At 41.2% G+C, this 144,179-nt stretch overlaps 2 protein-coding genes and 1 pseudogene across 2 annotated transcripts in view; 1 reads left to right on the forward strand and 2 right to left on the reverse strand.

Moving 5' to 3' along the window:
* The first annotated feature begins 1,546 nt into the window (after positions 1-1,546).
* Positions 1,547-99,343, forward strand: enpp6 (ectonucleotide pyrophosphatase/phosphodiesterase 6). Its single transcript, XM_073486271.1, has 8 exons — positions 1,547-1,825; positions 20,360-20,539; positions 29,573-29,684; positions 65,097-65,238; positions 65,474-65,653; positions 87,400-87,537; positions 98,492-98,615; positions 98,951-99,343. Exons 1-8 carry the CDS (start codon positions 1,570-1,572, stop codon positions 99,160-99,162), a joined length of 1,344 nt encoding a protein of 447 aa, XP_073342372.1. The 5' UTR covers positions 1,547-1,569; the 3' UTR covers positions 99,163-99,343.
* A 6,856-nt stretch (positions 99,344-106,199) lies between these two features.
* On the reverse strand, positions 106,200-109,399 carry LOC141012890 (general transcription factor II-I repeat domain-containing protein 2B-like; annotated as a pseudogene).
* A 23,287-nt stretch (positions 109,400-132,686) lies between these two features.
* hspa9 (heat shock protein 9) overlaps positions 132,687-144,179 on the reverse strand; it is a 31,774-nt gene continuing 20,281 nt past the window's right edge. Inside the window, exons 7-16 of the mRNA XM_073486270.1 lie at positions 140,897-141,003; positions 140,599-140,761; positions 140,412-140,504; positions 138,961-139,170; positions 137,631-137,858; positions 136,776-136,998; positions 135,099-135,193; positions 134,823-134,915; positions 134,305-134,445; positions 132,687-133,920 (exon numbers count right to left, since the gene is read on the reverse strand). Of these exons, the coding sequence (XP_073342371.1) occupies positions 133,849-133,920; positions 134,305-134,445; positions 134,823-134,915; positions 135,099-135,193; positions 136,776-136,998; positions 137,631-137,858; positions 138,961-139,170; positions 140,412-140,504; positions 140,599-140,761; positions 140,897-141,003 (1,425 nt within the window). The 3' untranslated portion in view covers positions 132,687-133,848. The remainder of the gene's footprint in view (positions 133,921-134,304; positions 134,446-134,822; positions 134,916-135,098; positions 135,194-136,775; positions 136,999-137,630; positions 137,859-138,960; positions 139,171-140,411; positions 140,505-140,598; positions 140,762-140,896; positions 141,004-144,179) is intronic.

The raw sequence follows: 144,179 nt of genomic DNA on the forward strand, positions 1-144,179 counted from the left end.
CATTTTGAGAAGTGAACGGGGGAATGGGGGAGAACGGAGTTATAGAACCAAGTCGACCAGGAGAGGAGAACGAGGAAGACATACTGTAAATAAAACCACAATAAAATACTGTGATTTATTCTACATTAGGTTACTTGTCAATGGCTGCCAGTTAGATACTGTAATTTGTTTTACAGTAACTTACTTGTCAATGGCTGCCAGTTAGATACTGCAATTGGTTTTATAGTAAGTTACTTGTCAATGGCTGCCAGTAACTTTGAATTTCATGGTAAGTTTCTTACAGTGTAAGTAAATCTGCAAATAGAATAATAAAAACTGGCTTCATAACACCTGATAATTCTCAGGTGTTAGAAAGAGCCTCAAATTCCTTCACTGAATATGAGGGGTTCAAATGATGGAAACCGTAGCATGTGAAAAGAATGTGTTGCCCTCAATACATGTACTGAATATATCTTGGCAGTAAGTTAAACACCTTCTGTTCATCAAAACTCTGGAGACAGTCATCAGTTTGTCCACAGGTTTATTGACTAGAAAAGGGTGAAACTGAGAACAGACAAAAGGGCATATTTTGTTTACAGTGAACGTCTTGTAAATACACTGTAAACATACTTTTATCATGAATTAAATAGCTATTTTTTTTAACCTTTTTAACTCCTCATTTATTGTTTTTAAAGTATTAATCAAGTGACCCATATCAGTTGTATTTTACCATGTCATCAATAGTAGTATTTTACTGTACTATAAACTCCTAATGACTATAAATATGGCACATGTTATGAATGAAATCAACCGAGACCAGCTTGGTTGTAACTGGACTGTTACAATCGGCATAGCCTATTTATGTAACAAATCAATCACTACACTCAATCCACATAGTTTGCTCTAACCAATCTTTGCTAATAACCCTCTCTACAGTCTGTGAGTCCGGAGACATTAGTTTTATAGGAGGGGGCAGGAAGGAATGGTTAGTTGGTGATGAAAGATGCCACCAAATACAACACCTGCTTTGATCAGCTAATGTTAAAATTCAATTGCAAAAGCCAGGTTTCAACAGTAGAGGGCAGTTATATGCAGATGTATAAAACACTGTTTAGAATTCAAATACTTTGCACTAAAATGTCAAAATTTTGACTTGAATCAATGATACTAAATACCCATATTGGTTTAGTTTTTCTTTAAATGGAGATGATTATGAACCTTTTGGTGCAATACCAGGTTGAGATGCAAATAATGCTACAATGAGACGTAATTAACGCCTGGTTGACTTACCACATCTAGTTGACATGCATTTAATGCCTCTCTGATGTTTTATGCCTTGTTGACATTGAAATCTCATTTAGGTGTCATTCTCACCTCATTGACCCTTTTTTGCTATACATTTCTAGGGCGATTATGGTCCATTTGGCCTTCCATACTAATGCACCCAGACTGTAACCCAACCCACCGTGGTGTGAGGTAAGGGGACATTATTCCCTCAATAGCCTACTGCTTTTTCCCACTTGACACAAGTCGTCGCATGTTCGGTTCTACACGCTGTGCTACCTTAGAAAAGCACAAATCGGCACCGTCATGTCCCTAAGACAGACACCCATGTGCCCCCTGCGACTCTTCCTGCCACTGCTACTGCTGTTAGGAGCGGGGCAGCTGTGTCTCACAGCCCGTCCGCTGCTTGTGTTCCTGATTGATGGGTTCCGCTATGATTACATCGACGACCTGCTTGTGCTACCCGGATTTCGTGAGCTCGTAAGCAGTGGCGTGAAGGTGGACTACATGACGCCGGACTTCCCAAGTTTATCATACCCTAATTACTACTCCTTAATGACAGGTAATCTATCCATCCATCCATCCCTAACCTACCTATCTACCTTCAGTTGACTAGATTTATGAAATGACAACAGGGGACATTTCGAGTTAGGCAGTCAATATATCATACAATATCCAATGTTATTAACTATGAAAAAAAAGGGGACGATGTCTGTTTAGTGTATTTTGACCATGGTATATGTTTTATCGTGATTAACTATGAGTCGGCTGCCTGATAAAGTTTTGTACTAACTAGATGTTTTAAGTTGAGCTTTTTCAACTATTTTATATACTGTAGAGTAGTTTAATTTATAGCAACGCATCATATTATATAAGATCAGCATGGCTGTCCTGTGAGAGCAAGCATCTCTTAAAAGTCAAATTTCTGGTGTTAGAAAAGCAGCCTGCTTTTAGCTTTCTGAGGATGCATTTTAATCCATGGGTTTATGAAACATTGAAATCTGACAAGTAGCAACTAATGTTATCAGTTAATATAGTGGAAGAAAAAGAACATCTGCCTTGGAGATTTAATGGACAAGAAATAAAGTTGCATAAAAAGAAAATGCTCGAGTAAAGTGCAAGTACTTTTAATTCATACTTAAGTACATTACATGAGTACTTGTAGTAGTTGCATCCCACCACTGACTAACAGGCACACCATGATAGAGAATACATCTATATTACATAACACTGCTCTTTTTACTCCCTTAACTAGTCCTTCTCACAGTCATCTTCCAGTCTTTGATAATGAATAGTGGCCTATACAGTAAGATAAAAATACTTTGGGGGAAAAGTTTTCCATTGCTCATTTTTATGTTTTGTAGCTCACAGATATTGGTGGAATAATAAATTGGCATGCTCTGTAATCATATCTTGACCTTTCCTCCTCCATCTACTTTCTTCTTCTTTCTATCCGGTATTCATTTCTTTTTTTCTTTTCAGTCTATCCTGGCTTAGAAAGACGTGTGTGGTGAACACACTTAAGTCTCGGACAGGCCACCAAAAATGGGGACTGTCCCCGGAAAACGGGAACGTCTGTTCACCCGAATCTATCTAGATGACTGTCTGTCTGTCTTGTAGGAATGTGTATTTCATAGCAGTCTTGAGTTCCACAGATTTCTACAACTCAAATATTTCTATTTGTGGAACAGATACTACTTCACAAAAAACATTCATGAAGTTTGATTCAATAATGAATTGTGACCAAATCTGCTGGGTCAAAAATGTACATACAGTAATTATAATATTTGGTTAAATGTCCTTTGGCTATTTTCACCTCAATTAATTGCTTTTGAGCCATCCACAAGCTGCTGGTAGTCCTCTGGCTGAATTTTTAGCCACTTTTCTTGACAGAATTGGTGAAGTTCAACTAAATGTGTTAGCTTCCCTGCACAAACTTGTTTCTTCAGTACAGTCCACATGTTCTTGATGAGGTTCAAGTCAGGGCTTTGGGAAGGCCATTCCAAAACCTCAAAAATCAAAAATGATTTAGCCATTCCTTTACCACTTTTCAATCAATCTTTATTTGTATAGCCTCAATTCACAAAAAAAGTCATCTCCAAATTGAGCAGGTCTAGACCATACTCCTTGATTAATTTATTTGCACGGACCCAACATTTCCCTTTTGATGTGAGTGTCCGATTACTGTCCTGTTGGAACACCCAACTGCACCAAGACCCTATCATCTGGCTGATGATTTTAGGTTTTCCCTAAGAATTTGGAGATAATCCTCCTTCTTCATTGTTCCATTTGCAGCATTCACACTATTGTCCTTCTGGAATTTATTATTATTATTCCAGCTTCCGTACGTTTTTCAGCTTGTTTCTTCTCCTACAAATTTTGAGCTACAGAAACCATTCAACTATCAAAATGTTCAGCTCTTTAAGGACATTACTGCTTGCAGTGTACTTTGGCTTTTCTATCTATTATACTTTTGGAAATATTCAGCTTTTTCTGCAAAAATGTTCTCATTCATCCTTATGGGGAATTTCTCAAATTTCGTTCTGCTACTGCTTCAGCATACATTCAGCTAGAGAAACCGTTCAGCTATCAAAATGTTCAGCTTTTTCAGCTCTTTCGGCCTTGTACTTTTCAGCTTTCTGACTTTTCAGCTTTTTCAAATATTCAGCTTTTTCAAAAAAAAATTACAATGGAAGTGAATGGGAAAATCTTCAAATCCTCTTCAAAACCAGCCGCCCTTCAACCTCTTCTCGTCCCTCATACTTTGAGCTACAGACACCATTCCAACTTTTAAAGAGTGACAAGACTTTGAACTATTCGGCATGTATTCAGCTTTTTAAAATCTTTTATGGTTTTTAAATCATCACAGTTTTAGTTTTAAGGATTTTTAGCTCATCTTCAGATTTTATAATGGGTGTGTATTGCGTGAGCTAGAGTGCGTGACATCATCGCTAGAGTGGAGAACAGCTGGAAAAACTTGAAAAAAAATTCTCTTCAGCTTGATTTAGATCCCACATCTTTTACTTTACATAGACAATATATACATAGAAATGAAGGAAATCTTGTTGGCTTTCAGCTGATGGTCTTATCTCAGATGTAGGACTTACACTTTTGGCTGTAGAAGCCGTAGAGCAGGGGTGCCCACACTTTTTTGGCTTGCGAGCTACTTTTAAAATGACCAAGTCAAAATGATCTACCTACATAAAAAATACTAAACATCTATTTATTTATACATATACAGAGTATACTTTATATAACACAATGCATAACTGATATTGAGAGAGTAATATAACCCTTGGTATTGCACATAAAAATTGACAGCAGTAATGCACATAGGTGACAAACAGTGATGCCATCAATATTGCACACAGGCGGCAGGAGTAAGTGGAACATTCAATACATTTATGTGTGTGTGTGTGTGTGTGTGTGTGTGTGTGTGTGCATGTGCCTGAGGTTTCCAGGTAACAGTAGTTGGTGGCTATAGCTCACAGGTCCTCCGTGGGGTCCCACAGCGGGCAGCCGGGAGGGGAGTGGGCCCAGGGTGGCAGTAGGGTCTGAGGACATCAAATGACAGCTGTCCGATTAACTGTGATTTTAGTTCCCTCACCTTTCTCTTTCTCAGCTTGCTTTTCGGAGGGAAGTCAGTGTCGTACTTTTTATGAACAATTCGAAAGTGCCTCTCCACATTTCCCTTCTTTGGAATAGCAATGATAGATTGACAAATCAGACAAACGCACTTCGAATATGACATGGTGAAAAAAAGTCCTTCTCCCATTCCGCATGGAAGTGGTAAGTTTTTTTGTTTCTTACTTGGTCCAGCTGCCCCACTCATTTTTTATATCCCTTCTTTAGTAGATATAAATTTGAAGCCGCTAACCAGGTCACTTAGCTCGCTGGAGTTTTGCAGTAGCTAGTGCGTTTGCGCATGCATGGTGACCCGTGACACGTGACGCGTGACCCGTACAAGAAGAGATCTCAGACTGGCCGCCCTGTACGTCAATCAGGTGGCATATACACGATTTTGCTTTTCGGAGATTCATTCATTCATTTTCTGCCGCTTAATCTAAAGAAAATGTTGAATGTCACTCGATCTACCCGCACTACCTTTGCGATCTACCGGTCGATCGTGATCGACGTATTGGGCACCCCTGCCCTAGAGCGACAAGCACTCCAGCAACTCCCCCATAAGCCGCAATGTTAATTTTGAGCCTAAAGTTCTGGTTTAGAGCAGACGGTACCTTTTTTGTCTCTCACTCTAGCTCCCTCATTTTTCACTCTACAGAAATCTCCAGAGTTCAGAAATGTCTCCTGTTACTCACTGTATAAATATTTTGGCCATACACTTTTCTCTAGACTCGCAGCAGTTTGGGAGGTGTTTTCCCATTCATTCTTATGGGGAAGTTTTCAACTTTGGTTCTGCTACTACTTCAGCATATGTTCAGCTAGAGAAACCGTTCAGCTATCAAAACGTTCAGCTTTTTAAGCTCTTTCAGCCTAGTACTTTTCAGCTTTTCAGCCTTTTCAGCTTTTTCAAATATTCAGCTTTCTGCCTTTTCAGCTTTTTCAAATATTCAGCTTTATGTTCAGCTAGAGAAACTGTTCAACTGTCAAAATATTCAGCTTCATGTTCAGCTAGAGAAACTGTTCAGCTATCAAAATATTCAGTTTTTTTAGCCCATTCAGCCGATTACTTTTCAGCTTTTCTGCCTTTTCAGCTTTTGAAAAATTCGGTTTTTCCTGCAAAATCTTGACCATTCATTCTTATAAATGCATTTCAGACAAGTATTTTCCAGTATATTCAGCAGTTTTTCCAAAATTACTTCAGCCGTCATCATTCACACTGTATTTTTGCAGGAAATGCAGTTTTTCTAGTTTCCTTTAGAGCACCAGATCCACTGACAGCAAAACAGCCCCACAGCATAATACTACCACCACCATGCTTGACAGTAGGTACAATGTTCTTAGGGTGAGAGGCCTCACCTTCTCGCCTCCAAATATATTGCTGGTCATTGTGGTCCAATATTGAACTTACACAGCAACTTAAATGCCAGAAAAAACATTGGCAGTGAGCATTTCTGCTGACCACATATCTGTGGTTGAAACTTTGTATTCCTTTAGCTTTTCAATTTTTATCTTGTGACAGTGCTGTGTTTATGGTCTGGTTAGGTTTGTACAAAGAACATGTGGTAGAGAAAGATCATGTTTTGGCATTAAAATACCTGGTTTCTGTTTTTTATTTGTAATTTATGTCAATTAGTATGATTAGTATGAATAAATATAGGACTGATTGCTCCCTTTGCAGCAACACATACAACACTTTGAAATAACTAAATGATGTTAAATAGAAACTTCTAAATTAGATATATACTCAGTGTAAAAAGTATAATAAGTGCAGCTAATCTTTCACTGAGTCCCTTCCTCTAGACTCTATAGAGTTAGCCAGGTGAGAAATAACACTGTAATTAATTAAAATACAGTCAGAGCAGTTCCTATCAGATGAATAATTACACAGCTATGATATTTGATATTGTGAAAAATATGTCTTATGATGGCAAAAATTGTGATATTCGACAATATCTAATTTTGGCCCAAGCCTACAGCTGCTGATGCTGTAGTGACTTACTGCTGACATAGTTGATTGCTTATATTTGAAGGTGCATAAATGTGGATAAGCAAATTACGAGAAAGACTGTTGATTGCTGAGTCTCATTTCCAGGTCATCAAACACTGATGCTTAAATCAGTCTTTAATGACTTGGGAATGGAACTCAACAATCAGCTATCCTTCTCCTACGTATAAAGGACTTTCACAAACTTACTGGTGCAACACAATCATGGGACTGAAAATAACAATATCAGTGAAAAAAAAATCAGTTTAATAATCACTTCAGTAACCAGAGAGGTCGCAAACCTACCTCAGAGAAGATGATTCCAGTGTTTCAACAGTTACATGTAACTGCTGTTATTGCAGATGCAAATGGTGTTTCTCAGCTACATCACATTCAACATCCTGATGAAATGCTTCAAGTCAGCTGGATAAATGTTGAGACGTCAGTTCATTAGGAATTTCACTTAAGAAACCTGAATGGAAAAATTTATAAGGTTAGAGTACCTTTTTTTTTTCTCCATTCGAGATGTGCAATTGTCATTGACCTTTATGGTCAAAGTTGTCAAATTTAGAGTGTGTTGATTGAGTCATGAAGTCACCTCATACACTGAGTAACATGTAAGAAAACAGTCCACCTCAAAAAATAGTGCTGCACCCACTGTCTCCCATACACAGGCTCTTGGGTTCACTGAAATCCACAGCTGTCCATGGAATGTGGAAAATATGTTGGAAGCTTTTTTCAGATGCTGCTTGACACTGTAGGGAGAGGACCTGCTCATGTTGTCAAGATAGAATTAGAACAGCTTGTACTTTGTTGTAAGCTTAGAACTTGCATGTACCTCGCTCAACTTTCCCATTTATTGTTTAACTTACACTGTATGTGCTATTTGCTTGGTTTGTCTATATGGAAAAGAAAACAAGTTAACAGGATGGTTAAACGAAGTTACCGGGGGACATCTATAGGTAACACTCAATATTCAAATTAAGTGTCTATACTGCCCTTTTAACACAGAGATTCCACATTCCATGCAAAGAAAATTCGCCTTTACACCGCCTTTGTTTGTTCACACTGAACCGAGCAGCGACGGCATAAAGCGCATAAAAGCCATTCCAGTGTGTCATTTCATACAGCATGCAGGCGTTGCAGAACCAAAAGAGGCATGACGGAACGGTCATAACGTTGAGATCAATGTGGTTTTTTTACACGTTACCCCCGGTTTTCACCTGTTAATCTCAACATGTATCCGCCGACTGTTTATAATCATTTGGATGATGCTATATAGTGTGACTGAGAGCCTGACCCACCATGCATCGTGGAAAGTGACAAAGTAAAATGTTTTGCTCTAAATTACATAATTACATAATCACCATCAGTAAACAGCGAACCCTGTCTGGCTTCCACTCACAAGGAGGGATGCTGTTTTCTGGGGGAAAGTTCGCTGAAGTCTCAGTTGGGAGGGCTGACCGTCGCAGTGATTTTTTTCTTTACAAGTTGCCAGAGACAGTAACTACAACAACACAATAGTGGAAGGTGACAAAGACATATGAGTTAAAGATTTTTGCTCTGAATTGTTTTGTTTCAGCAACAAAATGTAACATAATTTGGAGGAGCTACTGGCACTATCATCTTCATGCACCGCCATTGTCACAGCAAAATATGATATGATGATCTTACAGAATATAATGTGTTGCTGTAGATTAAACAAGCCAACAGTTTATAAAGTAGTAAAATGAGCTCAAAACCTCAAACACCTACATCAGTAAAAAGCAACATACACATTAATGAAGCAGTAATATTAATCCAAAAGCATCGGATATAGTAGGAAAACACAGACAGGAACTACTCTACTGTATGAGTACTTTTAATTTTTATGCCTGAAGTACATAGTGATCCCTGCAACTGCATTACTATTTAGTACAACAGTTACCATAGGTAATATACAGAAGGCTACAACACTGCAAGAGAAAACCCTTCAGTCCTAAGAATATTGCAGCAAAAAAAAAAAAACAATAAAAAGAAAAAAAATTAAAAAAATACCCTTGGAAATTTCCATACTGCCTTTGTCATTTATATAAAAAAATCTATCCTAAAAATAAAAAACAAAAATCCTTTAGATTAAGTCGATTAAAAACTACTAAAAACTAAACTAAATTAAACGTTTTTTTCATTCATTCATGTATCTGTCACTCACTTCCTTTGTAATTAACTCATGTGAGGAGAAAAAATTCAGTTATAACGTACCAGCCTAAAAAGTTTCCCATGGAAATGTCCTTCATGTTTATAACACCTCTGTGTTTAGATCTATCCAAATGCCCTTGTTTTCAGTGAATCCTGCTATTTGTTTCATACCTAAAAGTTCTAATTATACATATTTATGTATTGCTGTAACAAGTTGTTCAAGCTGGATTTGAATTGAGAGGTCGCCCTCCCTGCAGATACTTTGCCTGTCCGCCCTCTCTAGCCCAGAGATACAGCTGTGAGCCGAAAGAGGTGGTGTGTTTAAAGGGGAAAGTACAGCTGGCAATCTGCGAGGGCCTATGGGCAATTATAAATCAGCCCTTTACTATATCACCAGAAGCCAAGCTTGGTGGATGACATAAAATTCCCAGATTCTACTGACGAAATGATAAATGGACCGCCTTGTCCATTTAAATATGATGAAAAGTTTAATTTTAGAAGCAATTGGCGGTTAATGCCAGTGCTGAATCATAAAAGGAAGGAAAAATGAAGATAAATTATGTAAGCCAATCGTCAATACACATAATTTCTTTCCTCTGCTCTCGTGTTTACGGGCATGAATGTCACAGTTAGCTATTGTACTTTGTCAGCCCTATCTTATGCCTGGTACAAAACAGCACACAGTGCAAGTGTTATTGCTAGTTTCCACCTGACACAGTTGCCATTTTCGTGTTAAGCACCCACATTATGTTAGTTGCAAATGTACTTGGACCCATCTGTGCACCTATTGGTGTAACGGTCTTACAATATGTGTGGTCAGGCATTGCTATCTTGAGGCAGCAGAGAGTGATTGCACCATTGACAAATAAAAAACTTGAGGACACTGCTATGAAAAATGGCTGATTTGGTCCCCATCACTATTCCTGGACATAATTTGTCATATGTTCTGAAAAAAGCCTGCATGGAGAAATGTTAATTAACAATTGAGAGTCCTTTGCACTTGATCAGCACCTGCAGTTGAAACTAGATGCTGGTGGTGCAAAATTATAACAATTTATGTGCAGGAAAACTGTTATTGTTCATTACATAATAGATGTAATCTGATTAGCTAGGTATGACAGCCCAAAGTTTGAAAAATATATTATTATTGATTAATACAGATCATTGAATCTTTTGCTGGATTTTATGGTACATAGTAATACAATAGTGACTTACAGAGCTACTTACTAAAGTAGTTTCTAATGTCTCCAACCCTTTTCCCCTTGGACATTGTGCGGTTTGGTTTGCTGTAAATTAGGCTGCTGCACTTATTTTAAAAAATGTGCTGCTGACTTTTCTGGGATTTCAGTATGATTGCACCATCAGCTACAATACAATGACAAGGAAATTTAGTAGAATGCATTTATACTGATTTCCCTTGTTAGATGCATGAGCTATACAAGCAATATAACCATGTGATATGTTGGTAGATATCATCACAGTCCCAAAACAGTATCGAGGTATTTTTGTTACCACTTTATCAACAAATTCAATATATTGTTACATCCCTATTAATGTACTATGTCCGTCAATCAATCATTGTTATCTGTGCTGATGCTATTGTTACTACATGACCTAGTGATTTGTGTAGCTCCTCTGGTGTCTTCTCCAAGGTTCATATTGAAGCATTTTTAAACTAACTCTTCCACAGTTAAGCAATCATCAAAATTATGAGGGTAAAAGGGTGGAGCCTGATCTGGGAAAGTTTGAAATAATTTATATTTCATATAAATAATTCTCCTTGGATGTATTGGCTATCTTCAATAACGGTTAGACAAAATCCCATGTGGAGATCTTGTGACAATCTATCAAGGCAGAAATGGATTTGATCTAGTGTGTGTCATAAGAAATGGCATAATGAAAAGGACAAAACAGAAGTGTGTGTTTTGTGGCTCCTCTCAGCTGGAGTTGATTGAAGTCCAGTGCTGTGAACACAAACATACCCTCAGTTGGGCTACTTTGGTGATTGGAACAAATGTGGCATAACCTTTGCTAAAATGATGGATTGAATGTAAAATTATCTAATTATCTGTGCTAAATTGTTCATGTGATAATGTGTAATCTTTGTCTTCAGGTCACTCACTCGCTGTCTCCTCCGGCTTAAAGAGTCCCAGGGTATCTTGGCACCAGTGTAAGGTTTAGGAAGTTACCATGTAGTGAGGGGGAAGTTATAGAGTTTTCAGGATTCTATTGTTATATGTAACTTAAATTAAGAGCATGCAAATTATTTTATATTATTATACAGATGTATTTGTTGTGTAGTTTTCATGTCACTTGAGGGTGATCCACAGTATTTTTATGTGGAGAAGTATGACTGGCAGTCAGATGACGTTGTCAGTTTGGGTGAAATAACCTCTGCCTTAAGCCTCCTGCGTTAAAAGTCTGGATGCTACACAGCCATCCTAACAGTGTGTGATTCATGCCTGTGTGTTGTATATAACTAAGCCCTAAATACAACAGGCCATGCTGGCCAATTGGAAGTGAGCTTTGGAGCCTGCCAGTTATTGCTGATGTGTGTGTTTTGATCTAGCACATTCTATTGTTGAAAGAATCACTGGCTGGAGACATCCACATGCATGCGCCCACACACACACACACACACACCTTCATGCACATGCATTCAATTCATCGACACCTCCCTTTATTTCAGCCTGTACTACTTGATGCTAACTTTCTTCAGCTTTAACTTTAATTTTCTTTCAGATAAAAACAATGCAATGTGCATTTTACAATGCCAGGGTTGTAGAATGACATTTGAGATGATATCCCTTTATGCTGGTGAATTGTTGAGGATGAATTGAGGGGCCTCACAGCCTGATGAAAGAAACTGCTCCATAGTCTAGTGGAATGATAGCAGATACTTGTATCTTTTGCCAGATGCCAGCAGGGTGAACAGACTGTGACTGGGGTGGGCTCTGTGCAGACATTTCACTTCTCCGATATCACTGATGCTCAGTAGATGGGTACCAGTGATGTTCCAGGTGGTTTTGATCACCCGCTGTTGAGCCTTCCTGTCCATGCTTCAGCCATGCCAGTTTGTTAAAAGAAAAATTATAGACGACAATTTCAAAGCTGGACCACACTACTGCTCACTCTCATTGGATGAATCGCAATGGTTAAAATGAAACTACTACCAGTGTTGGGTAACAGTTCTTTTAAAAGTTACTCATTATGTTACAAGATTGTAAGATTGTAAGAATGCTGTCCCTCCATTCCACGGGAACAATTCCACCTGCTGATCTCCATGATGATGTGAAAGTAGAGGCAGGCGAGGGGGAATACGGCAGCGTCTCGGACGAAGAGGAAACAGCCCACTGCTGCAAATAAGTCCTGGCACTTGGTCCAACATTTCACCAAATAGTAGTCTCTTCAATGTAGGCTGGAAAGGAGTTTATTGGGTTCTACACGGCAGCAACACCAATAAACAGTGAGTTTGGTCCCGGGAGTGAACTAAACAAGTCCTCTCTGTGCTCCTGCTTTTATGCTGAAGGGTCTCCACCTATTTCTTAAACACCCGCCACTCAGGGCCAACTCTAATGGTGGAGGACATCGCCCGATTTGTCTATGGCCCTTCTCATTGGTTGACCTTTCTAGCACACCCAACACCTGCCTCTATTAGCTTTGTACATTAGCCAATAGTATCTTTTCTAAAAATGATAAAAGGTGTGGTCAGTATATGATTAAACTCTTGGCTCCCCAAAGGAATGCACTGTAATCGCTTGTAGTTGGCAGGCGGAAAAAAAGCTATAAAGGGGCCGATGGGCCTATGCTCCCCTCCATAGTGTTCAGCTGAGTTCCTTACAATGCACATCTCTCCTCCACAGAGTTCAACTGAGCCCTCTTACAGCTGGGCCTTCTAAGCTCAGTGAATGATGTATAGGCCTTCTTCACTCTGCACTCTGCACTCTGCACTCAGGATACATAGTTTTTCTCCTCACACAGAGTAACATAGGATTATATTGGAACACACTGTATTATAATAGAGTTTTACACAACTTATGATACTCAGCAACGTAAGGTCGTTGAGAAGCAAAAAAGAGGAACTCCGCGCAAACACCAGGGTGAGTTGCGAGTACGGGAAATCCAGCATGATGGTGTTTACCGAGATTTGGCTCCATCAGGACATTCCAGATTCTCTCATTGAGCTTGAGGGTTTCTCTCTCATCCAGGCGGACAGAACTGAACTGTCGGGGAAGAGCATGCATGTAGTAAGAAATCTACTGGCCCAGATGGCATGTCTGCGCTGCTCTTAAGGCATGTGCAAAATAGCTTACCCAAGCTTGGTGCCCCATTTTCCAGAAGTCACTGGATTCACACATTCTTCCTGCCCTCTGGAAAAAATATACCATAGTGCCAATAGCTAAGAAACCGTGTCCAACTGAAAACAAATGATTTTAGACCTGTGGCCTTGACTTTAATTGTTATGAAAAGCTTTCAAAAATACATGTTGTTTGTGCCCAAGGCAGAGGTCAGCTGGGCACTTGACCCATTTGCTTATGGGCAGGGGAGGGGCACTGATGAAGCCATTAACAGCATCTCCCACGTCATTGTCAAGCACTTAGAAGACCCTAAAGCTTATGCACAGATTTTCTTTGTTGATTGTAGCTCAGCTTGTAATACACTCCAATCTCAACTGCTCATCTTAAAACTGAAGCAGATGAGTGTCAATCCTTTTTAAATCAAGTGGTATTTTTCCTTTTTAACCAATCAAAGTCAGGGTGTCAGAGTCAACAGCACTCTTTCATAATCCAGATCAATCAGCACAGGTGCCCCACAAGGGTGTGTTAGTTCTCTGGTTCTTTTCACACTATACACAAATGAATGCACAAACAGCCACCCTGGGAACTTTGTTTTTACATTTTCTGAGGACACCGCTATCCTCAGACTACTGCACAAAGACACAAACCCATCTGCCTTGAAACAGGAAAGTTTTAGCAGTGGTGTGATGACAACTATTTCAGTTTGAATGTTGTCAAAAGTAAGGAGATATTTCTGGACCCTAGATCAGTGGGGCATCATGGCTCTGTAGTCAAACATGACACACGCATTAATAAGGTCTGCTCGTAGTATCTCCGTGTTTACTTGGACAACAGTTTAAGCTAGAAGGTTCATGTGGATTATGACTTTTTTACGCAGACTCAGAGTTTATGGTGTGAACCAGAGGATTATGTTTTTTATTTTATCAGGTTGTATTAGAGAGCCTAGTCAGATATGGGATGTCAGCGTGGTGTGGCAACCATACTCTACATATCAAAATTAAGTTTGCTTGTCTGGTACACACCACCATAAAGGTGATGGGGAGGAATGAACACCAGCCCCTTCAGTCCATATATATAGTCTGTTGTCGGGCAAGCTCAGAGGATATTGGCCGACCTATCTCATATCCTCCACAGAGAATATGAGCTCTTGCCTAGTGGCAGACGATACATAGTCCCCAAATGTAAACTCAGTCATTTTAAACATGAATTTGTGCCTACCTCTATCAAACTTAAACAAAGCTGCTTGAGGCTGAGAGATTGTGCAATGGTTTCTTTTTCATTATGTGGTGTGTGCAATATATGTTATGTGCAATGTGTTTTACCATGGGGTGGTTGCAGAACGTGTTATGTGCAATTTATTGTTGTGACAAACACAGCTGGTGCTGTTTTGTTTTATGTAGTTTATTTTACTGTGACTTGGAGGCATTTATGTGCACAGCATTTGAGTCCAAGACAAATTTCCCTATGGGGACTAAAGTATGTTGTATCGTACTGTAAATACAATAAAAGTGCATAGGCTTTCTTTTTTCAAAACACATACCTACATACAAACGATTAAAGTGCATATAGGCCTTTTAAAACAACAATAACATTTTAGGGCCATATTTAAGAAAACAAATCTGAGATTTAGAGAATTAAGTAGTAATGTTAAAAGCATAACATAGAGAACTAAGTCGTAATATTTTGAGAAAAAAATCGTAATATCACAGGCATAGAGGCAAAATAAATATTACAATAATGAAGTTGTAATTTTATGATAAAAAGTTGTAATTTCAAGCTACACTTAGTCTTTATGTTATTTTAGAGGAGAATATTAGAAGAACAGCATGCGCTAAATGATGAACATGGAGCATCTTGTGAATTTTATTTTAGCATAGGTTTCACAAATAACTGAATGCTTCTTCATTTTAGTGCTTCTGATATTTCTCTTCAAAATAACATATGGACTAACCATAGCCTAAAATTACAACTTCATCCTCACTGACAACTGAAGGTTTACCTTCCGCTGGCATGCAGCCACCTGCTAAGTAGCAGGAGAGAAACAGAAAGTGCAAATGCTTCAGGGATTTTATTTTATATTTGTGGCAACAAAAGAAAAGAAAAAGACAGTATTTTTTTTGAGTAATAGATTACTGTTATGAAAAACTAACTAAATAAAGGATTACTTGAATTGCAGAACTAATGCGTTACGTTACTCGTTACAACAAAAAATTAATCAGAGTATACAAACAGAGTACTTTGTAACAAGTTACAACACTGACTACTACTACTACTACCATTAACTACAAAATGTATTGGTCGCACTTTATTTTACAGTACATTAATAAGACGTAACAGGCCGTACTTTGTATCAAATTAGACAAAAACAATAGCCAATAAGACGTAACAAGCCGCACTTTGTAAAAAAGCACAACTATAATAACCCATTGCTAGAATGATAACAAAATCAATGTAAAATCCATCTCAGTTGCAGACCTTCCCTTTCTACCACAATCAATCGAGAAACTGGAATACTTCAAGAAAAACACAATCTCCTCAACTCTGGTAGCCTGGTGGAAAACTCATAAAATCACCAAGTAATCACTAGCAACATGTACAGCTGTGGTCAAAAGTGTACATACACTTGTGAAGAACATGTACAGGTTATCATGATGGTCTTGAGTTCCAATGATTTCTACAACTCTCATTTTTCTGTGATGGAATGAATGGAACACATACTACTTAGTCACAAAAAGCATTCACAAGGTTTGGTTAAATAATGAATTTATTATAGGTCTTTTTAAAATGTGACCAAATCTGCTGGGTCAAAAATATACATACAGCGACTTGAATGATTATTTTAGGTGATTATAGAAAGTTGTTTTTTTGTTGTTTCTTTGTAGCATGGCCTCTTAACTTCTTCTGAGTGATTATGACTGATAACAGCTGATGGCCTCTCTGGGCCCATTTTAATAGGGCTTGTTTGATACACCCATTAGACTTAGCCACAAACACTACAATGGGAAAGTGTACGGAGTTCAGCATTGATCTGGAAGAGCACATTATTGATTTCAACAAGTCAGGAAAGTCACTTGGAGCCATTTCAAAGCAGTTACAGATCTCAAGATCAACTGTACAAAGAATTGTAAGTATAAAGTGCATAACAAAGTTGTGTCTCTGCCATGATCAGGAAGAAAACGCAAACTATCACCTGCTGCTGAGAGAAAATTGGTCAGGATGGTCAAGAGTCAACCAAAAACCACTAAAAAGCAAGTACGCAATGAAGTAGAAGCTGCTGGTAGACAGGTGTCAGTGTCCATAGTCAAGTGTGTTTTGCTGCTACTGCTACTTGTACTGCTACTAGTACTACTACTACTACTTCAACTTCTACTACTACTACTACTTGTAATACTACTTCTGCTACTACTACTACTTCAACTAATACTACTACTTCTACTACAACTACTACGACTACTTGTACTACTACTTGTACTACTACTACTACTACTTGTACTACTACTTCTACTTCTACTACTATGACTACTTGTACTACTACTTCTACTTCTACTACTACTACTACTACTACATGAGGGTTTTCCAGCACGGTAGTGCAATGCAATATAGCTCTCCACATTTGCATTTCAGACAATTATTTTCCAGTAAATGCATCAGTTTTTTCAAAATCACTTCAGCTTTCAGGATTCACATTGTATTTTCACAGGAAATACAATTTTCCTAGTTAGTGTGAATGCTGATTAGCAATAGGACCTCCACTTTTGGCTATAGAGGCTTTAAAGCAACACATACTCCAGCCAACTCCTTGATAAGCCCCAATGTTAATTTTGGGCCTAAATTTCTGGAAGACAACAGACAGAAGCTGTTTTGTAAAACGCTGTAATTTGCTAATTTTTGACTCTACAACAACAAAATAGGCATGTATTGTCCGGCTACTTGTCCTCTCACTTATTTTGGAGTTTTTTCAGCTCCCTCCCCATTTCTCTATCAATGATACAGCGATTTAAAGCCTTATACTGATCCTCCAATCAGCGTTCCTCTGATCTGATTTGTGGACTGATGTTACGCTCTTTCTGTTGAGTTTGACTATTAATAAATTCAAACCTTGATCTGCTTCAGGTTCTCTCTCTCTCTCTCTCTCTCTCTCTCTCTCTCTCTCTCTCTCTCTCTCTCTCTCTCTCACAAAACAAACTCCTCCACTTTGTACTATGTACACTACTACTACTCGTACTACTGGCACTACTACTTCTCGTACTACTTGCACTAGAACTACTAGCACTACTTGCACTACTACTACTAGTACTGCTTATAATACTACTACTAGTACAACTTAGGGATGTAACGGTTACCGGTGTCACGGTAAACCACGGTAAAATTCCCGACGGTGAAGGTTACCGTTTAAGTTTTAATTACCATGGTAACCGCCGCGGTCGATAACCACGGTGTGGAAAACTCGCGAGATACTTTATCCAAGTCTCCCTACGCAGGCGCAGCGTGCAACGTGCGCTTGTTATGTAGTGAAGAAGACATGGCGGAGGGAGGACGTGATAGTAGCGGCCCTCAAGGCATTTTTCCGCCTTCAAAGAGAACCAAATCTGAAGTCTGGGCGTATTTTGGTTATTATAAGAATGCTCAGGGACAGCTGGTCGACGATGGCAGCCCTATCTGCAGGAGCTGCAAGAAGAAAGTTGTTGCGAGGGGCGGCAACACATCCAATTTACTTACTCATTTGCGCAACCATCGCCCTCAACTGTTCAGCGAATGCAAGGTAAATTAACCTTAAGCTCAGGTGAATGATGTGTGTATGTCGAGTTTTCTCTGTCTAATTTGTTGTTGTCACTAATGCAAACTGACCAGATAGTGGTATAACTGAACGAAGTTGATCCGTGATTTGGCACGTTATCTGAAACGCTTATTAATTGTAGATTTCACTTTTTAAAGTCGACCTAGTCGGAGCAGCGTCTACCTGTGGCTCAGCAGCCATTAGACCAATCAGATTGACCGAGTCCACTGACGACAGACGAGCAAGCAGACAGAGACAGACAGCCAATATATATATATATAAGTAATATCAGAAATATATAATACTTGTGGATTATTTGTAGAATAGACTATATATAAAGAATAATCTGAAATGGTGAATATAACAAGTGTCTAGATAGAGATAAGAGCCAAAATAGTGTTCATAATTAATTCAACAATAATCCTTTTTGTTTTGATCTAAAAAATTATCCAACCTGTTTCTCACAAAAGTGACATGATCTAGATTGTGAGTTTTGTGATCTGTTGGTTGCACCCTTAGTATTAAGTAACAATGACAGTAATAATTAATAATGACATTTTCTATTAATTTTTTTCACAGAGAGGGTCTGCTGGCCAATCGAGTGCTACTGCCAGTACATCTCATTCTACCTCTGTAACGCAGACATTACAGGACGCGTTTCAAAAACAGGCTGCTTATACCCTAAGCCTTTTAATATATAATAAATCTATTTAAATATAAATCTTGGTGAAATTATTTCAATTTATCAGTGTATCAGTGTTTTTTCAACATTTTGAAGACATTTTAAAAATACCGCGGTATACCGATAACCGTGATAATTTTGGTCACTATTACCGTGGTGTGAAATTTTCATACCGTTACATCCCTAGTACAACTACTACTTGTCCTCTGACTACTACTTATACTACTACTACTACTACTAGTACAACTACTACTTGTTCTCCGACTACTACTTATACTACTACTACTACTACTACTACTCCTACTACTTAACCCTAAACCTAACCCTACTACTACTTGTCCTCCGACTACTACTACTTGTCCTACTACTACTACTACTATTACTACCACTTCAACTACTACTACTGCTTCTGCAGAAACTGAGTGAAACTAAGTGGGGCCCAATGAGACAGTTGGTGGTATTCAAGCTTTGTAGACTTACTAGTATTGCTGCTAATAATTAATTAGTGACCAAATCTGCTGGGTTGAAAATATACATACAGCAATTCTAATATTTGGTTAAATGTCTCTTGGCCATTTTCACCTCAGTTAGGTGCTTTTGATAGCCATCCACAAGCTTCTGGTAGTCCTCTGGCTGAATTTTTAACCACTCCTCTGGAGAGAATCACAGAAGTTCAACTAAATGTGTTAGCTTCCTGGTATGGGCTTGTCCCTTCAGCACAGTCCACATGTTCTTGATGGGGTTCAAGTCAGGACTTGGGAAGGCCACTTGCTAGCCTGATTTAACCATTCCTTTACCACTTTTGATGTGTTTTGGAGATTATCGTCCAGTTGGAACACCCAACTGCACCCAAGACTGAATCTTCTGGCTATTGATTTTAGGTTTTCTTGAAGAATTTGGAGATAATCCTCCTTCATTATTCCATTTACTTTCTTTAGAGCACCAGATCCACTGGCAACTAAACAGTAGGTATGGTGTTCTTGGGGTTAAAGGCCTCACCTTCAACTAATTTGTGAGTGTGTGTGTGTGTGTGTGTGTGTGTGTGTGTGTGTGTGTGTGTGTGTGTGTGTGTGTGTGTCATCATGGCAAAGTGTCATACTTTAAACAACTGTTGTAGCTGAAACTAACACAGATGTGATTTTGAGTACTTTGTTGAGTGTTCAAATGTCTGTCTGTCTGTCTGTGGACATATTTTTGTTAGCACAATATATTTACAATCATGCAAGATACAGGCACAAAATGTTACAAGTGTGTAGTTCAGAACGAAATAAAGGCCAAGTTCAAAAATGGATGTGATCTGAACAAGGGTGAGGAACAAAGGATGTAGGAAATAGAAAAGGGCTCATTGGCATCCCACTTTATTCCTCAAGTCATTTTTCTAAAAAACTATAGTGCGTGTGTTCATTGTAATGAATGAGTTTAAGGTGTGACTCATTAATGTGGTTTTAATAGTTTTTGGACAACACTGGAACTCTCTGGCACAGAATAATCAAATATATCAGGCTTTGGATACTCAGATGCTATTTTCTGTTATTTATGTTGATTTTTGTCAGGCCGCCACTGTGATGTTCATCAGATGACTGGAAACTACATGTGGGATGTAGCCTCTAAGAAGGAGTTTCTGATTGGGACCAATCCTGACAGCCGACTGCCTCTTTGGTGGGATGGCTCAGAGCCATTATGGGTCACCCTACAGAAACTGGGAAAGAAGGTTTTCATGTACTACTGGCCTGGTAAGTGCACACATTGTTAAGCTCAACACTCAACTAAAGATGTCTGCATGTATACAGTAAATGTAGCATTTTGCAAACTGCAAAGGCAAGTTGACTGCCTCAGTTTCAGACTTGTTATTTTGTTGTCTCTCTCATGTCCCTCTGACAGAACAGATACACATCTATTTTAATCAATAACAATTTACACAGGTCCTGTAATGACTTGTACTGTACTTTGGTGAAACCCAAAGGTTTTTTTCATCTCAAGTCTTTTTCTTCTGTTTAATTTGTGAAGTCCCATCCTGTTTAAACAGAGGTGGAGCAATGAAGCCTCTGCTGCCGTGTAGCTTACCTACAGTATGTGGGCTGTGTGGACACCCAAGGGGCTTCATCAGCTCATACCAATGGTAGGGGGTTCTACAATGAACATGTCATTGGGTCTGCTCTGCTCTTTTCTGGTTTGTCTGGTGTTTCTACTATGACTTTTTATGAAATAAGACAGATTCCATCGAAGGTAATTGAAGGAAACACAAATGTATTACTTGGAAAAAAGATTCAAAATGTGTTATGGCAATTTTGCATATAATAAAGAAGGAACTTCAACTGTCTTTCAAAAGTAAAAAAGGAACCCTCTAGTCGATTTAGTTTAAAGCTTGACTGAAATTGAGGTGCACAGAAAGAGGGCTCAGCCTGCATAGAGATCGATTATTGTAAAAGAATAGCAAAGTAAGAAGAATGATTATCTAACAGTTGTTTGTAGTTGTCTATAAGGCAATAATTTTAATGGGCTGTGTAGAAGGAAAAAAATAATTCCTTCAGGTCCAATTCTTTGGCTGGTTCAGATGATTTTTTTTCACTGCATAGTGGAGACAGAAGTTCACAACAAAGCCATGGAATTTTCTCTGACCAGAGTTTCTGGTCACTATTGCTGGGACCCACAGATTAAGTCGTTCATTGTGGATTTCAAAATGGACTCTGAACTGAACTCACTTCCCCAGAATTTCCCAGTCTTCACGCCTAGGTGCAAAGACTGCCAAGAGACCCAGCTTTGAGCTACTATTGGTCAGGGTGACAGACCCCCCACTGACCAGTTAGTCAAAACTCCAGCTCCTTCCTTTGTTCTCTCTCTTCTCCACCTCTTTCCCCACGGGGCTGCCTGCCCCCAAGTTCTCTTCTCCTGGATTCTTCTGGGCCCAACAGCTGCTGAGAGCTGCCAGCTGCATTTCTAGCAGGCCCAAAGAACTTCTCCTCACAGCAGCGACACAAGGTCCTGCTAGTATTCCAGCTCAGTTAGCACCAGCAGCTGCGACACAAAGCTTGCCAGCTAACTCCACAATCCTAGGAACATGTAGCAAGCTAGCACCAAGCTGCTATCCCTGCAAAGGAAAGGAGTGACCAGTTTCCTCCACCTGCTGTCTTTCATCAGACATTGCAAAGCAAGAATAGCACAGTTCTTAATTGGGATTACAACATTCTCCTGCTAGGCTTGTCAGCTAAGGAACCACGAGCACCTTTTCTTCAAAGACTGGTAACGTTGAACTGGGCCTAGATAGCACACAGCATAGCATAGCACGACTAAGCACAGGACCTTCTAACTCTGGTTGATGTAATGCATGTGTTCAATCTATGTGTTTGTTCACTGTTTGGATGTTATTTTGATCTCTGTATAGTCAGGTTATTGGTAGTTTTCTTTGCTTCATGGCTAATTTGATGCTAGTTGAATTATGCTTTACACAGACTCAGGGTCTTTGCATGCAACTAACCATCTTCTCTAACCTGGCACCATGTCAAACACACACAGTAGCCCTTTTCACACAGAGACTCCGCAGTATCTCTGCAGCGAAGGCTCACATATTCTTTACGCCGCCTTTGTTTGTTCACACTGAACCAAGCAGTGATGGCATAGAGCGCATAAAAGCCATTCCATTTCCGTGTGTCATTTCATACAGCATGCAGGCGTTGCAGAACCAAAAGAGGCATGACGGAACACATCATAACGTTGAGATCCATGTGGGTTTTTTTTACGCGTTACCCCCGGTTTTCACCTGTTAATCTCAACGTGTATCCGCCGACTGTTTATAATCTTATGGATGCAGTTATAATATGTTGTGATTGAGCTCCTGGCCCATCATACATCCTGGAAAGTAAATTACTAAATTACATAATTACATAATCGCAATCAGAAAACAGCGGACCCTGTCTGACTTTCTCACTGGCGGGGAGGGATGCTGTATTCTGGGGGAAAGTTCACTGAAGTCTCGGTCGGGTGGGCTGACCGTCGCAGTGAGTTTTTTTAAGGCAGTAACTACAACAGCACAATAGTGGAAGGAGACAAACACATGGTGAGTAAAACATTTTTGCCGGCGACAGACGCTGTTTTTCAGGCAGAAATGTGACGAAGAGTCAGTAGGACAGACAGGATCACAGAGGCTTTTCCACATGTAACTGCAGTATTTTTTTCCTCATGTCAGTTGCCAGAGACACTTCCAGTTACCACGTTACTGTTGTTTGGTCATGTAACGTTGCTTTGTGAGTCATTTCTTTTTTTATTTGATGAGTGAAGGATCTATTTAGCTGTCAGACTGTGAACACTATCAGATCGACACGCCCCTGCTCCGCGCCTCTGGCTTATCCATTCACACAGACACGGGCTTGCCTCTGCTGCAGCTCTGATACTATCTCCGGAGGAGCATCAGAGCCGCATCAAAACTTTCCCTCCTCTCCGCATCTGAAACTTTCACACAGAAGACAATGCAGAGAATCGGCGCATGATTCCCGCACTCAAAGGGCAGTGTGAATGAGGCTACACACTTCTTCAGCCTGGACCATATCACACCTACGTGTGATATCAGAGAGCTAATGGTGTGAGCACCACCACTTGTTTCTTTGTTCTCTCCTATCAAAGAAACAAGTGGTGAGTCCAACCCTCGTTGGCCATGTTGTAGTCCCCTTTCGATCAGCCGTTTTGTTTGAAGTCTGCCTTTGTCCATGCCATGTCACGTGGTACTTTGAACCCTAGCCACCATTTTATTTTTGTTGTTCCAGACACCAGGGGCGGGCTGGGGTTGAAATTCAGCCCGGGAGCTTGGTTTGGAGAGGCCTTTTATCCGATCGCATGACAGACACAAGTGGAACCGTAATTTTAACATGAATACTTTATTTTCAGTATAAAAACAATCTAATGATATTAAACACAACACACAGATTAGTCAGTCAGTAGAGTGTATTGAAGTATCAAAACTACTGTGTGTGTGTGGGTTAGGGTATGTGTAAAAGAGCTGTATGATTTAAAGGCTGCATGTGGTGACTGGCAGTCACCTTCATCCTCCACACCTTAAACACATTTAAACCAATGAGACGTGTTTGTTTTGCTTTTTTTGTTTGTTTGTTTGTTTAAAGCAAAACAAAAACGTCTCATTGGTTTAAATGTGTTTTTTATGTCTTTGTGGCGTTTATGTTTTGAGCCCTGTCACTGTGTGATGGACAATAAAGTTTTTTGAATCTTGAATCATTAGCTAGCAACATCATCACTAGCAAACAAACATGTCGGTGTCGTGGAACTTCTTCCTTCTTCAAGTAAATGAGACAGATAAAACACAAACCATCTGCAATCTATGCAACGGGAGCATCTGCAAAAAGTTTCAACACGACAATGACGTCATTGATCGGATCGGTGAATTAAGACATTACGGCCGATCTATTGTCAATAAAGAAAAAAAACAACATTTCGGCCGATCTCACAAATTACATAAAATGCAAAATATCGGCCGATCAGATCAGCGGAAAGCCTAGTTCTGCGTGCCCTGAACACACCCAAAAACACAAACTAGAGTTCTCAATGGGCCTGGAAATTACAACCCGACCCGACGCAGCCCGACATACCGGCATTAATTGTCTGCCCAAAGCTGCTGGGTCCCGTGTCGTCACTGGCCTGGCTGACACTAGCCGTGCTGACCTTCGCCCCTCCACCACGGAAAAGCTCTGTTAATTTGGCGCATTTGGCTGCATCCTGTATTAACCTTTTTTTCTTTTTTTGCCCTTAATTTTTCTGCTCCACCCATCTCTTTCTCCGGCTTCTTTCTTTTTAGCATGTTTGCTGATTTAACTTATTGTTAAACAGGAAAATAACGGTTTAATGACTGACTGAGCGGCTGAGCCAATCACATTTCAATAGAAACAAGGATCAGCTCAAGTTGGGAGGGGCCGCTCGTATCCCCCCTTAATATGCAAAATATTAGATTGACCCAGTCTGACGTTCCACTCTGTGCCACCCACGGCCGTTTTATGGGGTAAAAAAACGTTCCGACCACCGGCCGGTTCGGCCTGGAACAGACTGGCCATTCGGGAATACTCCCGAACCTCCCTATGGCCAGCCCGCCCCTGCCAGACACACACACACACACACCTCTACTCTGTCAAGGACTCCAAAATCCTTCAACCATTACGAGCTCTTATTGTAATTTTGGTCATAGTTATTAAGTTAATTATTAATCAGCGATACAAACTGAAAGTTTAGTCCCTTTTTATGAGACTGATTTGGTGAATTAGCTATCTTTTCCCTTCTTCAAGGGTGGTGCCCCCAAGGTGATCTAATGTAAATTGGATCTTATTATTTATCATAATAAATAATTATCCCTTATAATCATTAATTATTATTGATAGCCACATTTAACCCAAATTCCCTATTAATGTTGGATAAATCACTACACTATTATATAGACAACAGGAAACAATAGGTTTGGGCTAAGCAACAGGGGGAGGGCATCTGGGAAAGAATCTAGACTGAGTAGATTTGCATAGGCTCAATAAACAACTGTTTCAAGGCAAATTGCTGATTAAATGGGCTTCCTGGGTAAAATAGAGTACACCTGAGTGTTACTTAGTTAACTGTTGTAATGATGAGAATGAGCAGCTGAGATTCTGTTGTGACTCCTCACAGGGCTGGACTGAGCTCTAACAAAAGTTTTATCAAAGAGACTTGTGTCTGGGCTGTCCTCACAACATAAGAGATGATTTAATCATAGAGCTCTGTTAATCTATGTAAAATGGTTTGAGTGCACTGTCATGAAGATACCAAATCATACAAAGAAAATGTAACATCAAAATATCATTAAAATTATTTACTTCTACATTTCCCCCCCTTTGTCCTTTATAGGGCAATACTAAATATACTTGAGACTGCAATCAGATGTAGCACAAATTATAGCACATCCATTTTATACAATTCATCAAAGGCATTGCAAAAGGGTTCTTCAGGTAAGTGAGTGGTTGGATTTATACGAGGGGCTCACCAGGGAGCAATAAGTAGTTGTGCCAGTCTATAAAAATAAATGTCCAATGTAGCACAAGCTGTAGGCTTGAGATGATAGTCTGAAGTCCAAAACTTAAAATATTTCCTTTGTATTGGAGAAAACAGTCACATTTTGAAATTCCAAGATATGACCACCTAATCTGCCTTTGATAGACCATTTTATTGGACCCGAAACTATACTCAGAGGGTTGGCAGCAGGGGCCTAAGTTTGTGCCAGACATTTGCTTGTGCATTTTTCTTTTTTTGGCACACCTGTCTCATCACATGTATGACTGGACGTAGTTCATGGGTGCAGGATTTAATGTATTTGGGTGGAATAGATGACACGTGTCACAGCCAGAGGCCATTAGAGGGATGCCCTCATTAGTACTATGTAGATTGTATCCACATATGCAGCAGTTGGTAGATATTGGACTGTGATCAGTTACCATTCTCATCAGGAAAAATGTTGAAATAGTTGGTCATGTGTGGGAATTTTGTTGGGTTCAGTGTCTCATCTCTTTCAAAGAGAGCATTTAAAGAGGGCCGAGGAACAATTAAATCTCAGCAATACTTTGGGGCAGCTTGCCGTTTCCTATAAAATGCTGCATTATACTGTAAATATTGTTGCATTCTGGGTATGATATTTGAATCTGGCCCTGCAAATACAGAACCATATTGTATTTCTGTAGAAGACATGCTGAACATGAAGTCATGAAGCCAACTCTGGACTGGACTCTGGAGTTTTTGAGGATTATCCATCTGAATCCTGCACTTTATGAGCAAACAATACCGTGAGCTTAAATATATTTTATCTGTCTGGCAATGTTTGCTTATTATCATAATTTTTAAACAAACTGCTACTCATCGGTAATGTTAACTAAGCTAGTTTGCAGCACTCTCATGCAGTCCTCTTAGTGTAATGTTAACATTACAGCACATTAAAGTAAACTAGATTTATTATTGTTCTTGTGTAGGTAAGGTAAATTTCTGAATATTTAAAAAAAGATAGTCAGGTTTTTGTTTATTCGATTGGTTTGCAGCTATTAGCATTATGGGTTTAGGAGTTTGTCCTCTTTTCTGTGCATGTTAATCTGAATAGCTAACATTTGCTGTAGCAAATATTACAAGACTGTTCTAAGTGCTTTATCGTAGGCAACTGGACTTGTTTCAGTTTCTTGAAGACGTTCCACCTCTTGTCCAAGAGGCTTCTTCAGTTCTAACTAACTGGAGGGGAGTTGCAGACTTTTAAACCCTGTGTGGGTGTGTCCTTACAGAGTTGTTAAGGATGTGTGTGCTCTGAGTTTCAGAGTTGTTAGGGCCACTTGTGGGTCATTGACCCAACCGGCATTCATGTGGGTCGTTAGGGCTAAGTGGTTCCAAGTGTGAATGTTTGTTAAGCTGTCTGGGGTGGGAACCATCTGTCCTCTCTGGCCAAGATGTGTACATTGTTGTCCTAAAAGGAATGACCTTTCTCCTTAAGATGTAAGGGGACAGCAGAGACTTGACCTGAGGACTCTCTTGTGTTGTACCATTTGCTTACAGTTTTGTTCCCCCAATGTACAAATCTGTGCAATCCTGGCGGCGTTGAACAAAATAAACCTCCCTTGGTGTTTTGTCCTTAGGGTGGACAAGTTTTTGCCTCACTGTGTTACTAGGTTTGATGTGAACCAGGATGTGGTGTTTACTGAAGATCCTCCAGAGTTTATCAGATATTTCCGCGATATAAGGATTGACGATGTTCTGTTTATTGGTCTCTTCCTCTTTGTCCGCTCTGGATCTTTTAGAGATTTTGACAAAGACCCTGTTAGGGTAGCCACAGGTTTAAGTGCTCCCCTGATATGCTTCTGTTCCTTCTCCTTTCAAACTGCCAGCTTGTGCTCCAGTGGGTGGTGAGAGTCGAACTAAAGAGTCAAACAGAAAATGGAACCAGGATTGCACAGATCTGTACATTGGGTAAACAAAACAACCCATTGTTACACTCGACCTAGGGAGCCGAGCCTAACATAAATAACCGACACCCAACACGGTGCGAGTTAAGTGACACAAACAATTTATTTATGACACAAGTAATAAGTGCAATTATGTACAGTGAAATAGGTGCTCTATATACAAGTGGTGAAGCGTGGCTTCAGGGTGAATTGGGTAGATGCCGGCACAATAGCGATCCACTGCGTCCTCTGGCATTACCGGCTCTTATAGTCCCCGCTTCCTGGAGCAGCCAATCCCTCGCTGCCACAGCAGGGATGCAGAACCAATGAGATGCGGGAGCCACACGATACTCTGGGGAGACAGGAGCTCTTACTCTGTGTACAAAAAACAAACACACACACACACACACACACACACACACACAAACGAATAACGGCGCGAGCCGTAACACCATCCATAAGCTAATGGCACAACACAGGAGAGCCAACTCCTCACGTGAAGACTCTGTTTCCACATCTGAAGGAGAAAGGTCATTCCTTCAAGGACAACAATGTAGATATCTTAGAATATCTTGGCCATACTGGGAGGCTGCTTCCAGAATAGCCAAAGCCAGTTCCAAAGCCAGTCGGGAAAAGAGCAGAAACATCTTTTCCATCCAGATAGCTTTCACTGCCATTCTTTGCTTATCTTTCAATGAAGAAATATTTCCAGTTCTAATATAATAGATGCTATAACAGCATCTACAATACCCTCATCAGGCGCCAAAGAAGTTGTTTCAAATCTATCACCAATCATCTAAACCACAGCTGTAATTGCCAGTAGTTCCTCATAGGATGCCGATTGGTCCGAAAACAGTGGTTCAGCCACAACCAACTTAGCTAAGGCTGGCAAGATTATTTTGCAAGATCACATGATTACATGATCTCGCAAATCCTGCTGCCTCACAAAGTGATCTAATGTCCACATTGTGTGTCCACAGACTTTTTCACTTTCTGCTCACACGTCTCAGTTCAATATCATTACTCGCCGGGTCTATTTAGCCAGATTAGCTCGCATCTCTGAAAAATCATATTCTCTTATAAACATAAATATAAATCCCTCCAGTTTTTACTGATGCATTTAATTTGCCACTGATTTTGTCTTCATGTACACATAGTAAAACTAGCTGTACGTGTTTGTAATTAGTGAGGAAGATATTAGCACGGGATAGCACAACTGTTAAAGCTGCAATAAGTCTCTACCTGTTTTCTGTGATCACTGTCACTGTGTTTTAATGCAACCAGATCAAAGATGTAATTGTTCTCATTTACATATTACACGATGAACAGTAATCACTACCAAGCTAAGGGGCTACCAATTAAATAGTTAATTCACTATATAATCAGAAAGAAAAAAAAAAAAAGAATTACAGGTCAATGACAGAAGCTGTTCTATGAGATCAACTATGCTGACATTTAAAATGAAATGAAATGAAAATGAGCAACTAAAGGTTGTCATATTGTTATTGCTTTCATATTCAAGTGTCTAAATTAGTTGGAAATTTGTATTATGCTTGTAAAACAAGAAAAAAAACTGTGGCTGCTGAGAATGTTTTCAGTGGACATTGAAATAGTGATGACCGGGCCGAGCTTGACTCTGGGCACATTGGCCATTGTTATTCAAACAGAACCACCAAGTCTGTCTACTGTTCAGAAATGCCCAAATCTAAGTTCAAAGTTTAAAATTTGGGTAAGAAATGACTTTGAGTTTGAGTGCTCCTATTCACAGTGTTAATCATAAGAACTGTCTGAAAATGATGCAGTAATTTCACATGTGTGTGTTTGTGTCTTCAGGCTGTGAGGTGGAGATTCTGGGTGTCCGTCCATCATTCTGTGAGGAATATGTCTACAACCCATCAGAGAAAAACCTCACAGACTCAATAGTGAATGCTCTCAGCGTCCTGAGGTAACAATGCAATGACCTGCATCTGTCAAGTACCATGTGTTTCCTCTAATCCATTGCTTACTTTTGGCCATTACATGGAAAACAGCTGCCAACTTGAGACTTAACTGCCACGAAGGTGGAAAGTGAGGTTTGAGCAAGGTGATGCTTTAAGCAACGTCCTATTTGGCTTGTACTGTTGATGTCTTAAGACTGGGAGTCTTATAATCTGTGTGAAATTTGGGGCAGTTTGGACAATGTACACTCAAGTTACTTTCTGTTTAATGCCACAACAGCGGTGTTCCATGAAAACTGACACGCTTTACAATATGACATTATCAAGGGGCGTGTGTTCTGACCAGTGTTTGGAGGTAGATGGGTGCAGTTCCATTGACGGCCTTGAAGGCCAGTACCATCGTCTTGAATCGGATGTGGGCTGCAACAGGAAGCCATTGGAGGTCACGGAGGAGGGGGGTTACATGGGAAGATTATTAATAGGCCTAACTGAGCATTCATTTATATTTTCACATCATGTGGCAACTGCAGTGGGCTACTTATGCTTACAGTATAAGGTACTTGAACTTTACAATTCCATTTGAATGATGCCATGTTTTGGTGCATTTATGAAACAAAAGAACTAGCCTACGATAAATAGAAATTTAGTAGCAATACAGAATATATATGCAGACCTACTTAAGTCCTCCCTGTGTTTGTGAAAATGTACAAAAATAAAAAGTAGTCTCATTTGATAATAAAACAGTAAAAATTAAATAAATAAATAAAAAAAAACACAGTACAGTTAAATTTTATTTTAGTCCATTTCAGTGTGAGTTAATCCTTCTTTTTTTATCTCAGCCAAATACAGCAATCACCCCTCAGGCTTGAGCATAAAACACAATGATATTAACTCAGGATCATTCAATTAATCACAACTTGATAGAAGAGATACAATTCTGTGTGTAGGCTGCGCAATTTTACTTCGGAGAATGTAAGAATCACTGTAGACCTAAAACAGTGATGATGATAAAAAAAAAGTTACTCATTTCCATGTAAAATGTCAAAGCCACAGGGAGCCACTGCAGGGGGCAAAAGAGCTGCAGGTTGCAGACCCCTGCGCTAGGAGAATAAGTAAATCAGAGTATACAAACTTATTTCCTGTGACCAGTAGCTGGTGCTCTTACTATAATTAATATTGGCATGTTGATGTCATCAGGCCGTGACTCTCATAAAACGTGTGAACAACTTACTGTTTATTCGGAAGAGCTTGAAATTAGCCACGCCGCCACTGGCACAAATTTTAATAACTTTTTTCACATAAAGGTGTTACAGTGACCTAATGTTAAGTCAATCAAATTAGTCATCTAGGACTGAGGTCACTAATAGATGGTCTACCAGACTTGGACCTCTGTCTTCTCTAGTCTGAACAGCACTTGTTCAGCAGACTGCTCATCATGGACCAATCGAATTCGTTGTAAATCATCTCATGTGATGCTACTCAGCCAATCTGTGCATTCAGACAAGAATGGCCACTCAAGTCAGTGAGTGAGATACACACACAGGGGAAGACAAGAGACAACAGGACTGACTTAGAGAGGATGTATTTCTCCTGGCATACTTTGAAAAGAGAAAAGTGGACAACGAAAACAGAGCTTTAAATCGAGGATAGACAGACTCTTCCATGTTGATTCTATGAGACAAAGCACAAGACATTTGAGCAAACTCAAATCCAAATTTAGGGCACAGAAAATAAACACAAGTTATTGCATTTTCTTCAATGAGCAAGAGAAAACGGGGGAGTGGGATATGAGAGGGAAAGTTCAATATAAAAAATAAATACAATTTTTTGATTATAGAATTGAACTTCATTTGACAGTCAGTTTTTGACTACATACAGATGTTGATACACCTGGGCTGTATATGGCACTGAATTATCATGCAAGACAATATGTTGGTCCAGACCTTCACTTAGGAAAATTGCTCTTCTTTGAATTTAATTTCAATACCCCTGCTCTGGAAGTTGTTCGTAAAAGTACATTTAAAATGGCCAACTTCCTGTTGAGCAGTGGCAGCAAGAGGCTTTTTTGTAGATTTTGATGTGATACACAAGCCTACCAAATGTCATCCAGGGAGAACATACTGCAAGGGCTACTTAGCTGAATTTTTTTTAGAACAAAACCCATAAAAATTTGTTCAAAAAACAGAATAATAAAAATAAAACTGCAAACAGTGATGAACGGGCCCTCACATGCGTCATGGCCTGAGGCTGCTGTGGCCCAGCAGCCTGACTTGGATGATTTGACACACCTCTGGAATTTCCAACACAGTCTCACTCCCAGCTTGTCAAGTAGCGATGCTTGGTCAGGGCCTTTTGCATCAGTTTTGGATGCACAAGGTGTTTATGGAATAATTATTACACTTCACTATAAGCTCAAATACAGAAGTGCAAGTACGCGAATAACACTGCTGGTTTGAATGTTTATGAAAACGTGCTCACGAAACTTTTCTCGTGATAAACCTTGTCTTTGTAATAGCCTTGTATTTGTGCTTATAATGAAGTGTAATAATTATTCCGTAAACACCTTTCAGTTGTAAAAATATCAGCCAACACAAATCTTAAATCAATATTTCCCCATTGAGCCCTGTGCCATCATCACATTCCCTGTCCTGGAGCACAGCAGAGAGCTATGCTTTAGTGTTGTCACGATACCAACATTTTGGTATCGATACCGGTACCAACATGTATTTCGATACTTTTCGATACTTTTCCAAATAAAAAGAGAACACAAAAAATGTCATTAATGGCTTTATTTTCATAGAAAATCTTTAAAATCTTAGAACTATACATCAGTAAATAAAATAAAATACCATAAAGACTCTGTAGTGAAAAGATAAAATGAAGGTGATACATTTGTCATACAAGCTGAGGCCTTAATTACGTTGAGATACATAACCTAAAAAATATTTTCATTAAATATAGCCTGTCTTATGTAGGACCAATGTCTTTAAATGATACGTTACATTACTATGCTGTACTCTTTATAACATATTAAATGGCTAAATGTGTATGTAAAAGTTTATTACTTCATAAAGACCATGCATGTGTGCATTTACAGCTGTGGAAAAAAAATGAAGGGACCACCATTCATTTATTATAAATCAGCATGTCTAAAAAGTTTAAAAAATCACTGACTGAGAATATAAATATAATATAATATATAATAATATAAATAGGCTATTTAAACCAGAGAAAGTGGTAATTGAAAAGCAGCTTTAATTTTTTTCCAGAGCTACTTTTGTGGAGAGTGAAGGGGGCTGGCGTTGCTTTTAACACTGAATGTGGCTTTTTTTTTTCATGGGTAGGGTTTATAAGTTATTACCTGTCGTTCTCTGAACTCCTTGTGCAGGTCTGGGTGCTTGTCCTTCAAATGTTTGGCCAGGTTGGATGTGTTTCCACCCTTTGCGAGACATGTTTTATAACACCATCTGCACAGTGGTGCTTCGGTGTTTATGACTTCGCCATGCACTTCGCGCACCTGATTTGTCCGTAAGTTGCGGAGTGGTGACGGTTGCAGCAGCTGCCATTCTCTCCCTGCTCCTGTCTCTCTCTCTCTTTCTCTCCGTTATCTCTCCCTGTGTCCAAGCTTTCCTCCTGCTCCGTTTGTTGCTCCAGTAACTCGCTCGCTCCCCCGCTTGCTCTGACTTCCTCGCCTCGGCTCAAATTACAATGCGGTGACGTCACGCGGCGCCGTTACGCGGCAGCGCGGCGCTATATAAAATGAAATGAAAAAAGTACCGGTCTCATCCAAGCGCAGTATAGTACCTTTTTAAATGCGTCGGTACCGCGGTACCAATTTAGTACCGGTATACCGTACAAGCCTACTAGGCCTGCACGATATGAGGAAAATCTGCGATGTGCGATAACACTGTTCAATATTGCGATGACGATATAACTTGCGATAAATAAACAAATATTGAAGTTTGCATATTATTAACTATACAGTTAATAATAGTGTTTCCGCATTAATAGGTACACTGCTAACATAGACCCCAAACATTGAATAGCCAATGTCCACTGAATAAAAAATGAAATAAATTATTTCGAACATGCTTTTATTGAACAAACTGCACATGAATACCCAACCAATTAAGCAGAACATTAATTTGAATAAGACATTATACTTATATGAAATTAAAGTTTAATTTCCCCTGCTCCCTTTAAACTATTTTCTTGTAAACTCAACCAAAACATCTCTTACCATTCAGAGTTGAAATAAATAAAACATCCAGGGGGAAACAACTTAAATAATTAAATAAATATAAATTAAACATGGCACTTTAAATTAACTGTAATGTCTCTCATCACAATCATCAAGGCCCTTGACTCTGCCTAACAAGGTGCAGAGATCTATAGTATGAGGGACAAAACTGAAATAGAGTAGGGCCAGCCCACTAAATCAAGAGAAAATAAAATCAGGAAAAAATATCTACCCGTTAGGGCAAGTTACAACCTTAGTTATTCCCTTAACACAAGTTCTTGGCCAAGAAAACCAGCATGTTAACTTTGTTAGGTTGTTACCACATTCCCAGATGTGCTGATGTGCTCACACAGTACCTGTCTTTGTAACACGCTGTAACAGTCAGTTATTTAATGTAGCGGCACTAGGTGGCGCCTCCTTTTGTTTAGTGGGTAATGTAACCTGTACGATGAAGAAGAGCAGGTGTACTTCCGCTCCTCATGAGAAAGGATACCGCTAACAGAGCGAAGACTTCCCTTTTTATTTTGTCTTTATTTTGCCAAGTGTTGGTAGAAGAACCTCGGCCTGTGTTCATTTGCATGTATGCCTGTAACATTAGTGCCGTAGAGACCTGGCATGGTGCGGTCAGTGTTATGAATAAAAGTGCCGTGCGGAAACCCCCACATGTTGCCTGCCGTCTCTTGAGTAACCGGAGCAACCGCACTAAAGTGGACCATCACCTTCCCCTTCACCAGCCCACGTTACAACGTCGTCTCTCCTGAATCCAAAATAAGTTCATATAGCGCTGTGCTGTTTCTTTTCACCACAAGGCCTTCGTCGACCATTGTCATCGCTTTTTTCTCCTCCCTCAGCCATCATAACCTGGCAATCACCACCAAACTGATGCCGATTAATTTTGTCAGGGTAGCTAACGGCTAGCTGGGGCTTCATCTGATTGGCCTTTGTAAACAGGGCTCCGTCTGATAGGCTAAATGTTAGCATGCTCATGGCGCATGTAAACAAAATAATTTTTCTTATTCATCGCGTGTCAGGCAGTCTTTTGCGATGTGTTTATCGCACATGTTCATATCGCGATGACGATGAAAATTCGATTTATCGTGCAGCCCTAAAGCCTACTATGCTTTTAGTTCAGAGCTTAGAAAAAGGCTGTTTATGTCTTCTACACCTTCTTCCTGGAATTTGTTACTGAAAAATGTCAAATTAAATAAGCTACTCTTGCTAAACACTTTTAAATCCAAGATAAAATAATTTGGGACTGATTTGTTAGAATTTCACAGTTTTTGATTTGACAACTTTCACAACTGTCAAGGGGATTTTTCTGCCCTTTCAAAAGATTTGATAGTCTATACTTCCTTCCTGTATCTGTTCTTATTGTAGTATTGTAATCAGTCTAAAACTACATGTTTTCATCTGGTTGCTTTCAATCTTGACAAAGGCTTCCTTGAAAAAGAGGTTGTTAACCTCAATGTGACTTCCAGGTTAAATAAAGGTTAGAGAAAAAATATTAATTGCTATCTTCTGATATACTGTCAGCAGGATCTGATTCAGTGGGTGCCGGGGTCATAATCACACAGCAATGAATGATCATTAGTCAATGAAGGAATATAATTCACAGGAATTATAAACAATGTATTTAATCACTGAAAAGTAAGGATATGATATTCTAGAGAGGTGCCTTAGAAGATGTGTTCTACCATAATCCTGAAAACTTCCACTGAGGAATAGAGACACATCCCTAGCAATGTGTTAAAGACACATACAGAATCTATAACGAAATACAATAAAGCTGTTCTGGATGTTTGTAATGGCCCAGCACTATACAAGGCATCACATGTTGGCCAATATTTTTTTGTAACCTGATTTTTCCCACGTTGCATGCCAAATGGCATGCTGAAACACAATTGAAACACTGTCAATATCACTTATTTCATAGGGAGCCATCCAATTCCTCCACCCTCCTCTGAAAGGCAGGGCACAAACATGAATGCACACTTTACACATTTGAACAATTCTGACTTCCCCTCCTGTTGATAGCCAGTGTACAGGCTGTATACATGTCATTTTGTGCACCTATTTAATCAGTACAGCCGTGGCCAAAAGTTTTGAGAATGACACAAGTATTGGTTTTCACAAAGTTTGCTGCTTCAGTGTTTTTGTCAGATGTTACTATGGTATATTGAAGTATAATTACAAGCATTGCATAAGTGTCAAAGGCTTTTATCGACAATTACATTAAGTGTATGCAAAGTCAATATTTGCAGTGTTGACCCTTCTTTTTCAAGACCTCTGCAATTCGCCCTGGCATGCTGTCAATCAACTTCTTGGCCACATCCTGACTGATGGCAGCCCATTCCTGCATAATCAATGCTTGGAGTTCTCAATGGGATTAAGGTCTGGGGAGTTTCCTGGCCATGGACCAAAAATGTTGATGTTTTGTTCCCCGAGCCACTTAGTTATCACTTTTGCCTTATGGCAAGGTGCTCCATCATGCTGGAAAAGGCAACTGTTCTTGGATGGTTGGGAGAAGTTGCTCTCGGAGGATGTTTTAGTACCAATCTTTATTCATGGCTGTGTTCTTAGGCAAAATTGTGAGTGAGCCCACTCCCTTGGCTGAGAAGCAACCCCACACATGAATGGTCTCAGGATGCTTTACTGGTGGCACGACACAGGACTGATGGTAGCACTCATCTTTTCTTCTCCGGACAAGCTTTTTTCCGGATGCTCCAAACAATCAGAAAGGGGAGTCATCAGAGAAAATGACTTCTCCCCAGTCCTCAGCAGTCCAATCCCTGTACCTTTTGCAGAATATCAGTCTGTCCCTGATATTTTTCCTGGAGAGAAGTGGCTTCTTTGCTGCCCTTCTTGACACCAGGCCATCCTCCAAAAGTCTTCACCTCACTGTGTGTGCAGATGCACTCACACCTGCCTTCTGCCATTCCTGAGCAAGCTCTGCACTGGTGGTGCCCCGATCCCGCAGCTGAATCAACTTTAGGAGACGGTCCTGGCGCTTGCTGGACTTTCTTGGGTGCCCTGAAGCCTTCTTCACAACAATTGAACCTCTCTCCTTGAAGTTCTTGATGATCCGATAAATGGTTGATTTAGGTGCAATCTTACTAGCAGCAATATCCTTGCCTGTGAAGCCCTTTTTGTGCAAAGCAATGATGACTGCACAGGTTTCCTTGCAGGTAACCATGGTAAACAGAGGAAGAACAAGGATTTCAAGCACCACCCTCCTTTTAAAGCTTCCAGTCTGTTATTCTAACTCAATAAGCATGAGTGATCTCCAGCCTTGTCCTCGTCAACACTCTCACCTGTGTTAAAGAGAGAATCACTGACATGATGTCAGCTGGTCCTTTTGTGGCAGGGCTGGGAAATGTTTTTTGGGGGATTAAGTTCATTTTCATGGCAAAGAGGGACTTTGCAATTGATTGCAATTCATCTGATCACTCTTCATAACATTCTGGAGTATATGCAAATTGCCATCATAAAAACTGAGGCAGCAGACTTTGTGAAAATTAATATTTGTGTCATTCTCAAAACTTTTGGCCACTGCTGTACATTACTTGACCTTTGGTACTGGGTGTCATGGCTGAGAGGATGGCTGCAAGTGTAGCAACAGACAACAACTCGTTTCATTTTAACGTATTATATAGAGTACTTAACTGTATCTTTGCACTGTTACAGGGCTGAGTCCATTTGTGTGGGTTATCATATAACCAATATCTTTATATATGATTGTTTTCATTCTTCTCTCTCTCCCTATTTTTCTGCTTCCTTGTATCGGCTGATTAGGGGGATTTATTCTTTTGCTATGATCTCTATTAGCCAACCTTTTCTTTGCAATTCTCTGTTTTCATCAGCTGTCACTTCAGTGTGTGTTTTATACTTTGCCATATATATTTTTTTCCATTCAAATGCAAAGTAAGGGTGAATTGCACTCAGTTGCATGACTTTATGGGCATGTTTGAGCAGTTATATCATTAGTGGGGCAGTAAGGTGTTAAAAGTGATGTACTATTCATGCTGATATCAGCGGCCACGATCCATACTTTGTGAATTTGCTCAGTGTGTCACACAAACAAAGAACCTCAAGCACCTAAGAGAAAAGCAGGCAGATGAGAACTGGAACAGGTGAGCATCACCTGTTGCCCCCTGGTAATACAGTTTTCTTAGGGAGCGAAAGTGTAATGGTTGCTTGAGAGAAGTGCCGGTGCACTTGAAAAAGTCACTGTACACCAAAGACTAAAAGATAGAAGTACCCGTATTGTGTATCAGTGAGTACAGGCCTATTTCGAGCACTGACCATACCATCTTTCTCAAATGTGCCGGCCAAAGGCTTCTAGATTAGCAGCTGTAAGGTCTTTCTAAGTGCTTACTTAGTGCTAACTTAGAATTCACTTAGTCTCAGAATGACCATGAGCTGGATGACTGAGAACCTTCAGCAATAGCTGTAGGGTCTGCCTCTTTGAGCAATCTTCAACGTGAAACAAAAACAGAGAGAAACTTGCAAGCCATATTTGAGAAAGATCTACTTGCTCTATGCAGCTTAGTCCACCATCTTATTTTGTATTGTTCTACGTAGACATAGCGCATGGTAAGTGATAAAAAGAACTTCCCACCGATATCGTGGAACTCACAAGGACAACTGGGAACTGGAGCTGTAAATGGAGACGAAAAAAGGCTGTCAAAGAAGATATTATACGGACAGACAGACAGACAGATGAAGAGACAAACGGAGCTGTTCCTTTGGGTTTATTTTTCAAGTTCTAAGTTGAGGACAGTAATATGCGTCAATGTCAGCCCACGTGATTGCTCACTTACAAAAATGCAACAGAGTCACCACGGCTCTGATATCACCACATAAGTAAACAAGCTGACATAGTGTTTTATATGCAGTTTAACCAAAACAATCACAACTCACAATCTTCACAAAACAGCATCATGAAGTGCTTTCTCTGCATGTTTCAGCCAGATGTTGTCATCCGGATAGAAGCAGTGCCTCACTGTTTAGAATTGTCTATGACTATAACAGAATATTGGCATGTAAATGTGTTCAGGGTGAGACTCCTACCAAACGTGTTAAGTTCGACCATGTACTACTGAGTTAAAGCAACTGCCTGTTTCTTGGCAAACCAGCGATATTCTCCACACCAACACGTCGTTAATGAAAACTTGAGCTTTTGATAGCCTTTAATTGCAAAGGTGTTACAATGGCCGGGACAAAATTTGAAATAGGCAGAAGGGCTGAAAAGTAATACACTGAAAGTGTTTAAAAAGCTGAACATTTTGATAGCTGAATGGTTTCTCTAGCTGAATGTATGCTGAAGCAGAGCAGAACGAAATTTGAAAATTTCCCCAATCAGAATGAATAGGCACAATTTTAATTACATAGAAAAACACCTCCCAAACTCCTGCTAGTCTTGAAAAAACTGTAATGGTTATGCCCAAAATATTTATTTTTATAAATATTTATACAGTGAGTAACAGGAGATAGAGTTAGGGTGAGAGACAAAACTGGTACTGTCTGCTCTCCTCCAGGATTTGAAGATATTTCCATTTACTTCCATTGTACTAAGAAAAGCTGAATATTTGAAAAAGCTGAAAAGGCTTAAAGTACAAAGCTGAAAGTGCTTAAAAAGCTGAACATTTTGATAGCTGAATAAGCATTCAGAAATTTGGCAGAAAAAAAGCTGAATATTTCCAAAAGTATAATAGATAGAGAAGCCAAAAGTGGAAGCAGGTGTCTGTAGCTCAAAAATGTATTAATATTGCCAGACAGACAGATGAAAAACTAATAATAATGATAATATGAATAAATTCCCGAAGGACAATAGTGTGAATGCCTACAGCATTCACAGTAACTAGAAAATTTGTATTTCCTGCGAAAATACAGTGTGAATGCTGGCAGCTGAAGTTATTTTGAAAAAAACTTCACTTGGACCTGTGTGTCAAATTTCATGTCAATTGACTTACTGTGTTCTGTACTGTGTTCATATTCTGTTTCGTTAATTATAGCGCCACCATGTTGCAGATTAGGCTGCCGCATGTTTCAATTTTTGTGTTGGTGAAACCAAATTTATGTTACGGTTTTTATGCGGCTGAGACCACTTTTTAAATTTTTTCATGAAAAACCACTCCCATTTACACCAATCCAAATGACACTTCAGATTTTGGTTTACCAAAAATGGTGAAATTATGTTGAGCGGATTTAAAAATACCTTATTGTAATTTATTTGGCGCCCCCTATGTGTTGTGCTAGACTTGCTTTTGTAGACCTATTCCCAACCTTGGCTTGAAGATATCTATCTGGCCAATTTATTCTTAGCCACGTCTTTTGCAAAGATATTTTTGACTGATAGCAGCCATGTTTTTGTCTTTTATAATAGAATTGTGTATCTCTGGACTTGTGTATCAAATTTCTAGTGATTTAGAATTTTTCCGTAATGGAATTTTGTTTCATTAATTAAAGCACCACCTTGTACCAAATTTAGCTTATTATATGTTGAGAAGTAATGCACATCATTTCCAATTACTGTGCCAAGTTTCTTGTTTGTAGGTCATGGCAATTTGAGCTGCAGCATAAGACAAATAATAATAATAATAATAATAATAATAATAATAATAATAATAAACCCGGGCATGAACGCTAATTATAAACCGACACTGTCCTTTAGGCCTGAACCCTAATAATAATAATTTTAATAAATTCACACAAAAGTGTGACTGCCTACAGCAACTGAACACACTAAAATGCTCATTTATTAATTTTGATACAGTTTTTGTAAATGTCCAATTGTTTTTATTTTTACCTTTATTTATTCAGGGAGTTCAGGGAGTTCACTGAGAGCAATCCTCTCTTTTTCAGGAATGCCCTGATTACATTCCCACAGTTACACATCCACACCTGGAAGCTACTCAGTACTACTGAATTACCATCTGCTGGCCACTGAGCAGCTCTTTTAGGACATTAGGATGTTGCAGTGATGTTACAGTGTATGCTAAAGGGCTAAAGGGGATATGAAAGGAAGCATTGAAACACTTTCCTTTGCTATTTGAGAATTTAACAAACTCTTCCCAGACAATTAATAGAATCAACTTCACATCGGTTCAATGCACTGTAAACACCTTAACGATGAAAAGCTATTTAAAAAAAAGAAATAGAAAATTGTTGAGGGGAAATGAATTGTCGAACAATCACGAAAACTGTCAGACATCATAAGCAGTGAAAGCTGCAATTTGCTATGTACAGTGGCCGACAAGGGCAAACATGGCGCAACTTGCAAATAGACAAAATACAAGCAAATTAGGAAAACATCGTTATTAACTTGACAACACATGCATAGCATTTAGGAAACACACTGAATATACACACAAAAAACAAGTACACAAACGCATTGCAACAGCCTAAAACATTCCCATTACAAAACGTGCAGACAAGATGTCAAAAACACACAAACCCTGAAAACTAGTGATGTGCGGGTCAATTCATAACCCGCGGGACCTGGGAACTGCGCTATAGGCCAGACGTGTTTAGGTCCGCTTTTCCAAGAAAATATCGCGGGTTGAAACATACTGGGTCTCATTCATGAAACGTTAGTAAATTTGTGCGTAGATTTGCACATAAAAGCCTACGCTACTAAAAACCTACTCCGGATTCATGAACACCGCGGGAAACTCAGATCTGATCGTAAACACGTGTGTATGATCGTGAATGCCAATCCATCGTAAAGTGACAGCGCGCTCCCGGTAATCAGCTATTAGCATAAATCCCCGCCCATGAATTGCCAATGACCACCATATAAGGAGGTATAGATGCATCCAGTCGACCTGTCAGTCATGGCGCAAACGAAGAAAGGGAGAGAAAGAAAAAAGAACTTTGCAGAAGCGGAGATAGAAATACTTTTGGGTGAAGTGGAATTAAGAAAAAAAAAAAGTATTTTCATCTGCTAGCAGTGGTGTGACAGGGACAGGCAAAGCGAAGGCCTGGAGGGAGGTGACAGATGCCGTCAATATTGTCTCTGTAGTCCAAAGAACCATGTCCGAGGTGAAGCGTAAATGGTTTGACATGAAACTGGAAGCAAAGAAACGCATAACCTCACACAAAAGAAATATATCAGCCACAGGAGGAGGAGGCTCACAGTCGCAGCTATCAACTGCAGACGAGCGCATCGCGGGGATAATTGGGGAGACCTCTCTGTCAGGAATTATACCTGGCGGAGACAGCGACATGCCTCCACTGGAGTCGACATCAAACCCAGATGGTAAGGTGATAAGTGTTGTATCATAATACATTACTGATAGCTTAGTGGTCAGTATAGTTTAACCTAGGTCGTACAGTCCCACCAAACAAACAGAAGATTCATTAGTGGGGTTTTCTCTCCGGATTGAATGAAGTGGAAACGGGAAACCAGAAATGTTAGATTGTGCGTAATGGATACAATCAGTGATGGCTGTCGGAATGTAGAGCTATTTAACATTTATTTTAACAAAGGATACAGATAACATATAGCCCACAGCAGTTTTGTATGCATCGTCTTCAACTTATTTGAATCTTAATAGCCTAAAGCTCTGTTTTATACAGCTCCAAATAAGTCAGTCTGCAGCCAACGTAAATTGAACATTTTTGAAATCAGATTTATTAAAGGTTTCTTTCAAATGATCAAAGAGCCACACAAAAAAAACCAAACGTGTTGTCTCAAATAATTTTCTAGCTGGCGAGTGCTCCTCCCATGTTGTGGCTCCACCACCTGCTGCCCCTGCTGCCCCTGCTGCTGCTTCTGCTGCTGCTCCTGCTGCACCCAGGTACCGAGGCCGGAGAGGTGATCCGGCTGTCCTTACAGATGAGGTCCTGAGGAATCAGGAGGCTTTACTTGCAGCAGTCAACCAAATAAACACATCCCTCCAAGACATTAACATGAGCTTGAAGGGAATCTGCGAGGCACTTTTGCACCCTCAAAAATAAAGTCTGATCTTGTCAGTATTGTGTGATGTCTGTGGTTATCCTGGAAAAATACTTGAAACAAGATAATCAAGCTACTCTCTTTTATTCTGATAATTAAATATAGCCTATTTGTATACATTTTCAAGAGCATGGCATTAAAATGAACTGATGTAGCCTACTGAAACAGGATGCTGTATATAAATATAAAACAAAATACAAATGAAACTAACTTTTTGCAAAGCATGTCGGCCTAAAATGTGCATAGCTTATTCAGTCCCTGTCTTAGCAACAGTTACCTTAAAATCGCTCTATAAGTCGCTGGCGTGTCTGTATAGCAGCCGCATTTCGAGGCCCAAGAGCTGGTTCCGGAGGCAGTCGTTCCTCTGGATTGGGGACCTCAGGCAGGGGAAGGCCCTGTTTAATGGCCACGTTGTGCAGGACACAGCAGGCTAATATTATTCGACACACCTTCCCGGGTGCATAAAGAAGGGTGCCACCTTTATTGTCCAGGCACATCCATCTTGCCTTCAAGACCCCGTTGGTGCGCTCTACAACGGCCCGAGTAGCAGCGTGCGCCTCGTTGTATGCCAGCTCCTGTGGTGTCTGTGGGTTGGCCAGTGGGGTCATAAGCCACGGCGTCAGTGGGTAACCCCTATCCCCTATGGATATAGAAGGGTGAGTCCGTATATAAAACACACATGCAATTGTGTAGGCAGGCTATATTCTTACCAATGAGCCAGCCGTCCCTCACAGCTCCATCCTCCAAACGCGTGCCAACTGCGCTATTACGCAGGATGAACACGTCATGCGTCCCACCAGGCCACCGTGCCACAACGTTTAACAACACACACTTTGCATCACAGATCAGTTGCACATTCACGGAATGAAAGTTTTTCCGGTTTATGTAAGCAAATGCATCACCAGATGGAGCCTTGATGCGTACGTGTGTGCAGTCTATGGCACCAATGACACCTGGCATGTTTGCAATTGCACTGAATCCCTGCATCACTTCTACCTGCCGTTGTGCGCCATAGGGAAAGTTGATATACTCTGGCAGTATTTTTATAATACCTTTAAGCACTGCAGGGAGGATGCGGCTCATTGATGGTTGTGAAATGCCGGACCTGTCACCTATCTCCTGTTGGAAGGTCCCTGTGGCTAGGAAACTAAGCACAGATAGTACCTGTAATTGTGCAGGGATGGCATGGCTGCGTTTTGTTGGCCTTGTCAGATTAGGCTCCAAAATGTTGCATAAATGCAACAGAATTGGTCTCAGGAGTCTGAAACGACTAATCAACCATTCATCACTCTCAGCCAACATATCTGCCCGATCCCTGAAATACCTCTCTCTCCATATCAATCAATCAATCAATCAAACTTTATTTGTAGAGCGCTTTTCATACATGCTAATGTAGCTCAAAGTGCTTTACAGAAATTAAAAACAGCAGCAGCAACAATTAAAAAACAAACAAACAACAGCCCCCCCCCCCACACACACACACGCGCGCACACACACACACACACACACGCACGCACACACACACACACACACACACATACACAGCCACACCCAGCTACTTAAAACCCAACAGGAAAAAATAAAAAGTGAGTAATAATAAATAACTAAATAGTGATAAATGAAACAGGGCACTAACAACAGGTATTGCGGAACCGAGGAAACGCTATCATCGATGTATTTCACTGAGGAGACACTAGAGGCAGTAAAATAAATAAAATAAAGATAAAATAATAAAACTCTAAAACTAACTAAGAATGATAAAATACTAAAAGAGGTATAAAAGTCTATAACTGTTTATAAGCAAAGAAATAAAAAATAATCATAAATAAAGTAAAACAAGATAAAACAAGATTATTAAAATAAATAAATGAATAATACCTGAATAGATAAATCAAATAAAACCAGGTTTAAACAGGATAAAAAACCAATAAATACATAAATAAAATTCAGCTAAAAGCCAGCCTAAAAAGGAAGGTCTTAAGGTTGCTCTCAAAAGTATCAACATTCTCCAGTGCCCTCAGGTCCTCTGGGAGGCTGTTCCACAAACGTGGACCACGGTATTGAAATGCGGCCTCCCCGTGAGTTTTTGTTCTCACTTTTGGAATGGTTAAAAGGTTGTTGCCAGAGGACCTGAGGGTTCTGGAGGGTTCATACGATAAAAGCAAATCTGATAAATAAGTTGGGCCAAGGCCATTAAGAGCTTTAAAAACTAATAAAAGGATCTTAAAATCAATCCTGAAGCAGACAGGTAGCCAGTGCAGAGACTTGGGTGTGATGTGTGCTCTCTTTCTGGTCTTAGTCAACACCCGTGCTGCAGAGTTTTGGAGTAGTTGTAATTGAGCCAAGTTCTTTTTTGGGAGACCAGAAAGTAGAGCGTTGCAATAATCAATGCGGCTGGTGATAAAAGCATGCATTAATGTCTCTGTACTGGCTTTGGAAAGGAATGGTCTCACTCTGGCAATGTTTTTTAGATGATAAAAAGCTGTCTTAGTTATGTTTCTGATGTGTGGGTTAAAACTGAGGTCTGAATCAAAAATAACTCCAAGGTTTTTTACTTGGTTAGTTGGTTGTAATGCCAGGGCGTTCAATTTTGTATTAATCATCTGTCTTTGAGCTTCAGAACCAATAAATAAGACCTCGGTTTTGTCCTGGTTGAGCTGAAGAAAATGTTTTGCCATCCATGACTTGATATCTAAAATACAGTTAAAAAGGGCATCAATTGGCCCTGGGTCATCAGGAGACACGGCGATATACAGCTGTGTGTCATCAGCATAACTGTGGAAGTTCATGCCGTGCTTCCTGATGACATTCCCAAGTGGCAGCATGTATAGGTTAAAAAGTGTTGGACCTAAAATTGAGCCTTGGGGGACACCACAGGTAATTTTGTGGCTCTTTGATGAGTATCCCTCCATACTCACAAAAAATGTTCTGTCAGTGAGATAAGATTTAAACCAGTTAAAAACAGTACCAGAGATTCCAACCTGGTTGTGCAGTCTGTCTAAAAGAATTGAATGGTCTACTGTATCAAAGGCTGCACTTAAATCAAGAAGTACTAAAATAGATGGTTTTGTCCTGTCCAGATTTAACCTGAGGTCGTTTACAATTTTAACTAGTGCGGTCTCAGTACTATGGTTTTTCCTAAAACCTGATTGGTACATTTCATAGATTTTATGGGTTATCATAAAATCATTTAACTGATTAAAAACAAGTTTCTCTAAAATTTTGCTTAAAAATGGTAGATTGGATACTGGTCTGTAATTATTAAATATGGAGGGATCTAAATTGTTTCTCTTCAGAAGGGGTTTCACTGTGGCAGTCTTAAGTGCTGTAGGAAAAACACCCATCTGAAGAGAGTAATTTACTATGTTAAGTAACTCATCCTTAAAAGAGCTATAAAATGTTTTAATAAAGGAAGTGGGAATGGGATCTAAAATGCAGCTTGCTGGTTTAAGTTGGGAACACACTTTGCCCAGCATCTCAGCATCAACCAGGACAAACTTCTCTAGTGTTTCCTCATGTAAAAACAAAGGTTCTGTAGTGATAAAATTAAAATTCTGGTCTTTGGATAAAAGTGATCTAATATCATCTATTTTACTTCTGAAGTGATCTGCAAAATCTTCACATTTCGAAATGGACGACTCACTGCTAGACTTCATAAAAACAGGGTTAATAAGATGGTCAATTGTTGTGAATAGGATTTTGTGTTGTTCCGGTTGTCAGCTATCAGTTTTGAAAAATGTGATCGTCTTGCATCTTTAATTGCTTTATTATAAGTGTTCAAATGCTCACGGAAAATTTGGTAGTGCACTGTTAATTTATCTTTTCTCCACCTTCTTTCGGCTCTTCTACAGTTTCTCTTTAGCTGTCTAGTTTTTTCATTTTGCCAGGGAGGAGTTGGATTGGTAATGATCTTTCTCAGAGTGAGTGGAGCAACTGTGTCAAGGATTGATCTCATTTTACTGTTAAAACTATCTACTATAAAATCACATGAGGCAGGTAAAATGTCTGCAGGAGTGTCCCGTAAAAGATTAATAAAATTTGCAGTCACTTCATTAGTAAGATAGCATTTCCTGACGGTTCGCTCTAGAATATCCTGTTGTATAAAATCACAGACATTAAAAAAGACACAGAAATGATCAGACAGACCTACATCAATCACAGAGGAGATGTTAACAGACAGGCCGTGGGTAATTAAAAGATCCAAAGTGTGTCCTCTGTTATGGGTAGGCTGGGTAACATGTTGAGTAAAATTTGTAAGATTAAGTAAGTTTAAAAATTCCAAGGTAAAAGTGTCTGATTGATTGTCCACGTGTATATTAAAATCACCTGTGATAATGACCCTCTTGTAGTTTGTGTGAATGATTGTGAGTAGTTCTGAAAAATCTGAAATAAAAGAAGTGCAACGTTTGGGTGGTCTGTAAACTGTCATGCAGAGTATGGGAGGGTTGCTGAAAACAAAAGAGTGATATTCAAAAGTTGTATAGTGTCCAAATGCAATGTCCTTAAAACCAAGTGATGCTGAATGGATGGCTGCCGTGCCGCCACCTTTTCTGTCTATTCTATTCGTAAATGAGAAATTGTAATTTGGTGGTGAGGCTTCAATGAGTGTTACTGGTCCATCAGTGTTTAGCCATGTTTCTGTTAAAAACATGCAGTCAATATTATTATCTAAAATCAGGTCATTAATTAAAAATGTCTTATTTAAAAGAGATCTTACATTTAAAAGTGCCATATTCAGGGTCGGGGGTGAATTGGCAGACAACTGTGTGTATGTGTTTATGGATGTAAGATTAATAAAGTTCACCCCATGAGTTAGTTTACTGTGGTGGTGGTGGTGGTGGTGTTTCACGCTAACTCTGTTAGTGATGTGGACAGGAACAGGAAAAGCTGTATTTTGATCCTTCCATAAGGGGGAGCTAGTGGTAACAGGTGGGACATGGTTTGGTGTTGTTGACAGAGGAAAGGCAGGTGAGGGAGGGGACGAAGAAGAAGAAGAAGTAAATAGTCAGGCACGTGCAGCGGATTGTACAGCATACTGTAGATTAGCCGCAAGCATGCGGCTACCCAGCATGTTGGGATGGAGTCCATCACTCCTGAAGACGGTTGAACGCCCCCAAAACAGGTTAAAATTGTCAATAAAACCAATGTTGCGGGCACTGCAGGTAGATTGGAGCCAGCTGTGGAGACTGAGTAATCTACTAAAACGCCCTGCTCCACGGGCCACTGTGGGGATCGGGCCAGAAATAAAAACAGACTTACCACAGGAACTTAAAAAGCATAAAAGATCCTTAAAATCCTTTTTGGTCAGCTCTGACTGCTGACGAGCCAAGTCGTTGGTCCCTACGTGAACTATCAACCGGCTGATAGAGGAGGGGAGTGAAAGCAACAGCCCCGGGAGCTTGTCCAGGATATCGGGTACGGTGGCTCCAGGGAAACAGTGAGTGACAGCATTGAAGAAGCGGATATTCCTGATGATGGAGTCCCCGGTTATCAGTGTGGTCGGGGAGAAAAGGGGACGAAGACAGGGCGGTGAGAGCTGTGGACCCCCATGGTCTGGGAGAGCGCGACCTGCTTGCACGCTGGTGGTCTCCGGCTGGAGGTGGGCAGCCTGGGCAGGTGGGTGATGTGAAGGGGGACCGGGGGGCTTGAACCCGGAATGAGGACCCCCTCTCGGCTCGGGGCAAGGGAGACATCCAGATCGTCTGAGTACGGCGTCCTTTAACATTTTACGGCGAGAAGACGCTGTTGCTTCGGTCAACGGCCGTTTATCCAGCCTCACAGCAGAGTGGCAGGCTGCCTGAACACTGTTTTCCCGTAGAGGTGCATTGACAGTGTCGGCAGGCGTCGTTCTCGGCGATGGGCCCAGACGAGGGCGAGTCGGAGCAGCCGGGGCGACAGCTGGGTCACCTGGGTGGGCCGTGGCGTCATCGGACAGTACCGTGTAGCGGTTGGAGAGGTCCAGGTGAGGTGGCGAGGCAGACCGGGCCGTCCGACTGTTCCTACCACGGACCACCACCTCGGCCCAAGACTCATGATGGTTAGGAGTTGAGCAGGAGGAAAGTCGAAGGTTGGCGGCAGGGTCCCAGTGAACGGTGTCCCGGATGGTTGCGTTGAGGGAAATGATTTGTTTGGACTGCTCAGATGCCACTTCCATGAAACTGGACAGGAGTGAGTCCTTCTTTTTCAGTTCATCAGAGAGCCTACGGATGTCCTCTTTCAGGTCAGCAATCTTTTTATTTGCTTTATTAAGGACTGTGCAGTCCTCACATGGCGTGGTAGGCATAGTAGCTTGGGAGTGTGAGTGTGTCTGCTTGTCTGTGTGTAATTACCAAGCTAGTAGCAGCTACACTCGCGGCTGGTATGACAAGTTTGGTACAAATGTCAACCTTGGATATATCTGTAGTTTGCAGAAACATTAACTGCCAACATCATATCCAGGAGTCAGTTGCTGTTTGTTGCTCTTCTTTCGATGGAATAAACCCTCCAGGGTTAGTGTTAGGATAGAAGGCCTCTCAGTCACGCTGCTGCACAAAACACGTCTTAGCACCGAGCACCTATTACCAGGAAGTAATAGGGCCTTGCGCCAAATCATGCAAGAGTGCAAGTTCAGCCATTGTTACCATTAACTAAGACTGAAGGCCTTTTATACTGTGGGAGGTTTAATTAGAATTGACACCACCTGAGTGACCCAGATATGGTAATGGTTTACATCCTTTTTGTGATTTTATTATTAGCCTATATTTTTATTATCATCATTCAACATGTAGAAAGAACGTGTAATCTATTGAGTCGATTTACATAGATAATTCGCAATCATGAACCTAATCTGGATCTTAAACCTGCCAATTGCCAACTACTTTAACTAAATGTGTTATATTTTTATCATATGTTTAGGCTATATCACGTGTTTCAAAGGCATCTGCGTATTGTGCACATGACAGAGCGCAATATGAATTTAAATAGTAATTTCCAATAGTGACAAGCATTATTTATGTGCATTCTTAAATTTACACAAGCACTACGCGTGGTCAGCAGCATGTGTAGATTTTGTTAGTAGCTACGAAAAGATCGGAGCTTTAATGAAGAGCTACTAAAATATTGATGAATGCGAGATGCACGTAAATTTCCGTCTGCGAACAGTTTACACACAAATTCGTTCTGCTCACGTTTCATGAATGAGACCCACTGTGTGCAATAGTCCACTTTTCACTTCTTTTCCACTTCTTTTCTTTCTGTCACTCTCTGTCTCGCAATTCAACACACACAGTTGTCCTCAAATACCCTCAATTAACCTATCCTCTCAATGCTTGCTCAAGAGGTGCTGTGCATTCCAGCAACAAGCACAGCCAGTGAGTGTGCTTTCAGCTCAGCTGGCCGTGCGCTTGAAGCGTGACGAAATAAAAATTCTGGAACTAGTCCTCGTCCTCTCTCCCGCTCTGTATTATCAGTAAATTAGTGTTCATACACATTCAGAAAGTTCAGAAAGAATGTTCATACACATAGTCTACATTTAGATTAGACTGGTGTGATGTCATTATTCAGTCTTATTCTGTCATTATTCAGGCAGCCCCTCTCCCTCGCCCCATATATTTTTGCAACTTAAAAACCAGTTTCCTGCAATTTTACATATTTTTCATAATGGACCTGCATAAGCAGAAATGAAAATAATTTGTCAAATCTGATAAAACAAATAAAATTCAGACAAATAAAATAAATTGTTTTATTTGTAAACTTTAAAAAAACCAAAATGAATGTAAAATTTCATCCTCAGACTCTATGGAGCCCCTAAAGCAGCGGTTCTCAAAGTGTGGGGCGCGCCCCACTGGTGGGGAATAGAGACGTGACAGGTGGGGCGCGACAAACGGGAGGAAATTTTCCTTTTTATGCCTATTTTTATCAATGCCTTTCTTTAATGACAGCAAAGATCATATCAATAGTCACTGTTCCTGTCGCTGCGGTGGTAAGCGCGGCCCGCTAGCTTGATAGCTGCGTCTGGGACTCCCGAGTGTAGCCAGGTCTCAGTGATTATAATCACACAACTCTCCTGGACGAGTGACCATGTTGATAAGCGAAATCGTAGTTCATCCATTTTGTTGTTAAGAGACCTGGCGTTGGCAACGAAGAGGCTGGGGAGCGGTGGTCTCCTGGGATTCCTCTTTAGTCGAGCAAGAGTGCCGCCCTGGCAGCCCCGCTTCTGCTTGCGCTCCCTCCGCAGGCTCCGCCGCCTGCCACTCAGTATGATCATCCACGGAGGCTCCGATGGTCTGGCTATCTCCGCTGGTATCCGGTGACTATGTGGGAAAGTATCCATATCGGGTAGTTGTTGTTGCGTGATCCCGATTTGTAATAGGGATTCACGACTGTACTGTATTAAGTTTGATCTACCTGAGCGAAATTCCCAGAGTGCGATCAGAACAACAACAAACATTTATACTCCGCCAGCAGATGATATTGTGGATGTATCTCTCAAATGCATACCGAAGACCATTCTGTCGGCTTCTCTCTGATATCACCAAACAGTTTTTCCAGAAATTTGTCGTAATTTCCTTTGGAATATCTCTTATTGATATCACTGAAAACTCCATATTTCTTATGGTAGGAGCGAAAGCTTGACAGACATAGCAACAGTAACTAAGGGGGGTGGGGCTTAGCGAACGGTCAATTGTAGAGGAACAAACTTTCGCGCGGATGTTAAGCTTGGCGTAATTCATTAGCATTGTGTTGGGGCGATGGGGGCAGGTGGGGCTTGAAAATTCCCCCTTGTCCAAAGTGGGGGATGACCGAAAAAGTTTGAGAACCACTGCCCTAAAGGGACATGGGGGAAAAAAAAAAACGTAAATGTTTCTCGTGCATGCAAGATACTTTCTCGTGAGCACGTGCCCAAATTATGCGCGACAATCAGTGGTATCCCTCAGCCTGGGATATCGTTTGAAAATGAAAGTTTGATAGGTGAACACTATTTATTCATTGAAGTGTAGTTATGGTGAACTCGGCCTGTATCATGATTAGGACTCACAATGAGGATATGGAGTGTAACGATTCTGTTAGAGCTGTCACTGACTTTATTTACAGGCTTTCATAAATCATACAATCCATATTGGCAGGTGGTGAGGATTATCCAGATGAGCTGACTGGAGAAGGCAGAGTGTGTGTGCGCACTTTCTCCAGTGCGCTCTGTGCGCTGTCTACAGTGTGCGGTGTGCGCCTGACAGCACAGTCGTTTCCACTGCAGCGATTTCACACATAAATTATATGAAAACTAAAATCTTATTTGGTGAAACATGAACAGTAGGCTATTCATTCTTTAATGCTTTTTGATTTAATCTTGGATTTCTACCATCGATTATGATTACTGGATCAGTTAGTTACCAAAGAGTCCGGCTCTCTCCGCTGCGCTCCAGAACAGGGAATGTGATGTCAACACAGTGCTCAATGGGGAAATATTGATTTAAGGTTTGTGTTGGCTGATATTTTTACAACTGAAAGGTGTTTATGGAATAATTATTACACTTAACTATAAGCTCAAATATGGAAGTGCAAGTGCGCGAGTAACACTGCTGGTTTGAATAATTATGAAAATGTGCTCACAAAACTTTTCTTGTGAGCGTTTTCATAAACCTTGTATTTGTAATAGCCTCGTATTGATGCTTATAGTTAAATGTAAGAAACATTTAAGTTTTTTTTTTTTTCCCATGTCCCTTTAGGGGCTCCGTACAAATAGGAGGAGGATTAGCATGTGAACATGTGAAGATGCTCAATTGCGCGACTTAACAGTCAATGCATGACACTTGGCAGCTGAGTGTGTTAGACAATGAACTGCAGTTAATGTGACAACAAGTGTACCCACATTAAATGACTGCACAACATGCATTGTGTTAACAGAAAAAGGTCTTGGGTCTTGCAATTGGTGGAGAGCGCTCCCCCTAGAGGGCTGGAGCACTTCCATTGTGGCGACTGAATATGCAGTGTTTTTCTGTTGCATGCGTTTTTGGGGAGTGTTTTGGGCCATTGAAGCATGTTGGTGTATTTGATTGTGTTGTTTGTATTTGCAGCGTGTTGCCTAAATTCTGTGCATGTGTTGTCAAATTGATGCAGATGTTTTCTTATCTGCACACGTTTCGACTATTTGCATACGTTTTCTTAAGTTGCAGCATGTGTACCCTTTGTCGGCAACCATAGATAGGGGTGACAGGATTAGAGGTGGCAAAATGGCTCAAAGCGCCCCTAAAAATTTCACGAGGTCCTGGCTGCAGACCTCCACTGTGAGGTCGCTACCACTCTCAGGCCACCTCCACTGTCAGGACAGGAAATGCACGGGATATATTTCAAAATAAAATCACGAATGCACTTCCGGTTGAATCGTTTTCCTCACAAATGCATTAATTAGTAAACAATATGACGTAAAATCTATCAATTCCTTGTCTATAGTATATATCATTATATCGTATTTATATAGTAAACTTTTTTGTTTGTCGTTTTTGGTCTGTGTTTTCCTTTAATGTTGCGCATGAGCCCCAATGTGGGCATTTTGATTTATTCTGTCCAAATCTAGGACAAAAAGCCAGACTAATATACACTGCACTGCGTAATTTTACAACTTAGTCAGTCATTACGAAAAACAAACGGTGGGTGATATGACTCGGGGCTCAATAGTCTATTTGTAGCCTACTACAAAGCTGAGGATCTTGAAAAGAGAAGGTCAAATAGTTGATAAATGAAAACAATGGAGGGCAGGAATAACATTGCTCAGTGCACAAATTGTCTTTTAAGTTATTACTCATATTCATAAGCCAACATCTCATAAGATGTCACTGGCCTATACATTTTATTGTGTACAATACAGTATATACAGTACTTCACTGCCTTTTCATTATCATTTAACTTTGACTTTATTGCACTGCTCTTTTTCTATATATTTTTTCAAATTTTTTTCTGTTGTATTATTCTGTATTTTTATTCTTAACCACCATAAATTTCATGTTTGGTTCTATGTCTATGCTAAATATGTTCTTGTGCTGCTGGAACACCCAAGTAGCTACCACTAAATACCACCCTTACTCTTGATATCTACAGTATAATCCAAGTGAATTATTAAGTGATCAATGAGAAAAACATAAAAAACACACCAAGTCACAACATGATTAAATGTTCTGTAGCCCTTTATTCTTGAACACAAACTCACTCATCTGTGTGACATTCACAATAGGCCAAATAATTTCTTCTGTCCATTATTTCTTCGCAAAATTTCCACATGTCCTCAGTATTGTAAAATGTGAACTTGAAGGGCTCCAGGATTGCTTCCTTTTCATGCTCATCCACCTCTTCTTTCCACACCCTCCCATATTGCAGAGCAGCCTCAGCCTGTTTCTCCTCCCCCATGCACAGAACATCAGGCAGGTCCACTTTGGCAGACAACAGTTGTCTGTTGGCCTCAACCCACTCTGCTGCATGTCTGCAATTGTGAAGAATGCGATCTTCAAGTCCTATGGAAAAGACAGAAAGAAAGCTGTCTGTACCATAGCTGCTGCACCAACAGTATCTGAGCAATAGATTCTGTGAAAAAGCTTACCCCTTCCACTGGTGTGTCCACATCGGCAGGTCTGACTGAGACCTCAGCCTGCTGCTCTTCTTCCTGAAAATATATAGATAAGCAAAATGATCAGTTGTAATATTCAAAACACAAGCTCCAAAAAGAAGAAAAAGAAAAGATCCCATCAGTCAGTCTGGAGGTCAGAGGGCCCTTCTCAGACGTCACTCTAAACGTGTATTTCCTTCCTCAGTATCAAAAATAAAAGTACTGATGGTGCAGAAGCATGCTACTTCTCAGTAATTTCAGTTACTATTCGTTTTGTTTATATACTGTAGTATACAACAGAGGTGGAAAAATAAAAAAGTAAAAATGTGCCACATTTTGATTCCACTTGTGCACTTAAACAGGTGATATCACTAATTAGCTAGTTGACCTCTGGCAAAACATCATGGTGTGTTGCATCGTGTTGGTAGCTTGGCTGTCTCACATATCACGTTTGTGAGTTCAGAAAGACACGTTTTCAACTTTGTGACGATGCCCAGCTAATGCAAGGAGAGTTTACAAAAATGTTTTATAACGTTACATACAAACAAATGCGAACAGTTACTTTACGTTATGCACTATACAGTTAATAATCCCTGATAACTTACGGTGTTGATGCTAACCGCCATTAGTGAAAGTTAACTTTGACGTTATCTAACTCAGCTTCAAAACAACAACCCAAGCCGACATGTAACATTCGGTAATTTGCATCATTAATGACTTCTATAACGTTATTATTTTACGGCACCTATATTGACGAAGAACACAAGAAACCATGCAATTACTTTCTGTGGATAATAAAAATAAGCAGCTCACCGCTACTCGGAACACATGCTCACTCGCTGGTCTCTCTCGAATGAAAAGGCAGGTGAAATCCAGATTTAAATGTACTCCCCCCCCCCCCCCCCCCCACAAAAAAAAAGTGGAGGCCTGCAGCCAGGTGCCTCTCAAAAATTTAACAATTTTGCCCTTGCATTAGGTTTAACCTTGATGTCTGTAATTTGGTAGGCAAGTGTATCATATGCCTCTTGGTGTCATAGCCAATAGGAATTTGGGCATTTTAAATTTATATTTCGTTTCTTTGCGATTTACAGGTGCTGTACTTTAATGAACTTCTCCTAGGGCAGTATTTGGATCGACTTACTGTAACATTGAGCCAGTGCACTGTAAACCTTATCAATAAAAGTTGAATGAAAATTAAAATTTAGTATTCACATCACATGACTTGCTCATGTTGGTGAGGTGAATTTTGTGGACTTGCCATTAAACATAAAATTGTTGTAACTCAAATATACATTGTCCAATGTGCCCTAAACTAAGGTCTGATGAGAGTCCTGGGCTGGAGACATCTACATGCCAGTATTCAGTTATAGTGACAGTGCTACCTACTGGCCACAAGAAAGGACTATACTTGAATGTACTAATGTCCTAGTAGGTTGAACAGATCCACTTCAAATTTGGTCTGAAAAGCCTTACGACCTTGATGATGCCATCTTGTGAAGCTTGTCAGTTTTCATTGAACACCATTGCTGTGGCAACTAGGGCTGTAAAAGTACACAGTTTGGTACACAGGCATGGTTCAGAATGCACCTTGATATAGGGAGTCTTAGTAGAATACGAGTTTAGTGCAACAGGGAAAACAGAAAATCCCAAATGCAGGAGGTATTTATTTTCAACTGACAACAGTGCAGTGACAATTGGTTCCACCCAGTCTTGACCTACAGTTAGTACAGCCTGTAGACGATGCAAGGCAAGGCAAATTTATTTATATAGCACAGTTCAAACACAAGATAATTCAAGGTGCTTTACAGGGGCATAGAAATACATTAAAAATAATACATATGCCCTGATTTGGGGTATGTTGAAAGGTTATGAGATGTATTTTTCCCCAAGCTGTCAGAAGATTGTAAGCACTTCTGGCATTAATCCCTGGGAGTTTGAATACACTGAATTATTTTTTTATTTTTCTTGCCCTACATTTCCTAATGCAAAAATAAGCCTGCAGGTGACCTGTAACTGCCCCATATTTCTTGGAAAACACAATGAGTCCACGTCATATAGTCTTACATGGTCGAAGTTCAAAATTAATATTAACAATATCACTGAAAATGGACACTTAATACATGTTTTTCTGAGGAAGTATCTAGGTGCCTGGCAAAACAATGCCATTTTATGACCTCAAAATACCCCTGCCTGAGATTTGAACCTGTTTTTAACATGGTCAAAAACAGGTTCTTAGGTAGAAAAACAGCCCATCAAAGAGCAGTATGCAGAAAACTACATAAACTTGCATGATTTCCAAGTTTATGGCTTTAAAAACTGATATAAATTATATATTACTCGATAGTCAATGAAATCTCATTGACTACATGATGCATCAATCATCCTGAGACTGGCATGTAAGTGGCTCAGGAGTGAGGAGAAAGAATATAATATATAATATACTGGACATTTGGGAATAAGACTATAAGACAGTTTTTGTTGTAGTTTGATGCATTACTGAATCACCCAGACACTTTATCAGTGAGTTGGCAAATCTTTGTACATGCTAGTTTGTTAGTTAGTTTGTTGATTCTACCTTGCTAATGTGGTATCCTGTAAATTAGCAGATTTTGAAGCAGAGTTACAATTTTACAATATCAAAATTATTGCATGTTCTAAAACACCATATATACTGTATATATATATATACAGTATTTACACAGTAGACAGTTATGACCATTTCAGACACTGAATAGAAGGAGCGGAGCATGGTGAAAAACACTTAAAGAGGAATGTTGATCATCCTTCCACAATTTACTGCCCTAGAGAGGTCTTATGATCCATCTTTGTTTATAAAGTCTCTGTCTGAAAAGCAAGCAAAGTTGAAATCCTTCTGTGGGGATCATAGAGATGTACAGATTTAACAATAATAGAGTTGTGTAGGGATGAAGTAGTTTTGTAGGCCAACCCTCGACAAAAAGCCGATGGGATTTTTTAATTGCATTTTGGAGTATTACCGAAAATAAGCTTATGATTCTTACATGTTTTGTTCAGCAAGATAATCTTCACAGATGAACAGACTACATTGCAGTTGCATGACATGAATATCACCACCACGAAGTGCCTTACTACACAATTACTTTACATGTTTTCTATAAATTGGTCCATCTACAAGTTGTAAAGTTAGAGATAGAATAGTTTGCAACTAAGATCTGCCTGTAAAGACGGACAAGGGTGTAGATGTGTATTCATGATGACGTTTAATGTCCCTGACAACTTCTGTTGTGGTGATGATGATGATGATGATGATGATGAAGATGATGATGAAGATGATGAACATGCATTTTGTAAGATCTGGACATAATTTCAGTTAAAACATTTAAAAAATGAACTAACCCTATCAACAGAGTGTGAAGAAGTAACAGATCTGACGTTATGTCCAAGGACAGACCGTCTCTTTTGTAATAAGCACGTCTGGCCTGGGGGGCAATAGTGAGTCACTGTAGCCTCTCTAACTTCTCAAGCCTTCCCTTCTTATAATAATACCTCCTGGCCTGAGGGGCAATAGTGAGTCACTGTAGCCTCAGTTAGTTATTTCAGTAAACACAAAGATGCAGAAGCTTCAGAAAAACGACTTTAATCAGCATCTCAAACAACAGCCCCTGAAAAGAAATCACGTCTGTGGCAGAGAAAAGCGACTTAAAAAGAAGCTAAACAGGAGTACACTTTGTCGAGGCTTTCCAATGCTGGAGACAGCTGTGGGTGAGTTAAAAGATGAAGTCACAACATTTTTTTTGACGGGTAAGTAACATCTAACGTTGTCTGTTTACTGACACATATCTTTAGTGTAACTAATGACAACACAAACTGCATCAGTTAGCGTGATGTGATTGTTTTCTTGTGACTGTGGTGTTGCTAAAGCTGAGCTAAGTGAGCTATAATGTTAACGTCATGTATACACAAACTCTACATGTGAAGATCATAAGATAGCAGTCTTATTTTGACCGGCTATATTCTTGCTCTGCTGTCAGTTATTAGTTGCCTTTATTTGTAATAGTTGTCTGTAAATTGCGGTTGTATGGACCCAGTAGCAGACCAAATATTTTCATTAAATTCTTAATATTGTAATGACTTGGCATTACTTGGCGTTATGAGACTGTTATGTAACTTTGCTATACATTTTTTAGGTGTGTCTCACTGTAACATTGACACTGTAAGATATTGCGTACAGTCAGTACATCATAAAATTCTTGCTCCAGGAAAGAACAAAGACCAGCTCTGGCTTCTACCCCCATGAAGAAACAACCAGACCTGTAGAGCTGGAAGACACTGCTGTATCAAGTATTGGACCGAGTGACAGTGACAAGTAAGTCTACAGTGGCTAAAGATTTCACTTATTTGTACTTTGTGAACCGTGTGCCCTGTGAAAATCATGTGGTAAGATGAAAATGTTTTTCTCCAAATTCCATGTTTCTGCTATATGACACTATATAATCATTAGTTTTGTACACAACTGTTCCTTACTTTCCTGCTGAAAGAGGGCAGATGGCACTGTGATGTATGTATTATGAGTACTGACATCATCAGAGTGAAATAATGAATAAATTCTGTCTGTAATATTAAAATTAAAGATCTTACTAATCATATCTTGCATGTTCAGAAGGCTTTACAAAAAACATTTGAAACATTACAGTGTTCACAGAGTTCACACTGTATATATCTTAGCCTGATCATATCACTGTTCACACTATATAATGAACACAGTGCTGACATGTTCTAATAAAAACAATGTGTCTGAACTAAACTAATTGACCTGCAGAATTCCAGTCCAGCCGACCCCAGTAATGAATTACCACCCTGCCCTTTATTCTAATCTGCTGGTCTCATCAACAAGCCCCACCAGTGGACGTCTGTCTTTATACATTACATCAGCTGACATCTTTGACCATCATATATGTCATCACATGACATATATTCTTTACACTGTGAACTTTTGCACATTCCATGATGAAGAGCTTTGCACAAAACTGTACAGCTTTGTGAGTCTAAAACATACATACTGGCTATAGTATTTCCTATAGTATTTCCTTATATTTTTATTGTTATTTATGTGTGACTGTTGCAGTAATTAGCTTTATTTTTTTTATGCACCAGACACCAAAGCATATTCTTTCCTCTAAAAAAGGAGTGGCATTTTAGTGTCCACTATTGCACTTATTCTTTTGTAAATTTTGTGGTAAATGGCAAAACATGAAAGGCTTTTTGTGTTGACAATAACTGAAATGAAACATTCCAACCTGCTGGAAAAGGTTTTCTGCCAGCTTACTCAAATATAGGTTGTAGTCGTTGTTTAGTATGCCTGCTTACACAGACCTGTGTTTGTTACACCAATAGAATTGAGTTGTTCTCAGAATTTAGTATCAATACATACCTACAAAAGTTTTATTTAGCACTTGTTGTGTAACAAAAGAATGCAACAGAGCAAGTATAATATGGGTACATAGATACATACATAGAAGTATTTATTTAGGTCTTTACAATTTGAACAACATGTTATAATGAATTTGCATAGAAACAAATGAAATATATAAGATAAATGGCAAAAAGAGTTTGAACTAAACCTTGAGAAAGGGGGAATTACTGCCCCCTATTCATAACAAATTTGTGACAAAAGCATGAGTATAATTGTGTATCATCTGCATAATAATGATGGATATGGAGTGTTTTCTAATGATACCTATCTACCTACCTATTGATACCTTCTAGTGAACCTTGTGGAACTCCGTAACTAACTTTGGTATGCAATGAGGATTCATTGTTAACCTGTACAAACTGAGACCGATCTAAGAACATACAGCAGCTCAAAGCAGTTCTTGGCCAATGCCAATTAAATGTTCCAGTCTTGTCAGATGCAATTAGGAGGTCATTAATAACTTTGACCAATGCTGTTTCGGTACTATGGTGGATGGAGCCAGATTAAGGTCAAAAGGTCTGTTAATTTGAAAACAAAAATTTTGATTGAAAAAATAAAATTTTAAACTGAAAGTTCAAGTTTTGATCTTGAATTATATTTACGCTCAGCCTAGGGGTGCCAAAGTGTGACATAAAACAAATGACAAAAGAGTGTATGTGCAACAATAATTATTTATTTACAAAGACAAAGTGCGACTATAGTGTGAGTGAAAATATGTACAACGGTGAAGCCTCTGTTCAGGGTGAGCTCAGGCCAAAATAACAAACAAAAACCCAATCTTAACTCCTGACCAGTAATCTAACTAAACCCTATGAAAGGACAGGAACAAAAAGACATTTGCTAACCCTACCTCCCTAACCTAACCAAAAACAGGAGAAAAACAGGAAGTAAAGAAAAGGCAGCTCACCCCTACTACTTCGTGCCAATCCCCAAACACTCTTACTCCGGCAAAAACACGGAGCACACACTCTAGCACTCAGCTGAACACACTCTAGCTCTCAAAGAACACTAATTGATAAAGCACAAACACAAGCACGAGCGAGAAGGATGCTGTTCGCCGGTAGCGATCCCCGGCATCTTCTGAGTGGAACCGTCTAAAATGTCTCCGCGCTCCAGCACCAGTCAATCCCCAGCTGCCACGTCAGTTGCTCTTGGCCAATGCGGTGCGGGACTTGATAAGTAGGGACCAGCTTTGGAGGGAGACAGGTGCTCTCACTCGGCTTGAAACACACAAATTAATAACAACAAAATTTCGAAATACAGCTGGAGCCGTAACAAAGATTTTTAAAATAAAAATAAGCGTAGGAAGGATATTTTTGATTTAACTGTGATATTCTTTTAAATGAATTATTTATTTTAAATTTCACTTACATATAAGTTCATATTTGAGGTCTTCAGTTGCAGATTTTATGTTTTCATATTCCGATCTTATTTCTTTGCATTCAAATCTAGTTTTTTTGGTTTCAGATTTTTTTTTCTTTTACATTCAGATCCTATTTGTTTCAAGTTACAGAATTTTGGCCCTGATCTGGAGTGGGGGGTAGGGCATCAACTGAGACGGGCATGGGATTGTGAGTGACAGCATAATAAAGAAGGCTTCCTTAATTATTTTGCCTTCAGGAAATGTGGGTACTTTGTCATGAATATCACTTAATTCACTGCTAATCAGGTGAATACAGTGTAGCCTGTTTTAGACCACTCAGTAAAATATGGCAGATTGTGAAGTTTAACAGCCATACTTTAAAAATTGATGTTTCTCATTTGCACATAAGACTGTGAACACAGCGCAGATCACGGATTTAGAAGAGGTACTGCCGAAAATTATCCTAAATATTGTAATGCTAAGATGTCTTTATTTGGGGAGTTTTTCAAAGCTCTAAGCTCAGCATAAGGTTAGCATTAACTAGCTTTATACTGAAAATTGTATTTAAATTGAAATTAACGTTTTCCTACACTTATTTTTATTTTGAAAATGTTTTAGATTTTTTTATAATTCAAGATCAAAACTTGAACTTTCAGTTTCAAATTTTATTTTTTCAATACATTTTTTTTTTCAAATCAACAAACCTTTTGGCCTTGATCTGGCTCCATATGATGCACTCTAAAACCTGATCGGAAATCCTCATATAAGCTATTGCTATGTAACAAGTCATGTAGCTGATTCATGGACACACTGACTGATGCCAATGGAAACGCAGTACCAAGGCTATCATTAATTCCCATGTGAATATATTTTTAATCACTCATGATAATTACTTTATTTGTTTTAACTAGACTTGATAAAAACTGAGAATTCAAATAAAAATTCAGAATAAGGACCAGGAGCATGTTACACTATGACAAAAAGGATTGGCTGTATTGTTTTTTCCAGGTTGGGTGAGAGAGACTAAGAAAAAGGGTTTCGAATGAGTTATAATTAAGTTCAGGTTAGGAAAAATTAACTCCACTTTTTTAATTGATGTAAGTGATTGGGGGACAGATGGGGTCTCAATGGGGTTTTGGGTGGGAAACTGTTATGGTTTGGACTTTACTGTGTGGCTTGTTTTCGTGTTTTTTCTTATGCTTTGTGTTTCAGAGGTGCTGGGAGAGGCTGGGTGTGGTTTCCTGCTGGCCAGAGCATTTGCCATCTCACACACCTGCAGTTTGGGAGTAATCCGCTTCCCTTCTTATACCCTGGTCTCCTCTCTGCTTGCGGCCAGCTTATTATTGCCAGCTCTAGTTGGTACATAATCCACCTAACGATCCCAGTGATTTCAAGTGTCTCTAGTGTTTCTAGATTGTTTTTTTGCCTGTGCTCTAACTTTGAATGTTTCTCTGCTTCTTCAGTGTGTGAACTTCTCCCTGACCAGCTCCTCGGCCAAATGCCACCCAGCCGCCAGCACCTCTGCCACTCTGCACTCTCTTGATCCCCTGAGTACACAGTCTGCACCACCGTGAGTCTCCTCCATCTCCTCACACGGAGCCACCTGCCTGAGTCGGAGCTCCTCACCTTCACCTGCCTATTGTTCGGCGTGTTCAATAAATTACACTTAAATCTATTCCCTGTTTGGTGTCCGCTTTTGGGTCCACTACTACATCTACAAGTCGTCAAAGGTAACTGTTCTAAAAGAAATGCAGAGGAGCATGTAGGACTGTAGCTTTGCCTCCTACTCTCAACTCTTTGAGGTTTGGACCACTAATAACCTTGGTCAGATTTCACCAATATGGAGTGTCGGATCAGGACACAGAAGCTGTCTTTGAATTTATAGATCTTTACCGGATGGTTTAGTCATCAGGTATATAGGCACAATTCTTACAGACTTATCCTTTATCTGCTACAATGCAGCGTTGCACATGTGGGTGTGTGGTCTACAACAAGAGATTAAAACTCATTACGAACATCATCAAAAATGAAAATACAAGCTTAAATTAGTAGGCTCAAATTAATAATAAAGAAATAAACAAAGAATAAAAGAACTTACTCTCAGTAGTTAGCAGTAGTCTAAATACACAAACTATAGGAATCTCTCATCAGTTGTTGCATGTAGCTAATCTAACTTAATGGGGCTCTCTGGCCGTAGCATGGGTAACCACTGGCTAACAAGCACTGAGAGACTTAAACACAAATGAACACTACAACGACCAGTCAACCACAGAGCAGTCAATTGAACTAGCGACTTACTTTTAGTCATCCATGTACACAACAGGTCAGATTTACTGGGGTTAAGTTCTTTCACAGCAAGCACCAAGAGAGAGAGTCTACTGCATGCCACAGGGGTTTCCAGAGCCTGACTGGGCTGGGGTCTCTATGGTGATTAATTGGCTCATTGAGTAGCGCACTGGCAGCCTTTTCTCACTTAAATTTTATTGAGAATTTTGTAAACGTACAAGCAGAATTAAAGAACAATAATATAATACAGTAAAAAATGACAGTAAAAAAATAAATAGATAAATAAATCAACAAAGTGACATTTGAGCTTTCTCCCTTATATGTAATGCAACATCATGATCTGTTTACAACCCTCTTAATTTGTGGTGTCGTTCAGTTTTCTTTTATATTCAACCCACTTTTCCCACCTTGTCTCATATTTCCCCTCTGGAGCCTCAATATGTGTGTGAATCTTTCCTAGTCAAATATTTCTTCTACTACCCCCAGCCATTGTTCCTTTGTAGGTGGATCTGCTTTGTACCATGCTCTGGTTATAGTTTTCTTGCTGGCCACCAGCATTGTCTTGATCAGGTATCTGTCCCCACCCTGTGTGTTTTCCTGTGCCAGATTCCCCAGATATAACACCGAGCCAGTCTTAGGCATCTCATATCCTAGTATCTCCTTTAACACTCCCCATATTTCTTCCCAGTACTCTTTTATCTTTTGGCAATCTTTGGGGTTATGAAATATCTAATAATATTCTTCCATCCAAACTCCCTCCATACCCTTGATCCAGTAGTTGAATGCTGTACCCTGCACATATTGTACCATTCTTCCTCCGTCAATTCAATCCCAAGTTCCCTTTCCCACTTTTCTTTTATGTACATTGTTGAAAACTCTGCATTTCCCCCTTTTCTACCATCTTACTTATTGCTGTGATACCCCTTTGGGCCCACCTGAAACCTTGATCTTCTTTTCCTGGCAGAAATGTATTATCATATATTAACCATCTCAAAATCTTTGTCTCTTTTTCTAATTTGTACCTCCTTACTACTGTGTTCCACATGTTTGAAGTGAATTTAGTAATTGGGTCTATTAAACTTTGTTGTGTCCTAAATAGTTCTTTATCCCCTACTAGGTGTTGAATCTGGTAGTTCTCCCCCTTCATTTCGATGTCTTTCCATTTGGCTATATAGTCCTTATTCCTCCTCTCTCCTTAGGTAACTGTAATGTCACATGTTTAATCCTGGGTCTCTTATGGCCGTAACATAACTCTCCTCCAGTTAGATAGAACTGAGGAAGCCTCTTGGATGAGAGGTGAAATGTCTTCAAGAAACTGAAACAAGTCCAGTTGCCTACGATATAGCACTTAGATTTACAATGACCTGGATGACTGTGTTGAGGGTCAGTTTGTAGCTTCATATAGCTGGATTCCATTTAAAATTACCTTTGATCTACCACTGAATATGGATGAAACCACATGTACGATGGCAATAATGGTAGCAGCAGATGACTTATGAGTGTTTGTGTGCTTGTGTGTGTGTGTGTGTGTGTGTGTGTGTGTAGGTCAGGGCAAGCATCCATGGCAGCAATATATTATGAGAAAATAGATGTGGAGGGACATCACTTCGGTCCAGACTCTCATCAAGTCAGAACAGCTGTACGGCAACTGGATCTTGCCATGCAGATGCTCAACAAAAAAATCAAAGTTAGTTCATATAATTTATAATTATGCAGTTATTATATATATATATATATATGTATATATATATATATATATATATATATATATATATATATATATATATATATATATATATATATATATATGTATATACATATATGTGTGTGTGTGTGTGTGTGTGCGTGTGTATGTGTAATAACTATTGTTATGTAGTGTATTAGTTATCTATTTCTGTTGAATGTTGTGATTTTCTTTGCAGGAGAATAACATGGTGAACCAGCTGAACATTGTGCTATTCTCAGACCACGGTATGACAAAGATCCAGTGGATGGAGAAGGTTATAGAGCTGGATAAGTATATCAACATGTCGGACATTGTCAAGATGATGGACAGAGGACCATTGGTCAGTTTGTGGCCCAAAGATAACAAGTACCAAGAGGTGAGACCATAAAGACAGTCATAAAAAATCTGGGTCCAGGTTGATGAATGACTAAACTATATCATACGCCGCTTAAGGGACAACTTAATCGTCACAGTATACACCAATATAACACCAATTCAGTAAACTTCAAGAATATCAATCTGTACATTTAGGAAGCAAAAGTGATCATGAATCAAGTTTACCTGCTTTGGTGCCAGTCCCGGCGTCCCGCCCCCTCAGTCACAACGTAGTATTTTCATTTTTTTTATATTGTTTTCAGTCTATGATGTGTTCAAAACAACCCAAAACTCGGAAAAAACTCCACTGACTTGTTAAAACCATAATGAACAGTTTTGGAAATTCAAATTCCGAGTTTCCAGTGGTCCTTGAATCCATCACGCACCTTACGTTATGTCGTCAGTGCATCATCCCGCCGCAAGGAAAAAAAACCCCAAAACAAACTCAGATTTTCAAGCTCAAGCCAGCAGCTATATTTTCATTCAGAATGGACATTCGCAAATGGCTGAAAAAGCCAGAAACTACACCGTCGGCAGCAACAGGAGAACCAGAGAAGCCGAGGAGCACCTGCCGAGGCCAAATTCGGAGAAGGAGCAGTGCATTCAGTGGCACAGTGAACTGCCCGCCGGCGCCCTCTGAGCCAGGTTCACCAGGAGCGGAGAGCCCGCCATCGCACTCGCAGCAGCAGTGTGGTTTACCGGAGGACCTCAGAGTTGACAAGTCAGTTCAAGTTCGTCTCAAGCAGTTTCCAAAGAAACAACAGCATAATAATGACTGTAAACGGTCGTTTTCGGCTAATTGGTACAATGAGAGAGACTGGCTTGAATATTTGCAGCAAGCAGACGCTGCCTTTTGTTTTCCCTGCAGGAAATTTGGAGAGAGTGACTCCGTTTTCACAAGAACTGGGTATACTAATTGGAAGCATGCTAATGATAAGGCAAAGGGATTTAGCAGGCATAGTAACAGCAAAGAGCACCAAGCATGCATGGCTAGCTGGAAAGAGAAGGAAAGCCTTGGGCAGCGCGAAATAGACATTCAACAGGAGTGCAAGTGGCTGCTATTTGGCATCATCGACTCTATTCTGAGTGAAATGGCTGCGCGTTTCAGCGAGCGTAATGGGAAATACATGGCAGCTTTGAACGCTTTGGACCCCGTCAGTGAGAATTTCCTGGAGGCCGACAAAGTGAAACCACTACTGGATTTTACCCTCTAGGCGCCAGAGTTTATTTAGGAAAATATTCCGTTTGGATTTTAAGATTTCAAAAGGCTGTAGCTTGGAAGTGGTGAGAGATAAATCCATAGTGTAAATGAGAAAAATATTCATAATGACCTAAAGTTTGTGATGGGAGTAAATTTAATCATCTAATTTGCATATTGTGACGTCACCAGGTGACTGAAAGTAACTTTAAGTAAAACTGATTTTTGAACATATTTACACAGAAAAAAAAAATATATTGTCATCTCATCCTCAAAATAAAGGAACAGGAGTTTGATTGGAGTAAATTTACTAATCTAATTTGTATGTCACCAGGTAAAATTCAGTAAAACGGAATTCTGAACATATTTACACAGTAGATTTTTTTTCATTTCATTTCATTTTTTCATAGATTTTTTTCATCCTCTCATCCTCAGAGTAAATGAACAGGAATCTGATAGGAGTAAATTTCCTAATCTAACTTGTAAAAAGAAAAGAAAACTCGCTGTGATCAGTATGTGTTGCTTGTGTGACAGTGTGTGCAGCTGCAGCATCGTCAGAGTCACTCGTCTCTGACGAGCAATCGTCATCAGAGGGCAAATCATCCCCTTCTGAATCGCGATCAGCAAAGATCTGTGCAAGCACCTCATCCGCACTGTAAAGTCTTTTGGGCATTTTGTTTTTTATTACAAAAATCGCTATCTGTCTCTCGATCGATTGGCCATCTAGTGGTAGCAAGCAGTAACAGCACAAGGCAGTAGATTTAAAGATATGGGCTGTTTTATTCAGCAATGTTGCCTGTCGCAATAATGCGACTTTGGCGCCTAGAGGGTTAACAAACACAGAAATGGTTGAGGCACAGTTCACAGTTGCACGGGAGTTTCTGAAAAACAGGTGCACAGGCCAGGACGAAGAGAAAGTGACTTTGAATCAACTTGTTGCAAAGGAGTACATGGTATTCAGTGCCATGCCAGCGGTAATGACTGCGTTCAAACACGCACTAACATTCGGGGCATCAACTGCTATGTGCGAAAACTCATTCTCCACCTTGAAGAACGTATTTACCGAGCACAGACGCAGCATGTTGCATAGACGGAAAGCCCATCTCATCCAGCTGGCATTTGAGAATGACCTCAGTCGGAAATTTAAAGATGAATGGAAGGAGATGCTGTTAAGGAGATTCCACTCATCAGGAAAGAGGAGACTGCAACTCTATTGAAGGTAAGAGCTGGTTATTTTATCTGTATTGTTGCTACTGTTTGTGTTTGTTACCAATGTGGTTATTGATTGCTGTTGGACATCACATGTTAGATCAGCGCTGTCTGATCTGTGGAGTCTGTTTTTATGTTGCTCTGGGTTACCTGGCTTGTTTCTTGCTTCCGATTTGTTAGTGCGGTTATTCAGGTTTTCATCTGTTTCTTAATGGTCAGGTTAGAATGAACGTTGTGTTAGTAAAGCAGGTATATTTACTTGTGCCAGTGTGTTATTGTAACTTGTTTCTTATCACGTATCTATGTGGCTTAGATAAAACAGTCGGGCTGCATAAGTTTTCTCATACTATGCATCACGTCATCGCCCCCCCCTCGGTTTTCAGCCGCCCCCCCTTCTGTTCTGAGCTGGCGCCGGGACTGTTTGGTGCATATCAGGTGCAAGAGGCAAAAGCAAGACAACCCGCAAAAAGGGAATGGTTTTGATAGTGGCCACAGACAATTGCTCTCTCCTTATCCTTCCTGACTGATTCTTCTCTAGTTTAGTGTTCTGTTAGTGTCCTTGTTGCTAATGGTAGCATGAGGCGGTACCTGCAGCCCAATCAGGTTGCACAGGTAGTCCAGCTCCACATGGCACATCCATATGTGCGGTCACAAGAAGGTTTGCTGTGTCTCCCAGCACAGTCTCAAGACATTTACATTTAGGGCATTTAGCAGACGCTTTTGTCCACAGCGACTTACAGTAATTCATACATTCATACACTGATTGCGGTGGCTGCCATGCAAGGTGCCGACCAGCACATCAGGTGCAATGTCTTGCCCTAGGACACATCGACATGCAGACCAGGGAAATCAAACCAGCGACCTTCCGATAAGAAGACGCTGGCTCTACCCCTGAGCCACAGCCGCCCAAGTGCATGGAGGAGATACCAGGAGTCGGCCCGTTACACAAGGAGGGCTGGACAGGGCCATAGAAGGGCATCAAGCCAGCAGCAGGACCGGTATCTGCTCCTATGTTAGAAGGAACAGGAGGAGTACTGCCAGAGTCCTACAAAATGAATTCCAGCAGGCTACTGGTGTGCTGACCAAACTGTCACAAACAGAGACTCCACAAGGGTGGCATGAGGGCCTGACGTCCTCCAGTGGGACCTGTTTTCACAACCCAGCACCATGCAGCTCGATTGGCATTCACGAGGGAACACCAGAATTGGCAGGTCCACCATGGCGCCCTGTTCTCTTCACAGATGAGAGCAGGTTTACACTGAGCACAAGTGACAGGCTTGAAAGAGTCGGCCTCATGAAGCCAGAGTGTGTAGGCAGCTCCTGGATGACGAAGGCATTGATGCCATTGACTGGCCCTCTCATTCCCCTGACCTAAATCCAATTGAGCACCTATGGGTTATGTATCGGTGTATTGATGCCAGAAGAAGAAGATCACCCAGGATACCATTTGCCGACTGATCAGGAGCATGCCCAGACGTCAGGAGTGCTTACAGGCACTCAGGGGCCATACACACTCCTGAGTCAAACTATTAGTTGCTGTGATAAAATTCAAAGTTGGATCAGCCTGTGATTTGAATTTTTTACTTTGATTTTCGGTGTGATTTTGAATCCAGCCCTCAATGGGTTGATGATTTTGGTTTCCATTGACCGTTGTTACATCATTTTTTTGTACATTAGTAAAGATTTTCAACTTGAATCATTTGTTCATCAAGATCTGATGTGTGATTCAAGTGCTGCTGTTCTCAAATCACTGTAAATCACAGCCTTGTGGGACTTACTACTTTTTTAAAATGGTTACAGCATACACAGGTTTCACAAAATAACACACAGCCAAAATAAAATGTTATAATTTATTGATAATGAATAATAATTCTTCCACCTCTGCAAATATGCTTGCTAAAACTAAGAAGCTGTTCAAGGCCTGTGAGGCTCACACTGTGGATGCATCTCGACTAACTGGGAGAGGAGGACAACCAGGACCGGTGAAGGTAGAGTGTGCATAAATTAAACAACCACTCTGAAATAAAACGACGGCCAGGGCCAGGACAGAGGAACAAGAAAGCATGAGAACCGAGATGAACGCCCCGGGAATGTGACTCATGCTACCCGCGTGAGCCGCAACAGGAGAAACAAGAGACCTGGGAGAGATTACTACAAGCGAGAGAGCGCCCCATATAGACTACATGAGCATATTTCACTTCTACACTGGAATATCAATGGATGGACTTGATTTCAGTCCATGGCAAACTGTGATCTCAGAGTATCCATTTTACAGTCAGTTAATGGGGATATTGTCTCCCTAAATGACACTCATCTTCAAGGGGAAAATGTCATTGAGCTGGAGGGGTATGCATGGTCTGGTTTAAACAGGCAGTCAGCAGCAGGGGGTGTAGGGCTGTTAGTGAGGTCTAGTTTATTTCAAGATTATAAGATTGAAATTATTCAAAAAGTTCATGGTATTATAGGCCTTTCATTTCAACACAAGGTATCCAGATACTGTTTTGTTATATTTTCTTGTTACCTTCTCATTGGAGAAAGATGCATTGTCTTTCTTTTGCCAAATGCTAAGTCAGATTTATCAGCTTACTAAAGTTGATGCAATTCATATATTTTTATTTAAATGCTATAATTGTAAATGTGCAGGATTTTGTCCCTGATATTGACTATATCCCCCAGTGAATTGCCATTGATGATTGTTTTAATAAACGGAGAAATTAAGGTACTGCCTGTTTTGCAGATAGTAGAAGATAAAGATTTATTTAATTTGATTGGAGACCACTGTCTATTACCAGATCATTCTGTGCTGTACATGAGGTTTAGAGTTGGTGATAGAATGCAACTTCAAGCTTTTGTAACAGCTAAACAGACTAAAAAGCAAGTGAAACGATCCGTGCCTGATACTTTTTTAAACTCAGATATGGGACGTACAGCTATGTTGAAACTCACTGACATGTAGCGTTCTCACCACATGTGAGATATTATTAAGCACTCGTTAGAAAGGGCACCACCTCCATTGATTAATCAATCAATTGATTAATCAATCAATTGATTAATCAAATGAATCAGTCTTATATCTAAAAGTTGTACATTTTCATTACATTGACCTCCATCTCCTCTCCACTCTTGTCAGTTCAGTCCTCCACTCTGGCTGCCAACATTCTGCCCCATACACACCAATGTAAAAATGTAAAAGTGGCTGAAAAATGATGCATTTTTTAACTGTGACTTTGCAAAAAGTATGATTGCTATGAAAAAGTTGGATTGATGTGAGAAGGTCCTGAACTTTCTGAACATTTCAAAGTTTGAATGGAGTAGTATCTGGAAGCGTGAATGAGTCAGTAAGTTTTGAAAATGGTTGAAAAAGTGTAAAAAAAAATTTAACTTACAGAGTCGTTAAGGACACGTGTGAGCTCTGAGTTTCAGAGTCATTAGGGCCACTTGTGGGTCATTGATCCAACCAGCCTTCATGTGGGTTGCTAAAGCTAGGTGAGCCCAGGTGTCTGGGGAGGGAACCTAGTACAGCATTGTAGGTGGGCGATAAGTAATGTCTTAGGCCACCTCCTCTGTTCAAAGACGGTCGTTCCAGTTTGACATAGATGGATTCCTTTACTTCTCTTTCAAACCATCTGTCTTCTCTGGCCAAGATGTTTACATTGTTGTCCTCGAAGGAATGATTTTTCTCCTTCAAATGTGCATAAGTGGCCCTTACAACACGTGTCCTTAATGACTCTGTATGGTCACACCCACACAGAGTTTAAAAGCCTGCCAACTCCCCTCTAGTTAGTTAGAACTGAAGAAGCCCCTTGGATGAGAGGTGAAAAGTCTTCAAGAAACTGAAACAAGTCCAGTTGCCTACGATGCAGCACTTAGACTCTCTTAATATAGAAGGCCCTAAGGGTTCCCTTGTGATTTATTCACTGGTAATGTTTTTTGTAAAACAAAAATGCTCCAATAGAGTGGAACAGGCCGTCCTATATCATAATTTAGGTGCTGTTGCTTATGCTGATGATTGAATGTCAGAAATGTGCACCTCAACATGAACCATTTACCAGGCTGAGATTGTAACACTGTCATGACAAATCTCATAGAATAGTAAGAGATTTAGAACAAGTGTATGAAAATGCAGGTGGGCAGGCAGGCAGTCAGGGATCATGTGGACAAGTGCGAAAGAGGTAGCATGGGGATATGAACAGACGGACAATGAGTCGACACACAGAATATAAAAATGTTCTTTGATCATGAAGCCAAAGCTAACTTTCCTGGAATTTTCCCACAGTCTTCCCAGTTCACACATTTTTTTTCTCGGGTGCACTGTTGATATATTTTGCTGTCATTCCTACTTTGTTGAGCAAGTGCTGCCCAAAATCAGTAATGACCTGGTCATTTTTTTTAATTCTTCAACAGGATTGGGATTCATAGCACTGACAACTTTCCACAACTGCTTGCTCAAGGCACAGGACCTGTATATGTACACAGAGCCTTTCCAGGTTTTGGTTTGACTGACTGGGGCTTGGGTTTACAAACTTGCACATGTTGCCAAAGAATCTTTCTTGTAAAAAGTCCTTGGCAGTACGCACAGTGCATGAAATCACTTCCCTGCACTTCTTTTGGTGGCCATTTAAATGGGACAAGTTGCCCCTCCCCTGGCTCCATTTCGCAGCATTATGAGCATAGTTGCCTCTGTTATGAATGTTATCTAGCAGTTTTTTTCTCTCTCTTTGGAACTCTTTGGAAAGCTAATAGCTCTTGCCATATCCACTTTATCTTTGTGTGCACTTTCAAGATGTCTTACCATTTTGGCATATGGCTTACTACAAAACACACAATAGTGTCTTTTATTATAGACTCTTAGTGTTATTATTATTATTATTATTATTATTATTATTGGAAAGCACCAACAACTTCACTGTCATTGGGATCCTGACCTGAGCAGGGCTCTTCTTCTACAGTGATGTCAGATGCAATGCAGTTGATGTCCAAGTTGGGTGTTGTGGTGTCACATACAGTCGGTCTTTCTGAATCACGGTCATTTAATACATCATCAAGAAACCAGTGTTTTGTTTGTTTGGGTTTAAGGGTAGCATCACTGTCCTCAGTTTCCAAGTTGGTATCTGGAATATATTCATCTTCACCTACTGATGTAGTGTCATACGGCTCAGAGTCTTCCAGACATGTGTCTTTCATCTAAAAATAAATAAAATAGGTCTCTTAGACCTAGAACAATTCTACAATGTTGATCCAGCCATTTCATTGAGAACTCACTATGATGCCTTTTTGTCCATCACAGTAAGGGTAAAATACTTTGATTTTGGAAATCTTTCCAGTCTGTAAACACAGGCAACATCTTCAGTCATTATATTGAAATCAGTTCAACAATAAGTACAAAACATATGAAGCTGAATTTGATCCTGAAATTCTTTGAGAAAGGCAGATAATTTTTGTTTTAAAATGTATGATATATACTGTACACCATATAATATGACTTGGAAATAATTTTAAAGAATTTACATAACAAAAAATTACATTTGAAATTCCTATAAACTAACTATAAGAATAAAGATGTATTATGTACTGAAAGGCAGAGCCTAAAGTGTGTAAAAGAGTGTTGGAAAAACATACCTTTAAATCATGAAATATGAAAAACAATTGATCAATTTGATGTAAACACTGCATAGTATTCAGTTAGACTAATGCATTTTCTTAAAGACATAGCTCTAAACTTAAATACATGGAAGCATAACAGACTTCAGAGGAAAAGAAACACCACCAAATTCTACTGTAATATGTCCTACAGATCTGTCAACTTTTGTCTGCTTTCACACATCCTGAAAACAGGAAACTTAGTGGGGACATTTCACACACCATGTTGTCATCCTTTACAGAGACCAGTCTCCAGGTTATCAAATACTTGACAAAAAGTTTGTACTCAAACAGAAAAGTAAAGGTCCTCTGTGGGGACGTTGTGAATGTCCCAGATTAGAGCCATTGTTTTGCCCAAGGGAAATGTCTACAAAAGTTCACATCAGTCCTAAATGTCCCTTAATCATCTGCCTTTACATTACATTATACTGTTTGGCAGACCTCATTTACAATAGATTGAAAAAGATGACCTTGATATATTTACTTGCTTAAAGACAACAACAGCAGCAAAAGAAGACTCACATAGACTCTAGAAGTAAACATTAAGTAATGAGCAGCTGCTTGGAGTGTTCTTTTATCTTCATGGTGTAATTGTAGCCGGGAATACTGAATAACCAGTGACTGGACGTTCAGACACCGGTGTCCTTATAGTTCAAAACACTACAATCACTTGAGACACATTCACTGCACTCAGGTGATCTCCATTTCACTAATTGTGAGACGACTAGCACCAATTGGCTGGACCTCTGTTGAATTAGGTCAGTCACTTTAAAGGGGGTGAATACTTGTGCAATCATCTATTTTACATTATATATTTTTAATTAATTGACATTACTTTGTAGAAGTCTTTTTTCACTTCACCATGACCATGATTCCATTTAAAAAAGCAATAAAAGGGGAAAAAGATTAAGGGGGTGAATACTTTTTATAGGCACTGTAGCTTCCTCAATGTAATTTTTGTATTCTATATTTATGTTCTTGACTGTTGCAGTAATTTGCCTTCATTTTTTTGCACCAGACACCAAAGCAAATTCCTTCCTCTAAAAAAGGAATGGCATTTTAGTGTCCACTATTGCACTGATATTTTTGTAAATTTTGTAAACTTTGTATTAAATGGCTTTTTAATACTTAAAAACTTAATACTAAATACTAAAAATATTTTGTGTTCACAATTATTGAAATGAAACATTCCAACCTGCTGGAAAGGCTTTTGTGCCGGCTTTACTCAAATGTAGGTTACAATGGTTGTTCAGTATGCCTGCTTACACAGACCTGTGTTTGTTACAACAATAGACTGAGCTGTTCTCAGAATTTAGTATCAATGTATACCTCCAATCTCCAATCCATTGTATCTTGCAATTATTGTGTAAGAAAAGGCATGGTCAACATATGGGTAAGTAAATACATCCATAGTAGAAATTATTTCCGTCCTTACAATTTTAACAACTTGAAGCAATTAATTTGCAAAGAAACAAATGAAATACATAAAATAAATAACAAAAAGGGTTTGAGCTACACATTGAGAAGTGGGGAAATACTGCCCCCTATTCATTTGAAGTACAAATAGGTCCTTTAAACCACACATCAGATCTTGATGAACAAATTATTCAAGTTGAAAATCTTCACTGATGTACATTGTATAATTTGTTTAGAAAAAAATGACATAACAATGGTCAATGGAAACCAAAATCATTAACCCAATGAGGCTGGATTCAAAATCACACTGAAAATCTAAGTAAAAAATTTAAATCACAGGCTGTTCCAAATCATAATATGACTCGGTAGTGTGTATGGTCCCTGTGTGCCTGTATGCACCCCCGACAATGTCTGGGCATGCTCCTGATGAGTCAGTGGATGTTGTCCTGGCAGATGTCCTTCCAGACCTGGATCAGGGCATCAATGAGCTCCTGGACAGTCTGTGGCCGTACTTGGCGCCATCGGATGCATCGATACATAATGTCCCATAGGTGCTCAATTGGATTTAGGTCAGGGGAATGAGAGGGCCAGTCAATGGCATCAATGCCCTCATCATCCAGGAACTGCCTACCCACTGTGGCCACATGGGGCAGGGCATTGTCCTGCACCAGGAGGAACCCAGGGCCCACTTCACCAGCGTAAGTTCTGACAATTGCTCTGGGGATTTCATCCCAGTACCTAACAGCAGTCAGGGTACCATTGACTATGACATGGAGGTCTGCCTCCAGACCTCCCCACACCATCACTTACCCACCACCAAACAGGTCATGTTAGATGATGTTACAGGCAGCATAATGTTCACCATGGCATCTCCAGACTCTTTCATCCCCATCACATGTGGTGTGTGAACCTGCTCTCATCTGTAAAGAGAACGTTTATTCAGAAACATGCGCATTAGTAGCCTGCTGGAGGTCATTTTGTAGGGCTCTGGCAGTGGACCTGTTCCTCCTTGCACAAAGGAGCAGATACCAGTTCTGCTGCTGGCTTGATGCCCTTCTATGACCCTGTCCAGCTCTCCTCGTGTAATGGTCAGTCTACTGGTATCTCCTCCATCCTCTTGAGACTGTGCTGTGAGAGACAGCAAATCTTGCGACCGCACGTATAGATGTGCCATCCTGGATGAGCTGGACTCCCTGTGCAAGAATAAGAAGAGATGGCCACCACACTTTTGCCTCTCAATTGCACCTGTTCACCACTTTCATTTGCACCAAAGCATGTGAAATTGATTCGCAATCACTTGTGCTTTCTAACTGGACAAATTGATATCAATCAATCAATCAATCAAAGCTTTATTGTCATTTAGCTGTACCAACAAAAGTAGTGCAGCAAAAATGAGATTACGTTTCTCCAGGATCCCATAACACGAACACAATAAATACACACAATATATTACTATAGTAATTTAAAACTAAAATGCTCCAGATCAGCAGTTCAACAATCTAACAGCTTGCGGAAGGAAGCTGTTGATTAGTCTGTTTGTTCGACCTTTTAGACTCCGGAACCATTTTCCTGATGGGAGCAGTTCAATGAATATGTGGAGAGGGTGGAAGGGGTCCCTGACGATGTTCAGTGCCCTGCTCCTGCAGCGGCTTAGGAAGAGTTCTTGGACAGAGGGGAGGGAAACTCCGATAAGCCTCTCAGCTCCTCTAACTATTCTCTACAGGGCTTTTTTTTCTGACATACTGCAGCTGGAGTACCATGTCAAGATACAATATGTCAGAACGCTCTCCACCACACCACTATAGAAGGTCTTGAGGATGCTGATGGGGAGAGAGGCTTGTTTCAGCTTCCTCAGGAAGTACAGTCTCTGCTGGGCCCGTTTCGTGATCCCTGAGGTGTTCTTATTCCAGCTTAGGTCATGCGAGATCTGCACTCCGAGGAACTTGATGTTCTCCACTCTCTCCACTGTGTGGCCACTGATGCTGAGAGGAGCGTGCTCGGGCTGTGACCTCCAGAAGTCGATAACAATTTTCCCGGATCCAGAGACATGTAGTGGTGTTCAGGCCAAGTAGGAGGAGTTTCTCCATTAGTCTCTGGGGGATGATGGTATTAAATGCTGAGCTGAAATCAATGTGCAGGATTCTGGCGTAGGTGTCCTTCTGGCCCAGATGGGTGATGACTGAGTGCAAAGTGGTGGATATTGCATCCTCTGTGGAGCGGTTGGGACGATAAGTAAACTGGTGTGGGTCATGTGATGCAGGGAGGCTGGCTGTGATGTGTGGTTTCACAAACCGCTCAAAACACTTCATCACAATTGGTGTCAGTGCGACGGGGCGGTAGTCGTTCAGACAGGATACAACTGATTTCTTTGCTACTGGTATTATAGTGGATGTTTTGAAGCATCTGGGGACGATGGCCTGACTGAGGGAGATGTTGAAAATGTCAGTCAGGACATCTGCTAGCTCACCAGAGCAGGTTCTGAGCACACGTCCCGGGATGTTATCCGGGCCTCCCGCTTTCCGTGGGTTGACCCTGGTTAGGGCCCTGCGTGTGTCTGCTGCGTTGATGGTGAGGACTGGCCCGATAGATGGTAGAGAAGGACAAGCCCACCCTCTGGTTGTCGGGTTTGGTGCTTCAAAGCGTGCAAAGAAGTTGTTGAGCCTGTCTGGAAGAGAAGCATCATCGTCGTTGACCCCCTGCCTGGACTTGTAATCTGTCAGCGCTTGGACTCCCTGCCACATCCGCCTGGTGTTTCCTGTGTTGCAGAGGTGTCCCTGGATTTTCTCTGCATCGGCGCCTTTCGCAGCCTTGATTGCCTGTGAGAACGCAGACCTGGCTGAGCAGAGAGCAGTCATATCCCCCGCCCTGAAGGCTGCATCTCGGGCTGTCAGCAGCGAGCGCACCACCGTAGTCATCCAGGGTTTTCGGTTGCAACGCGCAGTGAAGGTCTTAATTACAGTGACATCCTCTGTGCACTTTGCAATGTAACTGGTTACCGCCTCAGCATACTCTTCAAAGTCTATGTGATCTCCCTGGGAGGCTGCTGTCTTAAAAACATCCCAGTCCGTGTGCATGAAACAGTCCTGAAGTGCTGAGTCTGCCCCCTTAGGCCAGGTCCTGATTTGTTTTTTCACTGGCCTGCTGCACTTCAGTAGTGGTTTGTAAGCAGGCACCAGCATAACAGATAGATGATCAGAATGGCCGAGGTGAGGGCGGGGCGTTGCCTTGTATGCATCTGGGGAGTTTGTTAAACCAGGTCCAGCATGTTCTCCCCTCTGGATTTAAAGTCCACAACTTGCTTGAACTTCGGGAAAACAGCCTTGAAACTGGGGTTGAAATCCCCTGCCACCACTATAAAGCTGTCCAGGTGTTTAGTCAGGAGCTTACTTATGGCATCATGTAGCCCTCCAAGTGCCTCGTTAGCATTAGCTTTAGCATTTGCACTAGGATCTATGTAAACAACGGCTACAATCACTATGGTGAAATCCCTCGGCAGACAGAATGGCCGGCATTTCACGATGAGGAACTCCACCAGCTGAGAGCAGTGTTTAGTGGTTAACATGGCATTTACACACCAGTCTTTGTTGATATAGATGCACAGACCCCCTCCTCGACTTTTACTGGAGGTAGCTGCATCTCTGTGCGCCCGGAAAGCCGTCATCCCCTCCAGCTGTATGGCCACGTCTGGGATATTGTCCTGGAGCCATGTTTCCGTGAAAGCAAACGCACAGCAGTCTTTCCACTATCTGTGGGTTTCTCTCAACAGACGTAGCTCATCCAGCTTGTTGTTGAGGGAGCAGACGTTGGAGAGTAGGAGCGACGGTACTGCTGGTCTGGAGAGGTTAGCCTTTAGCCTAGCATGGATCCCGGCTCTCTTCCCCCTCTTATGTTTACGTTCACACCGCTTCCGCCTTCTCTTCTTACGGTTGGCTGGCTCCAATAAGATCCCGTGCTGGCGTAATATGTCCAAATCAAAACCAAGCGTCATAGTTTTAGCAGCCTGCGTTACTCTGATTTTTAGTAAAGTCTCTCGGCTGTAAATTTTGCAGACTGAACGTCTGAGATAGGTAGGACACCCAAAACTTTCACTCTCGCTGATCCCTAGAGGGGCCGCTGCATCCATGTGTGCTGCCGCCATATCCCTGAAGTTTAACTGACTTGGTGTTATATTGTGGTATACTGTGAAGTGTTCCCTTCATTTTTTTGAGCAGTGCATATATCCTCATTATAAACTCTATGCCCAAATACCTAAATCATGCTGTAATTACAAATTGCATATAATGCATTATTTGACCTAAAATGTACTATACTTACACATTACTATACCGAATTATACTCCAATTAGAACCAAATAGGAGATCCTCAGACACTATTACATACAGTTATACAAATGCAATTCCATATCAGATCCAAAACAGAGGCTGTTTTATTCCAGCAGGACACCTACCAAGCCATTATCTTAGCATTAGCTTGTAGCAGGAGAAGCCCAGTAAGGTTGATAAACTGGATTGAAGAGGTCTTCTGACAATGCCTTGACAGGCCAGAGCTGTTTTGCACAATTTTAAGTGGGTGGTTTGATGTTATTGCTGATCAGTGTATAGGGTAATTTCATTTGCCAGGTGTTTTTTGTGTGGCAGTTTTGTGTGTATCAGTTTTTTGTGTGTTTTTTATTTTGCGATACAATCAACAGATACACACTCTTACACAGCTGTGTGGTGTATTATTGTGCAGATAATAAGACAAAAAAATAAATAGCCTCAGTAATCATAACAATACCCCCTATCTTCATATACAGATGTCTCTACTTGTATATGACGTGCTTTCTGCTACATTACCACAGTGATGCCGCAGCGGTAAAAGGAGGGGCTGCACTTGATAACTGTAGACGCTAGGTGGCAGCAGAGTGCTTGAATCCTGATGATGACAGTAAAATCCTGATGACAGGACTTTATACTCCGTTTGACCACAATGTGCCCAGCAATGACACAGTGGTGCTGTCCATATTTTGGCTGGTTGACTCCACAGAAAGTGGATGTATGCAGTCTAATGCAACGTTAATATGACTGCTTCGTCAGATATTTAACTTTAACAGCTCTTCTGTGAACTAAGTTAAATGAACTTAAGATGTGTCACGTTAAGTTACTGTTTGATATGATGCTAAATACAGAATTCAGTTATGGCGGAAAGTAAAATGGCCATCATTGCAGCCATTAGATGTTTTTGTAATGTCTCCATCTATGAACCCTTAAGATTCACAAGCTAAGGCAGACACATTTCAATCAGTAGAGACTATTAATAGAAACAAAACAAGTGAGAGGATATGATGTAAGATACATTTTTTTGTGAACAGAAGGAATAGACTTTGGCACTTAGACCAAAGTTGGTCACCATTGGAAGCAGTCTTACATACTGACGTATATAATAATTTTCGGTATAAAGGAACCTTCCCCCTGGAGTCTAGACACTGGTGGTGGTAGTAAGGAATGGAGCTTGATGTGGAACAACTTCAACAACTTCTGATCAGAGGGTTGACTGCTGATGGCCAGGCATCCCAGATTGAGATGGTGAAAGGGAGGAGGAGGGTTGCGATGTCTATGCGATACTGAAATGACAGAGAGAGAGCTCTGGAGAGGTAAAGCTGGAGATCTTGATTCTACTGGGCATGTCGCTGTTACCTGTGCAACGCTGTTTTGTTCCATCCTTTACACAGCTTCATATCCCACTGGGAGTGTCTGAAGGAGTGTCATGCCTGCTTGATGCTGTTGACTTGCTCAGATTGTGTTTATTGAGTAATTTTTTTCCTTGATTTTTGTGCCTCTTCTGTGGTTGAATAGGCATCATAGTGAAATCATTTCATTATTTGTCTATTTTCAGTCTGTTTCCTGTTAATTTTTATCTCTTAATTTTGTGCTTTATATCTCAAGGGTGTTATATTGTTGTTTTTATGATAATACAAAAAGTAAGAAAACACAGACAGAGGGAAAGGTCTCTTCAGATACAGACACCACCAAAACTTCTTGTGGGTCTCAAGTGATGATTGAGTCTATACAGTGTTTTTTGTTTGTTTTTTCAAGGAAAATTCATAACACATGAATAGTATATGAAGGGATATTACATAGTATACATTCAGTGTAACAATATGGATCAGTGCAGCTTTTTTTTAACAGAGGTTGTATCTGAATTTTGTTAGTACAGTTTTGATAAATCATTACATGAACATATCTGAACTAATAATATCCTCGATAACACAAGTTATCAGAGCCTAAAGCATCAATCTGACTATGAAGAGGTTGTAAACTTTTCAGCTGACCCCATAACAGTATATTTTAACGGTATATGTCTATCTTATCTCCAGCTTATTGAAGTACAATATATCTCTGATCCTGTCGCATGGCCACATCAGCACATCAAATATTGGTTGCCAAAAATGAAATACACACACTCACAAAACATATGAATTAGAGCTGCTTGGTTCTGCTTGCAAAGGTTTTGGGATGAGTTACTTGGGATAGTTTAACTTTGGTACAGTGCAACTGATGGAAATTTTTAAACTGCATAACAGTATGCTTCATACATATTGAGGATGAATATATTCCCTTCATCATTTTGGACCAAGTGAGTTCTGAGATTTCTATACACAAATCAGTCTCCAACTGGACTGTAAGAGAATCAAGGCTTGTCATGCTTTCTGTCATTTATAAAGGATATATGTCACCTATCTTTCACTTCCCAGATGATGTGATGTCATTGATTCAGTCTAGGAGTGTGTTTAGAGGCTGTGATCCTCTCACAGCCTCTAGACACACTCCTAGACTCAATCAATGACATCACAGTCATCACTGAGTGATATTTGATGATATGAAACTCCAAATTTGTTAATATCTAGAAAAGTGTGATCTGAGGATGTTGAATATCTGAACAATCTGCACAAAAGAGGCAAATAAGTTGTCTATGGACATGTCTTTGAATGAACAAATCCCATAGTTCAGCCAAGTACTGAATAGAACATCTGTCTCTGTCTGTCTGAGCTGTTTCAATATTTCTAAAGAATGAATAACAACTGGGTTAGAGGTATATTTGATAAAAGGCTCTGAATATGGTAGAGCATAATAAAGCAGATAATGAGGTGGTTTTGCAGGAGACCGTCTCTCTAGAATTAGCCAATCAGGTACAGCAGTTACTTCACTTCCTGCCATCCAATGGGAAATCTTTTTAATACTTGCTGCCCAATAATAGAATTGAAAGTTAGGTAGTCCAAGCCCTCCCTGCTGATGGGGCCTCTGGAGTATAGCTCTGCGTACGCGTGAATGCTTAAAGTTTCCTATCTAGGGAAATAAAAAATCATCTTTATTAATAAAAAGTCTTTATGGTGTTAATTCAACCTGCCAGGGGTAAGGGTAACAGATCCCAAAGATCAATTTATTTCTTTAGAGAGGACAGGAGAGGGGGGAAATTTGCTGAGAGGTTATTAAATTTGTGTGTGACCCAGACACTAAGATATTTTATTTTGTCCATACACAATTTAAAAGGCTTTGTATGGACAGACAGGGATCTCTTGCTGCCAAATTTATGACCATCAATGAACTTTTTTGTATATTTACTTTATAGCCAGAAATTTTGCCTAATTCACACAAGAGATCAAGAACTATAGGACGAGATGAGGAGGGGTTGGACAGCTAGAGTAATAGATCATCAGCAGATAGCAAGACTTTATGTTTCACCCCTGCCCTTATAATACCCTTTTCGCAGATTTTTGTTGCAATTGTGATTGCAAAAAGAAGGGGGGACAGTGAACACGCCGTCTTGTCCCACGTGTGCAAGAAAGGTGATATATTATTATTAGTACATACTGCTGCCATTGGTGAATTGTATAGGGTTTTTATCCACGATAAAAAAAATGGGACCTGTATCCAAATTTCTCAAGAACATAAAATAAATAGTCCCACTCCACCAAATCAAAGGCCTTCTCAGCATCTAAAGATATAACCACTTCCGGTTTGTTGGGTGGAGAGGGATCATAGATGATGTTATACAGGCGCCTGATGTTGAAAGAAGATTGTTGTTTTTAATGAAGCCTGTCTGGTCTGGTGAGATTATGGTTGGAAGAACCGCTTCAAGCAATCATTTTTGCAATAATTTGTCTGTCTACATTGAACTTTGAAATGGGAAAACAAGAGCTGCATTCTTGTTGATTTCTGTTTTGTTTTTTTCAGAGTGAGTGATATGGTAGCTTGTCTTAATGTTCAGGCAGTGAGCCAGCCAACAGTCATCATATACAGAATTTAGAATGGAAGAAAGTTATTTTACAAAGTGGGATACCCATCTGGGCCAGGGAATTTTCCACATTGCATACCCCTGATGGCCATCACAATTTCTCCAGTTGAGAACAGGGACTCCAGTTCTGCTGCCATCACAGGGTCTATAAGAGGAGTCTCAACATTTTGGAAAAAAGATTAAAATAAGTGACCATCCTTCAGAAATTCAGATGTATACAAGTTACAATAGAACCTCATAAAGTATGGGTTAATGACAGAGTGGTCCATATGGACCCGATTCATCCCGAATCTCAGGGACTGCCGGACCAGCTGCTTTTTGGCGAAGTAGGTGCGCAAGGATCCTCCCTGTTTTATCTCTATACTCGTAGTATGTATGCTGAGACCTGATCAGGAGACTTTCAGGTTTTTGCGTGGTAAGTAGGTCAACATTTTTTTGTAGGAGTAGTCATTCTTTAAAGTCATCAACTGATGAAGATGCTGCTATTTGTGAATCGAGATCCTATCATATCCGATTAGATATACAGTTGTGCTCATAAGTTTACATACCCTACATTCATATTTTTCAGAGAATATGAATGATAATACAAAAATGTTTCTTTCACTGATGGTAAGTGGTTAGGTGAAGCCATTTATTATCAAACAATTGTGTTTGCTCTTTTTAAATCATAATGACAACAGAAACTACCCAAATGGCCCTGATCAAAAGTTTCCATACCCTGGACGTTTTGCCCTGATAACATACACACAAGGTGACACACGTGTTTAAATGGCTACTAAAGGTAACCATCCTCACCTGTGATCTGTTTGCTTGTAATCAGTGTGTGTGTATAAAAAGTCAGAGTTTCTGGGCTCCTGACACACCCCTGCATGTTTCATCCAGTGCTGCACTGACGTTGCTGGATTCCGAGCCATGGGGAAAGCAAAATAATTATCAAAGCATATGTGGGAGAAGGAAGTTGAACTTTATAAAACTGGAAAAGGGTATAAAAAGAAACCCACAAATAACTTCAGCTGACATAAAGGACTCTCTGAAAAAAGTTGTGTGGCTGTTTCAAGATGCACTGTTTCAGGCTGCATGGTCGAGTCGCCAGAAGAAAGCCATTACCACGCCAATGCCACAAAGCAGTCCGCTTACAATACGCCAAACAGCACAGAGACCAGACTCAAAACCTCTGGAATGAAGTTATTTGGAGTGATGAGATCAAAATTTAACTTTTTGGCCACAACCATAAACACTACATTTGGAGAGGAGTCAAGGCCTATGATGAAAAGTACACCATTCCTACTGTGAAACACGGAGGTGGATCGCTGATGTTTTGGGGATGTGTGAGCTACAAAGGCACAGGGAACTTGGTCAAAATTGATGGCAAGATGAATGCAGCATGTTATCAGAAAAAACTGGACTGGGCACTCATCAGCCCGGAAGCCCTGGGCTGGGATGTACTTGGACGTTCCAACATGACAATGATCCAAAACACAAGGCCAAGTTGACCTGTCATTGGCTACAGCAAGTTCTGGAGTGGCCATCTCAGTCTCCTGACCTCAATATCATTGAGCCACTTTGGGGAGATCTCAAACGTGCAGTTCATGCAAGACAGCCCAAGAATTTACAGGAACTGGAGGCTTTTTGCCAAGAAGAATGGGAAGCTTTACCATCTGAGAAAATAAAGTGCCTCATCCACAACTACCACAAAATACTTTAAGCTGTCATTGATGTTAAAGGGGGCAATACACGGTATTAAGAACTAGGTTACTTTTGATCAGGGCCATTTGGGTAGTTTCTGTTGTCATTATGATTTAAAAAGAGCAAACACAATTGTTTGACAATAAATGGCTTCACCCAACCACTAACCATGAGTGAAAGAAAAGTTTTCGTATTATCATTCATGTTCTCTGAAAAATGGACAAAAAATCACAAATTCTGCCAGGGTATGTAAATTTATCAGCACAACTGTATGGTTATTTTGGATTTTCCGTAGCTGTGCATTATAAGAGAAAATTTGGCCCCTTACGAATGCTTTAGTGCTTCCCATACTGTAGATGGTGACATATTTGGTGTTTGGTTAATGTCTAAAAAGAGATCAATCTATGATGAGATAAAATCTGAAAACTTTTTATCCGAAAGCAAAAGTGGGCTGAGTCACCATGGTCTCTAAACGGGTTCTGTGGCTGATAGATTAAGTGTCAGTTTATGGTCAGAAATTATGATCGCATGACAATCACATTCCTGAACTGAAGGGAGAAGACAGTTATCCATGAAAATGTAATAAATTCGGGAAAATGTTTTATAAACAGCCGAGAAGAAGGAATACTTGCAAACAGTGTGGTTAAGAGTACACAAATATCATCTATGCCTTAAGTATCAAGAAACAGCTGAATTGAAAGGGCAGCTGTAGAAGTTGGCTAAGTTTTATCAGAGCTACGGTCCAGGCTAGGGGCCAACGTACAGGTCATCTCTGCCTATAATCAGATGATCACTTAAGTCAGGTATTGGGGCATAGACACTAGCTAATATGACTGGGGTGTTATATACTTTAACTGTAACAATGACTTATCAACCCATAGGGTCTGCATCAATCTGGGAAGGGATGAAAGGCACATGTTCTAATAAGAAGTGCAGCCCCTCTTGATTTAGATTGCAACATTGAATGATAGAGTTTATCAACCCACCTAGTACGTAATTGTGGATGGTCAGACATATTTAGGTGTGTTTCCTGAAGGAAAGTAACATCCACCTTTAACTGATGTAGATGTGTCAGGACTCGCTTACATTTTACAGGATGGTTCATCTCCTTACATTCCAGCTCACAAATGGAATAGGACATGCAGCACTCCCTCCTGTGGTCACACTCTGTGCCATGACCAAAGATAATAAGTATATCTAAATATGAGTAGTGATTCACAAGTTAACATATCCTGGTCGTGCACAAGCAACTCTTGCTGTGTAGTCTGGGTACAACGAAATGTTTAAATCATTCACCTTCACTCGCCTCTTTTCTCTGGCAAGGGGCAGGATGTTGGAGCAGCCTTGAAAGTAGTGTAGATGGGCCACTGTGGCTCCTGGGGGAGCCCCTTGCTTTGGTGGTGGTTGCAGGATGCAATACGCTCATTGAGCAGCAAAGAGATTGCAGATGTGGTGCAACTGCCTTGGCTTTCTGGTACACCTACTATACGGATATTATTATGTCTAGATCTTCCTTCTAGGTCCTTGCATTTGCCCTCTAATGCAGCCACCTGGCCTGAAAGTTGTTGCTCTGTAAAGCCACAACATCATCTGAGCATCCAGAGTCCCTTTTCTATCTTCCCCATTGTGTTTCCCATCGCTACCACCTTGTTTTTTTTTATAGTTTAGAAAGTTTGGTTTTGGCAGCTTGTATCTCCACTTTGATAACAGACATTTCACTTTCAAGCACAGACTGGACCTCGCCCTTGAGAATAGTCACAAAGTCTGCTCAAAGTGATGCCAGAAGTTTATCCTTAGAGGCCATGATCTCAGATGGGCCTACCGCAAAGCAGGTGCTGGAGCAGGGTCACCTGTATCACACAATTCCCTGAAGGCAGACAGCGTGCTAACCTAACCAGCTGTTATGTTAGTATCAGATCTTTGTTGCTTCTTCTGGCCATGGTTTGTTTTTCCATTTGGTTATTGACTAAGTTGGATGAAAATCTATGGATATTTTGCATTTATATTAAGCTAAAATAAGCGAGTTCTAATAATAGACCCCTGCAAAAGTGCAGCCTACTCAATTTGTTTAAAGGAATCAACAATAAGTAATTGCTATGTACTCTGTGTCACTAACAACTTTTGCTAGGGAGGAAAATTCAAAACGAGTCCTTGACATGTGAAGGATCATTTATTTCTCGTTGAAACCTTCTGGCCAACCACTGGGAGTCACTAGGCTGTAACAATACTCATTTGAAGAACAGTGCTTTATAAGGTTTGATATTAAAATAATTCTAATAACACTGTTTTGTGTGTGTCTCTGTGCCTGTGTGTTCTATGCATAGGTGTATGCTGCATTGTCCCAGGTCCCAAACATGTGGGTTTATGCCACACAAGAGATCCCTGAACGTTTCCATTTCAAAGGAGGAAAGTTTGTTTCACCCCTGACACTGTTGGCTGACCCAGGCTGGTTTATCACTGAGGTAATATAATATATTTTACCTTGCAACAACACATTCACAAGGGAAAAGTGTACTTTACTTCACATACTGATTTTCTTTGTCAGAGCAACTACTTTAAAAGTGCATGTAAAGATATGAGTTGACACAGATTTACTCAGGTGGCCACATACTGAGACGATCATATGATAAATGCTTTTTTTGCCATAGAAGTAACTACAGATGTTTCAACTGTCTGTGAGTTTGAGCAGCTCAGTGATTTTTTCATCCATGTTGACTCAAAAATCAAAGGTTCCCTGTGGAGTTCTTAACCTCTGTCAGCACTATGGAACTTTTTTTTTTATTAGTGGATGCATGAGCATGCACATGCACTCAAACAAGGGTGATGTTTCCTGGGAATGGTTTCACACTATTCCATTAGGTCAGTGTTTTTCAACCGTGGGGTCGCCTGGAATTCAAATGGGGTCGCCTGAAATGTCTAGTAATTGATAAAAAAAAAATTACTGATAAAAATATTTTTATAACTAGTTATTATTCTTGTTAAAATTATGATTAAACACACCACACACAATGTTGCAGCCGTCAAATTGAAGTTATTACTTTCGTATTTGTTAACTTAGTTTTACAGTGGAAATGAATTGTTTATTCTGCTTATGATGGCCTATGGTATTGCTATGATTGTTTATATTATTGTTTTTGTTTTTTATGTCTCCCGGGGGCGTGTTGTGCGTAACAGGAGGATATATGGGTCATGTGATTGCGCGGCGGTGCATTGGAAAAACCTTGTTTGGTTAAGAGGCGGTGGTGGAAAACAGTTTTTTGACCACGTTATTTAAGTTTTTCGTTGCTATACAAGACTTTTTCGTTCTCTTTTGGATGTCTTAATAATTAAGCATACAGCTTGGAACGGATTTAAGTTGTTAAAATAAAAGTTAAGATTTTTTAAACCGTGGCGAGCGAATGTTAATGAAGCGTGAGTGAAGCAGACCACCCCTTCAACACCACGGCTTTTGACAAGAAAAGCCAACACATTTAAAGTAAAAAAACTCCATGGATTGAAGATAAAAAGAAGTTGTCTTCAAAGAAACAAAGAACACACATGCAGCGAGACAGTGGATGAAGTGTCTGCGGTTTGTGAGTACCGGATTTCATTCATTGATTATGATGGACCAAAAGGAGCCGCCGCACTCCGATTCAAACAAAGAAGCAGCGCAGCGCACATGCGCTCAATAAAAGTGGATATTGTTGCTTGCTGTGGGTCAAATATATTGATGCAAAGGTGGAATTCAACGTGAATAAAATATATCCACCTGCATGTTACGATGTCTGGCACTGGAAAGGCTGATGAGACGCTTCTGATAAAAACAATCGCATCACGCCGGGGAAAGCTTGGCGTTTTAACGCGCAAAAAGAATGAAATTAATAATCTGTTGGAAGCTGGGGAAAGTAAAGAGACAGTCAACAAACATGTTGAAGCTTTCAATAATTACTTGGGAGAGTTTATGGAGTTGCAAGTGGCTGTACAAAATCTCCTTTCAAGTGAAGAAGAAAAGGAAGCGGATCATACGGACTGGTATGAGCCTAAACTAATCCACTTTCAAGATTTCTTATTTGACGTTAAAGCATGGTTGGCTGGTGACGTGGAGAAAGAAACGGACAAGAGTGAGGTTGGAGAGGAGCAAGAGGAGCAAGAAGAAGCGAGTGCATTATTAGTGGGACCGGAGGATAGTGCGTCCCAGACCAAAAAATCCCCAAGCAAGGCTCCAAGCAAAGCCGCCAGCTCCTCCAGCGCATCCTCATCCTCCCGTGCATCTACTGCATGCTTAAAGGCTAAGGCAGAGCGAGCTGCTCTAATGGCTAAAGCTCAAGCCTTGGAAATGAAACATGCTCTTGACATAGAAGAAGCTCAATTAAAGACAAGGAGGGAAAAGCATGACGTGGAGGCTGAATTGGCTGCAGCAGAAGCCAAATTGAATGTTTTCATGGAGAGTGAATTATAACAGGCTGCACCTGCACAACCACCCTCATCATTAAAGCAACAACTAAAAACTTCACAACCATCAACATTAAAGCAACCAAAATCGGAAATTGTAACACTAATGTGCCAGTTTGAGGTTACTGGAACATCTACAGAGTACAAAATTCCAGTAACATCTAAAAAATCTCAAAACCCTCAAAGCTTTCAGCAACCAAATATTCAAGCTACACCATGTAAAGCAAAGGCTAAAAGCAAACACCTGAGTTATGACCAAGAGGATGAGGATGGATCCTCAATTTCAAATAAAAATACAATGGAGGAAAGTTGTCTCACTGATGTATTAAAGAGACAGAACGAAATAACTGGACTGCTCGTAAAGCAACAACAAGCAGCTCTTCTCCCTGCCAGAGAGATTCCTACATTTGACGGTGACACTCTGCAGTACCGATCATTTATTAAGGCCTTTGAGCAAGGCATAGAACGTAAGGTGGATGATGTGCAAGACAAATTGTTCTATTTGGAGCAATACACAAAGGGAGCACCCAACCAACTGGTTCGTAGCTTTCTCCACATGGACCCAGACACAGGGTTCAGAGAAGCAAAGGAACAACTTGAATGGCATTTTGGCAACAAAATGAAGCTGACATCAGCACACATGGACAAGGTCCTGCGTTGGCCTTCAATAAAAGCGGAGGATGGACCAGCATTGAGGTCTTATGCGCTGTATCTGCGAAGCTGCTTCAATATCATGAAAGAGGTGAATTTTATGGAAGAACTGGAAACACCATCTCACTTGAGGACAATTTTATCCAAGTTACCTTTTAAGCTCCGAGACAGATGGAGAACAATCAGTTGTGACATTCAAGATAAGAGCAAGCGACGGGCAAGGTTCAAAGATCTTGTCGAGTTTGTGGAAAGACAGTCACGAGTCGTGCTGGATTTTTTGGGGATATACAAGACATGACTGATGGGAAAGGGTTGATAAAAGCAACAAAAAGGCCAGCACAAAGACCCCCCTTTAAACCAGCCAGTAGGGGTAGCAGTTTTGCTACTGCGGTTGCAACCATGTCAGAGAAAACGCAGCAAGATGAAAGTAAACAAAGCAAACCCAAAGTCAACCAAGGGAAGTTAAAACACGATTCTTCACATCCTCTTGACAAACCCTGCCTCTACTGCAGTAAAGACCACTCCTTGGAGTTTTGTGGTGTCCTAAAACACAAACCTAACAAAGAGAAAATCGAGTTCATGAAAAGTAAAGGTCTGTGCTTTGCACATGAGCAAGTACTGTAAAAACCGAATGACTTGTCAGATTTGCCATCAAAACCACCCAAGCTTACTGCACATTGATAAGAAAGAAAGAGTGGAATCGTATCGCAACCCAAAAGAATCTGGAGAAGCAGCAAAGGTCACATCAAGCCTTGTGTCCCTGGATGCTGGCAGCCATACTGGGGCCGGTAATAGTGAATGCAAGTTGTCTATTGTGCCGGTTCAAGTAAAGCTGTGCAAGGGTACCAAGATTGTGCAGACGTATGCTTTCCTTGACCCAGGAAGCACTACAACCTTTTGTACAGAGGAGTTAATGACGGAGTTAAACACAAGTGGAAAAAGGGTGAAAGTTCTCCTTAAAACTATGGGGTGGGAGAAGCCTGTGCCCAGTTACAGAATTTCTGGAATGGAAGTGGCCGCGCTCAAAGGAAGCGCATTCTTGAAGTTACCAGACGTGTTCTCACAAATGTCTATCCCTGTTACAAAAGACAACATCCCTACAGAGGAGGACCTCAGAGAGTGGCCTTATCTGAAGGAGGTTGAACTAAAACCAATCAACGCAAGCATTGGGCTTCTGATTGGTGCAAATGCTCCAAGAGTCTTGGAGCCTTGGAAGGTCATTAACAGCGAAGGTAATGGACCGTTTGCTGTAAAAACCCTCCTAGGGTGGGTAATTAATGGCCCACTTGGGCACAGGGAGGACAGTGACATGAGGGATTGTCATCCTGCACGGGTTAACAGGATAGCCATTGCCAACTTGGAAGAGCTCCTAACCCAGCAGTACAACCAAGACTTTGCTGAACAGCATTACGAACAAAAAGAAATGTCAATGGAGGACAAGAAGTTCATGAGCATCATCTCGGACTCAGCAGTGCTTAAAGATGGACACTACTACCTCAAGTTGCCTTTTCGTGAGCCAGATGTGACCATGCCCAACAACAGGCATATGGCCCTGCAAAGAGCACAACAGCTGCTGAAAAGGTTCAAACGAGACCAAACATTCCTGGAGGAATACCAAGCATTTAGGAGGGCGGGGACGGTACCTCTGGAGTGGCAGACCGGGTTGGTGGTTCCCATTTTTAAAAAGGGGGACCGGAGAGTGTGTGCCAATTATCGGGGTATCACACTGCTCAGCCTCCCTGGGAAAGTTTATTCCAGGGTGCTGGAAAGGAGGGTCCGTCCGATTGTCGAACCTCTGATTCAGGAGGAACAATGCAGATTCCGTCCTGGCCGTGGAACAGTAGATCAGCTCTTTACCCTTGCAGGCTTGCTGGGGGGGTCATGGGAGTTTGCCCATCCAGTCTTCATGTGTTTTGTAGACTTGGAGAAGGCCTTCGACCGGGTCCCCCGGGGAGTTCTGTGGGGGGTACTGAGGGAGTAGAGGGTACCGGGGCCGTTGGTACGAGCTATCCGGTCCTTGTACGATCAAAGTGAGAGTTGTGTCCGTATACTCGGCACAAAGTCGAATACGTTTCCAGTGGGTGTTGGACTCCGCCAGGGCTGCCCCTTGTCTCCAATCCTGTTTGTGATATTCATGGACAGGATCTCAAGGCGAAGGAAGAAGTGAGGAGACTGTCCGGTATGGGAACCTCAGAATTGCGTCTTTGCTTTTTGCGGATGACGTGGTTCTGTTGGCTTCCTCAGCCCATGACCTCCAGCAGGCATTGGGGCGGTTCGCAGCCGAGTGTGACGCGGTCGGGATGAGGGTCAGCACCTCTAAATCTGAGGCCATGGTTCTCTGCCGGAAAACGGTGGATTGCCCCCTCTGGTTGGGGAGTGAGCTCCTGACCCAAGCGAAGGAGTTTAAGTATCTCGGGGTCTTGTTCACGAGTGGAGGAGCTGGAAAGTGTTGCTGGTGAGAAGGAGGTCTGGAGCTCCCTACTGAGCCTGCTGCCACCGCGACCCCACCCCGGACAAAGCGGAAGATGATGAGATGAGATGAGACAATACCACTGTCTGATAACAGATTGAAAAGAAGGATTGATGCAATCACTGATGAACAAGAGAGCATGCTGACAGAAAAACTCTTCAAATGGATGTTAGTACAGAAGGAAAAAATGCCCATGCTTTGACATTTGTTCGTTACATGCAGGAGAATGCAATTCACAAGGATATTTTGTACTGCCTCCCTCCTCCTGAACATGAGACTGCCCAAGCAATGTACGATGTCCTTCACGATTATATGGAGAAAAACAGAATTCCCTGGGAGCGCATGGTGGGATTTTGCACAGACGGGGCTCCGTCTATGGTGGGACAGCGAAGTGGTTTGCGGACACTCAACGAGAACTCACGATAGATACACACCAGTATTTACATCCTGCTCTGAGTTTCAAAGTTTCAAATCACTAGTGCAGGCAGATCCCTCTTGTGTTTGTGTGTCGCTCGGTCGCTCACAGCTGGATGTATCTATCGCGAGTTCTCGTTGATCTTGTCTGGCGCGGCTTCCGTAGTGGAAGCGACTGTGAGGGAGACTCGCGTGCACGCGGGAGGGCACCTCCAGGCAAATATAGTATAGTGACTGTTTAGGCTTGAAAAATGTACTTAATGACGTCGTTTCGAGTAAACTCTGGATGTAGCCACTTCAGGACACTTGGATTGCAGCGGACGAGCAGTATGGAGGAATATTACAAAGTTTTTGTGTAGTTTTATGGACCTTTTCGTCTCGGACACCATTGATGCACGTTATATGGATTTTTGCTGCAGGAGGGTACCCCCGCGGGTCTCCAGCTGCACTTTGAGGAATAAGAAACTACACCGGACTTCTCATCAGCATGAGGGTGAGTCGATAATGACTGAATTTCGTTCTAGAGTGAACTATTCCTTTAACACAAGCATGCAGGGGAAAAAGAAGAATGTCATGCAGATGAGTGATCATATTGATGGATTCAGGGGGAAACTCGCATACTGGAGAGAAAGCCTTTCAAAGGCAAACTTCACCCCTTTCCAGTCAGTTTTTAAAAGACAACAGCATCGATAAGTGCTCCACAAAGGAGATGTGCAGCCACCTGAAATGCCTAGAAGAGCACTTCACCACTTATTTCCCAGACGTGGATATGTCAAAGTTTGACTGGGTGAGGCACCCATTTCACTGTTATGCAGGTGCACTGGACCTGCCTGCCACTGCTGTTGAACAGCTGATTGAACTTTCATATGACAAAACGCATCAGGGATGGCATTCGCAAGTGGTAGTGGAGGAATTCTGGTTTGGAGCAAGAGGTGAGTACCCAGAGATCTCACTTTGTGCTCTAAAACAGTTGGTTCCTTTTGGAAGCACATATTTGTGTGAAGCTGGATTTAGTGCCCTTGTGTGTATGAAGTCAAAGTACTAGGCCTGCACGATATGAGGAAAATCTGCGATGTGCGATAACACTGTTCAATATTGCGATGACGATATAACTTGCGATAAATAAACAAATATTGAAGTTTGCATATTATTAACTATACAGTTAATAATAGTGTTTCCGCATTAATAGGTACACTGCTAACATAGACCCCAAACATTGAATAGCCAATGTCCACTGAATAGTGAAGAATTAAATAAATTATTTCGAACATGCTTTTATTGAACAAACTGCACATGAATACCCAACCAATTAAGCAGAACATTAATTTAAATAAGACATTATAACTATATGAAATTAAAGTTTAATTTCCCCTGCTCCCTTTAAACTATTTTCTTGTAAACTCAACCAAAACATCTCTTACCATGCAGAGTTGAAATAAATAAAACATCCAGGGGGAAACAACTTAAATAATTAAATAAATATAAATTAAACATGGCACTTTAAATTAACTGTAATGTCTCTCATCACAATCATCAAGGCCCTTGACTCTGCCTAACAAGGTGTAGAGATCTATAGTATGAGGGACAAAACTGAAATAGAGTAGGGCCAGCCCACTAAATCAAGAGAAAATAAAATCAGGAAAAAATATCTACCCGTTAGGGCAAGTTACAACCTTAGTTATTCCCTTAACACAAGTTTGTGGCCAAGAAAACCAGCATGTTAACTTTGTTAGGTTTCAGACGTGTACGATGACATGTTACCACATTCCCAGATGTGCTGATGTGCTCACACAGTACCTGTCATTGTAACACGTTGTAACAGTCAGTTATTTAATGTAGTGGCACTAGGTGGCGCCTCCTTTTGTTTAGTGGGTAATGTAACCTGTACGATGAAGAAGAGCAGGTGTACTTCCGCTCCTCATGAGAAAGGATACCGCTAACAGAGCGAAGACTTCCCTTTTTATTTTGTCTTTATTTTGTGAAGTGTTGGTAGAAGAACCTCGGCCTGTGTTCATTTGCATGTATGCCTGTAACATTAGTGCCGTAGAGACCTGGCATGGTGCGGTCAGTGTTATGAATAAAAGTGCCATGCGGAAACCCCCACATGTTGCCTGCCGTCTCTTGAGTAACCAGAGCAACCGCACTAAAGTGGACCATCACCTTCCCCTTCACCAGCTCACGTTACAACGTCATCTCTCCTGAATCCAAAATAAGTTCATATAGCAGAAGTGCTGTTTCTTTTCACCACAAGGCCTTCGTCGACCATTTTCATCGCTTTTTTCTCCTCCCTCAGCCATCATAACCTGGCAATCAACACCAAACTGATGCCGATTAATTTTGTCAGGGTAGCTAGTGGCTAGCTGGGGCTTCGTCTGATTGGCCTTTGTAAACAGGGCTCTGTCTGATAGGCTAAATGTTAGCATGCTCATGGCACATGTAAACAAAATGATTTTTCTTATTCATCGCGTGTCAGGCAGTCTTTTGCGATGTGTTTATCGCACATGTTCATATCGCGATGACGATGAAAATTCGATTTATCGGGCAGCCCTACAAAGTACCATTCCCGACTGGATGTTACGGCAGAGATGAGATGCGCTCTGTCTACTACAGCACCTGACTTTGAAAGGCTGCAGCGAGTTGTGCAGGCTCAGGCATCCCATTAAATGTGGTGAGTTGAGAGAGACAATAATAATACATAAAAGACATGATGACAAACTGAAGCTGAAACAGAAGCACTGTGATACTTTCCATCTTTCAAATCTTCACTGTGGCCAGTTTAAGATGCTGCAGTAGCTCGTTTGTCATATTTCATTGTTTGAGAGATTGTTTGTTGTACATATATATCCTGATCAGGGAAAATAAAATGTCACTTTGTGCATTAATCTGCCTACTCTGTATTTGCAACACAGTATAACAAACATGATCAAAAACTAATTCTAGAAAAAAAATGTCTGGGGTTGCCAGAAATTTGTGATGTCAAAATGGGGTCACGAGCCAAAAAAGGTTGGGAACCACTGCATTAGGTGGTGGTAACGTTTCAAGATATTCAACAATGCATCAGCGAGGCCAGTGGAGAAGGAGACTGCTTAGGTTATTTTTTCTTTATTTTTCACATTTCATGTTAATTTCTTGTTTTATTTTGTGTGACTCACGCCTCCTCACATTTCAGATCCCCACTTCCTGCCCAGTTTTTCCCACCATTGTGATTGTCTGCCTCTTCCTAAAGTGGGGTCTAATCATCCACACCTTCCTTGTGTATTTGTTGTTTTATTTTATTTATTTATTTGTTTCCTTGTGATTGTTCCCTGTGACAGTTTGTCTTCGTTCCTACTGTCAAGCATTCCAGCATTTAATCCTAGTGTAGTGTTCCTGGTTTATGATCTTGGCTCATGCCTTTTTGACTCAGCCTTGATGCGTAGCCCTTTTTGGATTGCCTGATCTGACTGTCTACCTGTGTACCGAGCCCTTGTGTGCATTAGGGGACATTATGATTTTTACTGCATGGTCTTGAATTGTTTGTGAGTCCTCCACCTTGTGTACATTTCTTGTCAGTACGAACTGGCCACAATGGACCCAGAAGACACAGCTTGATCAACACGAGGAGCAGCTTGCAACCGTGTGTCATGGTATCTTTGAACTGAATGATCAGCAGGAAAATTTCAAGGCAGCCATCAGCAGTCAGGTCTAAATGCCCGCCTAAATGTTCCTGGAGACTCCAGAGCCACCACCGTCCCGGGTCCCCCAGTGAGCGCCCCACCTGTCTCGACCACTACCCCTGACCTCCCACCTGTGCTGCTGTCAACTGTCGATTCTTTTTGGTCCAGGGTGGGTTACACTTTGAGATGCATCCTGCTGCCTTTCCCACTGACTGAGTGGCATACATTCACTCACTAGTCAAATTCACCAATCTCCTCATCCCTCAAGTTATCACTGCCTCTCAGTCTCTGTGTACTAAGGTTCTGGTGGACTTCCGTCCAAATTTCCGGACCACTCCAAAGTTCCCTCCTCTTATCATGATCTTCACAAAGTCTTCAGTAAATCCAAGGCTACGTCCCTTCCTCCTCATTGCGATCATGGCAGGAGGTTGCACCATCAAGCCTGGCACAGTGCCCCCAAGGGATGTCTCTACAACCCCTCTGCCCCAGAGAGGGAGGCCATGGAAAAAATCAATCTCACCGTCATTGGTTGCTGGTATCATTCACCCTTGCTCATCTCTGGCGGGGGCTGGAGATGAGGAAGGGCAGATGCCCCTTCGCCCCTGCATCAACTATCATAGTCTTACTGGCATCACCATTTAAAAAACAGGTACCCCTTTCCTCGTATCTCCTCTGCTTTTGAACTTTTGTTCAAGTTTTTGTCAAGCTAGACACCCTGAATTGCTTATCATCTGGTGAGAATAAAGGAGGGGGATCAATGGAAAACTGCTTTCAACACTCCTAGTGGCCACTATGAGTATTTGGTAGTGCTTTTCAGTCTCACTAACCCATTCAAAGCCCTGATTAACGATGTCCTTCAGGACATGTGCCGGACAGGTGTCCCCCGAACTGGTTGTTTGTCCCTCTGTCGCTGCTTGTCTTGTGTGTGCATGCAATGATACCCAACATAGCCACCCCATTGGTCTTTTGTGTCCCCTCTCCGTGCCCCAACGGCCCTGGTCCGACATCTCCCTTGAGATGACTTCGTCACCAGTCTGCTCTCTGAAGGTAACACTACCGTGCTCATGGTGGTGGACATGTCAGCCGCTTCAAGTCTATTAAAGAGAGTCCATTGGTTCCTTCCTCCAGATCCCCTCCGCCCCCACTGATCATCAACAGTGAAGCAGTTCACTCAGTCAAGCACCTTCTGGCAGCTCATTGTCTCAGGAGACGTCGTCCATACCTGGTGGACAGGGAGGTTTAAGGTCCAGAGAAGGGTCTTTTCTATGGACATCCTTGACCCTGAGCTAATTGTTGACTTCCTTTGCCGCTATGTTGTACGTGTCAGTCCTCCACCTTGTGTACAGTTTTTGTCAGTAAATAAATATGGATGTACACATTACTGAATTAAAAACACTTTAAGTTTTATTGGAAGTAAATGTGTTTGACAGTTTAGTCAGAGTTCAGGGATACGCACAATGTATTAAGGTCATGTAAATGTAAACATAACATTTCACTCACTCTTTTTGTTTTTGAGCAAACTCTGCAGAGAACCATTTATCTTGATTGTTCTTTCTTAACCTTGGAAATAGCAGTTAACACAACACTCTTAATCTCATCCTATTCTGGCATGTTCAACTGTATAATATGTTGTCTGGTATTGATGTGGCCATCAAATATCTGTAAAACTTTATTGCTTTTGTGTGTGTGTGTGTGTGTGTGTGTGTGTGTGTGTGTGTGTGTGTGTGTGTGTGTGTGTGTTCGTGTGTGTGTGTGTGTGTGTGTGTGTGTGTGTGTGGTGTGTTCTCACTCCAGAACAAGGCAAGGCTCCCATACTGGAAAAATGACTCTGGGGAGCCGTTAGCATGGCAAAATGGCTGGCACGGTTACGACAATGAGTTCCTTGACATGAGAGGTTTTTTCCTGGCGACTGGACCTGGTAAAAAAACAAATCATATTTTAAGAATACAATCTGGTCATTCTTGTACACTTGTGATCAATGAGGCAAGCAACACCCTGCTTCACAATGCTATATGTGAAGAACTGTGTGTCTAAAGCAGGGTTTAGCATGTTAGTGAAAAGATGCTACAGTTCCTAGTAATCTAGTTATGACCCAGAACATGAAGTTGGGATGTATCCTGGGTGTCTTTTTTTAGATGGAGACTGTGAACTGTGTGGGAGAAATGATATAATTTAAGTTAAATATTGTAAATTATAATTTAAAGTTATTAAATTGAGATGTACATCTAATTAAGTTTACCTCATTTCATCTAGATTTCAAGCGGAATGTTCGGGCAGCTCCAATTCGAGCAGTAGATGTCTATAACGTGATGTGCTGGACATTGGGAGTGGAACCTTTGCCCAATAATGGCTCCTGGTCTCGGGTGGAATACTTACTGAATTGCTCTGTTGGTCCATCCCAGCCCACAACCCTTTGGACCTGCTGTATTGGTTTCTTAGGAATATATCTGGCACAATGGAACTAAAATGGATAGAGCTACCTACAACACTTTAGAAAGAACTTCCACTCTGCATCCTTAAGAACCCTAAGCTAAAGTTGTTTTTTTTCCTTCTCCAGCTTTCTATGTATGATCAAAATGTGTTAATGTCTGAGGTGGAACAGCATTACATTACATGTCCAACAAAAATTAAAAACATTAAGTTTGACGTGTGTAATTTTCACATTCATTTGAAGTTCGGCTGATTTCAGCTAGAAAGACTGCGTAGTTTACCAATTGATAGAAATGAAATAATTGAAAGTGAAAAATTTAATGCTCTAATTAGTGTAAATGCTGATTCAACACTAATCCTTTCTTATATCTTTTATATCTTTATCTTCCGTACGTTTTTCAAAATGTATCTCCTCCTACAAATTCTGAGCTACAGAAACCATTCAACTACGTTTCCGTTCAGCTCGGAAAATACATTGTTATTATTATTATTATTATTATTATTATTATCATTATTATTGTTGTTGTTGTTGTTGATATTTCTATCTATTGTACTCTTTGAAATACTCAGCCTTTTCTGCAAAATTTTCCCCATTCATCCTAATGGGGAATTTTTCAACTTTCGTTCTGCGAGTGCTTCAGCATACATTCAGCTACAGAGATAATTCAACTATTGAAATGTTCAGCTTTTTAAGCACATTCAGCCTTTTAATTTCAAATATTCAGCTTTCTCAAAAATAATTTTACAATGGAGGCAAATGGAGAAATCTTCAAATCCTCTTCCAACCCTCCCCACTTTCAACCTCTTCTCCTTCTTCATAGTCTGACCTACAGAAATAATTCAAAATTTCAGCAGTTAGAAGACTTTAAACTATTCAGCATGTATTTCAGCTTTTTTAAATCTTTCATGGTTTTGAAATGATCAAAGTTTTAGTTTTAATGTTCTTAGCTCATCTTCAGATTTTATAATGGGTGTGTATTGCGTGAGCTAGAGTGCCTGACATCATCACTAGAGTGGAGAGCAGCTGGAAAAACTTCTCTTCAGCTTGATTTAGGTCCCACAGCTTTTACTTCTCATAGACAATATACTGTATACATATAAATGTAGGAAATCTTGTTGGCTTTCAGCTGATGGTCTTATTTCAGATGTAGGACTTACACTGCAAAAAATGCTAACCTAAATACAAGAAATAAACACTAAATTTGAGGAGAAAATGACTTAATACTAGTGAAATTATCTGTCCATGCAGCAAGACATTTTTACTTGACAAGAAGTCTTAAAATAAGTTTTTTCAAGTCTAGAAATAAGTAGGCTCTGATAAATGTTCAAAGGTTTGAAATAAGTAAAAAATGCTGTTTTTTAGATCAAATTACTTGAAATCAGTCTTCCTACAGCACAGTTATAAGTCAAATACACTGAATATTAGTAAATATTTCTTAATTCATTTTTTTTGCATTCTTAATTTTAGCACATTGACACAAAATAAAGGCCAAGGAACAAGAAAATAAATCACTCATTTAAGTGGAAATTTCTTAATACTAGTGGAGTATGATTATGGGCGGCTGTAGCTCAGTGGGTAGAGCAGGTGACTAGTGATCAGAAGGTCGGCTCCCCTGGGCGGAACTGAGCTACATGTCAAAGTATCCTTGAGCAAGATATTGAAACCCAAAATTGCTCCTGATGTGCAGATGGCACCTTGTGTGCCTTTGCCATCAGAAAGGGCCCTGCGATGAGCTGGTGACTCGTCCAGGGGTGTACCCTGGCCTTTGCCCATAGAGAAACTGGGATTGGCTCCAGTAACCCTCGCAACCCCCTGAAAGGGGATAAAGTGGTAACATCCCCACGACCATCACGGAAAAAGCGGTAGATAATGAGATGAGATGAGTATGATTATGCTGTCCTGACGTTGCAGCTGACGCTGTAGTGACTAGCCCATATGTGCTAGATTTACCTTATGCAGGCGTAGTTCCGCCCTGCAATCAAGCCTATTCAACACACCTGACTTGACAGAAACTCACTGATAGCTACTCAGTTTCAACAGTTTCACAACAATTGACACAAAAAGTATCTAGACAAGATTAAATATTTCAACTAACTTTCCTCACAGAATGCCGAAACACTGAATCTACAATTTCTCCTTACTCACCAGCAGTAGTTCACAGCTTCCTTCACCTGGACAAAATGTATCTTTTGGTGGACACTACAGTCTATTAAAAGTCTACACACGTAATCTGTGATTCAGCAGTGCCGAGATAGAAAAGTGGCCGATGGTATGCCACTCGTGGCTCAGCAGCCAATCCCTGGATTGGTATGCCAATCCTTGGTGTGGTATACGACCCTTGAGTGGTATGTCGCTGGTATTCCACCAACACATGACTGTACAGTATGTGCTGCTTGAGACTGGTAAGCCACTGAAAGACTGTGGGATGAGTACTGCCCCCTGTTGAATATGCAAACGTAATGCCACTGGGCTGGTTAATACCGTAAATAAAGGCATGTATGAATTTCTGTCATATCTTATGTTTTGGGATGTATGCATATATCCCACGTGTCCTTATAGACATTAAGGATGCTTGTGAAATGATAGTGAAGTAATTGTCATGATTTGGGGTTACTGTGTGGCTTCTTTCCTGTGCTTGGTGCCTTTTTCAGTCTGTTTGTTTTTCAGAGGTGCTTTTCCAAGGCTCGGTGTGTTTCTCCTAGAGGGCTGGAACTCCGTCTCAGCGAGTCTCATTACCAACATGTCTCTCGGCATCACTCGAGCAGTTCATGGATCAACCTCCATTTTACACAAATTCTCACGTATTAGTTTTAGTTGGTATTAGTTTGCTGCTGTTTATAAATCATCTGAGCAGACCTGTCCCTCTCAAATTACATTAATAAATGGAATACATTAAAAGTCAAACACAAAGGAAAACAATAGTTTACATTGGTAAATGGTCTTGCATTTCTATAGCGCTTTTCCAGTCTACTGACAGCTCAAAGCGCTTTACAATACTTGGCACATTCACCCATTCACACACACATTCATACACTGATGGCAGAGGCTGCCATGCAAGGCGCCAACTGCTCATCAGGAGCAATTTGGGGTTCAGTATCTTGCTCAAGGACACTTCGACATGTAGCTGAGGGGAGCCGGGATTCGAACCAGTGACCTTCCGATTACTAGACGACCCGCTCTACCTCCTGAGCTACAGCCGCCCCATTATTAATAATACATTATTGATCTGTCATTTATACTGTAGGAGCTTCAAATGTGAATCCTCACATACCACTTACCACAAGTTTTTGTGTGGTTAAATATTTGACAGGCCAATTTATGTTAGTCAAATGTTAATACACACAACAATTATTTATTGCGTGCTGTTTTTAATATGTATGTGAGCTATTAAGTCTCCACACACAGTTAATTATTAATCAGAGTTAGAAACTGACAGCTTAGTACCTTTTTATGAGATTGATTTGGTGAATCAGCTTTTCCCTTCTTCAAGGGTGGTGCTCCCAAGGTGATCTAATGAAAATTGGATCTTATTGTTTATCATAATTAATACTTATCCCTAATAATCATTGATTATGATTGATAGCCAAATTTAACCCAGAATTCCCTATTAATGTTGCATAAAGCACTACAAGTTCACACCTTCTTACACAATTACATACACAAAACAGCAAGAAGACATTAATGCCGACCCACCACCCAGCATTGTGGACATAAGTGAGCAGTGGCCATTTCTCCTGTCTTGGAAGTTCCTACTTTCCTACTTTACCACCCTTACTGGAGTTGAATCATACAGCAGACTTTATGAAGACCTCAACAAAAAGGGGAAGCGGCTCCTGGAGCTTTACAGACGTCAGCTGAAGAGGTGGAGTAAGGACATGAAAGCTGAAAGAAGCCTTGAAGGAGGACAGAGAGGGCACTGATGGTCTTGTAACGATGCTAGGCATGATGACACATATCAAAGATGCAGAGGATGCCCTTTGATTCCTTGCTGATATAAGTTTATATCAGCCTGTACCATTTCAAAGATGTCATGAGATTCGTTTTCAGTTCTGCACAGGAAAAAAGTTAAGAGGGTCTGCAGATATTACCACATTGTATTTTAATTGTTTTATGTTTGATTATTGTAGGAGACACTTTGTGGTTTGCAAAAAAGTGGATGTTGTCCATAGAGGGCAGTGTTGTAATCCCACATTCACCTCCCATGCAAGATTTCACAACTGTCTTGGTTGTTTTTTTCACTAGTTTCTATGTGTTTAATATTGAATATCAGGTGGAAGCATCCACAACACTGGAGTTTGTGTAGAGGTATTGCTCACTATACATTTTGTACAACACACTTCTTTTATATTAACTTTACCTGCATTTATCCTTTTTAAAAGTTTGCTTGTAGCATTGGCCCTGTAAAATGCCAACACTTGTATGTAGGTGGTACTTTTATTACTAAACATAGCACAAAAACGAAGGACATTTGTGTTTGGTAGATTATTTTTTTGTAACAATGCAATAAACAATTGGCAATAAATCTTATACCGTTGGAAAGCCTGTTTATTTCCCTTATAAATGGTGCCGCATTTGTAAGGAACATGCATTTGTGGGATGAGCAGCACAGCTGAGTATGTGGGTTGTGCCCATGAAAAATTTGCCAAATCTTCTCTGCCAAACAGCTTATTCTGCTATTGACTCTTGTTTGGTGGATTGGATGATTTAAGTCTGAAGAAACAAGACATATTGGCAATTTAACAATTTATTAATTTAACAAACAGGAGCCTCAGTAGCGTGTGGAAGAACCATACACAGCCACAACAGCCTGGCACCTCCTCCTCATTGACTTCTGCTTCCAGGTTGCTGCTTGTGCGGTTGACTGGTTAGCTTGTAGAGTAGTTGATTTGTACGGTTTTGTATGTTTTGTGTAATTTTGAGTGACTTTCAAACTCACAGGAGCGTCTTTGTCAGCTCCGCTATTGTTTGTTCTTTGTTTGTGTTTACACTGCCGGCTCTCTGGTCACTGTTTCTACTGCTGGATTACTTCACGCTGCATGGAAATTTACATTGATTTCAGCATGGAAACCCAAGGACCTTTCTGGACTCTGGTTTTTCTGATTTTCTGGCTGTCTGTGGAGGTTATCTCAGCTGACTACAGTCTTCCCGACAGGCCGACTTTCTGCTGCGGCTCGCTTCACTTCACCCACATCAAGGCATTACTACAGACTTGTTTCCTGAGGAAATACAACAGGACCATTCTTCGGAAAAAGGGGACTCAAAAAACAACAAAAAGAAGGTAACCAGGAGGGGAAAGAAAAAGGGTGGAATTAGGGCCAGACTTAAGAGGGAGAAATGTAAACACCGGGCGCTCCCCTCAGTCATCCTGGCTAACGTGCGCTCGTTGTGTCACAAAACAGACGAGCTGCAAGCCAACGTTAACCACACGCATGAATACAGGACTGCCTCCATTCTTGCATTTATGGAGACGTGGTTTAAAAAGGCTGACAGTGATGACATGTTGCATATTGATGGCTTCGCCCGGGGGGGCTTGGCCGAGACACAGAGCTCACCGAGAAACAACATGGCAGCGGTGTGTGTCTCTATGTAAACACACGCTGGTGCTCAGTGGTCATCGTCAGAGAGGAGCTATGCAACACTGACATCGAGCTTCTGTCCGTCTCCTTCCGCCCTTTCTACTGTCCCAGAGAGTTCCCACAGCTGTTTTTCATTCTGGTTTACATTCACCCCAGAGCAAATGCTTCCACTGCTATAGACCACATAAAGAAAACTGTAAACAAACTGAAACTCATATCCCCTGACTCTCACAAATTCATCCTGGGAGACTTCAACCACTGCTCAGCTGACAAGTCACTGAAAGGATTTCATCAATATGTCACCAGCACCACCCGCTTGGGGAAGACTGGATAAATGCTATGGATCCGTTCCAGATGCATATAGATCAGTTGCACTCCCCCCCCCCCCCCCCCCTTGGCCTTGCTGACCACAATTCCATCCTGCTGGCACCAGCCTACACCCCAGTCATTAGGAGGACAGAGAAGGTGACCAAAAACATCAAGCAGTGGACCAACGACAGCATTGCAACTCTGCAGGGATGCTTCGAATCCACAGACTGGGATAACCTTCTTGCCCCCTCCAGCAACATCAATGAGCAAGTGGACACGGTGTCTTCATACATCTCCTTTTGTGTGCCATAAAGTCCTGCGGTGTTGTGCAGAGCAGCTGGGGGGCGTGTTTTAGCTCCTGTTTACATGGACAGCGGCACAGTTCCCCAGCTATGGAAGCCCTCCACAGTGGTCCCCATCCCTAAGAAGAGCTCAGTTAAAGCTCTGAAGACCTGTGGCTCTCACCTCTCTTGTGATGAAGGCTATGGAGTGGGTCATAAAGAAGCACATCATCACGGCAACTGACCCACTGATGGACCCTCTCCAGTACATGAACTGTGCAGGAAGAGGGGTTGATGATGCCAAAACACTCATCATAGACACGGTACACAAACACCTGGAACACCCCAACACAACATCCTGTTTGCAGACTTCTCCTCTGCATTCAACACTCTGCAGCCACACATCCTAGCAGAGAAACTCTCCACCCGCTTCCACCTGGACGACCAGCTGATCCTGTGGATTACAGACTTCCTGACCAACAGATCACAGAGGGTGCTGGTCAATAACACCTTCTCTGACGTCTCAGTCACCTCTACAGGCTCCCCTCAGGGCTGTGTCCTCTCACCTCTGCTCTTCATCCTTTACACCGATGACTGCAGGTCCACTCATCCAGACTGGTAAAGTACGTGGATGACACAGTTCTCCTGTCCCTGCTCTCAGGCCCCTCACATCACCACAGCTCAGTGCTGCATGAGTTTGTGGAGTGGTGTGATAAATCAGCCCTGGAGTTAAACATGGAGAAGACCAAAGAAATGGTGGTGACCTTTTCCAGCAAGCAGAGGGAGCTGGCTGCAGCTGCTGTCAGCACACATTCCTCCAGTGGACCACAACTCATGCAGCACTGAGCTGTGGTGATGTGAGGGGCCTGAGAGCAGGGACAGGAGAACTGTGTCATCCACGTACTTTACCAGTCTGGATGAGTGGACCTGCAGTCATCGGTGTAAAGGATGAAGAGCAGAGGTGAGAGGACACAGCCCTGAGGGGAGCCTGTAGAGGTGACTGAGACGTCAGAGAAGGTGTTATTGACCAGCACCCTCTGTGATCTGTTGGTCAGGAAGTCTGTAATCACAATCTCTATAGAGATTGTGAAGGAGTACAAATACCTGGGCACAATTTTTGACAGTACTTTTAAATTTGCCTCCAACACTGAGGAGATCCGTAGGAGATGCCAGCAGCGGCAGTATCTCCTGAGGAAGCTCAACACTTTTGGGGTAAATAAGAACATTCTTCGGACATCACATTCTCCATCACCTGCTGGTTCCACTCCATAAGTCTGCAAAACAGGACACACCTGCAGAGCACAGTCAAAGTCTGCTCTAAAATCATTTGACTGTTGGTCAGAGCACTTTCCACTGTGCAAGCAGCAAACACTGAGGCTCCGCTGCCCGGGCTGCAGGACACAGAGGAGGAGAGCAACCTTTGTTCCCAAGGTTGTTCAGCGCCTAAACTCCATTACACCCCTGAACCCCCACCCCCCCCACACTGGACAATACCGAAACGGACAATAAGAAACCTGTTGATGGTCACTGCATTTCCCACTTCCCCTCCCTCTCTATTGCATTTTCCACATTTGCACTTACTTCCTGCTGCCTCTTAATGCACAACCCAACCTACCTCAATGCTACTTTGCACCTCATGTAAATACTGTAAGTATGTTATTTAGTTTATTGAGACTATTTTATTCTTTCCGACTTTTTTGGCAGGCCATTTCATCCTCTCCACTCTCAAATTCTTGAGGTAGTCTCTGAGAAACCCTGCTCTGTGTGTGACCGGGCTGGTGACCAGCATGAGGAGGAGGTGCCGGGCTGTTGTGGCTGTGTATGGTTCTTCCACACGCTACTGAGGCTCCTGTTTGTTAAATTAATAAATTGTTAAATTGCCAATATGTCTTGTTTCTTCAGACTTCAATCATCCAATCCACCAAACAACACCAAACAAGAGTCAATAGCAGAATAAGCTGTTTGGCAGAGAAGATTTGGCAAATTGTTCATGGGCGCAACCCACATACTCAGCTGTGCTGTTCATCCCACAAATGCATGTTCCTTACAAATGTGGCACCATTTAAAAGGGAAATAAACAGGCTTTCCAATGGTATACGATTTATTGCCAAGAAGCATGGTTACAACAAAGAAATAATCTACCAAATACAAATTTCCTTACTTTTTGTGCTATGTTTATTATGAAGGCTTTCTCTTTAAGCATTTAAGATGAGTTTAATATGTCCAAATTAATAGGGTCATATGAAAAACAAAAACAAAATTGGGGGGTGGGGGGGGGGACAAGAACATTTCTTAGTGTTGAAAGAACGTTTATTTGCAATCCAAGATGAAGGCACATAAAATCATACATGCAAACAGAACACAAATTTAGAAGATTTACATGAACAAACTCCATTTAATTTCCTTTAGGTTCCTTGTCAGGATAAATCCTGATGCCAGCAAGTGCAGTGCCAAGGTCCAGACAAGCCGGAAAAGTGAAAGATCTGTAAAGCGGAAGATATTGGATATTAACCTACACGTCATTTCCTTCATCAGGGACTTCACTGAATTTGAGTGACAGAACGATTAGATGAAAGTGAGGTTCTCATAAAAATGTGGCCTTTAAAGTGTCCCTTTAGTGGTATTTATCCTTAAAGCTGGCGTTGGTAAGTTGGAAAGTATCCAGCCAGTAAACCCTGTCCCCTGGACTCAGTTCTCTCTCCAAAGCCGCTCCCCCCAAACCATGAACGCGTACTGTCTGACAACTGCCGAATACCACAACAGCAGGGGTGGGCAATACATTTTTCCAAGGGACCACATGAGAAACCAGAGCTGTGTTGGAGGGCCGAACCAACAATAATTTGAACTTAATTCTGCTCAATATTAATTTTCTCCCATTGTAAAAAGCAGTAAATGATATGGTTTTGATTAGCTGCTACTGGTAATCAAAATAATAAGGATATTCTGTTATAATAAAGATATGAAATTGTGGAGTAGATCAAATATATAAGTAATAAACAGTGAATCTTCACAAACCAATACTGAGAAAGTGTTTTGCAGTATTAATCAACTTCATACAAAAAGCGATAAGTGCTTTTGATGTTTTTCAGTTCATTTTACATTCAGTGAGAAAAATCCAGACTGTCTTGGGCTTGAACAAGTGCATTGAAATCTGGTTGAATGTCTGAGGTGGATGATCATCTGTGATAGAGGATCTGGATTTGTTGAACTTCATCACTGAGAATGTCTGTTCACATGTGTAGGTAGATCCAAAGAGCAAGAGAATCTTCTGAGCGTGCCTCCGCATATGTGAAAAGTTCCTCTTTGAGGGAAGAGTAAAAATCAAGCAGTGAGAATGACCTAAGTGTGAATGATGCTGAACATCACTGGGTGCATTGTCCACATTGCATGTAAATGGGGAACAAATCATGTGCATTTCATTCTCAACTCTTTTAAAGTCTTGAAATCGCCTTGAAAACTCACCATGCAATGCTTCTAAAATGGATGAGAATGTTGTCCTTCATTTGGCTTGAGAAAAGCTGCAACTTTCTCATGAAAGCCTTCACCAAGCTGTGCATTTCATGCACAAAAAGGCCCTTGCATTGCAGTTTGACATTTATCTCATTCATTAGTGCAGTCACATCTACAGCAAAACCAAGGTCTGCAATCCAGTCTGAATCTGAAAGCTGTGGGATGTCATTCCCTTTGCTCACACAGAACTCTTGAATCTCTTCTCTCAGATCCCATACTCTTTTAAGCACTTTGCCCAGGCTGAGTCACCTGACAGCTGTGTGGTAACCTATGTCACCATGTTCAGTCTCATTTTCCTCCAGAAGTGCAACAAACTGTCTGTGATTTAATGCTCTTGCCCTGATGAAGTTAACCATTTTATTTTAACGTCAACAACATGGTTATTTTTTAACACTGACTTACACAACACCTCCTGATGTATAATACAATGCAAAAATTTCAGTTCAGGGTTAATTTCTGTCACTTTATCCTGCATTCTCTTCAAAAGTCCAACATTTTTCCCTGTCAGATTTGGACTACCATCTGTCGTCACACCCGCCAGTTTGTCCCATTTCAGTCCCAACTTGTTCAAACATGCATTTACCTCTGTGAACATACTGTATCACTCCCAGTTGTTGTCCCTTTCAGTGACTGCATGGCTGCCAGCTCCTCCGTGATCTTAAAGTCTGTAGTTATCCCACGTACGAAGATGAGTAGCTGTGTCACATACATCACAGCTCTCAAAGTCAAAGTTGATTGCGCTGTTCTGCAGCTGAAGCTCCAGGTTTTCCGTGATGTCCTCAATCCTCCTCGTTACAGTACGTCAGGAGAGGGGCACATTCTCAAATGCCTCCTTTTTCTCCGGGCATATTAGTGCTACAGAGTCCACCAAACACTCCTTAATAAACTCTCCATCAGAAAACGGTTTACTGTTTCTAGCGATTCTGTGGGATATGACATAACTTGTCTTGACAGCTGCATCTCTGGATGTGTGAAGTTTAGTAAAAAGTCCTTGCTGGTTTTGCAGTTTAGCTAGCAAAACATCCAACTCCCTTGCCCACTTGATCAGACAAGTTCTTGTATTTCTCAGCGTGTTTGGTCATGTAGTGGCGATTCAAATTGTAGTCCTTGAACACAGCTGTGCACCACAAACTAAGCACATGCCTTTATCTTTGACTTCTGTAAATAAATATTTAGCAGTCCATGTCTTTTTAAAAATACGACATTCTGTATCAATCTTTCTTTTTTTGGCATGAGCTGACATTTTGAGGGCACCAAGCACCATTTTCAAAATAAAAGCAACACAGCTGTATTGCGTGCATGGTGTAAATACTTTTTCATTTATGTTCTGATTTACGATTGACCTCATGCGGGCCGTACAGAGACAGCCAAAGGGCCGGATGTGGCCCTGGGCCGTAAAATGCCCAGGTCTGAGTCCTCATGAGCGGTGGGAAGAAGAATGTATCAGTGCTTAGTTTTCATCACAACATCTAACAACAAGTAGCTACCTCATGTCTCATTCACCTGTAAGTAAACACCTAATATTATCATATTGAACGTAAACAACCAACACAGCTGCTAGCGCTTTGTTAGCATTCAGACACTGTTTTGAAAGTGTATTTTGATGTTGTAAATTATTGCTGGTTAGCAAGCAACAGCTGGCTATGGTAACATTAGATATTGCAAAGCTAAAACATCAAGATTAGTGGTGGGCCTACTACAGGTTTTTTGTTATCCTCAGTGATTCACTGACGAACGTGAATATTGTATTGGACTCATGATGATACGATGTTTTGCATGTTAGAGCTTCCACAATGGGAGCATTGTTGACTCCAGAGATGGGGACTCGAGTCTGAGACTTGGACTCAAGTTGCACTTAAGTCGCACAAACAGTGTCTTCAGACTTGACTTGTGACTCCACCTCAAAAGACTTCAGACTTGACTCGGACTCGAGCTTTGAGACTCTTGAACAACCTGTATTTCATGCAATTATTGCTTTTTTAAATTTAAATTTAAATTTATTAATGTATTTCTATTTCATTTTATTGGGGCATATACGTTGGGGAAACGTATGACGAGCTGCATGTCCCCTTTGCCATAATGTGCAACTTAACGCATGCGCTATGTGCGCGCACTCACAGATCAGAAAGATCTGGATGTTAAGTGTTTTTATACAAATATAATTTTAAAAAAAATGCTTCTGAACAGAATTACCGATCCCAGCTTTAAGTAGCCATTTACATGTAAAAAATACATGAAAAAAATAAGGGGGTGTCAGTTTTTCTTTCACTTTTAAGAGAGGCTATTTTTCCACCCTCTACACTGGTGGAGCCGAAAAGGACGGATTTTTTTCTGGGGGAAATACAGCTGGCAGTCCGCTGTATCACCACCACTGCTGGCTATTTGAAATACAAACCAGCCACCACAAAAACACAGACACAACCAGAGAATATTTGATTTGAGTTTTCCATGCTGAAATCTGTCAGAAAATCTTAAACACTGCTGTGATTAGTTGTTTCAAGGGAACAACTCATCGCTATATAGCGCACAGCAGAGTGTACATCTCCCATCCCTATGGCCCATCCATTCAAGCATCAGCCTTTTGACAATGTTCATAGATTCCAAAAATATTTAGCACTCAGCTTGTTCTACGTTTGTGTGCTCTGATTAATAAATGCTCTGATGGGCCTCAGTGGTGATTTAGATCTATCTAAGTGGTTCAGCTGTTAATTGAAGGACTGATTAAATAAGCATTGCATTATAATTGCAGTATTCAATAAACAGCATGCAATTATATATCATAACTATGAATTATAACCATATTAATTTATATTGCATCCATTCACACACACACACACACACACACACACATACACCGCTCAGGCATAACGTTATGACCACCTGCCTAATATTGTGAAGGTTCCCCTTATGCAGCCAAAACAGCTCTGACCTGTCAAGACATGGACTTAAGACCTCTGAGGATGTCCTGTGGTGTCTGGAGCCACGGCGTTTTATAGTGGATCCTCTGGGTCCTGTGTGTTGGGGGGTGGGGCCTCCACGGATCAGACCTGCTCCAGCACGTCTTACAGATGCTCGATCAGATTGGGATCTGGGGAATTTGGAGGCCCGGTCAACACCTTGGGCCCTTTATTGTGTTCCTCGAGCTGTTCCTGAGCAGTGTTTGCGGTGTGTCAGGGCACATTGTCCTGCTGGGGGCCCACTGCCATCGGGTTAGTGTTGTTGTGATGGGGGGGTGTACTTGGTCCACAACAGTGTTTGGATGGGTGGTTCGTGTCAAGTGGCATTCACATGATTGCCAGCACCCAAGGTTTCCCAGCAGAACATCGCATTGTGATGAGATTATCAATGTTATTCACATCACCTGTCAGTGGTTTTAATGTTGTGGCTGATCGGTGTATATATGAAAACTGCTTATTCTGTGTATAGCTATGAATACATGTAAAAAAATAATCCTATTTCCTGCAAGTGTCTAAATGTCCCACTCACAATACACAAACATACCGTAGAATTACAAATAGTCTCCTAAGCAGATACGCACATTCTCCTAAAGCACAGGTTACCATTAACCCTTATTATGAAGAACGCAGCTCAACAGTTGTATGCCCCCCCTGCTGGAGCCTGCTGGTGACTACTACTGTTGATGGCAGTGGCAATGGCATTTTGATCATAAAACATGAGAAAACACAGACGCACTGTACTCTAACTGCTGCAACTGACAGTGAACACTATGACCATAAACTATTGTGTAACAAGAAAATGCTCATATATCAGAATTTGAATTATAATACGCAACGCAACTCCTGGTCCAAGCACTGGTCATCTCCCGTCTGGACTACTGCAACTCGCTCTTGGCTGGACTCCCAGATGTATCCAAAATGCTGCAGCGCATCTTGTTTTCAATCTACCCAAATTCTCCCATGTGACCCCCCTCCTCCATGACCTCCACTGGCTTCCTGGTGCGGCCCGCATCCGATTCAAGACCATGGTGCTGGCCTTCAAGGCCATCAACGGAACTACACCCATCTACCTCCAAACACTGGTCAGACCACACGCCCCAGCGCAAGCACTTCGCTCCACCACATCAGCTGGCCGGCTGGTACCGCCATCGCTGAGAGCAAACAAAGGTCGCTTAGCGAAGTCACGACTCTTCTCTGTTCTGGCGCCTCAGTGGTGGAACGAACTCCCGACCAATGTCAGGACAGCAGAGTCACTCACCATCTTCCGCAAAAGACTCAAGACTCACTTGTTCAGACTTCACCTTGACCCCGCATAACATGACTCCCTCCCACCACCACTCCCCCCCAAAAAGAACAAAACCCCCCAAAAAACGTATATGCACTTGTACGTTCTTACCCTTAGCACTTAAATCATAGCACTTATGTACTTAAGGTATCCTTGATAAATAGCACCTACTATGCTCAGATGAGGGCTTGAAAATTGTTTCTATTTTTTCATTCTTACTTTATTGATGGTGATATTTTTCTTGTGACAAATGTACTTATTGTAAGTCGCTTTGGACAAAAGCATCTGCTAAATGCCCTAAATGTAAATGTATGAGGTCATAAAATGTAAATCCTTGATCTGACTTGCTGATAATACACAGTACTCCGCCCTGTGACACTAAGGGCAGATTAGCGCCATGTTTGACATATTCCTCGTCAAAAGAAACATGACAGTCATGTTACATAACCTGCTAACATATAATAGTTGCATCTTGTGTTTAGAGATCAGTGAGAAAACTTCACTGGAGTACCATGGATGCTTTTCATCTTCTTTCATCTTCTTTTTTTTTTCACTCGCCCTGAGAGGCAAAAGAGATTTTTTTTTCAAGTGCTCATTTTCTAAGTTAATTTTTTTTTTCATATGTGTAATAGAGTAAAAAAATATTATAAGGCTCATTTTTCACAAGAGTTTGTTTTTGTAATACTCATTTTGACCACAAGAGGCTGCATACAATCATTTTGGAGACTGGGGAAACTGGCAACACAGAGGTGATGAGTTAAAGCCAGATTGCAGAAATTAAACAAGAGAGACATTATTTTACACAAAATGCTGCATCTCACATTTAATTTCACTTCACATTAATTATAGATCCATGTTTTCATAAACATTCAAACCAGCAGTGTTACTCGCGTGCTTGCACTTGTTGTAAAGTGTAATAATAATTCCATAAACACCTTTCAGTTGTAAAAATATCAGCCAACTCAAATCTTAAATCAATATTTCCCCATTGAGTGCTGTGCCATCATCACATTCCCTTGTCCTGGAGCGCAGCAGAGAGGGCCGGACTCTTTGGTAACTAACTGATCCAGTAATCATAATCGACGGTAGAAATCCAAGATTAAATCAAATAGCATTAAAGAATGAATAGCCTACTGTGCATGTTTCACTAAATACGATTTTAGTTTTCATGCAGTTTGTGTGTGAAATCGCTGCAGTGGACACAACTGTGCTGTCAGGCGCACACCCAGGGCCAGATTAACACTTTGCTGTACCCTGGGCAACAATATTCAAGGGCCCCATCATCACGACCCCAGGATCACCATAATCTGGCAAAATACAGAATAAATTACAGTAATATACAGTAAATATACTCAATACCTCAATATCTAACTGTCATCAAGTGCATTTTGATGTACAGATGTGCAAATGCTCATAGAACTATAAATGCACCACTATGTCCTCTTGTCAAGGCTACTCACTCACATATGATGTTATGAAAACAAAACACATCAGCATCAGTATAATCTGGCAAAATTGACCCACTACATTGAGAGGGAGGGAAGTGTCCTCCATTTTCACAAAAAAATAAATAAGCAACCACTTTCAAAGCATCCAATATTTATTTAACAACACTTATTCCCAACACAAATGTATTGAATTGATAGAGCCATCACAGAGGAAGTCCACAGACAAGACACAAACAAAAATCCATAATCTACTAGAATCAAGTAACATTTTGGTCCTCAGCTCATTTTAAACAGAAATCACCCTGTCACCTCAGAATTCAACAGGACAATCAAGTTATAGTGCAATATAAACATTGTGAAATCTGCCAGTTTTCGCTCAACAACAATTTACAGCATTTTCATGGAGCCACCACAAGGAAAAAATCAATAAAATGCAGTATCATCTGCTCAAATAAACATTTTGGTCCTAAGCTCATTTTAACTTGTTTTAAAACAGAAAACAACCTGTCACCTCAGAATTCAACAAGACAGGCAAGGGTTAAACATTTTAGTGCAACATAAACATTTGGAAATCTGTCAATTTCTCTCAATTAGACAAGACAAAAAGAAATGCTACATAATCTGGCAAAATACACAATTTTAATCCTAAATAATGGGGAAGTGGGGAAGTTTAAATTTGAAATGCTTGATTTCATTTGGCAAACACATCTTACACTGGCTTTTTTCTGGACTTTGAATGTGCAAACTGGTGTACAATATCTTCAAAATCAAGGCCACTAACAAGTTCATGTTCGATGGCCAAGAGAGAAAGTGCAGAGAGCCGTGTCTGTGACATTGTGGTCCTCAGCTCATTTTTAACTCGTTTCAAAACAGAAAACGACCTCTCACCCTCACAGTTAGACACAGGCAAGGTTAAAAACAGTCTTAGTGCAACATAAACATTTCAAAATGTTGTCTTAAGTCCATGTCTCTCAAGAGCGCAGCAGCTGTACAGGTGAAGTCTCATTCTGCACAAAGTGCTTGAACTGAACAAGTTTGTCTGACAAGGAACCATCCAGATCTGTCGGATAAGTGGAGCTCAGCTTAGCAGCTCTTTCACGCACATCACAATCATCACAGTCCCTCTCAAATAAAACTCCAAAGAGGTCACACACGTGTGTAGGCTTCGATGCGCTTGGATAGGCACGAACAAAGTCTGTCAATGATGACATAATAATTTTCAACTTTAAATCTCTGACTACTATCAGTAAAAGCTACTTCGCTGTCATCACCAGACTCGTCTGCAAATTTCTTTCTTTTTCTCACACGTCAAGTGTCAAACTGGTAGTTTTGTGTAGCACTGACAGCGCGTACTGATTCTTCGAGCTCTGCAAACTGTTCTCATAGAGTGCCAACATGTGAATGCAGTGACCGCAAAAGGCCAAGAGCAGTAGCTAAATCCATATCGCTTTTTTGGAGTTGGTCACTTGTTGCCTTAAATCTATGCAGTACCCGGTCCCACAACATAGTCATTATTACTGTCTCCAGTTTATCAAGTTTTGCGACCAAGGCAGCAGCTTCAAGTTTGGTTTGTGTTTTCTCATCACAGTCTGAAGCTATTTTGGCTGATGTATCTCAAATTGCCCCGTAATTTTCATTGAGAGCTTTTGTGGAGTCTGCTCTGCAACTCCATTGAGTGGTGGTGAGGGACTTTAGAGTGTATCTAATGTAATGTTCGCTGTCTTGGAAAACTGTATTCCAGCGATGTGTTGATGCGCTGCAAAATGTATACAGAGACTGCAGCAGTTCAAAAAAAGAGTTAACCTCCTCACAGCAATTATCAATGCAGTTAACACCTACGAGGTTCAGCGAATGGGCAGCACACGGTGTATAATGAATTAGTGGGTTTTGTTTTTTCAAGTGCGCCTGGAGCCCGCTGTATTTTCCAGACATGTTGCTAGCATTATCGTAACTTTGGCCACGACAGTTTGACAAGTCTAACCCCAAGCCTCGCACCATTTCAATTACAGATTCAGCTAGGCTTACACCTGTGTGGCTGTGGATGGGCTCAAACCCGATGAATCTTTCCACTACTCTGCCATCTGCACTGGCAAAATGAAAAACAAATGTGAGCTGATCTACGTGTGCTAAATCTGGTGTTGAATCAACAATAACAGAGAAATATTTAGCGTGTCTGATTTCCTCTGCTATCACTTGCTTAGTTTTGTCACCCATTAATGAAATAAATTCTTCACACACAGTTGAGGACAGGTAAGATGGTTTACCTCTACCCTTATTGCCATGCTTCTCAAGGTGCTCTTTTAAAAAGGGGTCAAACTTCGCTATCAGTTCAAGCAGTCCCAAATAGTTCCCATTGTGCGCGGAGCCCAGCAGTTCGTTGTCGCCTCGAAATGGCAGTCCTCTCACTCCCAAAAATTTAATAACAGCAACCACACGTCTAAGGACTTCTTTCCAGTACTGCTGTTCTGCCTCACACTGTCGGGCAAGAGAAGCGTCCACTCTGCATGTGTATTTAGACCTGTGCAATAAAGAAAGCATGTTTTGTCTATGTTCTGCACTCTTTTCGTGATCACTAATCCTCTCTGGATGTTTCCAATCACAGAATCCGCTGATAAATGTATGCTTTTGGGATGACAGGAGTTTGCAGGCATAGCAATAAACTGATCCAGTTGATGGCGAGTAAAGAAGCCATTCCCTTGGCACAATTTGGTTGTTTGGGAGACGGCAATGAAGCAAATCGTTGGTGAGGGAGCATGTCCTACTCCCAAGTCCAGACTCCCTTACCGATGCAAGATATTTGGCAGCCCGGTTCTGGAAAGCTGCAGGTCCTCGGTAGATCGCCTCTTCCCAGAGCTGCTCTGTAACGGGCCCCCACAGTGCAGGATCCCCAGGGAGTAGAGGCGTTGAGGTACACGGGCTGCTCGCAGACTCGACGAGCGGCTCAGATGGCGGTGAGACTCGAGACCCATCACCGCTTCCCTCAACGGCCGCACTCGCAGCAGAATCCGGGCCGTCAGTTAAAGATGCTGTTGGGGGCTCTTCGCTCTCCAGGCTGTGAACATTAGCTAGCACCGGCAGTGAAGAAATGTCCTGGCTAGCTGAGCTGTCCTTGTTGACGGAAGCTGCCTTAGCAGAACAGTTGGTAACATTAACTGGAATGAAGAAATTACCTATTTTCGGTATATACTTATATACTTACTTATATACTATAAATTTTCTGCGTTTCTGATGTCCTTTTTTAATTTCCGTTTAGCGCTCCCACTTAGCTTCTCCATGTCTGCATTTTTTGAGTTGTGTAGAGGCGCTTGACGTCACGCAACCCACTCAGTATAGTTGATTGGCGTCACCTTTGATCCACCTCATACGGGCTGACCAATGAGGAGAGGGTCTCAGCTCACGGTCACAGTCACAGGCAGGGGCAGGGTCTCTGTGCAGCACAACAGCTCCGGCGGACAGTTTAACATATATAAGCGAGAGATAACCAGATATTTTGCTTGTGCCCTCACTGCCCTGGGCCCTTTAGAGGTCGTGGGCCCCTGGGCAATTGCCCAGTTGCCCATGTGGTTAATCTGGCCTTGCGCACTGCAGTCTTCACGCACACACTCTGCCTTCTCCAGTCAGCTCATCTGGAACATCCTCACCACCTGTGAATATGGATTGTATGATTTATGAAAGCCTGTAAATAAAGTCAGTGACAGCTCTCACAGAATCGTTACACTCCATATCCTCATTGTGAGTCCTAATCATGATACAGGCCGAGTTCACCATAACTACACTTCAATGAATAAATAGTGTTCACTTATCAAACTTCCATTTTCAAATGATATCCCAGGCTGAGGCATACCACTGATTGTCGCGCATAATTTGGGCACGTGAAGCAGTCAGTATGATTGCTGCAAACAAATAAATACTACGCTGACACTCGTACGTAATGCTGATGGATGCATGGACTTTCACTGTCTTCTCGCTGCTAAAGGACAACGTGAATTGCAGAATTAATAAAGAATGTTTTCCAACCTCCATCTCAGACATATACAACTCGTTTTCTGTCATTTCTTGCCAGAAATATGCACTTTATTCATCTTCCTCTCAGTTGTGGCTGTGATTCACTATTCACTGTAGACACCCACTGATGAGAAGGCTGATAATACACAGTATTCCACCCGTGACACTAAGGGCAGCTTAGTGCCAAGTATGACACATTTCTCACCAAAACAAACATGACAGTCATGTTACATAACCTGTTAGCATATAATAGATGCATGTTGTGTTTGGAGTGCTGAGTGAAATAAAAAATCCCCTGGACTAACATGGATGCTTTTCATCTTATTTAGGACATGAGTAGTGGTGCACTTTTGCCTCTTGTGGTCAAAATGAGTATTACAGAAAGAAACACCTGAGCCTTGGTTTCCTCTTGAAAAATATTCTTTTCACTGGGTTTCACACACAGAAAAAAAAAATCACTCGTGAAATTTTTTTTTTTTTACTCCTTTCAACACATGGAAAAAAAATTTCACTTGTGAAAAAATATTTGTTTCCTTGGAATGGCACATGAAAAAAAAAAAGTTACTTGCCCCTCAGGGCTTACGTATTAAGCTATATTTCAGTGAAAAAAAAGTTTTTCCAGCAAGTTTTCCGACCAAGAAATGTTTAAAGTTGGATAAATATTATGGCAAACATGGTTTCAATTGTGTTTCAAGTCATTTTTGGTGAAACCTCACTTATGGCTATTTTGATCGTCTCTCAGTGAAATAAGCGTCTTTTTGTGCAGTGAAGTAGATTAAGCTGTATTTCGGTGAAGAAAAAGCTTTTCAAGCAAGTTTCCTTCCAAGGAATGTTTAGAGTTGGATAAATATTGAAGCAAACATGGTTTCACTTGTTCTTCAATTCATTTTTGGTCAAAACTCACTTCAGGCAATTTTGAACGTCTCGCAAAACCTCCATTAAACAACTTAGGATGGCGTTTAGAAGAGCTCAGTCTGCCTTTCATAATGCCTCCATTCATGTCGCCATGGTCAACTACTCAGATTCACTTCCAAAGGAGCAGCAAGATAACCTTTCTATCATAAACGAGTTCATAGCTAACCATCTGCCCTTCCTGGAGGACCTGCCCAGGAACGAGTTCAAAACCGTCAGCGATAAAATCCACTGGAGTGGCCCTAGAAATATTCTAAAAATTGGTATTCACAGCTAGAAATAAATAGTTAGTGGGGTGTAGGGGCTCCAATCAATTCCAAATTCACCCTGAAAAACAAAAACACAGTATATTTGATAATCAGCCATCTTGTAATTGGCCACATATAGTTGAAACAAACAAAACCCTGCCAATAATGTTCAAAACAACACCTATGCAGTATTGGGGAAGGCAGACTGACCCCCTACCTGGTATTAACACTCCCAAACTCACCCCATTCAGCACTTCGCCATCACAGGTCTACAGACCTGTGCGACATGGATGGGGGGCCAGTGCAGAAGACAGGAGAGGTTGTGAACTAGTAAATTTTTTTTGTGATCAAATGTTTTATTAGAATTTGAAAGGCATCTTTATACATTCAACAGCACAGTAGCAGTAAAACATGTTAAAACACTAAACAACACAAAAGGTCAGCAGAATATAGGAAGGATAACCAGCCTCTAAGAGCCAGAGCGCACATGAATTAAATTAAAAATACATTCAACATTTACCACAAGAAAATTAATAAAGATTCAACATCTACCAGAAGGAGTATGTACATACTTTCCCGCATAACTGAGGCGACACATATAATAATACACACAGACATATATAGGCCTACATACAAACAAGTAGTTACAGTAAGGGATACTGAATGAGGCGGCAAATAAAACATAAATGGAAATTAAAATATACATATATATATATATATATATATATATATATATATATATATATATATATATATATATATATATAGTAATAATAATAATAATAATATATAAACAAATAAAAAAATTAAAAATTAATTAATTAATTAAAATAATAAAATTAAAATAAAATAAATAAATAATTAATTAAACATAAAAATGAGCATAAAATAAATACAAGTAATAGGTAAATAAATCAGGCAAAATGTTATGTAAGCAAAGAGATAAAGTGCTACTGAAGTTGAAAGTCTTACAACCTAGCTAAATTTACCAGACTATTAGATGCCATTAATAATTTGTAAAGGACATAATACAAAACCCAACAGGGAACATTAACCAAAGAAAACAGGACCAGAGGGGGAGGGGGATGAGGGGGGGCCTCATATCAAAAGGCCTTTGAGATCCTCCACTGTCTGAGCCCAGCACATTATCACTTCCTCCTTTGCCCCATAGATGCGTGCTGTAGATAGTTCCAGATGCGCAACATCTATGAAAATAAGCAGCCACTGACGCCGAGTTAGTGTATGAGGAGGTTTCCACCTGGTTGCAACCATCTTTTTAGCTGCTGTCAGGCCAGCCAGAAACACATGCTTTTGGGATTTTTCTAGTTTCAGCTGAGAGAGATCATTTAAAATAAAAACAGATGGGGACAGTGGGACAGGGATGGACATCAACAAGGACAGTCCTCCCTGTACCATTTTCCAAAAATTAGCAACACCTGGGCATTCCCAAATCATGTGGAAAAAGGTACTTACTGTGCCTGGAAAACATAGTGTACAGTTTGGGTTATCTTTAAGTTTCATACTGTAAAGTTTACGAGGAGGCATATATGTTCAGTGAATGAAATTTAAATGGATCTGTTGGTGGTCGGGATTTCTGGATGACTGTTTAACTGTATCCCAGACACCATCCCGGCTGAAGTCAGGGTTCAGGTCAGGGATATCTGCCCACCAAGATGCATCCACTGGCAGAGCAACATATGAATTTTCCAGGAAATAGCGATACAATTTAGACACAGTTTTTCTCGATTCCCGGGCCTGACGCAAAACTTTGATCAAAGAGTGCTCCTCCAGTGGCCTTTGCCATGGTACCCCATATGTTTTCATGGCTGTTCTTAGCTGCAGGTAGAAATAAAAAGTGGAATGCTGTAAATTAAACCAGAATGTGAGTTCTTCAAAGGTGTCTCCAAATATGTCACCAAGGGAATGAATCCCCTTGTCGTACTACTGGCGACATTGACCAAACTTAATTGGGGATTTACCAATCAACAAACGATCATTATAAAAGATAGGTGAATAAGGGTTCCAATTAGATGAAATGCCACATATTTTCATATTTTCAGCTCTATCTCTCTGTGCTGTGGATAATCTGAGACGAGGGCGCTTACTGCTCCAGACAAAGTTAGACATTATCTGTTGGACCTTGTCCCAAAAATGCGGGGGAGGTGATAAAGGCAGCATCACACTCACAAAGTTAATCCAGGGAAGCACATTCATTTTAATAATAGATATATAGGAGACCTAAGAGAGTTTGGCAGCGCGGACCATTTATCAAGATCATGGGTAATGTTGGACAAGATTTCTTCATAGTTGGTTTTGACAATGGTCTGTAATGATGAGCCAATCTTAATGCCCAGATACTTAAACTGGTTGACTACTGGTATATTTGCAGGTAAAGCTATGTTTCTCATTTGGTCATTCAGAGGTAAGAACTTCGTCCAATTTATTCTATACCCAGATATATCACTGAAACATTGGAAAATAGACAGAACATTAGGTAGGGACTGTTGAGTGTTCCCTAAAAACAAGAGGATATCATCCGCATACACACAGTGGTTGGAGTGATACCTTCAGCCATTCGGATTGTCTGAGCCAGAGGCTCTGGAGAGAGAGCAAACAGAAATGGACTGAAAGGGCATCCCTGTCTGGAACCCCTTGCAATGTTAAACAAGGAGGAACAAGTTCTACCCGTCAGTACCATAGCTGTTGGATTGGTATATAAAACTCTAATCATATGTATGAAATTAGGCCCCAAATCAAAAACCTCCAGCACTGAGATACTGCCACTCCAAACGGTCAAATGCTTTCATAGCATCTAATGAGAAGACAGCTGAAGGTAGTGGTAATGAGGAGGCCCTGTGTATGATATGTTTTAATCTCCTCACATTATCTGATGGCTGCCTGGATCTAATGAATCCTGTTTGGTCACAATTAATACGTTTTGTCATAAAAGGTTGGAGCCTACGTGCAAGGAGCTTAGCAAAAAATGTTATATCAGCATTTAAAAGGGATAAAGGTCTATAATTGGCACATTCAGAAGGGTCTTTATCTTTTTTTAGCAACAGTGAAATGATAGCTATATTCACATCTCTGGAAAAGGAGCCTTTCTCCAAGGAGGCCTGTATCATATTGAGAAGTAAGGGGCCCAGACTATGCCAGAAAGTTGTGTAAAATTCTGGGGGGATCCCATCCAGACCAGGTGATTTACCCCTGTGCATATCATCAGCTGCTGCCTTAAGCTCCATTAAAGTAATAGGGGCGTTCAAACTTTGGGAACTATTGTCTGTCATGCTGGGTAATTGGATGGAACTCAAGACTTTGTTGCATGCGTCTTTATCGTGAGAAACCTCTGAGCTATATAAGTCAGCATAGAAACTACGGAAAGAAGCATTAATTTCGGAGGGTTCTGTTAACATATGACCGTCATCTGATCTAATGGAGGTGATGTCAGAGAAATGTTCATTAGCCTTCAGCCTTAGCGAGAGTAAATGACTGGGTCTGGCTCCATTAAAATAATATGTTTGGCGTGTTCTATGTATCAAGAACTTGGCGCGCCGTTTGAGAATAGCATTAATGTCTTTTTTCACCAGGTCATACTGTAATGCAACCTGATCATCAAAATTTTGTTGTAATAAGTTATCCAATGTTGAGAGTTTGTGCTCCAGCTCAGACAATCTGGATGAACGGGCCTTCCTTAGATTAGATGCATACAGTGTAGCATTATTTCTAATAAAACCTTTTACAGCGTCCCAGAGTATTCTTGGGTCAGTAACAGAGCCCTTGTTTATATTAATGAATTCACTAAGTTGGGCCGTAAACTGAGTTCTAAATGACTCGTCACAGAGTAAGGTAGTATTAAAACGCCATTTAGGCGCCCGCAATGGGGTGGAGCGAATCAAGGCAAGAGCAACCACTGCATTATGATCAGAAAGAGTAACTGGCAGAAAAGAAACCTCCATAATTTTCTGAAACACGCCTCTAGAGGCAAAAATAAAATCAATTTGTGAAAAGGACTTGCTGATAGATGAGTAAAATCTCTGGAGGTAGGATTTACCATACGCCACAAATCCACCACACCAATTTTATTTGACCAAGAGCGTAAGGCTTCAGAGCTCTGTTTTTGTTCTTTGTTTTCAGATTGTCCAGATCTATCAAGAGAGTGGTCCACTACAGCGTTGAAATCAGCACCTATGATGAACTTAAAGTCTGAGAGGTCTAACAGAATTTTAGTCATCTGTTCATAGAAATGTGAGTCAAAGGTATTAGGAGCATAGAGCGATACAAGTGCAATGTCTGTATTTTCTAGATGAATTTTGGTGATAGCTATTCTGCCTTTATTGTCAGACCACTATCCAGCAATTTAAAGCGCAAATTATGCCGGCAAATAATTGCTACTCCTTTGGTTTTATTAGTGGCAGAAGAATGAGCAAGTATCCGAAAAAGATAAACGATTCACATCACGTCTGACAATATGAGTTTCTTGTAGCATAGCAATATGGGCTCGAAGGAAGTCTAAAATAGCAACTTTTTTCACTGGATTATTTAAACCCCTTGCATTGAGACTCAGGACTTTCAACTGGAGACCATCAGCCATTACAATATAAAAATTAAGGCAAAGGGAGGGCAGAGGAATTGAAGGCTATGGAGATAAATCTCGGACTGGGGAAGGGAAGGGGGAAAGGAAAGCCTCTGGACCTGCAACAACTAAGGAACCTCTGAACAACACAAATAGAAACAAAACAAAACAAGGAGAAGACAAGAACACCATGTCAACATGTCTGTAACTCCTATGGAGAGGAAAATAAGCTAGCTTTAACTAACACTTCTAAAACACAAGGAGGTGGCAAAAAACACTTCTTAAACTAGCTTGAAAAAGAAAAAGACTAAAGTGCAGTCTTAAGTCATGGAAAACAATAAACCAGAATCAATAATAAATAATAAAAAATAACAGTAAATGAACAAAGGTACTTGAAATTATGTGCAAATGTAAAATAAATGGATAAATAAATAAATGTGATGTGTGGGGAGAGACCGGACCAACGGAGGGATGTCAGGAGCGAAGCGGATAGACTGGCCATCATGCTGGATGGTCCCTTTGCATCTTGCTGCAGACATTATCATAGCGACATCTCTGGAATGATGGATCCTGACAATGACAGGGCGAGGGCGACCCTCCAAAGGCGGTCCGAGACTTCAATGTGCGCGGTCAATAGAAATGGATTGGACCGGTAGCTCCAGCACCCTGGGAATGAATCCTTCAAAGAAACCAACCGGATCACTTCCTTTCATCGACTCCTTGATATTTAAGATTCTAATATTGTCTCGCCTGGAGCGACCCTCTAAATCTGTAACTTTAGCTGTCAGTTCGGCATTTACTTTCTCCATCGCGGTCAGTTTCCTCTTCAGCGGAGTAACGTCGTCTTCCAGGGCGGAGACACGGGACTCGTATTCGGTCTGACGTGCAGCGAGGGAGTCGGTAGACGCTGCAATCTCTTCAATGCGCTTCACCATACCGTCAACTTTTTCCTCCAGTTTGGATTCGAAGCTGGTGAAGACCTGCTGGAGCATTGTTTGCGTCCGTCTGCCTTCTTCGGATACGACGGTGGCAATGTGTTTAAGCAGCGCTACAGATGAAAGTTCAGGTGACACGCTTTGAGCGTAAGCAGCATGCTTGACGCTAGCATTAGCTTCACTCGAGTCAACAGGATCTTCTGCCATATCCCAAAGCTGGTCAAGTTTGTGCTGTTTAGCCCTCAACGTAGCCTAAATTAAAGGGAGAAAATTGGTAATGCAATAATCATGTTGCCCAAATAGAGTCTGCAATAAAATGTTGATATAACAAATGTGTATGCTTGTGTGTTGCCTTCATTACCATGCATTGTTTTCACCAAAAAAAAAAAAAAAAAAAAGAATCAATCAATTTTGGTCAATGCTCATCTGCCCTCAGCACTCAGGCTTGAGTCGGGAGGTCCTACCCAGCTTCATCCAGCAGGGGTACTCCTTACACCAAAAAAGAGTTTTTTTTGCCTCCCATCCTGCTTTTTAAAGGCCTCACAGGCCAGTCTGCAGGCCTAAAAAGAAACAGATAAAACATGTATTTAAATGTGGTGATACAATGTTTGTGTGGGTATTTAATCATTTTTATTGTATAGGCCTTAAACTACACAGCTGCACCATATGCAGGCCTCTGCACCAGTGCACTGGACCCACATTGTGGCAATTTAAGCAAAAACTCCTCTAACCTAACCTAGCCAAATGCCCGGGGCCTGCGTATCTTGCTGACCTACACTCCCCCCTCATAACAAGCTTAATTGATCGCATACCTCAGCCTTACCTCTGACCCTAACCTCTACCTTTGATACCTAAACCTAACCTTGATGCCTAATCCCCTTGGATGCAGGCTACAATAAACCATAGACAAGGACCTAGAAAAAAGACAAAAAAAACAGCAATAAATACTTATCTTAACTCCTACAACAGAATACGGTAATGAGTAATATAGGACCAGAGAGCTGTGGATAACGTGCATCGGCCCATGCATTGCCTTTGCTACCTGCCCAGTTGTCGGATGAAGCAGGAGGTGTCATCGAGAAAGATTCCAATTCCTAACCCTAACTCAACCTAACCTGGATGCTCAACCCTAAACCTAACCTCTACCTTGTATGCCTAAACCTAACCTAGATGTCTAAGCCTAACCTGGATGCGCAACCCTAAACCTAACCTCTACCTTGTATGCCTAAAACTAACCTAGATGTCTAAGCCTAACCTGGATGCTTAACCCTAAACCTAACTTCTGACCCTAACCTCTACTTTGGATCCTAACCTTCCTGTGTCTTAGAACCTCTTTTGTCCTTTTACTCATTTTACTTTAAATTGTATCAATTTTTGTTACATATACAGGTTTCAAATTGTATTTTTTATTATGTTTTATTCTTTTACTGTTATTTTAAACAGGGATATTTTTAACCAGTTATAAATGGTTTTATTAAAGAGACCCCCCAAGTGTTTTTAACATTCATGGGTACCTTGTGCCAGAGCCCCTCGTAGCACTCCGTGCTGCGTGCTGCGTTTTAACCCTAACCTAACCTCTACTTTGGATGATGCAAGATGGCGCCGTGTGAGTGGCAGCCTGTTACAGCAGCTCTCGCTCACCTTTGAGCTTTTTCTTCTTTTTATATAACTTTTATTACTTTTTAACATTTTTAATTTACTTCTTTTTGGAGCTCTTTCTCCGGGCAGTATGGAGACTAGAGTTGTTTTTATCGCTCTGGTCTTAATTCTGCTTTTTTCGCTGTTTTCCGCCATGTCCGGGGAGCCTGTATGCGGCCCTATTGTTTACAGTAGGGATCAGCTGTTGGCCCTCAGTAGTGCCGCAGTGCCGCCGCTCGAGCGGCCCAATGTCCCGTGCGAGCTGAAGAGGAGGAGACATGGGTGCCGTGCCGGAGCTGTTCGCCGTAGCAGGAGGAGACGCTACAGACCCGTCCTCCCGTCTGTCATCATGGGGAATGTGAGATCTCTCCCCAACAAGATGGACGAGCTAACGGCGCTGACCCGGCACCAGAGGGACTACTGTGAGAGCAGCATCATGGTGTTTACTGAAAAGTGGCTAACGGCGCTGACCCCGGACATGGACACTAACCTGGACGGATTTCAAATGCGGCGGGCAGACAGGACAGCAGAGAGCGGTAAGAGGAAAGGAGGAGGGCTGGCTGTGTTTGTTAATGACAGATGGTGTAACTCTGGGCACATCACTGTTAAAGAACAGGTCTGCAGTAAGGACATTGAACTTTTAGCGGTTAGCATGAGGCCGTACTACCTCCCGAGGGAGTTCACACAGGTGATCGTACTCGCTGTGTATATCCCCCCCTCTGCTAACGCTGATGCAGCTTGTGACGTTCTCCACTCAGTCACAAGCTCACTGCAGACACAGCACCCACAGGCCTTCTTCCTCATCTCTGGGGATTTCAATCATGCCTCTCTGTCCTCCATGCTGCCCACATTCACACAATATGTCACCTGCCACACCAGAGACAATAAAACACTGGACTTATTTTATGCAAACAGCAAGGAGGCATACAACTCATCCCCCCTCCCTCCCCTGGGAAGATCTGACCACAACCTGGTTCATCTCCTGCCTGTGTACAAGCCCCTCGTAAACAGGCAACCAGTGGAGACCCGCACAGTTAAGACATGGACTGAGGAGTCTGAAGAGGCTCTGAGGGACTGCTTTGACTCAACTGTGTGGGAAGAACTGTGTGTTTCTCATGGGGAGGACATTGACAGTTTAACAGGATGCATAACGGACTACATAAACTTCTGTGTTGAAAACACTGTACCCACCAGGACTGTGCGGTGTTTTTCAAACAGCAAACCATGGATTAATCCTGAAATAAAGGCTCTCCTTAAGGAGAAAAAGAGGGCCTTTAGGTCAGGAAACAAGGAGGAGCTGAAGCCTGTGCAGAGGGAGCTGAGGAAGAAGATCAGAGAGGGGAAGAACAGCTACAGGAGGAAGATGGAGGTCCAGCTGCAGCAGAGTAACATCAGTGGAGTCTGGAAAGGCCTTAAAACCATCTCAGGGCTGAGGAAACCAGACTCTCAGGCTGCCGGGGATCAGACGTGGGTGAACGACCTGAACCTATTCTTCAATAGGTCTGACCAGACACCCACCCCTCCCCCGGCCCAGTCATCTCTGCTGCCCCCCACCACCTCTTCCATCCCCCCTGTTTCCTGCCCCATTCTCACCTCTACCTCCCTTTCCACTGCTTTCAGCCTGCAGACACCCCCCACTGCCCCCCCTGACACTCACCCACCTCCCCCACCCGACACTCAGCCCCCCTGCTCCAATCTGTCCGTCTCCACTATCCAGGTGAGGAATGAACTGAGGAAGATGAAGGTGAAGAAGGCTACGGGTCCAGACGGGATCAGCTCCAGGCTCCTCAAGTCCTGTGCAGACCAGCTGTGCAGGATTGTGGCGTACATCTTCAACATGAGCCTGAAGCTGGGAAAAGTGCCACTGTTCTGGAAAACCTCCTGTGTGGTACCAGTACCAAAGATCCCTCACCCTAAGGACTTCAACAACTACAGACCAGTTGCTCTCACTTCACACCTGATGAAGACCCTGGAGCGGCTGGTCCTTGTCCATCTCCGCCCTCTGGCGGGTCCTTTTATGGACCCACTCCAGTTTGCCTACCAGCCTGGCATCGGAGTGGACGACGCCATCATCTTCCTCCTGGACAGATCACTGTCTCACCTGGAGAAGCCTGGAAGCACTGTGAGGATCATGTTCTTTGATTTCTCCAGTGCTTTCAACACCATACAGCCTGCACTTTTGGGGGACAAGCTGGAGCTCACGGGGGTGGACCAACACCTCACAACCTGGATCCTCGATTACCTCACCAACCGGCCACAGTATGTGAGGACTCGGGACTGTGTGTCGGACACAGTCGTCTGCAGTACGGGGGCCCCACAGGGAACAGTCCTGGCCCCTTTCCTGTTCACCCTGTACACTGCTGATTTCTCCCACCAAACACCCCACAGCCATCTACAAAAGTTCTCTGACGACTCTGCTATCGTCGGCCTCATCAGGGACGGGGACGACAGAGTCTACAGAGGACTTATTCAGGACTTTGTGGACTGGTGCCAGTGGAACCACCTCCAGCTCAACGCCGGGAAGACCAAAGAGCTGGTGGTGGATTTCCGCAGGCGCAAACAACCCTGCACACAGGTGAACATCCTGGGAACGGACATTGAGATGGTGACGTCTTAAGCTTAGTTTATGCTTCTGCGTCATGTCGACGCCGTACCTACGCCGTCGACATGACGCCGTCGTTGAGCATTCGAAGTTCTGCGTCGAGGGTCCGCGTTGCTCTGCAATTCACCGCCATGCCGCCAGGGGGGTGTGGCTGTGTGGCTGTGTGGTTTCAGGGGTTATAGCCGAATCCTTGCTTTTTCTTCCGGTCACAGTAAACAACAGTAAACAATGGTGACCGAGGTGGAGCAGCTGTATTTGAAGTTGGATCAATATTGAAGAGCAAATGCTTATATTGTAAATGTTAAAGCGCAGGCGACAGAGAAGACGTTTGCGGAGGTGGTCTGTACGACCGGAAAAAGCAACTGCCGGAAATTACGTTCTGAGCGGACCAATCACAGCGCTTGCGGTCCGCGTCAACGCGACGCGTAGTTAGGATTTTTTGGAGGTGCACGTCAGGCTACGGCGTAGGGGTCTGCGTCGACGGCGTAGCTACGGCGTAGGTACGCCGTCGACCTGACGCAGAACCATAAATTAAGCTTTACAAGTACCTGGGAGTTCACCTGAACAATAAACTGGACTGGACTGATCACACTGCAGCAACATACAAGAAAGGTCAGAGCAGACTCCATCTGCTGAGGAAGCTCAGGTCCTTTGGAGTGCAGGGGGCACTCCTGACAACTTTCTATGACTCTGTGGTGGCATCAGCCATTTTCTATGGAGTAGTCTGCTGGAGCAGCAGCATCTCGGCAGCAGATAGAAAGAGACTTGATAAACTTATCAAGAAGGCCAGCTCCATCCTGGGATGCCCTCTTGACCCAGTGCAGGTGGTGGGAGAGAGCAGGATGATGGACAAGCTGTCATCGCTGCTGGTGAAGGAGTCTCACCCCCTGCAGGTCACTATCACCGCACTGGTCAGCTCCTTCAGCGACAGGTTGATACACCCCAAGTGTGTGAAGGAGAGGTATCGCAGGTCCTTCCTTCCTGCTGCTGTTAGACTGTACAACCAGCACTGCTCCCAGTAGACCTCACATGTGCACTGTGCAATACAAAACTCTACACATATCCACACACTTTCTGGTTTGCACTAATTGGACAATTTTTAATAACCATATTTATTATTTATTGTTTGTAAATAATACCAAACTGTTTATACTTACACTGTTCATATTATAAATACTATGTCATATTGTAAATACCAAGTTCATATTGTAAATACTATGTATATTCGAGTTAATTCTATTTCTTATCTTTTATTATATTGTTTATTTTTTACTTTTTATTATTGTTTAAGTGTGATACTGTCCTTTGGCTGCTGTGACTAAGGAATTTCCCCATTTGCGGGACAAATAAAGGAATTCTGATTCTGATTCTGATTAAACTTAACATTGATGCCTAATCCCAACCTTAACCCGACCATGATGCCTGATCTTAGCCTCAACCTAACGGAGACCTAATCCGAAACCAACCTTGATGCCTAAAAACCAGTCCTAAACCATGGACCCTATTACTAAAACCCAAAAAACAACACCCTTTGCGGTTTTGACAGAAACAGGATAATCCAACCAACAAAAATACTTGCCTGTAAAGGGACCAACAACTCAAATGTCAGAACACCTAACCCCAAATTAATACATAGACAAGGGAAACTTCTCCATTCAGCTGTTTCGCAGCCTCCTGGGGGCTGAGTGGATGCAAGCCACAATCTACGTTAGACAAGGACTCAGAAAACAGACAAAGAACCAATATTAAATACTTACCTTAAACCCTACAACAGAATATGGGAGTGAGTTATATAGGACAAGAGTGCTGCGGATGGCGTGCGTCGTTCCGTGCATTGCCTTTGCCACCTGCCCAATCTTTGGATAAAGCAGGACGTGCCATCGGGAAAGATCCCAATTCCTAACCCCTCCCCTTTCCCTTTCCCTAACCCTCCCCTTTTCTAACTATTCTTCTCTAATTCTATCCTTAACCCTAGCCCCACCCACTAAATTTAAAAAAAAGTATTTTATATAGCATAAATATAATAATTCTGATTGGTTAAAAAAATATAAATTTTCAAAAACACCATAAATACAACAGCATTAATACAAAACTTCATATTAACTTTAGAAACTCTAAATTCATTTTATTTCATATGGGGATTGTAGGATTGGTAGGTAGAAGGAGGGATAATTGAAGTGGAAAGGAAAAAAGAACAAACAAAGACAAACAAACGCTCAGGAGAAGGAGCTCATTTCTGCTCTGACTGCCAAAGGAGAAGCATCTCTATACAGCCAGTCAAATCAGCCAGCTTTTATTTTTTGTTTGTTTTTTGTGTGCCTTGGCCTGAAGAAGACCCGTACCGGGTCGGAACGTCGCCTCTTGGCACACGCCCTTTTAATTTTCAATTTAATTTGGGGGACTGCCAGCCAAGGAGCTGCTGCTGATCCCTAACGAAGCCTTCCCCACACTGCAACAGCTCAACACTTAATCAACATCACACTCATACTTAATTGACTTTTTTAACATCGTACTCACATTCCACCTCAATAAACTATCATGTACATCTCATTGATGGTGTGGTCCTTGCTCATGAAATGGAGATAAAAGTTTTAGCTGACATTCAGGAGCAGGACAACACCTCAATCACTCCCCTTCCTGTCATGAGCCTTTATAAACCTCACCGTGCTTCATGCCTGTCTGTTCTCGTTTCTCGTGCCCCACCCTTCTTCTGTCTTTTTATTTTATAGGGGCGTCTGCCAGCCCAGGAGCTTTCGCTGATCTCTATCAAAGCCTTCCCTACACCGCAACCACTCAACACTTTTGCCTTTTTCCAACATGGTACTCATATTCCACCTCAATAAACTATCATGTACATCTCATTGATGATGTGGTCCTTGCTCATGAACTGAGCATAAAAAATCACAAGTACGAAAACAAAGTTATTTGTTTTTGTATCACATTCATTAACAAATAATAAAATGAACATCAAATGAGCGAATGATACATGGCCCCTATGGTAGCATCTCTTTGAGGTTGTACTTAGGAAACATCACTGCTTTGAAGTAAATGCCAATACTGCAACACTTTTATGCTCACAATACCAATATTTGGCAGGCATAATGTTTACCATGTTCCCTCTGTCAGTTTAGTGTGTTAGCATACTAACATTTTGTAGTTATAAAAACAAAGTATGATTGAAGCTGATGTAATTAGTTTACACATGATAAAATAAAGCATTGGACAGGTTTAAGTAATGTCTTTTTATGTTTCAGAATGAGAAACTACTGCACATGTTAATTCCATCCATCAGATTTTTATTAGAAAAGACAGCAACAGTTATCATGACCCTCAATTGTCACTCCAGTAATATAATCACACACCCCCCCAATAATTTGGTTTGTTCATTCATACACAGAGCTGCTTGGATCACTATCAGACAGGCACCCAGCAACAATCCTGTTACACAAAGCAGTTTATGGCAGCAACTTAAATTCCTTCTATCGGGGAATTGGCTGGGCTTGTACTGAATCTCCACAGTCCTGTACAACTCTTCCTCCTGTATGTAATGAGAGGTAAACTAACTAACTACAACTTGAACATCCAGATTCACCTGACTTCTTTCTAGTTTCACAAGCGCGCGCACACACACACACACACACACACACACACACACACACACACACACACACACACACACTATATTTATTTATATTCTGTCCTTCCTGCTATCAGCCAATATGACAGTGATGTCCCCTGGCTTTACAGGACATGAGAAGAAACGGGTTCATAATTCCTCTCATTTGTACACATTCAAAGAATAAAACTGATGAAATGAAAACACCTCATTGATGCAGTTCTGTATTCATTTTTAAATCTTTAGAGTGAATTCAGGACAACTGACAGGTGACAAGTTTCTGACATGAAAAGTCAAATATGCTTAAATATTTTGTACAGTAACTTCCAACCTCCAAGTTGTTGAGTGCACTATTAAAACAAGATAGCTATAATTGATGGAGCACTGCACAGTATTATATTATGTAGACGGAGTAGGGCTGTCTGCTGTACCAAAGCTCTAACAGCGAGCAAGCTTCTGAACCCAGCTCAACTGGTACAAACAACTAAAACTGATGGAAGCATAAACACACATATTTTAGACAAAACAAAAAACTTTTACTACTATGGAAATTAACAGCTTTGTAAAAATAACAAACAAGATATTGTTTTGAGACAATTAAATTACAGACAGACAGGATATCCTAGGACATGGTGGAGCATACATTGACATTTAACTTCTCTCTAGAGTATTTTACTGCCAAAACACAGTAGAATTATATGTTACCGAGAGAATGACTAAGATTCAGCTTGTAACTCAAGGCCGCCACCCTACCCACCCAGTCTACCCCCGAGCACCGCAGTCCTCTGTTGTCATGGAAACCACGTGACACCCAAGTGCAAAGGTCTACTGCTGGCCTTCTTTCTTCTCTCCTTCTGATGAGCCCGAGCTGCTGCTGCTGTCCCGCTCTGCTGCCATCTGCAGGGAGGAAGAAGATGCTAGAGCTGAGTAACGTGCGCATGTCAGACTGAAGCTGGCAAAGCTTTATTTTACAGGTCCCTAATTGATTTAAGTTAATTTTTCCAAGCATTTCTGATGATTCTGTTTGTTGTAAAGAACTATGTAATTTGGTGGTTTATTGTAAGTACTGAAATACAGTGTTCATTTAGGACATTTCTAATTAATCCATTACAGATAGATAATAGACCTGAAACAACTACGTATAAACCTAAGCATCTAGGAAACATGGTCTTACATTTTCTACCAATGTGTGAAACAGATGCTAATAAGAATATCACCATGACCGGACTCGAGTACTCGAAGTTTAACAGTAATATTCTAACACTGAATGTTTGTTCCTACCTTCTTGTATGCCATTTCAAAGAGCTTGAGGGAGGCCTGCTGTAGGGTGGTGGCCGCCTGTTTGATGTTCTCTCCTGTTTCTGAGTCCTTGTTTGTCAGAAGATCCCTGACCTTTGAGATCTCCTCCTTCAGTTTGGTGCACTGTGAGTGGACATATCACAGAGGAAACATGAACATCTAAAGCTGAGTCATGTATAAAGACATAAGCAGCACAAACTGGAGGATTCCAATTGCGTCATCAAATACAAATACAGCAGACAGTGTTGTTACATGTCAATGGCTATGTTGATGGGATTCATTACCTTACTTTAGGTATTTGGCTACCTCCCATACTTTCAGACTGCTACATAAAAAGGTTTCCTCTCATCTCAAGAATTAATTAATCTCATCCATTAAGCAAGGTTTAGTGCAACTGGAAATGTCAATGAATTGACTGACGGGGCACTTAAATTTCATGATTTAAAGCAGCAAAATTACAGCATTAACTTTGTCTGAGTAAACTGAAAACAAAGCTGTACCTCATCAGCAGGAAGCTGGTCCTTGAACTCCTCCATCTTCGATTCTGTGTCATGGATGATGCCCTCAGCCATGTTGACAGCTTCCACACGGTCCTGACAATGACATGAGGGTTAGAGGAAAACAAGAGTGTGGCTGTGTAATATACACACCCTAAACACACCATTTGTGAAAGATGGTAAAGATGTAGAAATGTTATAAAGCCACCTAAGACTGAATCACCTTCAAAAGCACAGAATCTTTAAGATGTTGACCCACTTCATGTTTCCTGTCCTTACCTTTCTCCTCCTGTCCTCCTCTGCGTACTTCTCAGCATTCTTGATCATGTTTTCGATGTCGTCTTTACTGAGACCTCCTGATGACTGGATCACAACTGAGGAGAGAGCAGACAGATGAGACACTCATTATGCTAGCACTTGACACTTAAAAACTGCCTGGGCACCACCTGGATTTAACAGAGCAAATGGGTGAGAGCCTTCCATTGGATAATTACTGCAGTGACTAATATGTTTGAGCTGGCAACAAGTTATTTAACCCTAACTGATGCAGTGAGTAGCTTCTTATTTCTTAAACAACCATGTTGGGAGACATATCCTGTGGTCGTGACAAAAGTTGTTACTCTGTTTCAGAAGGGCCAAATTATTGGCCTGCATCAAGCAAAGAAAACAACTAAGGAGATTGCTGAAACTACTAAAATTGGGTTAAGAACCGTCCAACACATTATTATAAACTGGAAGGCCAGTGGTGAACCATCATCTTCAAAGAAGAAATGTGGTCGGAAAAAAATCTTGAATGATCATGATCGGAGATCGCTTAAACGTTTGGTGAAATCAATACTCACGGCTATGTTTAGCAGTGAATGTAAGAGCATTTCCACATTCACAATGCGTAGAGAACTCAAGGGATTGGGACAAAACAGTTGTGTAGCCTTGAGGCTAATTAAGGAAAACAGGCTTCAATTTGCTAGGGAGCATAAAGTTTGGACTCTGGAGCAATGGAAAAAGGTCATGTGGTCTAATGAATCCAGATTTACACTGTTCCAGAGTGATGGGTGCATCAGGATAAGAAGAGAGGCAGATAAAGTGATGCAACCATCTTGCCTAGTGCCTACCGTACAAGCCTGTGGGGGCAGTGTTATGATCTGGGGTTGATTCAGTTGGTCAGGTCTAGGTTCAGCAACATTATGTGCCCAAAAAATTAGGTCAGCTGACTACCTGAATATACTGAATGACCAGGTTTTTCCATAAATGGATTTTTCTTCCCTGATGGCACGGGCATATTCCAAGATGATAATGCCACGATTCATCGGGCTCAAATTGTGAAAGAGTGGTTCAGGGAGCATGAGAGATCATTTTCACACATGGATTGGCCACCACAGAGTCCAGACCTTAACCCCATTGAGAATCTTTGGGATGTGCTGGAGAAGATGTTACGCAGCGGCCTGATTCTCCCATCATCATTACAAGATCTTGGCAAAAAATTAATGCAACTACCGGACAGAAATAAATGTTGTGACAATGCATAAGCTTATCAAAATGATGTCATGGCAAATGCGTGCCATAATCAAAGCTAAAGGCGGTCCAACAAAAATTAGAGTGTGTGACTTTTTTTTGGCCGGGCAGTGCATCTGCTCACTAAAAGTAGTGATAATACAGGCAAAAGAAGGCAGAGAAAACATGGAGCTATATCCCCCAAACATTGCACCAAAAGTATTGTCATTAATAAAGCTTTAATAAAAAAACAACAACTAATTAATCATATTAATCTACTATGTTACAGAGCAAGAATCAGTCCTTAGTGGTTATAAAAACATGCATAAACATTAGCATTCACAAATAATTAATTCTTACTGAAGGCTGAAATATCCAAAAGAATGCTTAACCAAGTGATTTGATAAGAAATTATGTTCAGCAATTAAGTGAACCAGTGAATCAAACTGAATGAATAAAACTCACTCTGCTGTTCTCGGCCTGTGCCCTTGTCCTTGGCGGAGACGTGGACAATGCCGTTAGCATCGATGTCAAAGGTGACCTCAATCTGAGGAACACCACGGGGGGCAGGGGGGATTCCCACCAGAGTGAACTGACCCAACACCTTGTTGTCTGATGCCATCTCCCTCTCTCCCTGGCACACCTTGATCTCCACCTGAGTCTGTCCATCAGCTGCTGTAGAGAACACCTGAAGGAGAGCAGTCAGGTACTTTAGGACACTAAGGCTGTTCACATTTGGTATCAACATCTGTCCTGAGTGATCCGATCACGTGGACAGCTTTATGCCAGTCAGTTCACACCTGGCATTAACATGCATCTCGAGTGACCACTTGTGATCGGATCTTACTTACAAACAGACACTTTTGACAACAAACAACTTCATGTATTGCCTTTAATGCCTAACTTGCAAGAAGTAACAACTCTTAAAATCACAAGATTTTTTTAGGGGAGTTTGGTGATATTGCAGTTACTAATTCAATGTTGTTTCTACATCTACTGCCAACACTGGCAGATGAGCCCAAACGCGTAATTTACATTCTTCTTCACCTTCAAGGTGAATGGTCAAGGACATGTGTGTACACACTGCTAAAATCATGTGGTCACATACAGCCCAGACCACCTCTGAATGATGTCTGACTAATCGGATCTCAAATGCGTCCTCAATGTGTCTTGGGGGTGTTCACACCTTAACTTAGGAGGCTGTTCAGACCTGTTATCAACTTGCGCCCTGAGTGATCTGATCGCAACTGGACAGCTCTATTTACACTTGCATTTTACACCAGAGAGAGAGAACTCATATAAAGCTGTTGGCTAAAGTACCTGACTCTTCTTTGTGGGAATTGTGGTGTTCCTGTTGATGAGTTTGGTGAAGACTCCACCCAGTGTTTCAATACCCAGAGACAGCGGTGTCACATCCAACAGCAGCACATCAGTGACATCACCAGCCAAAACACCACCCTGGATGGCTGCTCCAATGGCAACGGCCTCATCAGGGTTGACAGACTTGCTAGGAGCACGGCCAAACAGGTCCTGAACCGTCTGTTGAACCTACAGACACAAACACTGACTTTTATGACTTGTAAATCGTAAAAGTATAACCATTATCACACAACTGATGATGGGTTCCTGAAACTCTTCAGGTTTTTTTTTTTCTTCACAGCAATAATAATGTATTTTTTGTACAGCAATTATCTTATTAAAAGTTTACACAGCGCCAAACAGAAAGTAGAAGCTTTACAACAGAAACAATGAGACAAACGGGTAAATAGGAAAACACACTTTAGAATAAAAGGGTCAACTGTGAACAATTTGTGTTTTCAATTAAATATGCAGTAAAAATTGCTTTTGCTTTATGCTGGCATGTCAAATTTGCACATTTTTGTGGAAACCAAAGTACAATGTCTCGTGGCAAAAAATACAAGAATGTATGTCTTTGATTAGTGATTAACAGAGCTAAACACAAGCACTTTAAAACACAGTCTGTTCTGACAAGGTCTGCTCAAGGTCTAACAATGTTGTTTGAACCTTCCAAAAATATATAATCCGCAATACTCGTTACGCCACTTTTGGGCAACAGAATTCACAATCTTCACTACAATGACTCTTCAGGTGGAAATTAACTTCAAGGTAAAATTAATATGTGTAGTGACTGTTTATCACTGAAACAAAATCATGTAACCTAGCTAGTACCTGCAGTTTTGTGAAGGTAACAAACATCAGCTGTGACAGCTTTATAATGAAGTACTGTTGTGCTACAGAGATGATCTCACCAACAAATCTGGCTCTCCAGATGAAACAAAACTGTTTGATACAGACCCTGAATGTCAAAACATCAGGATTTTAATTGTCTTTTCAGTGAAAATTAAATTTATGATGCAAAAATGATCATGCCCACTAATTGTTAATCATAATGCAATTGTTATATCTGTCAAAATAATCACTATATGATTATTTTTACCATATCATGCAGCCTAAATTGGCAGAAAAATGTCACCTTGCCCACTGAACTCCTGCAGTTATACATTAAAAACCAGTGTCTTGATCAGTGTCATCCTTGACATTTTGGTAGCTGCGTGTGATTTACTGTTCCCCTTCTCATAATTCAAAATAAACTGAAGACACATTGTTAGGACTTGTAGATAGGGGGTACCTTGGGCATACGGGACATGCCTCCGACCAGGAGCACCTCTCCTATGTCTCCCTTGGACACCTCGGCATCCTGCATGGCTTTCTGACAGGGGGCCACGGTGCGGCGGATCAAGTCAGCCACGATGCCTTCAAACTGAGCACGACTCAACTTCATGTTGAGATGTTTAGGCCCAGAAGCATCCATGGTCAAGTAGGGAAGGTTGATGTCAGTCTGAAGAGAGGAAAAACATAATGTGAACATATTCGGTTTCAGCAGGTACAAAATATCCCACGCTGTCACCAATAACAGCCATAAATGCTTATTCAATAATAATTCAAACTTATATCATTCAACTGAGGTTAAAGTAATAAATAATATCACAACAGTTGAGGTGTTTGAATGGCCCTGTACTAGGCCTGCCTTGCAATCAGTACCAGGACAGTCCACTCTCACTGGGCCGAGTCCTGCAGCAGCTCAGCAGCAGCAGACTCTAAAACAGAACCTGCTGCAATGACACACGAGATAGGACATTCTCTACCAGCACTGTAACACTGAGCCAGACGCAGACACTGTCTAGACAGCTGACTGAGAGCTGGATTCTGGGCTCAAGCCTTAAGCCTTATCTCATATAAGTGACAGTGAAGAAAGGGGTGGCTGTAACTCAGTGGGTGGAGCAGGTGACTAGCGATCAGAAGGTCGCTGGTTCGAATCCAGGCTCCCCTGGGCAGAACTGTCAAAGTATCCTTGAGCAAGATACTGAACCAGCAAACTTGCTCCTGATGTGCAGATGGCACCTTGTGAGCCTCTGCCATCAGAAAGGGCCCTGCCATGAGCTGGCGACTCGTCCAGGGATGTACCCTGGCCTTCGCCCATAGAGAAACTGGGATTGGCTCCCGCAACCCCCCCCCTGAAAGGGGATAGAGCGGCAACATCCTCGCGGAAAAAGCGGTAGATAATGAGATGAGAGATGAAGAATATACAGGCTAAAAGGTTTTCTGTCATTCTGTTTGTTCTGAAGGAGCCGAGTTAAAAGGTATAGTTTCAGTTTTTTGGATTTTTATTCAACCGCTAATTACCTGCATCTTGAACGATATTTTTTTTGTTTACATTTCTGCATTTTATGTTCACCTCAGTAAAAGGCTAAGATGTAGTGAGTAAAGGTGAATGATACTCCGAAGCTCTAACCATCTAACTGACATCAACTGCCCACAAAAACGAACAGTTGTGACTCTACAAATGTTCATTTATCTTTTGTAGTAAAACACATTCAAAAACGCCAAACATACTTTGGCTTCGATAGAAATAAATGCTTTGACACAATCTGTTGAATGAGACCTGTCAATTGTATTAAATACTCAATTTAAAAAAATAGAGGCTTGAAGGTACAACAACAATCAATAAATGATTGTGCATCTCTACTATTTTCTATCTGAACTGGTCAGAAATGTGCAGGGTGAGGATGGTCTGTGTACCTGCAGCGAAGAGGACAGTTCACACTTGGCCTTCTCAGCAGCCTCTCGGACTCTCTGAAGAGCCATGTTGTCTTTGGTCAGATCCACACCAGACTGAAAAGACAAAACAGAACAGTCATGACATCCTGCTCTTACAGACAGGTCCATAGGTCAGAGGTGTTTGTAAAGACGGACTTGAATCATTCACCTCTCTCTTGAACTCCTTCACAATGTGTCTCAGGAGATGCTGGTCGAAGTCCTCTCCTCCCAGGAAGGTGTCGCCGTTGGTGGACTTCACCTCAAACACTCCCTTCTGGATCTCCAGGACTGAGATATCAAATGTGCCTCCACCCAGATCATACACAGCAATACTGGAAACACCATACCAAGCACAGTTAAGCACCTTCCCTATGCAGAACCACCTACTATGCTGTCTGTTTTAATGTTTCAGTGAGAACGGATCCTTCTGACTGTAGCAGTGGTGGTGCTCCTCCTTCTCTACTCACATTTTGTCCTGGGTCTTGTCCAGGCCATAGGCCAGAGCAGCAGCTGTTGGCTCATTGATCACACGCAGGACGTTCAGACCAGCGATCTGACCGGCATCTTTGGTAGCCTGGAAGTCACAGAAATACATCAAATATTAGGGAATTATTCCATCTTGTGAAGAGGTCATTGCATGGGTGAAATATAACTTGATAAAATCTATAAAATGCTATAATGTCTCCTGCAAGGCACATTGTAGGGTTTGTGCAAATTAAAACACCTTTATTTTACATGGCAGTACCTATTAAAATGACCAACACGTCCGGCCAACATAGGTCTTTCATCAGTCATTGTCAGCAGTAGCTTACACACCTGAATGTATTGCACTAATGAATTACCAAACCTTACAGGTATGATCAGAGGTAACTGCTTATTTCTCCAACACTCTAACAAACATCTATTGCAGGTACTCCCCTACATTTAGTGCTCTCCACACTAACACCAGAGACACAAGATAAATGTCTGAATAATGAGACACAAAATGTATTACCCAAAGATTACGATTTAGTTCAATCACACGGGTCTTTATAAATCTTAAAACAGATCATTTAAACCGGGAGAGGGGACTTAGGAGTGAAAAATCCAAACAAAAACACATTCTATGTTAAAGCGAATGCCATAAAAATAAATGCGTGTTTCTCTTCTACTCACTGATATTGACACCATGTATAACCAATAAAAAACACCCTCGTTTTTTTTTTAACTAAAGACAATGATTTAATTGGTCAAGTGCAAGTGTGGAAACCATGGGAACAGCCAGCTCTGCCCCCACGGCACTGTCCATAAATGACAGTGCTGAACAGACCGGATCGTGGGGAAGTAGTTGGAGAAAAAAAATTAGTGAAAGAAGCGGTTGCCGTAAGCGAAAATGTAAAAGAGAAAAGGAGGAGAGGGAGGCAACTTTTTTGAGAAGTGTGCCATCCATCCAAACTTTCTTCAAACGGAGCCAGGAACATCAGGACGAAGATGACACTGTGGAGGAGGACTGCCTGCAAGCTAACCCGGAGCTAGAGGAAGATGCCGGAGGAAGCGAGTGTCAGCCTGTTGCTAGCTGCAGTCACAGCACCGGTGTGAGCCGATCTGGCAGCCCGAGCACATCCGGTACTTACACCGGCAGCTCGCATGAGTAGATGTACCAGGTGTCGGATCCGGCATTGTGGGGCGAAATTAATGAAAATGCTCGCGCTGTCCTAATCGATCGTGGACCTACTGCGTTTCATAACAGAACGAGCAAATACCTGGCCTCAACTCGTGATGGCGGTTTGGGCGGTAAAGTGTGCTCCTTTACTAACGATCTGATCTACTGCCGTTTACCAAATGGGGAAAGAGTTTCCCATGACTGGATGACATATTCACCATCTACAGGTAGCATTTATTGCTTTGCCTGCATGCTCTTTTCAACAAAGAAACATCAATTTGTTAGTGGCTTCTCTGACTGGAAACACCCTGAACGTGTGCAGGATCATGAGAAAAGCACAGAGCACTGTAGTTGTATGCTAGCATTGCTTCGGCGCTCATCTGTCAGCGGGAGCGGGACTGTGAACGCTCAACTAGTGCAAAAACTGGAGGGAGAGAAGCACCACTGGCGCCAGGTGCTGAAACGCGTCGTGGCTGTCATTAAGTTTTTAAGTGAAAGGGGGTTGCCTTTCCGTGGTGATGATGAACTTATAGGATCACCACACAATGGTAACTTTCTTGGCATTCTGGAGGTCATTTCACAGTTTGATCCTTTCCTGGCTGAACACATGAATAAGTATGGTCAAAAGGGAAGGGGAAGCACATCCTATGTTTCACCCACTATATATGAGGAGTTGATAAAGCAAATGGGCGACAAAGTGAAAGCTACCATAGCTGCAGAGATACAGCATGCCAAGTACTTTTCTGTGATTGTGGACTCCACTCCTGATCTGTCACATATTGACCAACTGACCTTCATTTTTCGATTTGTGAATGAAAGGAAAAATAATACAGCGATTTGTTGGCTTTGAGCCAATTGAGAATCACACAGGGGAGAGCTTGGCCAATACTGTAATGGCTATGCTTGACAGTTTAGGCCTAGATCTTGCAAACTGCAGAGGCCAGGCATATGATGCAAGTAACATGTCTGGACGTTATAATGGGCTGCAGGCTCACTTGAAGAACAAGAACCCCTTAATCCATTATATACCCTGCACAGCACATTCTCTAAATTTGGTGGGTGTCAACAGTATTGAAGGCAGTTGTCAAGATGCAAGTACATTTTTTGACCTCATGCAGTCTCTACATGCCTTTTGTGCAGGTTCCACTCAAAGATGGAACAGAATCTTCAATAATGCAGACATCAAGGTAGACATGACATTGAAATCACTATCATCAACATGTTGGAGTTGCCGTGCAGATGCATCTAGGGCACTTAGTAGAAATGATGCACAAATAAGGGATGTACTTCAGAGCATTTCATCTGATATGGGAGAAAAACGTGAAACACGCAATGAGGCAGCAGCACTGTGCTCAAAATTAGGCAGTCTTGATATGTCATTTATGGCACAGTTTTGGGACAGTGTCTTAAGCAGATTTAAAGTGACAAGTGAAGCACTACAAAAGGCTGACCTGGATCTGATGACAGCCATTCGTCTGTTAGAGTCTTTGAGATCATGGGTTGTATCACTGCGAGACCAATTTGACCATTTTGAAAGAGCTGCAAAGAGCGTTCCTGGTGTGTGCCAATCATATCATGATGAACTACAGAGGGTCAAGAGGCGCAAAGCACTTCCGGATGAATCTACAGAGCATGAGGTAACACTGAAAGGCCGGGAGCGATATGAAATAGAAACGTTCAATGTCATCATTGACAAGCTAAGCAGCCTTTTAGCCCACAGAATGGAGGTATACAAGAACATCACTGACAGATTTGGGATTCTGCTGAACTTGGAATCCGATGATTTGCCCACTGTTCGTAACCAGGCTGATGCACTCTGTGCCTTATACCCTTCTGATTTAGATCAGAACCTGGCAGATGAAATCATATAGTTCAGATGCTTTGTGCAGAGCGAACAAGATAAGTCTCCTCCAAAACTGCTGCAGGTGCTCTTGAAACATGGTCTACAATCAATTTTCCCCAATGTGTTTGTAGCCCTACGTATTTTTCTGACACTTCCAGTCACAAACTGTGAAGGAGAAAGATAGTTTTCACAGATGGCAAGAATTAAAAATGAACTTCGAACAACGCAAACACAACAGCACCTTTGTGCACTGTCACTAATGGCC

Source organism: Pagrus major, chromosome 18 (assembly GCF_040436345.1).
Source record: "Pagrus major chromosome 18, Pma_NU_1.0".
In the NCBI taxonomy this organism is placed as follows: Eukaryota; Metazoa; Chordata; class Actinopteri; order Spariformes; family Sparidae; genus Pagrus; species Pagrus major.

What these genes read in the sequence shown, in the direction of transcription:
- enpp6 (XM_073486271.1), top strand. Translation starts at nt 1,570, where the DNA reads ATGTCCCTAAGACAGACACCCATGTGCCCCCTGCGACTCTTCCTGCCA. An exon ending in TTTCATGTACTACTGGCCTG is followed by an intron (nt 20,540 to 29,572) that starts GTAAGTGCACAC and finishes TTGTGTCTTCAG; the next exon opens with GCTGTGAGGTGGAGATTCTG. An exon ending in TGCTCAACAAAAAAATCAAA is followed by an intron (nt 65,239 to 65,473) that starts GTTAGTTCATAT and finishes TTTTCTTTGCAG; the next exon opens with GAGAATAACATGGTGAACCA.